This window comes from Eumetopias jubatus, unplaced genomic scaffold (assembly GCF_037043125.1).
Source record: "Eumetopias jubatus isolate StellerSeaLion01/CBP00866 unplaced genomic scaffold, mEumJub1_p1.0 scaffold_16, whole genome shotgun sequence".
In the NCBI taxonomy this organism is placed as follows: Eukaryota; Metazoa; Chordata; class Mammalia; order Carnivora; family Otariidae; genus Eumetopias; species Eumetopias jubatus.
In genome coordinates, this window is record NW_028274822.1 from 10,716,548 (window position 1) to 10,860,726 (window position 144,179).

Here is a 144,179-nt window from a genome sequence, read left to right on the forward strand (position 1 = left end):
GCAAAGTAGAGGGCAGTAAATGAGCAATTGTGAACATTTGGTGAATGATATTTTATTATTTTAATAAAATCATTGTTTTTGAGGAAGGGAAATGAAAATTTTATGAGTTGAAGAGCTATCCTGCTTGGACACTGTCACACAGTATCCACCCTGAGCCATCTGTCCAGGCCTTTTAATCTGTAGGCCTAAAAAAGGGGACTGTGGTTTTGAGTCTCCTTGGAAATATTTTACATACTATACTGTGATGTCTTCATCTACTCTTCTTTCTTTTCTGATTTTGGCTTTGTACATAATCCAATCTTTCAAAATAAGCACATTTCATGTGTTTTTTTTAGAGGAAAGTGCTAAAAACACAATCCAAATCATGTTTTGATATTTATAATAAGGGCTGGCATTGGGATTTGACAGGACATTACTGTACAGAGTCCTCACAATACACAGCCCCAGAGAATGTTAGTGTGAGAATGCCCCCAAAGTGTTTATTAAACAATCTGAAAAACTGTATGCAGTAGCTTAGCTCGAATCATAGGTACATAAGAGGGAGTGTGTGTTTAAAGCAACAAAACTAATTTTAGATGTATGTAAATGGTACTTAAAAGGTGTTTATTATCATTGTTATGATTATTCCACAATTTACATGTTACTAGTATTTATATACAGATTTGTCTTCTACCTGATAATTTAGTTAGTAGTCATTTGGAAGCAAACCAGCTATGTCTGTCCTATTCAGTCTTGCCTACACACGTGCATTTCTAACTCCTCAGTCACCCTTTACAGAATCTCCAAAGATTTTGATTACCAGTTCTGGTATCATGCTGCTTGAATGCTGATTCTGTTATTTATTCTCTGTTTAACTTTGAAGAAATGACTTGACCTGCAGTCTACTCAACCCTGACGTGGGAAAAATGTCTACCTAATGGGGATGTTATGATGATTAATTCAAATAATTGCATGGAAGAAACACATAAGAGCAGTTGAGATAAAATAAATATTAATTTATATCCTCCCTGTCTATAAGCTCATATCATTTAGTATTAGTATATAAATACAGGCAGATTTCAAGTGCCAGGCTTCTAGTAATTTAATCCAAGATTAAATGGTTGGGCAAAATCTCCTGCAAATAACAACTATTAATTCTAAAATTAGAATGAGTATATAGAAAATTGAATAAGAGATGTGAATCCAAAAATAAGTGACTATAAAATATAAAAGTATAATATAGCATTAAATGTTCATATTGAAAAAGAATGAAGGTCTAAAATTAATGGTGTAAGTGACCTATTTATGAAACCTCTCCAGGGGCTCCTGGGTTCTGAGTCATTTAAGCTTCCAACTCCTGATTTCGGCTCACGTCATGATCTCAGGGTTGTGAGATTGACACCTGCCTCAGGCTCCCCACTGTGCATGGAGCCTGCTTAAGATTCCCTCTCCCCTTCCTCTCTCTCCCACTCAAATAAAAAAATAGAAAGAAAAAGAAACCCTCTCCAAGAAATGGCAAACCAAACCCAAAGTAAATAGACAATAAATAAAGATAAGAATGAAAATCAGGGTGCCTGGGTGGCTCAGTTGGTTGTGTCCAGCTCTTGATTTCGGCCCAGGTTATGATCTTAGGGTTATAAGATTGAGCGCCTCGGCGGGTTCCCCACTGAGCGTGGGACCTGCTTAAGGTTCTCTCTCTCCCTCTCCCTCTGCCCCTCCACCCTGCTCGTGCATGGTCGCACTCTCTCGCTCTCTAAAAATAAATAAATAAAATGTCAAAAAAAGATAAGAATGAAAGTCAATGAAATAGGAACAATAGGGAAAATCAATAGAAACAAAAGCTTTTTTATAATATTGGTAATATTGATAAACTTCTATTTATGATGAGATAAAAAGAGAAAATAATTTATGTAATTTATATTACATTGGAGATGTGTCCTTAGAGATTCTATAAATAGTAAATAGATAATGAGTGTATCACGAAAAACTGAATGCCAATAAACTAGGCGACTTACAGAAAAAAACTTTGGTGGATTCCTCAAAGTACACAAATTATTCAATCTGGATTCAAAGTTAATAGAAAATGTTTATAGCCTTATATCTACCCTTAAATAAAAATTTACCCACAAAAAAAACTTCACACTTATATAGTCACCAAATGATTGGTGATTTTTATCAAACATTATGAATAAATTTTATCGAGTTTGGACAAGGTCTTTCATGAACTAGAGAAGGAATAGTCAATTGGCAATTCCTTTTATTGAGATCAATATTACTCTGACAGCAAAATATGAAAAAAAAAAACACAGGATAACTACATGACATTATCATAGATAAAATCCTTAACAAAATGTTACCAAATCAAATCTCTCAGTATAAAAATAAAATCTTACTCCATAATTAACAAGTGGGATTTGTCCTAGGTCTGCAAACTTTGTTTTACATTGTAAAATTAATCAATGTAGCTCATCATATCAAAAGAATAAAGTAGGTTAAATATTTGATAATTTGAATGGGTGCAGAAAAAGCATGTGGCAAATTACACCATCCATTATGGTAAAACTCTCAGCACATTAGGAATTAAAGGGTATATTTACAGCTTAATCATTAAAAACTTAATATTTTCACCTTAGACTACAATATGACAAGAATGTCCACTCTCAGAATTTGTATTCTACAATACACTGGCTGTCTGACTCAGTGCAATAAGGCATGAAAAGAAATAAAGTATTCATAGATTTGAAAGGAAAAAGTACAAATTCATTCACAAATTAACCATTTATGTAGGAAATGTAATACATATACAAAAAATGCTACCAGATCCAATGTCAGAACTATGTAACCAGTATAGACAGATTTAACAAAATATATTCAAGACTGATTTACGAAACATTGCTGAGATAAATTAAAGACATCCAAATAAATGGAGACTTGTACCATGTTCTCAGGTGGGGATATTCAGTGGTGTTATATTTCCAGTTATTCCCATATTGATTACAAATTCAGTGACATTCCTTCCCTGAAACACCATTCCCTTCTCTTCCTGCCCCTTCTGTTTTAGCCTCTTGCCTTACCCAAAACGTATTACCCCCAACTGTCCTACTTCATTTCATTTGTTTTTGGCACTCTTCTCACAACTGGCCAACCTAGACACCTGTGGGAAACAGTCCTCTTACTTACCTACAATTGGCAAATCTCCAAGTGTGTAAATGAGAAATATCTTCACAAGTCATTTTCATCTCTTTTACTACTGACTTAGAACATGTCTTTATGTTTTACCCATTTTGTGTGAGACTTACTACAGTAGTCTTATAAACGGGTATCCTGCCCTCACTCCTGAACAGCATTCCCTTTTACAGTTGCCAAAATCACTTTCCTAAAATTCAGGTCTAGTCAAATTATCCTTTCCCAAAAGACTTTAACATATTTATTTATTTATTTTTTTTAAAGATTTTATTTATTTATTTGAGAGGGAGAGAATGAGAGATAGAGAGCACGAGAAGGAAGAGGGTCAGAGGGAGAAGCAGACTTCCTGCTGAGCAGGGAGCCCGATGTGGGACTCGATCCCGGGACTCCAGGATCATGACCTGAGCCGAAGGCAGTCACTTAACCAACTGAGCCACCCAGGCGCCCCAAGACTTTAACATATTTAGAGCTAAATCAAACAACTCCATATTCTTCCTCTGCATATAGTTTCATGCTTAACTCATAACATTTCTCAACATTCACCTTAAAATCCAAGTATGCCAATTTTTTAGACATTCCACCAAGATGTTATTCTTTGTCGTGGTATTTCACATATGGTTACTATTCTTGATATAAATAGAGCTACTTGTTCATCAAGCTCAACATGAGCACCATCTCTTTTGGAAGGCTTTCCTGACTGCCTCCATACTCAATCTGAAAAAAAAAAATTAGTAGATTAAGCCATATCTTTGTTGATTTTGTAGTAATCTATGATAAATCTATCACAGCACTTATCAGAGTATAAGAAATGCAGGACCTTTTGACTAATAGATGCCATGAATCTTTTTTAAATAATTTTAACATACAATGTTTTATTAGTTTCAGATATATAATATAGTTATCCAGCCATTCCATACATCTCCCAGTGCTATCACAAGTGCCCTCCTTAATTCCCATCATCTGTCTAATCGAGCCCCCTAGCCCTCTCCCCTCTGGTAACCATCAGTTTGTTCTCTATAATTAAGAGTCTGATGTATGGAACCTTTGGATCACTATATTGTACACCTGAAACTAAATAACACTGTATCTTAACTTACTGGAATTAGAACAAAAACTTACATAAAAAGAGTCTGTTTCTTGTATTGTCACTCCCACTTCCCCCCCTTTGCTCATCTGTTGTGTTATTCTTAAAGTCCACATATGAGTGAAATCATATGGTATCTGTTTTTCTGACTGACTTATTTCATTTGGCTTTATACTTTCTAGCTCCATCCATGTCATTGCAAATAGCAAGATTTAATTCCTTTTATGGATGAATAATATTCCATAGTGTGTGTGTGTGTGTGTGTGTGTGTGTGTGTGTGTGTGTATTACGTCTTTATCCATTCATCAATTGATGGATACGTGGGCTGCTTCCATAATTTGGTTATTGTAAATAAAGGGTGCATGCATCCATTTGAATTAGTGTTTTTGTATTCTTTAGTTAAATACCCAGTAGTGCAATCGCTAGATCATGGGGTAGTTCTATTTTTAACTTTTTGAGGAACCTCCATACTGTTTTCCAGAGTGGCTTTGCATTCCCACCAACAGTGGATGAATGTTCCTTTTTATCCGCATTCTCGCCAACACCTGTTGTTTCTTGTGTTGTTGATTTTCGCCATCGTGTGAGGTGGTATCTCATTGTAGTGTTGATTTGTGTTTCCCTGATGATCAGTGATGTTGAGCATCTTTTCATGTGTCTGTTGATGAAATGATTCTTGTGGGGAATGGCCAGACAAGAGTATTTTGGTTTGTTTGTTTGCACCTACTTAGAGCACGTGCATCATACGTAGTAACACTCAATAAACATTCTTTCAATGAATAAATTTTGTCTGCTCACTTTAACTCACAAATATAAGATAGTGTGATAGAGTAGAAACTCTATCATTTCTGGCATCAGATAGAAGTTTGAAATCTCGTTGCAAATCATTCTAACTGCATGGCATTCTCTGAGTTTTAATTTCCTCGTGCCTTATAATGAGGATAAAAAGAAGAGCAGCCAGCATATATCATGATGCCTGACAGTTCCATGTCACCTGAAAGTGTCATAGCTTCCTTTAACCTACTGCTGCTGGAAGGGGATGCTCTGAGATTTACCATTCATTGCATACAACACCGTCTGTTCATTTACCACAGAAAATCGGACAAGAGATAGGAGTCCAAAGATAAGTGACTATAGGATCTGTGATGAGGTACATAGAATACTTTATCCCCATAGACATTTTAGAATTCAAATATTATAAGTTTTCTTCAGTAAAGAGAGATTGTGTTAGAGTAAGGACAACATAGATTTTGTCATAAAAATATCTCTGACTTTTCAAGACCTGGCTCATGGTTTCTCAAATGTGAAGAAGGGCCTACAACTGCCTAGCAGAAATGTAAGATTAAGTAATATTATATATGTATTTCTACCACAGTACAACTATCCCAAATGTACTAAAAATGGAAAAACTGGAGCTTTCCATTTCTTTTGCAAAATGGAACACTCTGAACCTGACACAACACCCTGTAGTTCATCAGCATATTTTTGCTCTAAACCACACAAAGTTCCAGCTACATTTGTTTGCAAAACTATTTGTGCTGGGGTTTCTTATTATCAAAAATATAGATCTACAGGGGGGCGGAGCAAGATGGCAGAGGAGTAGGAGACCTGGATTTCGTCTGGTCTCAGGAATTCAGCTGAATAGGGATCAAACCATTCTGAACACCTACGAACTCAACAGGAGATCAAAGAAGAGAGTAGCAACAACTCTCCGAACAGAGAAGCGACCACTTACTGGAAGGTAGGACGTGCGGAGAAGTGAATCCGAGGCAATATTCAGGAGGATAGACGCAGGGGAGGGGGCCTCCGTCAGCCGCTTCTGGCAAGTGGAGCACAAAATCGGAACTTTCAGAAGTTGGCTCCACTGAGGGACGTCGCTCCCGTGGCTAAGCGGGGGGTGGAACCCTCGCGGGACAGTGTGGTCTCAGGACCCTCGGGGTCACAGAAAAACTGGGGGTGCCTGAGTGCAGCAGAGCTCCCAGGTATTGGAGCGGGGAAGCCGGCTGCAGAGACGGAGCCGACGCGTGGGCTCTAAGCTCGGGGTTGCCATAAACTGTGATCCACGGCCCAGTCGGGCCACTGCTCCTCCAGCAGGGACCCAACAAGCGGCAGATCCGGGGAGACTCTCCTTCCTCCCCCGGGGAGGAGCGGCGCGGGAGCGCACCGCAGGGATCTGCTGGGTTTGGAGACTCCACACGGGGTCGGGTGCCAGAGATAGAAATGCTCGGTCACAGGCCAGGTGAGCATGGAGTGCGGCCAGAGACCAAGGAGATGGGAGTGACTGCTTTTCTCTGGGGGTGCATTGAGGAGTGGGGCGCCAAGTTCTCAGCTCCTCTGGGTGGAGATTGGGAGGCAACCATTTTCACCCTGGTCCTCCAAAGCTGTACCGAGAGCTTGCAGGGAAGAAAAGTTCCTGAGAGCAAACCCAAGCAGCTTGCTTAGCCTGGACCGACAAGTGCGGGGCAATTCCACCTCCGGCAAAGACATTTGGGAACCACAGCAACAGGCCCCTTCCCCAGAAGATCAGCACGAACAGCCAGCAAGCCAAGACCAAGTTTACTAATCAAGGAGAACGGGAGAATTCCAGAGCAAGGGGAATACTGCACATAGAATTCATGGCTTTTATACAATGATTCATTAGTTTTTCAAAGTAAATGTTTTTAACTGTTTTTTTTTTTTAATTTTTCTTTTTCCCTTTTTCAACTAACATCTTATCAATCCCTTTTTTAAAAAAATTTATTTTTCATATTTAGAGTTATATTTTAACCCTTCATAGTAGTTACCCTTATTTTTGTCATATATATATAAGTTGTTCTCTCTTTAAAATTTTGAGATACAGTTTCTTCTAACAGATTAAAATATACCTAAATCACTAGTGTATGGCTTTGTTCTAGTCTCCTGCCTGATCACATTCTCTACCTTTTTTTTCTTTTTTTTTAATCTTCTTCTTTCTTTTTTCAAACATCTTCTGATCTTATCAATTCCTTTTATAAAATCTTTTATAATTTTCATCTTTACAGTCACCTTCCATCCCTTCATTGTATCAACCCTTATTTTGTACATATATGTCTTTCTTCCTTTAAAATTTTAGGAGGCACTTTCTTCTAAAAGACCAAAATACACCCAAAATCTAGTGTGTGGCACTGATCTATACACTAGCCTGATCATATTTGACCATATTCTGTTTCTTTTGTATTGTTCTGTTTTTGTTTTTATCTTTTTCTTTTTTTTCTCTTTCTTCCTTTTTTCTTTCTTTCCCTTTCTTTTCCCCTGGTTTCAAGTCTTTTCTGATTTGTATAGAGTATATTTGCTGGGGACATTGTTAACCTATTAGCATTTTGTTCTCTCATTCATCTATTCTCCTCTGGACAAAATGACAAGACGAAAAAAATCACCTCAGCACAAAGAACAAGAGGTAGTAACGTCAGCCAGGGAACTACTCAATACGGACATTAGTATGATGTTGGACCTAGAGTTCAGAATCATGACTTTAAAGATACTAGCTGGGCTTGAAAAAAGCGTGGAAGTTATTAGAGAAATGCTTTCTGGAGAAATAAAAGAACTAAAATCTAACCAAGTCGAAATCAAAAAGGCTATTAATGAGGTGTGATCAAAAATGGGGGCTCTAACTGCTAGGATAAATGAGGCAGAAGAGAGAATCAGCGATATAGAAGACCAAATGATGGAAAATAAAGAGGCTGAGAAAAAGAGAGAACAACAACTACAGGATCACGAGGGCAGAATTCGAGAGATAAGTGATACGATAAGACGAAACAACATTAGAATAATTGGGATCCCAGGTGAAGAAGAAAGAGAGAGAGGGGCAGAAGGTATATTGGAGCAAATAATAGTAGAGAACTTCCCTAATGTGGGGAAGGAAACAGGCATCAAAATCCAGGAGGCACAGAGAACAACTCTCAAAATCAATAAAAATAGGTCAACACCCCAACATCTAATAGTAAAACTTGCGAGCCTCAGAGATAGAGAGAAAATCCTGAAAGCAGCTCGGGAGAAGGGATCTGTAACCTACAATGGTAGAAATATTAGATTGGCAACAGACCTATCCACAGAGACCTGGCAGGCCAGAAAGGACTGGCATGATATCTTCAGAGTATTAAATGAGAAAAATATGCAGCCAAGAATAATATATCCAGCTAGGCTCTCATTGAAAATAGAAGGAGAGATAAAAAGCTTCCAGGACAAAAAAAACTAAAGGAATTTACAAACACGAAACCAGCCCTCCAAGAAATCTTGAAAGGGGTCCTCTAAGCAAAGAGAGAGCCTGAACGCAGCATAGATCAGAAAGGAACACAGACAATATACAGTAAAAGTCACCTACAGGCAATACAATGGCACTAAAATCATACCTTTCAATAGTTACCCTGAAGGTAAATGGGCTAAATGCCCCAATCAAAAGACACAGGCTATCAGATTGGATTAAAAAACAAGACCCATCAATATGCTCTCTGCAGGAGAATCATTTTAGACCCAAAAACACCCCCAGATTGAAAGTGAGGGGATAGAAAACCATTTACCATGCTAATGGACACCAAAAGAAAGCTGGGGTGGCAATCCTTATATCAGACAAATTAGATTTTAAAACAAAGACTGTAATAAGAGTTGAGGAAGGACACTATATCCTACTTAAAGTGTCTATCCAACAAGAAGATCTAACAATTGTAAATATCTATGCCCCTAACATGGGAGTAGCCAGATATATAAGGCAATTAATAACAAAAGCGAAGAAACACATTGACAACAGTATAATAATAGTGGGGGACTTTAACACCCCCCTGACTGAAATGGACAGATCATCTAAGCAAAAGATCAACAAGGAAATAAAGACTTTAAATGACACAGTGGACCAAATGGACTTCACAGATATATTCAGAACATTCCATTCCAAAGCAACGGAATACACATTCTTCTCTAGTGCCCATAGAATATTCTCCAGAATTGATCACATCCTAGGTCACAAATCAGGTCTCAACCGGTACCAAAAGATTGGGATTATTCCCTGCATATTTTCAGACCACAATGCTTTGAAACTAGAACTCAATCACAAGAGGAAAGTCAGAAAGAACTCAAATACATGGAGGCTAAAGAGCATCCTACTAAAGAATGAATGGGTCAACCAGAAATTAAAGAAGAATTAAAAAAATTCATGGAATCCAATGAAAATGAAACACAACTGTTCAAAATCTTTGGGATACAGCAAAGGCAGTACTGAGAGGAAAGTATATAGCAATACAAGCCTTTCTCAAGAAACAAGAAAGGTCTAAAATACAGAACCTACCCCTACATCTAAAGGAGCTGGAGAAAGAAGAGCAAATAAAGCCTAAACCCAGCAGGAGAAGATAAATAATAAAGATCAGAGCAGAAATCAATGAACTAGAAACCAAAAGAACATGAGAACAGATCAACGAAACTAGGAGCTGGTTCTTTGAAAAAATTAACAAGATTGATAAACCCCTGGCCAGACTTATCAAAAAGAAAAGAGAAAGACCCAAATCAACAAAATCATGAATGAAAGAGGAGAGATCACAACCAACACCAAGAAATACAAACAATTATAAGAACATATTATGAGCAAAACTATGCCAGCAAATTAGATAACCTGGAAGACATGGGTGCATTCCTAGAGATGTATCAACTACCAAAATTGAACCAGGAAGAAATAAAAAACCTGAACAGACCTATAACCACTAAGGAAATTGAAGCAGTCATCAAAAATCTCCCAACAAACAAAAGCCCAGGGCCAGATGGCTTCCCAGGGGAATTCTATCAGACATTCAAAGAAGAATTAACCCCTATTCTCCTGAAACTGTTCCAAAAAATAGAAAAGGAAGGAAAACTTCCAAACTCATTTTATGAGGCCACCATTACCTTGATCCCCAAACCAGACAAAGATGCCATCAAAAAGGAGAATTACAGACCAATATCCTTGATGAACATGGATGCAAAAATTCTCACCAAGATACTAGCCAATAGGATCCAACACTACATTAAAAGGATTATTCACCACGACCAAGTGGGATTTATCCCTGGGCTGCAAGGCTGGTTCAACACCCGCAAATCAATCAATGTGATACAATATATTAACAAAAGAAAGAACAAGAATCATATGATCCTCTCAATAGATGCAGAAAAAGCATTTGACAAAGTACAGCATCCTTTCATGATCTAAACTCTTCAGAGTATAGGGATAGAGGGTACATACCTCAAGATCATAAAAGCCATCTATGAAAAACCCACAGCGAATATCATTCTCAATGGAGAAAAGCTGAGAGCGTTTCCCCTAATGTCAGGAACGCGGCAGGGATTTCCACTATCACAAGTGCTATTCAACATATTATTTAGAAGTCCTAGCCACAGCAATCAGACCACAAAAAGAAATCAAAGGCATCCAAATCAGCAAAGAGGAAGTCAAACTCTCACTCTTTGCAGATGATACGATACTGTAGGTGGAAAACCCAGAAGACTCCACCCCAAAACTGCTAGAATTCATACAGGAGTTCAGTAAAGTAGCAGGATATAAAATCAATGCACAGAAATCAGTGGCATTCTTATACACCAACAACAAGACAGAAGAGAGGCAAATCAAGGAGTCGATCCCATTTACAATTGCACCCAAAACCATAAGATACCTAGGAATAAATTTAACCAAAGAGGCAAAGGATCTGTACTCAGAAAACTATAAAATACTAATGAACGTAATTGAAGAAGACACAAAGAAATGGAAAAATGTTCCATGCTCATGGATTGGAAGAACAAACATTGTGAAGATGTCATTGCTACCTAGAGCAATCTACACATTCAATGCAATCCCCATCAGAATACCATCCACTTTTTTCAAAGAAATTGAACAAATAATCCTAAAATTTGTATGGAACCAGAAGTGACCCCGAATAGTCAGAGGAAACTTGACAATGAAAAGCAAAGCTGACGGCATCACAAGTCTGGACTTCCAGCTCTATTACAAAGCTGTCATCATCAGCACAGTGTGGTACTGACACAAAAACAGACACATCGATCAATGGAACAGAATAGAGAGCCCAGAAATGGACCCTCAACTCTATGGTGAACTCATCTTTGACAAAGCAGGAAAGAATGTCCAGTGGAAAAATGACAGTCTCTTCACCAAATGGTGTTGGGAAAATTGGACAGCCACATGCAGAAGAATGAAACTGGACCATTTCCTTACACCACACACAAAAATAGATGCCAAATGGTTGAAAGACCTAAACGTGAGACAGGAGTCCATCAAAATCCTAAAGGAGAACACAGGCAGCAACCTCTTCGACCTCAGCCGCAGCAACTTCTTCCTAGAAACATCGCCAAAGGCAAGGGAAGCAAGGGCAAAAATGAACTATTGGGATTTCATCAACATAAAAAGCTTTTGCACAGCAAAAGAAACAGTCCACAAAACCAAAAAACAACTGACAGAATGGGAGAAGATATTTGCAAATGACATATCAGATAAAGGGCTAGTATCCAAAATCTATAAAGAACTTATCAAACTCAACACCCAAAGAACAAATAATCCAATCCAGAAATGGGCAGAAGACGTGAACAGACATTTTTCCAAAGAAGACATCCAAATGACCAACAGACACATGAAAAAGAGCTCAACATCGCTCGGCCTCAGGGAAATCCAAATCAAAACCTCAATGAGATACCACCTCACACCAGTCAGAATGGCTAAAATTAACAAGTCAGGAAACAACAGATGTCGGCGGGGATGTGGAGAAAGGGGAACCCTCCTACACTGTTGGTGGGAATGCAAGCTGGTGCAACCCCTCTGGAAAACAGTATGGAGTTTCCTTAAACAGTTGAAAATAGAGCTACCATACGATCCAGCAATTGCACTACTGGGTATTTACCCCAAAGATATAAATGTAGGTATCCGAATGGGTACGTGCACCCCGATGTTTATAGCAGCAATGTCCACAGTAGCCAAACTGTGGAAAGAGCCAAGATGTCCATCGACAGATGAATGGATAAAGAAGGAGTGGTATATATACACAATGGAATATTATGCAGCCATCAAAGGCATGGCAAATGAGATTTTGCCATTTGCAACAACGTGGATGGAACTGGAGGGTGTTATGCTGAGTGAAATAAGTCAATCAGAGAAAGACATGTATCATATGACCTCACTGATATGAGGAATTCTTAATCTCAGGAAACAAACTGAGGGTTGCTGGAGTGGTGGGGGGTGGGAGGGATGGGGTGGCTGGGTGATAGACATTGGGGAGGGTATGTGCTATGGTGAGCGCTGTGAATTGTGCAAGATGGTTGAATCACAGATCTGTACTTCTGAAACAAATAATGCAACATATGTTAAGAAAAAAAAGAAGAAGATAGCAGGAGGGCAAGAATGAAGGGGAGTAAGTCAGAGGGGGAGACGAACCATGAGAGACGATGGACTCTGAAAAACAAATTGAGGGTTCTAGAGGGGAGGGGGGTGGGGGGATGGGTTAGCCTGGTGATGGGTATTAAAGAGGGCACATTCTGCACGTAGCACTGGGTGTTATGCACAAACAATGAATCATGGAACACTACATCAAAAACTAATGATGTAATGTTGGTGATTAAGATAACAATTAAAAATTAATAAAAAATATAGATCTACAAAATATAACAAATATCTCTGAAAATTACAAGCCATTATTTTTTCTATTAAATCTAAGAAAATTTTGCAGAAATGTTTATTAAAAGCAAGGTGTTTAAACGCTGTTGAGGGTATGAATGAAAGCACTTTAAGATAGATATTAAAAAAATTAAAACCAAATAGGAAAAATTTCTGTCCATACAAAAACCTGTACATGTACATTTATAGCAGCTATATTCACAATTGCTAAAACTTGAAAGCAACCCAGAGGTCCCTTAGAAGGTGAAAGGATAAATTGGGGTGCATCCAGACAATGGAATATTATTTAAGGATAAAATGAAATGAGCTATCAAACCATGAAAACACATAGAGGAATCTTCAATCCATATTCATAAGTAAAAGAAGCCAATTGAAAAGACTTCATACCGTATGACTCCAACTATATGATATTCGAGAAAAGGAAAAAACATGGAGACATTAAAAGATCAGTGGTTGCCAGGGGTTAAGAGGGAGGGAGGGATGAAAAGGCAGACCATAGCGGATTTGGGGGGCAGTGAAACTATTCCATATGATACTGTAATGGTGGATACATTTCAATGTGTATTTGTCCAAAACCACAGAATGTACAACACCAAGAGTGAACCCTAATATAAACTATGGTCTCTGGATGATTATGATGTGTCAGTGTAATTTCATTGATTATAACACATGTACCACTCTGGCGGGTGATGACGATAATGGGAAAGACTGTGCATGTGTGGGGGTCAGAGGAATATGGGAACTCTCTCTACTTTATGTTCAATTTTGCTTTAAACCAAAAACAGCTCTAAAAAAATGTCTGTTGTAAAAAGGATTTTGCACCTATATGCCTCCACATTTTCTTTAAATTTCCCCTTCATTCTTAAGATAAACAAACTGGAAAACAGATACATGATGAATGTGTTTTATGGAAAAATATGCAGAGACCCATTCTGAGGATAATATCTCAAATAAAATGCCTTGACACCCTACACTACAAAATATATATACACACACATACATACATATACATACATTTTAACTATATAGAATATAGCTAAGGAATTAAAAAAATACTAATGTTTTATTCCACTGTATTAATGCATTAACTCAGTGACAGACAAGATAGTATAGAATAAGATGATTTCTGCTGTATAGATTTTTATATATTTATGTGTGTTTATACATACACTTATTTATTGATCAAGTATATATAATTTAATTTTCGAGTAAACTACAGTATAAACATTTGAAGTCACTGTATCACATGAATATAAAGCAGGAGTTGATAAACTTTTCCTGTAAATGACTACTTAGTAAATATTTTAGGTTTTGTAGGTCAGGAGTCTCTGTTGCAAATACTCAACTCTGCCATTATAGAATGAAAGTAGCCACAGACAATTTGAACAATTTGTAAACAAATGGGAATGGCTCTGTTCCAATAAAATGATTTTTGTGTTTGTTTTTAATGAAAACAGAAGGCTGGGTAGACTTGACACATGGGCTTCTTAGTTTGCAGATTCTGATGTGAAGAAAATTTGTTGTTTAATTAATATTAAAACATTATTAATTTCCAATGAGTATGTTACATTAATTATTTTTTTACAGATTTATTTATTTAGAGAGAGAGCAGGGACGGTGGACGCTTGTGCAAGGCCAAGCAGGGGAAGGGGCAGAGGGAAAGGGAGAGAGAATCCTCAAGCAGATTCCTGCAGATCCAGAGCCCGTGCTGGATCCCAGGACCTTGAGATCATGACCTGAGCCAAAATCAAGAGTTGGCCACTTAACCAACTGAGCCACCCATGCGCCTCTAATTTAAATATATATCATTTAAGCAGGATCTTTATTTTCATAGATATATTCAAATTCTTTCATAAAATGCAGAAATGTCTTAGAGATACTATTATATTTCAGGGAACTTAAGCAATACAAAGACATCTAGTTGTACAGTAAAACCCAGTCTGCAAACAAGCTGTTATATTCTAAAATTCTCCATGATCAGATCTTGACAAAATAACACATATTTCACATTTCATCACATATTCAGTGAAGGTTGATGTTCCTATTTTCCCATGTGATTCTATCAGGTTTTCATTTTGGTTTACTCCTGTTTGATGCTTTAAAAATTATTTGTGCTCTTCATTTTCAGGAAATGGTTTGGTCAGAGTCTTATTTGTCTTTGTATAGGTATAACCTTAACACAATATCTTGCAAAAGTAAAGATGATAGATGTTTGTCTAATAGAGAGATCTAGAGCTAGGGGTCAAGGGTGATGATTCTGCATTTCTGGGCTTATACTTCTGATTTCCAGTATTTTAAGTTGCCAATGAAATGTTTTTTATAGAATGGGAACTTTCATTATTTATGTATTTATTAATTTGCCAACTTCCTCTATGATGCAGTTTATGTTATAGTTTAATCAAACAAAATTATTCCTTGGATGCAGAGCTCCAAAACAAGGTCCGCTCCCGGAAGAAAACAGTAACAAAACAAAATAAAAGAAGGAAAAATGGGTATATATGAACAGATAAATTTTAATTATATCAAACTAAGGACTGCTGCAACTATAATTTAAAGGATAAATCTTTTAAGACACTACAACATGTTGCCATATTCAATAAAATGTCTCTTTACCAGGATCCAAGTTTTACTGAGCTTGACAAAAAACAATCTGTTATTGTTTGAAGTATATGGATTAGCTAGTGTTTTTTCTTATTGTTGTTTTAATCATTATTTTAGTTTCTCCTATTTATCATTGTGATATATGTGCACTTCTCAAACAAGAAAGACAATACAGCAAATTAGACTATTAGAAAAGAATAACATCTATAAATCATACATAGCAGAAATTATTATTTTTATTTTCAACTTTTTTTTAAGGTTTTATTTATTTATTTGAGAGAGAGAATGAGAGAGAGAGAGCACGTGAGAGGAGGGAGGGTCAGAGGGTCAGAGGGAGGAGCAGACTCCCTGCTGAGCAGGGAGCCCGATCATGACCTGAGCCGAAGGCAGTCCCTTAACCAACTGAGCCACCCAGGTGCCCTTATTTTCAACTTTTTACACACATGTCTATAGTGAATACTTTTGGTTGCCAACTACCCCAGCCTGATTTGGGGAAATTAATCTGTTTCTGTACCAGGTAGTTCTTACTCCCAAGTGAAGGAATGGCTTAATGGTTCTTAGCATTTCTCTTTGGCATACTTTGTTCAGATAAAATGGGGACAAATAATTATTTTAGTCAATAAGACAAAAGCAAAGCATCTTAGGGGCTCTTGGGAAAAGATTATTTACTCTGAAGCACAAAAAGAGAGCAAATGAACCTGGATAACTAAAGTGTGAAGCCATCAGATCAACTAATCCTTAGTGTACTTTATGTTTCTATATATGTGTCACATTTCTTTACTGTGTAAGCCTTTTTTGGACATTTTCAAATTTTTCTATCTTCATGTATCAAGATTTTTTTTTTCCAAAACCGTTCATCAATAAAATTTAATTTGAGAAGTATTATGCTCCAAGATTGTGGTGATGAAGACATAGACCTTATATGCTATCATCCTGGCCACAGCTGATTGGACTAAGCCTACATATCTAATTGGAGGCGCCTGAGTAGGTTATGTTGTGAAGTAAGTAGATCTGAAGTTTCTGATTAAAGGTTGATCTTCTAGGGACAAGTCAGAACCTGAAAAACATGTGGTTTTCATCTTCTGTCCACTGTTAGATCTGAACTTCATTAGCTGGTCCAGTCTTCAGTTAGTCAGTAGGTTTACATTCCTTAATTATTTGGTTTAAAAAACAATCAGAAAAAGGGGTGCCTGGGTGGCTCAGTCGTTAAGCGTCTGCCTTCAGCTCAGCTCATGGTCCCAGGGTCCTGGGATCGAGCCCCACATCGGGCTCCCTGCTCTGCAGGAAGCCTGCTTCTCCCTCTCCCACTCCCCTTGCTTGTGTTCCCCTTCTCGCTGTGTCTCTCTCTGTCAAATAAATAAATAAAATTTTTAAAAAGAATTTTAAAAAAATCAGAAAAAATAGGAAGGAGGGACGGAGGAAAAAAGAAAAGAAAAGAAAGAAATCAGTAGCTCTTTAGAGCATTGGTGAATTATAATATTTTAATTCAAATCTTTATTTAGATTAACTCAATACAGTCCTGGCTAACAGCATCTGGAACACCAGGCTCTGTTGCTAAGCCTGCTGGCAGAAGACAACTGTAGAATCTACCCAGATTGCATGGAAAAGCTGACAATTGTTAACCAGAATGTTTCTCTATCTATGAAACCGCATGAGTGTCTCAGGAATTATCCAGCTTCCGTCATGCTTATTCTGTGGTGTGGAGACCACCGGTAATCCCAATGTAATGGCTTAGATACTCATCTGGGTAGCGGTGTACTTAATTCTGAGACTCTCCATTCCTATACAGTCAGGTTCCATTCACTATTCACAATTTCTTGCTCTTTCCAAAAATGGGAAAGATTTTGTGTACTTTTCTTTCTGACATGAGGAAAATGAAGTTCTAGTAATCCCTGAGTTTATGTGATGACTAGTCCCATCAGTCCAGGCCAGTCTACATTTTTTGGTTATGGCATAGATATAAAGACTGCTCGATTCCAGCCAATCTGATGTGAATCCCTTCTTACCCTCCAGGGAGGACAAAATTTTTTAAGTAAGTTAAAGAACTTTGTGTCTAATCCTCCCTCTGCCCCTCCTCTCAGCTCATGCTCATTCTCCTCTCTTGCTCTCTCAAAAAATAAATTAAAAAAAAAAGAAAGTACTTTGTGTCTATATTAAAATCAAATCTAGTTGTTCACTTTGCATAGGTGTTTTATAACATACCTTCCATTTAATGAAATTGCAAATTTCTGTTAATGATATTCTACTTGAAATATATTAGTTCCAAACCCTACATTCTTTAGAAAATTTAATCCTGTCTTAATGTAACTTCTGCATTTGTGATTATCCTTTTTCTGATACAATAATCAGCATAGCAAATGCTGACCTGCACCAGCGCCATTATGCCGTAACACAAGCTCTGGAACATGGTAGTGAACATTTACATGTAGGTTGAAAAAGCACAGTTGCAACCCAAAGTGGAACTTTGTGGTTGTGGTATCAAGACAGGAGACAATATCCCGTAAAAAGTTAGATTCTTACATACACACTAGAACACGGATGAAACTAGAGGACATTATGCAAATGATATGTCATTTACAGAAGGATAAATACTGCATGATCCCACTTATATGAAGTACCTAACGTTGTCAAACCCATAGAAGCAGAGAGTAGAATGATGGTTGATAAGGCCTGGGCAGGGGGATATGGGGAGTTGCTCAATGGGTATAAAGTCTCAGCTTTGCAAGCTAAATACTTCTAGAGATTGGCTGTACAACATCCTGCCTATCATTTACAATACTGTGTTATGTACTTTAAAATTGAAAAGGGTAGATCTCATATTAAGTGTTCTTAACACAATTTTTAAAAAATGCCTAAAGAAAAAAATTAGTTTTGGTTTTGACTCATGTTATAGAGGCATCTAACATTTATTTAGCAAATGGTAACTAATAAAGTTTGTTCTTTATGAATTTAAATATGAAGTAAGCATAAACTAGACATCACATGATCGATTTAGTTATCACTGGCATTACTTGTAATCTCTTTCCTACTATCCTTCCCTTGTTATGTTAAAAAGCAACGAACATGCATAGGGTCCCAAAACTGTGTCTTTCTGAAATTTGTGGTTATCTCCTCACAGTAATTGCATATGTAAACCTTAAAAATACTAAGTTTTTTAGACATCAATCATAATTTAATTTTAACTAAAAACAGCTTTAGTAATCAGCATATAGCTTAATATTATGCATCTCATAATAAAGAACAATAACTATAACAGAATCTAATTATAAACTTAATAAAGTAAGTATATTTAGGTAATAGATAAACCAAGGAGAAGAAAAGGATTTTAATTTAGACATTGCCCTCTCTTTCTGTATTTTACTTGATTCCTGAGCAGAAAAACTGAATTAAGAAGCAGCCAGAAGGCATAGACGCAGAGTGGAAAAGCTCTTCTCTTTTTAGTAACTTTTGTGCCTGTTTTAAATTGATCATTTGTTTCATCAGCTAATCCCCAAGTAGAGGGAATGTCCTTTCCATTTGTAGGACTGTCTTACAGAAGTTGAATTCCCTCCTTATCACCTCAGGCCAGTAAGTATTTTCCTTTTGCTTGTTGTTAGGAAAAAGGAAAAAAAAAAAAAAAATGGCTCATACCACTTGCTGGAGCTGTCTGCATTTTAATCCAAGCCTATGAACGGACATCAGAGTGCCCTTATGATATTTTGCACAAAAGGCTCAGTGTTCCTGGCTGTACTCAGAGAACCCAAAATAGCATTCTGCAAGCAGTGACATACTGGTGGTGTGGTACTAAGTGCACAAGCGTCTCTAGCTCAGAGCAGTGTAGCGCATGTCCAGTTTGAGGAGAAGCCCGTGAAGAAAAATAAGAACCATCTCTCCTCCTCTTCCTCATGTGTTTATTATGAATTTTGAATTTCAATTTTTGCAGAACTCCTAGAACTTGAAGATAACACAGGTAAGGATGTGATAATTAGGCATATTTGAATTATATAAATTGTCTCTTAATGAATATAGGGCCAGAAAAGACTTGAAAAGTGCTTTGCTAGGTTGTGTTTCAAAAGGGAAAAAAATTTTTCTAAAAAATTTAAAATCACAATGTGTATATTGAACTTTCTCTAAAACAAATATATGTGAGAACAATTGGCCATCTCTACAGTTCGGACTGAGAAAAATGAAAGTTGCTCATTCCAGAACAGTTAAAACGTTAAATTTCTTGGGAGGAATGTATCACTACTGTTTCTTTTTCTTCCTCTAGGATTTTGTTTTTTAATTTATCATGTATTTATCTCTGTACTATCAGATGCTATGAACAAAAAAGTCACCTTAAAGAAACAAGAAAAATATAAAGTAAATATTTTAATATAATTAATTATTTACTTCTTAGGAAATGATATTTAATATGGAGCTTTCTGCATATCTGAATAAAATTAAGTGTTTCTTTGAAGGACAATCTATTCTCAAAGTTGACCTATAGTTATTTTATTTTCTTCCTTTTTGTCAATTGTTTGGCTATCAAACTTTTTATTGACATTAAAAAAGCCTTAAAGCAAAAAAACTTGAGTAATTAAGACTATGATAATAATAATAATGAAAGTAAACAACTGGACAAATTATCAATACAGATACCTACATATTCAAACATGCACATATTAATTTGCAATAAATTATATCCATCACATGTAATAAAAAGGCTAATTCATCAAATATGAAAGACACACAAAAATATGAAAGACATAAAAGTGTAAATTACAAAAATGCAAATTGTGAAAGGTATTTAATATTGTTTCAGTTTTAATTTATTACAAGTATTTTTAATAGGGTTACTAATTTTAAAAAAATATTTCAATGTAAGTTTGGCAACGGGATTTAGTAAATCTGTAACTAGCATATAAAAACACATGAAGAGGTAGCAACAAACATATCTAAATAGAATGGCAAATGTTTTCTTTATATAAATTTACATTTTAGCTCAAGGAATTCATTTTTTGAAATAACATATCTATAGAGAAGACATTATTTATGTAAAATATTTACAAATTAAGTGGTATATATTTATATTTTAGATACATTTGCAATATCAAGTAATGTAATAATAATTTTCAGTTTGGAACTATTTAAATTTTTATATAATGTGGACATTTCTGGACACCAAATTTTGTAACCAATAAACGTATTCCCAAAAAGGAATAAACATTATAAAATTTAAAAGCTTAAAAGTATTCAGTTTTGGGGCGCCTGGGTGGCCGTCATTAAGCGTCTGCCTTCGGCTCAGGTCAGGATCCCAGGGTCTTGGGATCGAGCCCCACATCGGGCTCCCTGCTCCGCGGGAAGCCTGTTTCTCCCTCTCCCACTCCCCCTGCTTGTGTTCCCTCTCTCACTGTGTCTTTCTCTCTGTCAAATAAATAAAATCTTTAAAAAAAATAAATAAATAAATAAATAAATAAATAAATAAATAAATAATAAAATTATTCAATTTTTACAAATAACAAGTTTATAAAATTTAGAAGTCATCTCTAAATGACTTATTCCTTTATACTTTATATGTATTTTCTGCTTTACCAAGGCTTTTTAACAATGACTGAAATGTTTCACATCATTATGTAAATTCTATCTTCATTTTCCATTTGCAATTTTAATAATTCTTTACTTGTGACCTAATAAAATACTGAAATATTTATACTTTTATGCTTAAACCCACTCTCTCTCTACCTCTCTCTCTCTCTCACACACACACACACACACACACACACAAACACACACACACACATACACAGACACATAAACACATACACACACACAAACTGTAGAAGTCTTAGTGACCTAATAAAATACTGACATATTTATACTTTTATGCTTAAACCCACTCTCTCTCTACCTCTCTCTCTCTCTCTCTCTCTCTCACACACACACACACACACACACACATACACAGACACATAAACACACACACACACACAAACTTTAGAAGTCTTAAATGATTTTTTATCTATTCATATATTTTGTTTTGTTTTGTTTGTTTTCCCCCTTAGAATCTTTCCAATGTACTTATCCCTGGGAACTTTTTAAAAAATTAATTTAATTAAATTATCATACATTAAGATGCTTTAAAATGATTTGCATAAATGTTTCCCAAGCATTCTTAAGAAATCCGACCCATCTTTCAGGAATTTGTCATAATAGAGATACATATAATTTGATAAATGTTAATCTATAACTAAATATAAACTGATACTGAATTTTTTGACACTCATGCTCTTAACATGTACCCTTTAAATATTGTTATATTCAAAGTTTTACAGAGTAGTATTTAACATGTTACTGAGTAGTAATAGAACAGAAATAAAGGTATCACATGATTTAAAAGGATATATTGGTCTTTTCATATACCTTTTTTTAGACTGTGATTTATTGCTACTGACCTAATGTTTGAGAACCATGATAATAAATATGAAAAAATGGAACTTTTATATTTTGTTGTCATGAGAATTCCCTCTAATATTTATGATCTTCCAATACCTGTATCTTTACTTTGGCATAACAGATTGAGGATGAAAAATAAACAAACATGAAACTTAATAACCTGACATGAATCCTTTCTTTCTAGCATTGTTTTTGACATCTCCCAGATTTGAAATGAGTTACTTTTGTTAAAAGTAACCAGAAAGACGACCAGAAAGGTGTTTGACACTTTTTAAAAAAACATACTGTTAAGAGTTTTCAACTTTCATCACCACTCACTAGAAAGAGTCCACCTAAAATGCTCTAAAACCTGCCTTTTTACAACTTACAACAAATCAATTTCTTTTTGAAATGATGCATGCCCTCTTGAAAATTCTGATATGATTCAGTAAAAGCATTTGTGTCTCACTTTAGTGAGACATTAGTAAAACAAAAATGTTTTTGTCAGAAATTCATTGTATTAATTACTCAATAAATACAGTCAGAATCATCAAAGAATATTTTAAAATTAAAGCAAAGCATATAATTGAGACTTTGCTTTGACATAGCAAGTCAAGTTTGAAATGTTAGTATTGGACAGTGACTTATCAACATACAGGATCAGTACATCTACATTTTATAAGAACTTACATGATAAATGAACTTGCCAATTTGTACGATAGTATATTAAAGTGGGAATAATTTTGGCGCATCAATTATGGCTCAAAATAACCCAGGTAATTTTCTCTAAGTGCAAAATTTAGAAATGTTATTTCTGTGGAAATGAGAAAATTATACATAAATCATAGAAAAGGAAAATGCCACCATTTTTTCTGTCTTTAAATTGGACTATAACTGCATTGTTTCCAGGAGTTTGCCACCTATTTTATTTTTTTAATCTCTAGTGGAGACTTTTTAAATCTCTAGTGAAGGTTCTATGACTTTTTTTTGCTAAGGAGATAGTACTATGAAAATCATAGAAACATAAAATGTAACTAGAACATTAAAAAGATAAAGAGAAAAGGATATATATGCATCTTTCTATAAACTTTTTAATGGTATTGTTATTTGTTATTAAGGAAATACTTCATGACAATGCTTGAAATTGCTTTTGAACTAGTAAAGCAAAATATAACCATTTCCTATCCTATTGGATGAAAAATAAAGGGGCTATAACATTACTTTTCAGATGGATATAATTCTCCTCCTTCTCCTCCTTCATAATAAGGCTTTTGTTTTTGTGTCTATATAAGACATTGGTTTTTCTTTGTTTATTTTCTCTCTTTTATCCAGTGTCTGTAAAACATACCAATTCTAAAGGCATATCAGGATTTGACTCCAAATTATTGGTTAATAATAAATGGACATATGTGACAACGGAATGTTACTCAGCCATCAAACACAATGAAATCCTGCTATTTACGATGACGTGGGTGGAGCTAGAGTGTATTATGCTAAATGAAGTAAGTCAGTCAGAGAAAGACAAATACCATATGATTTCTCTCACATGTGGCATTTAAGAAACAAAAGAGATGAATGTAGAGGAAGGGGGAAAAGAAAAAGAAAAAGAGAGGGAGGCAAGCCATAGAGACTATTCACTAATAGAGAACAAACAGTGTTGATGGAGGGAGGTGGGCAGGGGATGGGATAAATGGGGATGGGCATTAAGGAGGGCACTTGTGATGAGCACTGGGTGTTATTGTAAGTGATGAATCACTAAATTCTACTGCTACTCCTGAAACAAACAAACAAACAAAATTAGGGCCAAATTTTGGGCCAAAACCTCTTTCCTGGGACTTTATCATACTTAAATAATCTAAAAGTAGATGAGGAAGAGTATCTAGAACAAAAGGATTATAAATGATTAATTGAGTAAAATAATATGCTCTATACCACAATAAAATAATATATAGCCATTAAAAATGACTATCATAAAGACTGGTAAAAATGGGTATATGTATTTGCATGCATACACATATGTGTGTGCCTGTATTTGCCTATGGACAGATTTCAAAAAAAAAAATATATATATATATACACATGTATAGAGATATATTCATTTGATAATTTCAAGACTACACAAATTATTTGTTAAAATTCTATGCCATTTTATTATTTTCTGTCCCTTCTATTTTTTTTAATTTTTTAAAGTTTCTATTTTAATTCCACTTAGTTAACATACAGTGTCATATTAGTTTCAGGTGTATAATACAGTAATTTAACACTTCCATACATCATCCTGTGCTCCTCACAACTGCACTCCTTAATCCCCATCACCTATTTAACCCATCTACACACCCACCTCCCCTTTGGTAACCATCAGTTTGTTCTCTATAGTTAAGAATTTGTTAAAAAAAAAAAAAAGAAAAAAGAAAAGAATTTGTTTCTTGGTTTGCCTCTCTTTTTTTTCCCCTTTGCTGGTTTGTTTTGTTTCTTAACAGAACCACATATGAGTGAAATCAAATGTTATTTGTCTGTCTCTGACTTATTTTGCTTAGCAAAATATTCTCTAGCTCCATCCACATCATTGCAAATGGCAAAATTTCATTCTTTTTTTAAAGCTCAGTAATATTTCAGTGTGCGTGTGTGTGTTTCACACCTTCTTTATCTATCCAATAAATGGACATGGGGTATTTCCATAGTTTGGTTATTGTAGATAATCTGCTATAAACTTTGGGATGCATATATACCTTTGAATTGGTGTTTTTGTATTCTTTGGGTAAATATCTAGTAGGGCAATTGATGGATTGTAGGGTTGTTCTATTTTTCATTTTTTGAGGAACCTCCATACTGTTCTCCAGAGTGGCTGTACCAGTTTGCATTCCCACAACAGTGCAAGAGGGTCTCCCTTACTCCACATCCTTGCCAACACCTGTTGTTTCTTGTGTTGTATGCCTCTTTATATAATGGATGACATACATAAAGTTACTTATATGAAATTTATATTTAAACTATTTTAAATATATGAAGCAATGTTATCAGTGTGCGTGTGTATTAAACCAATGTTTAAAACACACAGCTCTTAAATCATAAGTATAATTTTTATGAGATTATGTGACTGCTAGAAACTCATACAGGAATTTAGTAAAGTGGCAGGATATAAAATCAATGCATAGAAATCAGTGGCATTCCTCTACACCAACAACAAGATAGAAGAAAAAAAAATTAAGGAGTTGATCCCATTTACAACTGCACCCAAAACCATAAGATACCTAGGAATAAATCTAACCAAAGAGGCAAAGGATCTATACTCAGAAAACTATAAAATACTCATGAAAGAAATTAAGGAAGACACAAAGAAATGGAAAACATTCCACGCTCATGGATTGGAAGAACAAATGTTGTGAAGTTGTCAATGCTACCTAGAGCAATCTACACATTCAATGCAATTCCCATCAAAATACCATCAAGTTTTTCCTGAGAAATGGAACAAATAATCCTAAAGTTTGTATGGAACCAGAAAAGACCCCGAATGGCCAGAGGAATGTTGAAAAAGAAAAAGCAAAGCTGGCAGCATCACAATTCCAGACTTCCAGCTCTATTACAAAGCTGTCATCATCAAGACAGTATGGTTATGGCACAAAAACAGACACATAGATCAATGGAACAGAATAGAGAGCCCAGAAATGGACCCTCAACTCTAGGGTCAACTAATCTTCGACAAAGCAGGAAAGAATGTCTAATGGAAAAATGACAGTCTCTTCAACAAATGGTGCTGGGAAAATTGGACAGCCACATGCAGAAGAATGAAACTGGACCATTTCCTTACACCACACACAAAAGTAGACTCCAAATGGTTGAAAGACCTCAATGTGAGACAGGAGTCCATCAAAATCCTAAAGGAGAACTCAGGCAGCAACCTCTTCGACCTTGGCTGCAGCCACTTCTTCCTAGAAACATCCCCAAAGGCGAGGGAAGCAAGGGCAAAAATGAACAATTGGGACTTCATCAAGATAAAAAGCTTCTGCACAGCAAAAGAAACAGTCCACAAAACCAAAAGACAACCGACAGAATGGGAGAAGATATTTGCAAATGACATATCAGATAAAGGCCTAGTATCCAAAATCTATAAAGATCTTATCAAACTCAACACCCAAAGAACAAATAATCCAATCCAGAAATGGGCAGAAGACATGAAGAGACATTTTTCCAAAGAAGACATCCAAATGGCCAACAGACACATGAAAAAGTGCTTAACATCACTCGGCATCAGGGAAATCCAAATCAAGGCCTCAATGAGATACCACCTCACACCAGTCAGAATGGCTAAAAATAACAAGTCAGGAAGCAACAGAGGTTGGCAGGGATATGGAGAAAGGGGAATCCTCCTACACTGTTGGTGGGAATGCAAGCTGGTGCAGCCACTCTGGAAAACAGTATGAAGGTTCCTCAAAAAGTTGATAATAGAGCTACCATATGATCCAGCAATTGCACTGCTGGGTATTTACCCCAAAGATACAAATGTAGGGATCCGAAGTGGTATGCACACCCCGATGTTTATAGCAGCAATGTCCACAATAGCCAAACTGTGGAAAGAGCCAAGATGTCCATCGACAGATTAATGGATAAAGAAGACATGGTATATATATATATATATATATATATATATATATATATATATATATACACAATGGAATATTATGCAGCCATCAAAAGGAATGAAATCTTGCCATTTGCAACGACATGGGTGGAACTGGAGGGTGTTATGCTGAGCGAAGTAAGTCAATCAGAGAGAGACATGTATCATATGTCCTCACTGATATGAGGAATTCCTAATCTCAGGAAACAAACTGAGGGTTGCTGGAGTGGTGTGGTTGCGAGGGATTGGGTGGCTGGGTGATAGACGTTGGGGAGAGTTTGAGCTATGGTGAGCGCTGTGAATTGTGCAAGACTGTTGAATCACATATCTCTACCTCTGAAACAATGCAATATATGTTATGAAAAAAAAAGAATAAGAAGATAGCAGGAGGGGAAGAATGAAGGGGAGAAATCGGGGGGGGGGAGATGAACCATGAGAGACGATGGACTCTGAAAAACAAACTGAAGGTTCTAGAGGGGAGGGGTTTGGTAGATCGGTTATCCTGGTGATGGGTATTAAAGAGGGCACGTTCTGCATGGAGCACTGGGTATTATACACAAATAATGAATCATGTAACACGACATCAAAAACTAATGATGTAAGGTATTGTGATTAACATAACAATAAAAATTTTTTTAAAAAGATAATGGTTTCTCTGTGGGACGTGGACTTTGAAATGCCTCTTGGAAAGTAGGTCTATAGATAAGAAAGAGAGAAATATGGACTGCTGAGAATCCTCTGTGATGCTTTGGTATATAGACATTAACTGAAGCCATAAAATCTGCAGATATTACCGCACATATAGAATGAGCAAAGCATTTCTGAAGAATGGCACTCTAGTATTTAAGGAAGAGAACAATAAAATGAAATAGAGATTTTGAGGTGAAGGAGGAACTTGAAAGTATGTAGAGCTTTGCAAGCCAAAAAGGAGAGAATTTTTAAAAAGGGAATTGCAATTATGATGAAGGCAACAATGTGCTATGCAACTGTAAAGTTAATTTCAAAAAAGAAAGAAAAGAATTTATTGAATTTCATTAAAGAAATAAAGGGTATCCCTCTTGACCTGGATGGATTGGTTGCATTGTATTATTGGGGGGGGAAAGCCAGATTGCATTTTTCCTTAGATTGGATGAGAAAAATGTGGAGAAAGTGAATGGACATTTATTCCATTTCTCTGAGATTTATTTTTTTTTATGTTGTGCCTTTTGAATTAATCCCCTAATAATCTTTTTTATCCTATTTTCTATACCCATGCCTTGTTTTTCTACTTTCTTAAAGATTTTTCTCCAAATTTATCTTTCAAAATTTCCTCCCCCACACACCTTTAAAAAATAGCCAGGAATTACAATTCCTATTCTCTAAATACTCTTATTAAAAGCTTGCTATGCTTGTTTCACTGGGGAAGTATCTTCTTTTATTTATTTAAGGAGCTTTTGGTCTTCTTCCTTTCTTCTGTTGTTGTTGTTGTTGTTGGTCTCTACCACTCCTGGCATTTGTTTTTGCTTCTTTTAAGTTATATTTTTATGCTTTGTATTTGTTTTGGACTTTTTCTTTCAACTGCCATCTTTCCCCAAGAGGAACCTCATGTATATATAAGAATAAGGAAAATAAAAATTGTTTGGGAAATGTTTTTGTATGAGTGGGGAATGGAGACTGAATACTGTCAGAATTCATTAGATATTTTTCTGGCAATGACCAAGGTGATTGATTTAGAGATCCCAAAATATTGCAGATTTCTCTTGAGGATACATATTTCCCTATTAAAGAAAGTTGATAGGTAGACAGGTAGGTAGAGAGAGAGAGAAGGAGACTTCACCTTACAAGTTGATAAAAAGCAACTTTTCTATATTTAGATGTGACAATGGACCTATACATTAATGGTTTTATCTTTTTGATATCTCTGAAGTATCTTAGGTCCTGTGACTACTTATCCACATTTCTACTCCTGTCTCCTACCAGATCCTGACATTTCATATAATAGAAACTGTACACATTAGCCTTGGGTGTTTTAACCTGAAATCATTTGTAATCTTTAAGAAATATTTCCCATTCCCAATTGCCTTGAGTTGGAAAGAGCTCTTTCCTGAATGATTTAAACAGTATGCATATTGACAGTTACTCCTTTTATTTTTATTCTTGTAGCAACGGGGGACTTACTAGTAATTCTCTTCTGTACTTTAGGAAGAGATTAATTAGAATTTTCCAACGAAATCTGGGATTAGAAATATTTAAATAAATTCCATGTTTTTATGATATGATAACTACCTTTACTGAATATTTGATATGCTTCAGGTCCAGCTTGTTATCTTTATGTGACTTATCACAGCATACCTAGAAGTTAGGTATGTTATCTCATTTTGCAGTTGGAGAGACTCAATCTGAGAGTGTTTAAGTACTTTGACTAGTGTGTTGCAGCTATAATATTATAGAGGCACAAATCTTTACATTGTATACAGATTCTTCTTAATGGTCAGCATTAATTTAATATTAATATTAAATGAAGATTTAACTAAGTAATATAATTAAGAAAAAGAACCAGATAGATATTATACAGTTCATTTGACTTAATTCCTATTCTCAATCTGTATTACTTATAAGAACCATCTACTGTAGGTATAATGTGGCAACTAGAAAGTTACTATTCCAGGATCAGGGCATAAAGTACAAGTCTATCTGACAACCCATGCAAACTGTTCTCTTGAAGAGAGATAAAAGCGGGTTAAGGTGAGAGATATGGACTTGAAATATTCAAAATGACCATGTTGTGCTCCTCCATCTTTCAGGGCATTCTCCAGATAAGTGAATCCCTTGTAGTCTCCTGTAGGTAACACAGAGTGTGCCTAAGACCATCAGCTGAGCTGTGGCAAAATATGAAAAATTCTATTTTTACTGATATTTTACCTCATACTCTTGTATTTCAATTTTGAGTGTGTTTTTTATGAAATATCTTTATGATGGTAAAAGTTGTAGAAGTAAATGATTAGTATATATACATATTACAATATTGGAGTTCACCCTAAGCATTTTTTTCATAGGAGAATAAATATGAAAATTTGGACACCACTGCTCTAGAAATAAACCCTGGCCAGCATCTACCCATATATTTCTTTTCCAAAATGGCATCCATATTCTGGAAAATGGTTCCTTCAAGGGTAAGGGCACCAGCTCTGGAGGAAGTAATCTGCTTGGATTTAATTCCAACCTGACAAATTATTACATAGCTAATGTAACTTCTGTGTGCTCACTGTCTACATTTATGAAATATCAATAATAATGGAGCATATAAAATAGAACTGTTTTAAGATAAATCAGTTAAACAATGGCATACTCTTTGTATAGTGATAATCATGAAGTAAGCTCCCAATATATGTTACACATGATGGTTGTGGTGGTGGTGTTATCCTTGGACTATTTGCCTTAGAATCACCTTGGAGCTTGTAAAATCACGTAAATGGTGAAGCAAAATCTGTGGAGTATGGAATCTACATTTTACTTAGCTTTTAAGTTAATTCTTTTTTTGTAATTTTATTTTATTATGTTATGTTAATCACCATACATTACATCATTAGTTTTTGATGTAGTATTCCATGATTCATTGTTTGTGTATAATACCCAGCGCTCCATTCAGTACGTGCCCTATTTAATACCCATCACCAGGATAACCCATCCCCCCACCCCCTCCCCTCTAGAACCTCAGTTTGTTTCTCAGAGTCGATACTCTCTCATGGTTCGTCTCCCCCTCCGACTCCCCCCCTTCAGTTTTCCCTTCCTACAATCTTCTTTTTTTTTTTGACATATAATGTATTATTTGTTTCAGAGGTACAGATCGATGATTCAACAGTCCTACACAATTCACAGCACTCACCATAGCACATACCCCCCCCCCAATGTCTATCACCCAGCCACACCATCCCCCAGCAACACTCAGTTTGTTTCTGGAGATTAAGATTCCTCATATCGGTGAGATGATACGATACATGTCTTTCTCTGATTGACTTATTTTGCTCAGGATAATACCCTCCAGTTCCACCCACGTCGTTGCAAATGGCAAGATTTCATTCATTTTCATGGCTGCGTAGCACTCCATTGTATATATATATACCACTTCTTCTTTACCCATTCATCTGTCGATGGACATCTTGGCTCTTTCCACAGTTTGGCTATTGTGGACATTCCTGCTATAAACATCGGGGTGCATGTACCCCTTTGGATCCCTACATTTGTATCTTTGGGGTAAATACCCAGTAGTGCAATTGCTGGGTCATATGGCAGCTCTATTTTCAGGTTTGAGGAACCTCCATACTGTTTTCCAGAGTGGCTGCACCAGCTTGCATTCCCAAAAACAGTGTAGGAGGGTTCCCCTTTCTCCGCATCCCCGCCAACATCTGTCGTTTCCTGACTTGTTAATTTTAGCCATTCTGACTGGTGTGAGGTGGTATCTCATTGAGGTTTTGATTTGGACTTCCCTGATGCCGAGCGATGTTGAGCACTTTTTCATGTGTCTGTTGGTCTTTTGGATGTCTTCTTTGGAAATGTCTGTTCATGTCTTCTGCCCATTTCTTGATTGGATCATTTGTTTTTTGGTTATTGAGTTTGATAAGTTCTTTTTAGAATTTGGATACTCGGCCTTTATCTGATATGTCATTTGCATATATCTTCTCCCGTTCTGTCAGTTGTCTTTTGGTTTTGTTGACTGTATCTTTTGCTGTGTCAAAGCTTTTTATCTTGTTGAAGTCCCAATAGTTCATTTTTGCCCATGCTTCCCTTGCCTTTGGCGATGTTTCTAGGAAGAGGTTGCTGCCTGAGTTCTCCTTTAGGATTTTGATGGACTCCTGTCTCACATTGAGGTCTTTCAACAATTTGGAGTCTATTTTTGTGTGTGGTGTAAGGAAATGGTCCAGTTTCATTCTTCTGCATATAGCTGTCCAATTTTCCCAACACCATTTGTTGAAGAGACTGTCATTTTTCCATTGGACATTCTTTCCTGCTTTGTCGAAGATTAGTTGGCCATAGACTTGAGGGTCCATTTCTGGGCTCTCTATTCTGTTCCACTGATCAATGTGTCTTTTTTTTTTTTTTTTTTTTTTTGTCAGTACCACACTGTGCTGATGATGACAGCTTTGTAATAGAGCTGGAAGTCTGGAATTGTGATGCCACCAGCTTTGCTTTTCTTTTTCAACATTCCTCTGGCCATTCGGGGTCTTTTCTGGTTCCATACAAATTTTAGGATTATTTGTTCCATTTCTTTGAAAAAACTTGATGGTATTTTGATGGGGATTGCTTTGAATGTGGAGATTGCTCTAGGTAGCATTGCCATCTTCACAATATTTGTTCTTCCAATCCATGAGCATGGAATGTTTTTCCATTTCTTTGTGTCTTCTTCAATTTCTTTCATGAATATTTTATAGTTTTCCAAGTACAGATCCTTTGCCTCTTTGGTTAGACTTATTCCTAGGTATCTTATGGTTTTGGGTGCAGTTGTAAATGGGATCAACTCAATTTCTCTTTCTTCTGTCTTGGTGGTGGTGTATAGGAATGCCACTGATTTCTGTGCATTGATTTTATATCCTGCCACTTTACTAAATTGCTGTATGAGTTCTAGCAGTTTTGGGGTGGAGTCTTTTGGGTTTTCCACATAAAGTATCATATCATCTGCAAAGAGTAAGAGTTCGACTTCTTCTTTGCCGATTAGGATGACTTTTATTTCTTTTGTTGTCTGATTTCTGTGGCTAATACTTCTAGTACTATGTTGAATAGCAGTGGTGATAGTGGACATCCCTGCCATGTTCCTGACCTTAGGGGGAAAGCTCTCAGATTTTCCCCACTGAGAATGATATTCGCTGTAGGTTTTTCATAGATGGCTTTTATGATATTGAGGTATGTACCCTCTAACCCTATACTCTGAAGAGTTTTGATCAAGAAAGGATGCTGTACTTTGTCAAATGCTTTTTCTGCATCTATTGAGAGGATCATATGGTTCTTGTTCTTTCTTTTATTAATGTATTGTATCACATTGATTGATTTGTAGATGTTGAACCACCTTGCAGTCCAGGAATAAATCCCACTTGGTCATGGTGAATAATCCTTTCAATGTACTATTGGATCCAGTTGGTTAGTATTTTGGTGAGAATTTTTGCGTCCATGTTCATCAGGGATGTTGGTCTGTAATTCTCCGTTTTGATGGGGTCTTTTTCTGGTTTGGGGATCAAGGTAATGGTGGCCTCATAAAACAAGTTTGGAAGTTTTCCTTCCATTTCTGTGTTTTTGGAACAGTTTCAAAAGAATAGGGATTAATTCTTCTTTAAATGTTTGGTAGAATCCCCTGTGAAGTCATCTGGCCCTGGGCTCTTGTTTGTTGGGATGTTGGGAGATTTTTGATGACTGCTTCCATTTCCTTAGTGTTTATCAGTCTGTTCAGGTTTCTATTTCTTCCTGGTTCAGTTTTGGTAATTGATGTATTTCTAGGAATGCATCCATTTCTTCCAGATTATCTAATTTGCTGGCATAGAGTTGCTCATAATATGTCCTTATAATTGTTTGTATTTCTTTGGTGTTGATTGTGATCTCTCTCTTTCATTCATGATTTTATTTATTTGGGTCCTTTCTCTTTTCTTTTTGATCAGTCTGGCCAGGGGTTTATCAATCTTATTAATTCTTTCAAAGAACCAGCTCCTAGTTTCGTTGATCTGTTCTACTGTGCTTTTGGTTTCTATTTCATTGATTCTGCCCTTGTAATCCAGTAGTTGTTTATCTCTCTTTTTCTCAGCTTCTTTATTTTCCAGCACTTGGTCTTCTATATCACTGATTCTCTCTTCTGCCTCATTTATCCTAGCAGTTAGAGCCTCCATTTTTTATTGCACCTCATTAATAGCCTTTTTGTTTTCGACTTACTTAGATTTAATTCTTTTATTTCTCCAGAGAGGGTTTCTCTAATCATGTCCATGCTTTTTTCAAACCCAGCTAGAATCTTTAAAATCGTCATTCTGAACTCTAGTTCTTACATCTTACTAATGTCTGTATTGATTATGTCCCTGGCAGTCGGTACTGCCTCTTGTTCTTTTTTTTGTGGTGATTTTTTCTGTCTTGTCATTCTGTCCAGAGGAGAATAAATGAATGAGAGAACAAAATGCTAACAGGGTAACAACGACCCCAGAAAAATATACACTAAACAAATCAGAAGAGCCCTGAAACCGGGGGAAAAGAAAGGGAAAGAAAGAAAAAAAAGAAAATAGAATATGATCAAATATGATCAGGCTGGTGCATAGATCAGTGCCGCACACTAGATTTTGTGCATATTTTTGTCTGTTAGAAGAAAGTGCCTCCTAAAATTTTATTTATTTAGTTATTTTTTTAAAGATTTTATTTATTTATCTGATACAGAGTGCAAGAGAGCACAAGCAGGGGGAATAGTAGAGAGAGACGGAGAAGCAGGCTCCCCGCCATGCAGGGAGCCCGATGCGGGCCTCAGTCCCAGGACTCAGGGATCATGACCTGAGCCAAAGGCAGACACTTAACCATCTGAGCCACCCAGGCACCCTCCAAAATTTTAAAGAAAGAAAAACTTATATATGTACAAAAATAAGGGTAAATACAATGAAGGGATGGAATATGACTTTAATGATGAAAATTATAAAAGATTTTATAAAAGGAATTGATAAGATAAGAAGTTCGTTGTAAAAAGAAAGAAGAGGATTTAAAAAAAAGGGAGAGAATGTGATCAGTCAGGAGACTAGAACAAAGCCATATGCTAGGATTTAGGGTATATTTTGGTCTGTTAGAAGAAACTGTATCCCAAAATTTTAAAGAGAGAACAACGTATATATATATACCAAAAATAAGGTATATATATTCCGGAGGTGGAATTGCCCCGCCCTTGCTGGGGGCCAGGCTAAGAAATCTGCTCAGGTTTGCTCTCATAGGTTTTGTTCCCTGCAAGCTCTCAATACAGATTTGGAAGACGAGAGTGAAAATAGCGGCCTCCCAATCTCCGCCCTGGAGTAGCCGAGAACTCGGGGCCCCGCTCCTCAGTGCGCCCCCAGAGAAAAGCAGTCACTCCTGTGTCCCTGGTCTCCGGCCGCACTCCGTGCTCACCCGGCCTGTGACCGAGCGTTTCTATCTCTGGCACCCGGCCCCGTGTGGAGTCTCCAAACCCAGCAGATTCCTGCGGTGTGCTTTCACGCCACTCCTCCTGGAAGAGGAAGGGGCGTCTCCCCAGATCTGCCACCTGTTGGGTCCCTGCTGGAAGAGCAGTGGCCCGACTGGGCCGTGGGTCATGGTTTATGGTAACCCCGAGCTGAGAGCCCGCGACTCGGCTCCGTCTCTGCAGCCGGCTTCCCGGCTCCGATACCTGGGAGCTCTGCCGCACTCAGGGACCCCCGGTCTTTCTGTGACCCCGAGGGTCCTGAGACCACACTGTCCCGCGAGGGTTCCACCCCCCGCTTAGCCACTGCAGCGACGTCCCTCAGCGGAGCCAACTTATAAAAGTTTCGATTTTGTGCTCTGTTGTTCTATCACTTGCCAATAGCAGCTGACGGAGGCCCCCCTTCCCCACCATCTATCCTGCCAAATATCCCTCGGATTCACTTCTCCGCACATCCTATCTTCCAGAAAGTGGTCACTTTTCTGTTCAGAGAGTTGCTGCTATTTTTTTCTTCAAACTCCCGTTGAGTTTGTAGGTGTTCAGAATGGTTTGATCCCTATCTAGCTGAATTTCTGGGACCAGACGAAATTTAGGTCTCCTACTCCTCTGCCATCTTGCTGTGAGAGTTCTTTTCAGTTAATTCTAATGTGAATAAGGTGAGTAAGTCATTTCCTAGAAATTGAGGGACTGAATCAACCAAGTTATTTTTTACTTTACACTTAGGTATAGAACAAGGGATTCTCTTCATGCATAATAAAAATTTTAAAGTAGAAAAATATAACCACCTCCAGCAAAAATAATAGTTTTGTCATGTTTTAAAATAATAATTATTACTACAATTGTCAAATAAAGTGTTTTTGCATAGTGGCTAAAATGCTTTAATATTTTAACCAGTTCATATGAATCGAGTACTATGTGATTCTGTGATACTATATTATAAATGTTTTAAATTTTGCATTGATTCTACACACACACACACACACACACACACACACACACAAAATAGACTGTATGACTTTAAATTCTTTTCCATTCACTAAGATTTAGGTCTTTAAAAAGTCATATTTATATTATGTCTTTTTCAATACAAAATTATATTTTCCACACCATTTAGCAGTGGTGCTTACTAAGTATTGCTTTAGATGGTAGAATACATTTATAGCTATTACAGTTATAAAGAATATGTACTGAAAGCAATTGATAATTGGAGAAAGGAATGTTTAGATGATATATTTGACTAGATAGTATGTAGCTACTAATACAACATCAGCAAAAAAAAAAAATGTCAAATAGAGTGCAACTGTGTCTTTATTTACTATAGTAAGCAGTAGCTAAAAAGATTTTCAACAAGTGAAAAGCAAAATAATATATGCATACTGGAAATTGAAGGCCAAATAAATAATTTTGTAATAAGTTCTTGGGACAGTAGAATGCATTGTTGCTAAGAAGAAAAATATTTTTCCTTTTCTTGTTTCTATGGTGATATATAAATTCAATTTATCAGATATCACTTATGTGATGAGAATAATTAACTGATAGGGTTTCATATTTATCCAAACAATGTTTTCAGGAAAAATGCTTCACTTTGTTATGATTGTGGAAATTCTCGCTCTTTACATACATGATAACTGGTGATTTTGTCAGACTGCCATGATATATTTCCTGGGTCAAGAAATCTCCAAAAGTGGGGTGCCTGGGTGACTCAGTCAGTGAAGCATCTGACTCTTGATTTTGGCTGAGCTCATGATCTCAGAGTTGTGGGGTTGAGCTCCACGTCAGGCTCCGTGCTTAGTGGGGTCTTCTTGAGATTCTCTCTCCCTCTCCCTCTTCCTTTGCTCCTCCCCCCACTAACACTTTCTCTAAGATAAATAAATAAATCTTTTTTAAAAAAAGAAAGAGAAAGAAATCTCCAAACGTGTACCTTATTCATCATCCTTTGAAGTTTTTACTTTCCTAAATTTGTTTTTTAATTTTTAGCATTGAAAGTCATTACTTATTGGTCCTATACTATCTGAAAGCTATGAATTCATTAGGATTAAACTGATAATAAAGGAAATTTGTGATATATATTATATTTTCTAATTGGTGGATCAGTGGTATATCTACATGAATTATAATTTAGTCATCAACCTGTATAGAATTCGCACACACACACAGAGCATGAGCCTTGAAATAAATGAAACGTTCTTTCTACTTGTTTATTTTTTTAATTTTATTTATTTATTTAAGAGAGAGCACGAGCAGTGGGGTAGAGGGAGAAGCAGGCTTCCCGCCAAGCAGGGAGCCAGACATGCGGCTCGATCACAACTTGAGCCGAAGGCAGACACCCAACAGACTGAGCCACCCACGCGCCCCTTTCTATTTGTTTAGACACAATTTTTGTTTGTGTGTGTAATGCAACTTTGATTACTTCCAGTCATAAAAATTAAAAATGAATCGGATTCAACTAATTATAAAGATAAAATATACTTAGGGTCAATTTAAACCAAATCTACTCTCATAAAACTTAGTATAGTGATCCAAATCATGATAATTCCTCAACTCAATTTATATATATCTAATATCCTAATGCCAAAAAAGATAGGAATGTGTAGGGATTATTTGTTATTTGGTGTTGTGAAATAAGAGAGACCTTGGCTATCGCCCACTGCATCCTGTGTGCACTTGACTTTTCAAAGTTTCCTCTACGGCACTCAACTCAAACATGTGGTTATAGGCTCTGGATTTGAAATTGGGAGTAGAATCCACAGGACTGAACTTACAAGTGTCCACCCATAATAATTCAATTCATTTTTCCTGAACTAAATAAGTTGAATTGAATCTGTCAGGTAATTATTAGGATGTTAGGATTTAACCGTTGGGTTAGCAGGTAAGAGAAGGAAGAAATATAATTATTAGTACTATTGGAGATTTAGGTATATCTATGTTTTAATCTTCGGAATATCAACATTAAAATATAACAAAATGTTAATATTTGAAATCACAAGGAAAAATTAAACTCAGTGTGAAAGATTTTAAGTATTTGCTTTAAAATTCATGAGGGGGCTGCCTACGTGGCCCAGTCAATTAAGTGTCCAACTCTTGATTTCAGTTCAGGTCATGATCTCAGGGTTATGAGATGGAGCCCTCTGTGAGCCCTGCGCTCAACAAGGAGTCAGCTTCTCTCTCTCTCTCTTTCCCTCAGCCACTCCCTGCTGCTCATGCTCTCTCTCACTAAAATAAATAAGTAAAATCTAAATAAATAAATAAATAAATAAATAAATAAATAAATAAATAGTGAGCAAATGGCCAAATAATTAATTCAGTACCTAAAATTGTGGATCAAATATCCTAGAAAAATCAAGACTGGGTTGGCAGCGAAACCAAAGCTTGACATATACACAGGAAGGAATAGCTGAATTATACAGGCTATGGATATTTGTACCCTATTTAACTACCCTTAATATCTTAACTTGGAAATGGCTTAACTTGGACTGTTGTCTGGAATAATGTTTTTGAAATTAATATGCAAATGTACTTGTCCCTGGGCACATCATATTTCTCCCCAACTCTGACCCTATTCAACTTCTTGTATTCTTTCAGGTTAGGTATTTTTATCTCTTTTATTACTGTGACAAGACTTTATTCCAGTTATTATCTATAGCTGGCCTTTGTGACTCCTTTTTTCTCATTAGTTTATATAGGCTCACTTTGATCTTCTTCTCTTTTTAAATGGAGGTTAATAATTAGTATCTCACAGAATTACAAAGAAAATTAACGAGAGAAAACATGAAGTACATATTATGGTTCCAGGAATATAGTTGGGAGTTTTATTAGGGTGCTAGGCTATGTAGCCACGTAACTACCCACTTGTCAGTAACGTCATACCACAAATATTTAAGGAGAGTCATGAGGGTACAATATTGAGTTCCATACAATTGCCAGTGCTCTAAGCTTGATTGAGTGTCTACTGTCTCATAGCTAGAATATCTGATTGCCAAAAGAAGGGAGGGATAAAGGCAAGGCCTTTCACTGCACTGTTTCTGAAGTGAAAGCCATCAATTACTTATAAATGGTTAGGAAACTAATCACATAACCCTGCCAAATTGTAGGAATGATATTGATAAACAATAGTATGTCTCCCACAGGGATTAAAATATGTTATTTTTATTACTCTCTGATGTCTCCTCCCTGCCATTTCAGTTTACTAATCATCCAGAGGTTAGGGATGGATTATGAAATCCTGAAGAATTAAAGGTAAACTTTTCTTAGAGCAATGGGGTGAAAGGGAAGATATCATGATAACAATGACAATTCTGGGTGTGGAATCACCGAGTGCTCACTTAAAACCTTCGCCTGTAAGTTTTGCAAGTAGCTACCTCAGTATTTCTAAACCTACCTTTGACATTCCCTACACAATCTCTCTTGAAATCCTGTTGGCCATTATGTGTTGTTCGTGCTTTTTCTGTGTTATTTATTGATCCTCTTACTTGTACTACCTCATGTTAGTCTGAGTGCTGGGATACATCAGCACCTTGAAGTGAGTGATAGTCATGGGCCCAAGGCAGTAGATCCAGAGAAGCAAAATTTCAATGTCTGGAATTGCAGATGTTTTTAAGCACTGATTATAGATTCAAAATACTTAATTAAAGGCTAACATACTAAATGCTTAAAATAAAACTGATTGAAGTAAAATATATATATATATATCTATAAAATTAAATATAAAGGCAGACATGAAGGTGGGAATTAATATAACCAACAGTAGAGATATCCCAAGATATTTCAGCTGAAACAATTCCACAACCTAACATTTCCCAGCATTAATATACTTACTTTTGTGTTTAAGTAGACAAGGTTTTAAATAGGTTTACACAAATATACAGTACCTTTTTTTGGAATGAATATTGAGGCAGTGTCCGTAATATAAAAAAATTAGACTTGGAGGTATAATCTATAACCTGTCACCAACCACCCATGCTACTGCTCTAACAGTCATTATAAAGGGACTTGATAAAAGAGGAGTGTTAATACACATTTCAAAGCCTCCATTTTTTTTCTTTCTATAAATACTATAACTCCTTGAATTAAGAGAGAAAAGAATCTCTAAATACTTCCCCTGTAATAATTTAACCAATCACAGCCCCAAGAACTGCATTTTACTCTGTTTCACACTGAAGTTTTATAAAATTTGCTTGCTTCACACATTTGGATCTTGATATCAAAAGTTAGACATGCTTATATAAATGGAGAACAAACTGAGGGTTGCTGGAGGGGAGGTGGGTGGGGCACGGACTAGATGGGGGATGGGTATTAAGGAGGGCACTTGTGATGAGCACCCGGTGTTATTGTAAGTGATGAATGATGCATCTCCAAATTCTACTCCTGAAACCAATACTACACTATATGTTAACTAACTGGAATTTAAACAGAAGCTTAAGAAAATAAATTGATGAAGAGAAATGTTTTATTTTATTTTTAAGTAGCATTTTAGAAACCATGATTTTGAGAGTTTTCCTTTTTCCCCTAAGCTTTAGAACTTCCTGACCATTGCAAATTCTTAGGCTTTTGATATATCATTTTGACCAAGCCACTCATGGTTTTCTAAAGATGGAGACATTATATTAATTTTCACCTGTTTTTCTCTATGAGAAGCTTAGTTGAGCTTAGTTTTAGCTTTCCACAAGCCTTCCAGAATACATTATATTTTTATAAGTTTTCACAGATGGAATAATTATCTTTATGTAACCAAGAAGAGGTCATAGAAAAGACAGTTCATAATTTGATTCAGTTACAAAATGTATAAGTGCATAGATTACAATATTTTTCATCCCTTAAATCATAATTAGTCTTCTTTGAAAACTTAATTGTTCTGAGCCACACTGGGATCATTTTCAGCCTATATATGTCCATGCAATATCACATTATTTCAAGCATGACGATATTTATTTGTCATAGTCACATAGCCAAGCTTAGAAAAAAAAAAAGATGACATTCAAATCATTTGAAAATACATGTAGAACACATGCATTAGGGGCCATATATCCTACACTTTTTGCAGTAGTCATTCATAAAGTCTTTTTAATATGTGTGTGTTGTTTGAAGAAATAACAGTAACTGAATATTTCAAAGTTTAGAAATAGATCATTAGATTTTTCCCATGTACTTATAGGTAGCTATTTTTGTGTAGGTAAAAACACTTAAACAATACTTAATTTTTCTCAGACAATATCTAGGCATATTAACTCATTTAATCTAGATAACTCCATGGGATAGGCACTAGTGTTAAACTCATTTTCCAAATGAGATGAGTAGGTACCCAGAGGTTAAACCATTGTCAAATAATATAGCAGTGGGTGCAAGGCTGGTATAGTCATTCAGTTCTTCCTTGACCCCTCACTCCACCAAGCTGCCTGTGGAACAAATTTGTGAGACAAATTTGGGAACAAATTCCCAACAAATTTGGGAGAACAATGCCAGAGGCAGTCAGTAGTGATCTCTTGATCTTCACTACAGTACTAAATAAACTTTTCTTTCATAAAATAGTTTAATAATTTATTATGTAGTCATTTGTAGATGTATTAAATATTAACACATGTAACACACATGAGGAAAATTTTAATTTATAATTTCTTGATGCAGATACAATTTCTGTCTGCATTTGAGGGCATAGTCTTTCAGGCCCTCTTTTCTGCACTTGTCAACATATTTTTTTCCTAAATTAATGGAATCATTTTCTTTGTATGTATTTTTTTCACCTAACAAAGTGTTACAGCCATATTTCTATATCATTAAATGACTTTATTTTTTTTAAGATTTTATTTATTTATTTGACAGAGAGAGACACAGCGAGAGAGGCAACACAAGCAGGGGGAGTGGGAGAGGGAGAAGCAGGCTCCCTGCAGAGCAGGGAGTCCAATGCAGGGCTCAATCCCAGGAGCCTTGGGAATATGACCTGAGCCGAAGGCAGACGCTTAAGGACTGAGCCACCCAGGTGTCCCTCATTAAATGACTTTAGAGCACCACACTTAATGGCCAAATAACATCATGTTAATATGAATTTTGAAATTTATTTTTATTCACTTGTTTCTCTGTTAACAATGAGACCAATTTTTTGTATCTCTCCAAATGAATAGATTTAAAGTATTCAGGGAATTCCCAGTGTTTTTAAATTATGCAGTAAAACTAAAAAGCATGCGTAAATATGTGTGGGTTTACCTCCTGGAATAATGAAGTGATATTAGGATACTTCTTTAGATATTAGAAATAAAGTATTGCTTTCTTTTTCTTTTTTTTTTTTGTTTTTTGTGGGGTTTTTTTGCTTTATTTTTCTATGTTATATATTTTCACGAGAACATTAAGAAAAAGAGAATTCGCTAAAGAAAATATTTTACAGGTTTGACTGCAATCACACAAGAAAAATAAGTGAAGAAATAGCATGTGGACATGCAATGTCCAAATTAAAATCATTACTAACATGGCAAAGATATAATGAAGTCCTCTACAGATTAATCGCATTGGCAACATATAACGAAAGATACAGTCCAGTGTTTTAGGCAAATCTTCAGTACAGAGGCATGTAGTGATTTAGTTTAGAAATAATGAGAAATCACGTTCTGGTAACTTGTGGGAGTGGAAAACAGTGGGATACCTGATTTTTTAAAGTGATATTTGGCCAGTGGGTATTTCATCAACTGGAATCTGTCTCTTCTTGTTGGGGAATATTTTCACACTCAGGCTCCACATTGTCAATGCTTAGCACTGACTACAGTGCTCATTAATCCACAGTTCTCTGCACCGCTGAGGACAGAGTCCACAATAGCCAGCCCAGGGCTGAAATGGCACTTGTCCCCATCTTAGGACATCACACAAATAGTGAATAGGGAAGGTCATGCCAAAGTGGGCTTGAGAAGCTCTTGTACAGGCACTCTGACTTTATACTGCTTTAGCTGTAGCACAATGCTTTTATTTGTGCCAGTAAAAATGTAAAATATATGTTTAATGAGAGTTTATAAATGGGACAAAGAAATATGTTTTACATTCTACGTGTAGAGAAAGAGTTGGCACATGGTTTGTTACAAATTTTGGTCCAGAAATATCATTTCTTCTCACTTATGTATGCAAGCTATATCCACACACATTTCTTTCTAGATTTCCTATTACTGGTTCTGAGACAGCCATTTAGAAGCCTTTATGTATGGTGTCACTCTATGAGGCTGCCAAGTTCCACTTGATTTTTAAAAAGATCACAAATAGGATTAAGTTTCTATATTTATCCCATCCACATTTTCCTAGCTTCAACTTTTCCTCCACACAGACACCAAATCCATCATTCTGACTTATTCTTCCCTGTTTTTGACCTCAAGAATCTTTAGAACAAAGGAGAAAGAGGTGTTCTAAAAGGAGATAATAGAAAACATTTTATTATGTCTAGTTTTAAGACTGGTCCAGACGTTCAAATGCAATTTCCATATATTTAGTTAATTTAAATAAAGTTAACTATCAGTGACAGATGCCATGCACTTTTTTAGACATGTACATGTTTTCTTTCTTCAGTAAAGCACAGTGAATACTCCATGCCCTTACGATTAGATTTCCAGTCTTACTTCCACTGGTAAATAACTATTTGCTACTGGACAGGTCACTTAAAATGTCTTAATAGAAATTTCTTCATATGTAAATGTAATGCATTAGAGAAAATACAATTTTAATACTAAAATTATATGATCCTATTTGAACACAATATTTTATATTTTATAATACTGTTTTTCAAATATTAATATTATTTTGTAATTTTGTGTTAACAGCAATGTCACTTAATTTGTATACATTATATATTTTGAAATATATATTTTCAAGATAGGTAATGAAATATAGTTCACTCTACATTTTATTTAATATTTATAAATATGCCTAGTTACTGGCAATGAGATTAAATCTAAACAAATTAAGATGAGACACAGTATTAGCATTTTTTTCCATATTGAAATCTTATGCAGGTTTTCATCCATACATTTTACCTGACTGGAAAATATAAGCAGGATTGGAGATATAGGGCAGACATACCACTGCTTGTTTCTCTAGGGCCCATTTCAGACATACTAATTGATAGCATTTTTCCTTATTAGCCCGGACTGTGCCTGAATATTTCTCAGCCTGGCACTGCTGACAGCTTGTCAACACTCTTCAATCAGAAGTGGACCATTATTTGAAACCTTTTCCCTTTCCCTAAATGTAGGACCGTTATAGACAATTTGACATCTAGAAGAGTATAAACAAAGCCATAATATTTCATGACTCAGACATACCTACTGCTACCATTTCATTCTTGTATTTTTATATTAAGAGGTTCAAATAAAAGTGTACTCCTATCTGTTTTGTTATGATTTAGGATTGTAAAATAATGATAGTTTAACTTTTAGTTTTAAATTTAATTGTAAAATATTTCAATCATGTACTATATCTGAAAAAAAAATCTAAATAAGGTAGAAAAATCACCCAGATTTAATGAATGTTATTATTTGACATATTTACTTGAGATTGTTTAGAGGGAGAAAAATGAGACATATTTCTAAACCTCAATCTTTAAACCAATTTCTCTTCCTACTAACATGGTAATTACTATAATAAATTTTGTGTATTATTTTTCTTTTCCTAGACTTACTTTACAGAATTTATGTATGACAACAGTCTCATATGGCATCATCTTATAATTGTGAAACACTTTATAATTGGTATCATATAGTTCCCTCATTTGAACTTTATTTTTCTATGCATATTTTTCAAATTAACCCATTTATATTTGCCTCACAGTGGACAAATTTGCAAGTTTCTCTAGATATAAAGCAGTAAAAAAGAATAGCTGGTTATAGATTCAACTAATTTTTTTTTATTTTATTTTTTTTAAAGATTTTATTTATTTGACAGAGAGAGACAGAGCGAGAGAGGAACACAAGCAGGGGGAGAGGGAGAAGCAGGCTTCCCGCAGAGCAGGGAGCCCGATGCGGGGCTCAACCCCAGGACCCTGGGATCATGACCTGAGCCGAAGGCAGACGCTTAACGACTGAGCCACCCAGGTGCCCCTAGATTCATCTAGTTTTTAAATATAGTAGATTTGGCCAAACTATTCCTCAAAATAATTGTCCAAATTTTCAATTTCATCGGCATTGTATAAGGGTTCTGTTTGGTTTTTTGTGAGTTCTCATCAATAGCTGAGATTAAAATATTTAATGATTTTTGTCCACCATATTGATTTTAAAAATACAGAATAAATTGTTATTTTTGTTGTTTTAATTTATAAGTTTTAAACACAAATGAAGAATAAAATAATAGCTATGCAAATGCTCATGACCCAATTTCAAGAATTAACTATCAAGGCTTTGCCTCAGTGGTTTTACCTGAGCTACTACTATTTCTGAAATGTTTTTAAAAAAATTCTAGACATCGTCTTATTTCCATCACCAACATGTTTCAGTATACATGATCAAAAAAATGGTTTTATTTAACCACAAAGAAACTTCTATAACTAACAAAATCCACAATGTTTTTTATCATCTCAAGATATTGAATTATCATATTGGATTTTCACCAATTCATAAAAAATGTAAATATAAAAATAGGTTTGTACAAATTAAGTTCTAGACAATATCCTTATTTTATACTTGTTCTTTTGTGTTTTAAATATCTTTTAATCTAAAACAGTATCTTCCCTAAAATCCCTCACTTTTTTCCTAGATGAATGAAAATATAATTTAAAATTGACACAAATACATTTACCCAACATTATAATTACACTTCACACCACTGTTAGTGATAATTTGCCATATTTAAGTTTCAAATACTCAACATAAGAATGAAATTCATCTTTAATTTTCACCTCAGTTGAAGTTCTTCATGGCTTTCATTAAGTAAATATATAACAAAAGAAAACATCTGCTTGAAGGAACTCAGAGGCACCACAGTATCCCCATTTATAACAACATGCTTTCTTAATTAGGTGTTTTTTAATGACTCTTTCTAACAAGAGTCAAAGACCTAAAATATCTCTCAGCAGTTGTTCAAAAATGTGTGGACATTCAAAGTGAGATCATATAGAAAGCTCCTAACAGAAACAGGGACTCTGGCTTTTCTGTTGATTATGTAGTATTCAGCTACATTGTAGACCTGACAAAATTATTTTTCTTAGTGAGTCCCAAATAAACAAATCCAATTTGGTTATATGGAGATGCTCTGTCAGTGTGGTAAATGCAGAGCTATTCAATTTCCTATAAGGGTGAGAATTACCAATCATTTCAAAGAGAGTTGGTATGATCAGTATCCGTTAAATGGAAAGTTTTTCATGTAAAATTCAGTAGTTGAAGTTTCTCTTTTACTATTTTGGTAATAGAAGATATCTTTTATCTCCGTCTTATATATTATAAACAGCCATTTTTACCCAGGCACTATATTTTTGTATCTATTTTCTAAAATAGCATCATCTTTTTGTTAAGATGAAAAACATTTATTTTCATATCTTTCATAATATAAAATGGTAAATATCTTGCATGGGCTTTCTGTTCGCAGAGTGTTTTATAACATCAATATAACTGATAATTAAATCCCCCATGTTTCAAACTGAATTGTCATTTTTGTCTATTTAATACGAGATAAAATACTATAACTTGGGAAATTGCATTAGGAAAGTTATTGCTATTTAGAAAAAGGAGAAAGATCACATTTTTTTCCCCTGGCTTGACTGTTGAGTTTTACCAAGATGGAATGGAAGATGTAAGCAGGTTAAATTAAAGAAAAAAAATCTATCTCAGTATCAGCTATCAATCAAGGAGATTGCCAGACCAACTTTTCAAACTTCAGGCAGATTTATGGCTACAGATTAAAATGGACAGTGCTTGAGCAGAAGTTCCTAATTATAACATTCAAATCATTGCTGAGCTACAAAATATAACCAGCTTAATTGGAAGACAAATTAAATGTATATTGTTGTTCCATTTTATGAATACAAAAGTTGTACCCTTACGTTAGCAATTGTGTGAGAAAATGTTATTTTTAAATGTAAAATTTTGTTTTGTTTCTTGTTCTTTAGGAATATGAAAGATATCTGAGACTTAAAAAGATTATAAAGGAACATACAGTTTTTGTTTGCAACTACCCTTTCCTCTGAAGAATACCAGTTGGAATCAAAAAAGCAGAATGAATTGTTGCTTATTGCTACCTTTTATGTTTGGAATTCCTCTCATACGGCCTTGCTTTACAGCAACAGAAATCTCTACAACAGATGAAGTTAAGCACCTAGTGGGTTCTCATTTCAGAGTGAAGCGTGGTTGGATGTGGAACCAGTTTTTTGTACCAGAGGAAATGAATAAGACTAATTATCACATTGGCCAGGTACTGATTTTATGAAAGTGTTACAGGAAATAACATTTTGTAAATCTAAATGGATGGGTTGAGGAAGTTTTAAGGCATTTGATGAATTCTACATTTTCTCAGTGGAACCCTTGGAAAGCTTCAGACATCAGCCTAATTAATTGTTTCAGATTTTCAAGCACCTAAAATATTTGCAAAACTTGAGGAAGAAGAAAAGCTCTGATTTTCAAATTTCACTTTTATCTCCCATATGAAAATACTGCCCTCATTTATCAGCATCTAGAAATTTGATGGTGTTATTTTTGGTAATGGATCAAAGCAACCACACTGAGAATAATAACATTTACCAACAGTATTTAGCCTGATTTTCTATTATGCTCAGTAGATATTGATTTACCCATCATTAATTTTTCATGAAGCAGATTAATACCAACAGCTAAGTAGCTTCAAGAGCCTACACACTTCATTTGATTATGAAAGATAAAGAATGATTATTTTTACTTTCTTATAAGAATATATATATATATATATATTTTTAAATTTCCTTAATGAGATAGAACATTCCTTATTTATGTTTTTGGTTTTTATTATTCAATTTTCTTTAAACAGAGGTAATTACAATACCGTGTCCTTTTCTATAAGGATCTTTCTCTAGATGAATGAACTGAAATAAGTTTAACCACCAATTAACTGGCACTAAAATTTAATTGGGCCCAAAGGGTGAAGCACTCAAAATTCATTAACTCCCTTTTCCTAGCTCTTTCAGGAGAGCTGCAGTGTTAGCATGATGTCCAGATTCCAAAGGAGTTCATCTATCCCATCCAGCAAATGTATATGTGTATATTCAACCAAAGGTTCAGATTAGGATCTTAGGCAAACAGATTTCAAACATTTGTGTATGTATGTGTGCCTGCTTTGAGTCACATTTCACATCTTTTTATTCTCTAAGATGACTGCAGGTAAATCAGAGGCAAGATGGCACAAATGAGATCCATAGTTAAGCGTCTGCTAGTTGACTGAGTCTCTACAGCCACATTTACAGTGAACTCCGCAGAGCCCTATATGCCCTCCCATCAATGAGCGGGGTGACAGACAAACAGAGGCCGGTGACTTTTAGTGAATAAGGCTCTACAGGGAAGTGCATCAGTACAATCAGAGCAGAGACTACCTCCCTGGCTGACTGTCACATTTTCTGGTTTTTGTTTTTGTGCTCTGGGCACATCTCCTGTTGCCTCCTTTCACATTGTGATTGGTTTTCCCTATTTTTTTCATTCTGTAAAAAAATACTTATGAAAATAATCTATCAGATGTTTTCCCCTGAAACAATGTCATTAGTCTTAAATAACATACAGGTAACTGGTTTAAAAGAGAGTAAGAATGAATATTTAGGTGTTGTAGTTAAAGAGCTAGTAAAAGTAAAATGTAGTTGATGTGTCCAGATGACTTTCTTTTTGAACTGTTTGTTAACAGAGATTAAATTTGGAAAACACAATTAAGTAAAAAATTAAAGGCATACTGATTTGCTGAATCAATAGTAGCTGCCTAATTGAAAAAAAATACTTTTGAATAGAAATACAGAAAATATAATAATACAGATATCATAAAATTAAAATGTGTTTAACTTATACATTTTGTGACATTAAGAGGCTGATGTTTAAAAAAATAAGTAAATATCTATATATCTATATATCTATTTTTTTTTTACTTAAATTTGTGTCCTTAAAAAGATCAAGCTCACTGATTCATGAAAATTATACTGTGTATATATACTTGGAATACATTTATTCATTACTAAATTGGATTTATCATCATTCTAATATTGAATCACATTTTCAAACTGTATCGAAATGATATTTGAAAAACATAGCCATACCTTACTTTCATTTGATATACTTATTGGAAAGGACATTTGTTTCCCTAAATTTCTTATTATTAAGTCATGGAAACTTCCTTTTTATCTTATGAGTAATGAAGAGCCATCAAATTAAAAGAGCTATAACTCTTTTATTATCTCTTTATTATTATTCCCAATCTGTTTCTTTCAATGAATAGCAGTGTTATTCAACACATTATTAAAATTATTAAAATTAGTTGCTTTAGATATCTTCAGATATTCTACCCAATCACAGAGAAATGTATTAATTAGTCATTTTACCTTGAACTATCAGAAAAGTTATGAATTTGTTTAAGATTGTATTTCTTTGGTTAACTTTGTAAATTTTCGGAGGTCATACTTTGAAGAAGGACATATTCATAAATGATGACTCAAGAAAAGTATGGATTCACAATAATTAGGGGATTATAGCATACTTCTTCTCTATATGTAAAAATAATTTAGATATGAAAACCAACCAACCAATGTTACCTGTCGTAATAACCCTTGTTTTTATATATAAAATTCACAATTCTATTAACACTATGAAGGAACAAATTTACTTTGCTTTTGAAAAATAAAAATAATGAGGGCACAAGAAGAAAAGATGTATTTGAGAACTGAGTTGAATATGTTAGAAAGAGTTAGATCTAATTTGGCAAAACTCAGAGCAGTGGAGTCTCTTGGGTCAGACAGACCTGTTGTCTAAATCTATACAAACCTATACAAAAACCATGACTCTTGTGAAAGTTTTAAAAATTTTCAGTCTCTCTTTCTCTGTATAAATGATTATATCAATAATATATATTTCACAATGTTATGAGAATTATTATGGAAATCATATACAAAGCAACTTGTAGATTTTATGGCATGTTATAAATGCCAACAAGGATGGCTGAGGCTCTCATTATCTTCTCAACATGCTCCCTTATTTTCCTGGTATTATTTTCATGTTTCCTATGTGTTTTTAGCCTAAAGATAGAACATCACTGTTTAGATTTATCTAGATTATTATCTTCCTATCTGTCTCTAGATCCCAATCTAATACAAATATTTGAGATTATGGTTTTAGTGACCAAGAATGTAATCATAGAGTAAACATGAACCAACTTTGTTGTGCATAATTTATGAAAGGTACTTTGTTTTTCAATTATTATAGTTTCTAATTAAAATAATCCATTTAGAGTAATAAAATGTATATAGTGATTTACATTGAAATTTCAGACTCCTCTGCCTGATGATAGAATTTAATCTTAAAATTAATATTTCACCTGATTTAATATACTATGGGAATTACATGGAGTTATTAACTTGGGGAAAAATTAACAGACATGAAAATAAAATTGTTAAAATTCATTTGTCCATTTACACATGTCTGGAAACTAAATTATCCCTCTTTGTACTTTCAGCTAAGATCTGATTTAGACAATGGAAACAACTCTTTCCAGTACAAGCTTTTGGGAGCTGGAGCTGGAAGTATTTTTGTCATTGATGAGAGAACAGGTGACATATATGCCGTCCAGAAGCTTGATAGAGAGGAACGATCCCTCTACACTCTAAGAGCCCAGGTAATAGACGGCACTACTGGAAGGGCTGTGGAACCTGAGTCTGAGTTTGTCATCAGAGTTTCGGATATCAATGACAATGAACCAAAATTCCTAGATGAACCTTATGAGGCCATTGTACCAGAGATGTCTCCAGAAGGTATTGCATATTAATTTACATCAAAGATATATTAACAATGACAACAGATTTAAAATTTTGAGCATATGTTATGGAAGTGAATTATTTAAAGTTCAACACTTGTACTTCCTTCTACAAACATGTTAACTAAAATATTTAAAAACTTAGGCTATCATTTAAATTTTGTAAACAATGGTACCATGTATAAATACATTATTTGTCTTGTTAAAATATCTCAGTCTTCACGGCAAGAAACAGGGGTTAAACATGTATGTTTTAGGGATGTCTGGGTGGCTCAGTCCGTTAAGCATCTGCCTTCAGCTCAGGTCATGATCCCAGGGTCCTGGGACTGATTCCCTCATTGGGCTCCCTACTCAGCAGGGAGCCTGCTTCTCTCTCTCTCTCTGCCTGCCGCTCCCCCTGCTCATGCTCTCTCCTTCTCTCCTTCTCTCTCTCGTTCTCTGATAAATAAATAAATAAATAAATAAATAAATAAATAAATAAATAAATATTTAGAAAAACGTATGTTTTAGTGATTTATAAAATTCTTCAGCTTATTCACTTACTAGTTTCCCCATTATAAAAACACATTTTCCAGAACAAGATATAATTTTGTATCTTACAAAAGCACATAAGGCCATCCTGAAAAATATGCATGTTTAAGTAGTAGAAGCCAATTTATAAGACACAATTACTCTATGCATCAGAATCATAGACCATAAAGACTAAAAACAGAACAAAGTGGTTGAAAAGCTCTGTGCAACTGTATTTATTTTCAAAGTTCCTTTCCATTCCAATGCTATTTTTATAAATATTTTAAATGTAATGCATCTAGAAGCAACTGCTTTCCATAAGGTATAAGAACTGAATGCACTGAAAATCAGAAATGTCTTTCTAATAGAGAGGAAATTATGGTGGGGCTATGCAAAATTTGTTCACTCATTGAGTCGGAAAATTTTGATAGCACAATATGTAGTAAAATGAAGTTCATAAAATTTACTTAAGTGTGATAAGTTCTATTCCATAATGGTCATTTTAAATTATGCTAACATACTTTAAAATTGCTTTACCTAAACATTTGATTTATTAGCCACCAAATCTAAAATTGTATATTCTATTGTATTTTTTCCTGATTCTTGTTTTTTAACATTCCAGGAAACAATTTAAAGACTTCTTTCTACATGTGTTCAGAACATAGGTCTTTACAGCATAAACAAATTTAGCTGTGAATATGTATCAGGACCAATTATCATTAGATGTAAATGACACATGGATATTGTTCTATTTGGTAGGTAGGCAATGAAACTTTCTTCTTCCCACTCCATACTTCTCCTCCTCATTCACTTTCTCCTCCCACTCCTCCTCTTTCTTAAATAGCATACATTATGGACCTAACATTTACTAGAAGAATTTTTGAAATGTCATTTTGGAGGTAATTGCTAGTATGAAACTTATATTTTGGTTATAACACACAAACAGTAACTATTTTAAATAAGGTGATAGTTGATGCTGTATGTATGAATGTAATAATTACGGGTGAGGTATGATGATGATTAACTGACTAGAGGAAGGGACATTTTAGGAGATGGTATTTGAAGTTGATTACGGAGAATCCAGTCATGTCGTGTTCTAGGGAAATATTCCCATACAGTATAATGAGGATTGTGCATATTAATTATTAATATGGGAGTTATTGTCATATAGCAAGCATGTAGGCATGGCAGTGTACGAGATACCCTTGGCAGAGAATGTAGGTAGAGAAGAGAAAAGCATACAGGGTGAGTTGACTGTTAAGCAAAAGGGGGTTGACTGGTAAATTAGAATGATTGAGATTGGCCAGTAATGTAGGAAAAAGAGAAAGACATGAGCAGAGATGTTGCAAAGGAAGAGGTCCTCCAACTGTATGGAATGCTGCTGTGAGGTGGAATAAAATCAAGGAAGTGTAGTGACTTTTGATTTGGCAAGTTGAAGGCTCCTAGTGATTTTGGTAAGAGGAATTCAGTTGAATTTATGCAGCTGCAATATTTTGGAGATTATTCTATTGCATGGATGGATGAAGAAGAGGAGGTTATGGTGAATTTAGCCAACTTTAAAAGATGTTATACTACAGGGCGAAAATAGAGATGTGGGGTACTAGGTAGAGAGGGATAAAGGTAATGAGGATTTTTTACTTGTTATCATTAATCATTTATTAAAATGGAAAATATAAAAGCACAGTTATATACTATAGGCAATGATCCAAAAAAGACTATTTTTGAAGAAAATAAGGGGGCCCTAACTGCTGGAAAACTGTTCTTGAGAAGGGAAAGACCCATGGAATCTAGAGCAATAGTAGAGGAGACAGATTCAGGTAGGTTAACACTTTGGTTGATAATAAACCAGTTGATACCTCATACCTGCATTAGATATGAGACAGAGGCAATAACTGAGAGCAAAGGGGTGGATTTTTACATAGAGAAGAGGAGGTACTCTTTTATGTAGAGTTGGAGAGTTGACCTACAAGGGGATTGCAGTATGTGCAATACAGTCTTTGCACATGGCATCAAGTGTAGCCACAGACTGTGGTTGATTCAACAAACATCACAAAACATTGGTTTGTTCTGTACTTGGCTAGCACAGATCTCTTTGCTTTGCAACTCAGGGTTCATGTATATATTAACCTAGTTAATCTGTGTAATTCAGTACATCTTGTGGGATTGCCAGTCTGGGTTCAGGCCTTGTATGGAATCATACTAAAATCAATGAGCACTTTTTATTCCTTTCCATGGGAGGAAGTGGCCAACAGAACAATAGTCAGCTGTTATCAGAAATGTTACTTTATATGGAGATAGAAGAATATCCCCATTATACTGTCAACTAGGTGTAGATGGTTTCCCTCTGAAGCATTCCTTTAATTATTAACTTTGTTTTGAAGAAATCAATTAATATTATATGTGATTTTTCTGTTTTCCTCAATCTCAATATTTAAATAATGAATAATATGAATTATCTTACCTGAATATATACTTACTCCTTCATGTTATTTCCATATCATTGCCATTTTATAGGTTCTTGAGTGTTAATCTTGCTTCCACATATACTATCCACATATCTTATCCTTTATAAAGCAACAAATGCAAACATTTTATTCTCTGTTGTCTTAAATATTGTGCGTTGTATTGTAGTCAACTACCAATTATTATATTTGAATCTGTAATTTGAATGTAGAATTTGAAAGAGTACTGAAAGGATCTCCATTTGAGGATGTCATCAGAAGAGAAAACCAAGAAAACTACAAACTACTTGTTGCTTATTAAACACATATTTATTTACAAGTAACAGTGAGCTTTTACTGATTGCATTTATGTTTAAAATGCAATTGCTTCCAAAACTAGAACTACCAAAAAGAGTTGAGATGAAACACTGTTTTTCCACTTGTTGGTCTGGAATTACAAAATTATTATCTCTCTTCCACACAAAAATATAAGGTCTAATAGGCTAGGAGTCACGCAGTACCTGAAGTTTGTGATGACTGAGTAAAAGAATGAGTGCATGGATGGGTGAAAAGCTACATAAGTGATTAGATGAGGTTTAGGAGATGAACAGAGGATATTGGTGGATATAAAATCCAGGGAGGCTCTGTGGGTGTGAGTTGAGGCACACAGTGACCTAAAGTGCTGCAGGCAGTCTCTGAATAGTGATTCTTCAATTGTAAAATTTCCCAGTGCAGAATTTCTAGAAACGTTTAAATTTCTAGAAACATTCAACCTACTGAGACTGAATCATGAAGAAACAGAAAATCAGAGCAGACAGATTACTAGTGAGATTGAATCAGTAACTAAAAACATCCCAACAAACCAAAGTCCAGGACCAGTTGGCTTCACTGGTAAGTTCTACCAAACATTTAAAGAAGGATTAATACCAATCCTTCTCAAACTCTTCCAAAAATTTGAAGAGGATGGAACACTCCCGAGGTTAATTTTACAAGGCTGGTATTACCCTGATGCCAAAACCAGATAAGGACACCACAAGAAAACTACAGGTCAGTATCTCTTGTGAACACAGATGCAAAAATTGTCAACAAAATGTTAGCAAGCCCAATTCAACAGCACATTAAAAAGATCATATACCATGATCAGGTGGGATTTAGCTCCACTATGCAAGGATGGTTCAACAAAAGCAAATCAAACATGATATACCACTTTAATCAAATAAAGTATAAAGATCATATAACCCTCTCAATAAATGAGAAAAAAATATCTGACAAAATTCAGTATCTTTCAGAATGAAAGCTCTCAACAAGTCAGCAATCCCACATCTGGATATATAAGAAAGGAAAGGAAATCACTGTCTTGAAGAGATCTGCACTTCCATGTGTATTGGAGCAATATTTACAATAGATAAGACATGGAAACAACTTAAATGTTCATCATGGATAAATAGATAAATAAAATACACACACACACACACACACACACACACACACACACACACTGGCATATTATTCAACCAGAAAAGAGCATGAAATATTGCCACTGATGACAATATAGGGGAATGGACCTTGAGGGCATTAAGCTGAGTAAGATAAGTAAGACAGAGAAAGACAAATACTGTAAAATTTCAGTTATATATGGACTCTAAAAAAGTTAAACTCGTTAGAAAGAGAGTGAAATGGTGGTTGCCTAGACTGGGAGGAGGGAAAATGTTGAAATGTTGGTCAAAGGGAACAAAATTTTAGTTAGAAGATGATTAAGGTCTGGCGATATAATATTTGGTATGGTATTATTAATATTACTGTATCACATATTGGAAAGTTACTAAGACAGTAGATTTTAACTCTTCCCACCACAAAAAGGGTAAAATTGTAATTATACGAGGTGATGGAGGTGTTAACTAATCTTATTATGGTAATCATTTCTCAATATATTTTTGTATATCAACCATCACGTTGTATACCTTAAACTTATACAACACTGTATATCAATAGTATCTCAATAAAGCTTGAAGAAAAAGAAATTGACTTTAATAGTATTTACCATCAAAATAACATCACCCATTGTAAAAAAAGAGATTGAATTCAATTTATGTAAAACACATGCAAATTTAGATATCACTTTTTGAATTCATAAATTTAATAAGCTTCAACACTTAGAGATTTCTCTGAAATATAAAAATCCTTATTTCTTAAAATACATCAAATTTGAAAATTATATTTGATGAAAGTTATGTCTTTGGACATGTGACTTGGATGTGACTGAATTTGGGATGGATTACTCTTTGTATTTTCTCTGAAAATATTGTTTGCTTTCTTAAACACAGTCTATTTATTTGACTTAAATTCTCTCACATTATGAAAAGTAGAGGTGTCAAAAATACAGCACAAGAATAATAAGAATGACCTAATTTTCAAGTGATGGTAGACAGAAAAAAAAATATTTGAAGAATATTTTGCACATTTAAGGTGACAAGTGGGAAAATATCATCTGTTTCTTGAGTTTTGCTTGGAGGTTCTAGGTTATAAAATAATTGTATCTCATATATAAAAAGAGGGGAGATGGGCCAATCAGTCCCTGTAAATAAATAATGATCCTAATACTAATAAAATAAATAAATCCCGTGTGAAAGAATGAGCAGATCCACAGATTAAAAACTTATTTCATGAATTTGATTTCAGAAAATTATAATTTTACTAAATTATCTAATATTTTATATCTGTTTTAATGTCACAAAAATCACAGACACAGATTGTAGGTCAAAATAACATTATTTAATTTGGGTTTCTTTAAACTTGACCATTACACAATTCAACATCCTCTCAATAAATTTGCTTCAGTGTAGTCAAAATATACTTGTACTAAAACTGCATATAAAAATATCTAGCCTATTCCACAGTTTATATCTTCATTCTAAGAAAAGCCTGTTTAATATTTTTACCACGAACTTAACACAGAAAAAGTTACATACTAAAATAAATGAGTCATTTTGAAATCCACAGTTCAGATCTTGGCATTCCAACATATATTAAACTAAGACACACTATTTAGTATTCTATGATGAATGGAAACTTTACATACAAAATATCCTTGTCACAAGTTGCTGACTTCTCTATTGCCTTCAGGATATCTAAATTAGTCTGCATATCAAAATCTATCACTCTTTTACATTTTTATGGATGCCTCCCATAATCACTAGAAAGAAGATAAAGCATTTGGTGTGAATATGAGATATCATTTAATAAAGTTTTGTTATTAATAATAAACTTAACACTTAGATGAGAATCATTCAGTCCTCTGTAATACTTCTGGTTAATACTAAAATCCATATAAATCAATATTGATGGAATTACACTATTCTTACATTAGGTTTTACTCTTGTTGGGAGAATATGTCTAATGTGTTGGGAAATCATATTCATGTGGTCAATAATGCTTTTGAGCTTTAAAAATTTCATGTAGTTTTGTAAGTTTTAGCACTTATTAACAATGCCACAGAAAGTATAGTTTATATGTAATTTCTCATATGCAATAAATATTTTATCTTATATTAATATACCATTATCTTACTATGATTTTGTAGCTTGTGTCATAACAAATGAAGTATATCGGCAAACTGCAGTTCCCAGTTCCCATAGTTTGGACTACTAAACTATGATTTTCCTCTCTAGAATTTGGTACAAGTTTACATCCTGTGTTACCTACATAATAATAAGTTTTCGAAGTCAAATATTGTCCTAAATATTTCATAAAGTCCTTTCACAAAAAATAGCTTTAAAAAAGTCAGAATCTTAGCTAGAAAGACAAAACTGATTTTAAATTTCCATCTATGTAAGTCTCAGCAATAATATAGGCAAGCAGTATCAACCATCAGTGTAATAATAGAACCCAGAATTATTATATTAAATACTACATTTGTATGTTTATTATTGGAACAAGTAAACTGAGAAATTCCTCTTATTAAAACATGATTCTAAGGGGCTCCTGACTGGCTTAGTCGGTAGAGCATGTAGCTCTTGATCTCCAGTTTGTGAGTTTGAGCCCCAAGTTGGGTGTAGACACTACTTAAAAATAAAATCTTTAAAAAACAAAACATCATTCTGAGAGAATAATTTTTGTAGATAAATTTTTGTTCATTAAATAGGATAGGTACAAATTGATTTAAGAGGATTTTTAGACTGCAAAAGTCTAATCATATGGTCTCTTCATTTCCACACAATACAGCTATCTCTGATCAAACTATAATAACTCAATTCAGAGATGTATGCTGACTTTTGGACCCTTCAGTAACCAAAAGGCAGTCTAGAAGTTGATGCCCTATTTTGGGTGTATGCCCTAGCAACTGATTTTTTAGTAGGTACAGCAGATAAAAAGAGTGGCCACTTCAGGGAGGATGGCTTGTTGCTAAGGATGCTAGATTGCCCTTAAAAGATAGTGACTTGATTAATATGGTAACAGCATGTCATGTGTGTTCTAAACACTGCCCAAGGCAACTGCCAAAGGAGTCTGAGGCCACCCAGTGGAGTTTCCAGTTGTTGACAGGTTGGCAAATTGATGATATTGGCCCTCTCCCTCTGAGTGAAAATTGTAAACATGCCTGGTTTTGTGTGGAAACATGCTTTCCCTTGTCATTGTATGAACCAGGCTGCCACTATTAGGGGATTAGAGAAGCTGAGCACTGTGTATGGATAGATTGTGATCAAGGGTCACATTTCAAAATCATAATATGCAAGACCAGACAAAAGAACATGATTTTGAATGGAGGTTCCATCTCCTGGGTAATGCACAAGAAGCAGGGTTGGTAAAAAGAAAAAAATGAAACATAAAGCAGCAGATTAAATTCCTAACAAGTAAAACCTCCTTGGCCAAGTGGACTACAGTACTGTCCCAGGCTTTCATAGATTTGAATGATCAACCAGTAGAGAGTGTTGCCCATATGCCAGACTGGGGACCCCTGCTGGGGTACCAGTACCCTAAAGGTATGGAAGACAGGGGAAACTGCCCTGGCCCCAAGTCTGCACTTCAAATTAACATGCTATGCTTCTGAGAACACCAAGCCCCATCATGCCTGGGAAAAGAGTTATTTACTGGAATTTGCAATGAGGTGTCCCACCAGGATGGGTGAGTTACTTCCCACCTCTGGGTGAATGGAAACTATTTTCTCCTCACTGGGATCCCATTGTCCTGCTTCAACTGGATCTGTTGAAACAGAATAAGCCTGAAATAGAACAGTGTGCATTAAAAGAAAGAAGGTTTGGGTCCTGGTCTGGAATGTCCCACCCCCAGCTCATCTCCTTACACCTGATAGTGCTGCCTCCCCTCAGCTAACATGTGGTATGCACAGCCAGTTGAACTTCCTAAAGCTACCAACCTCCCTCTCCCCAAGGCCAGGTGGGCATATTGTTTCCTGCTAGTTTAATCATTTGGCTGCCTTGTTTGTTCCCTCCATTGTCCTTGAGGACGTTATGACACATAGAAACTCTTGCTAAATTCACCCAGCAAGACTTGAATGATAGCAAGCAAAGTCTGCCCTTAATTGGACACTGAAATGTCTCTGATGATAAAAGCTGCCGTCTAAAGTAAAACAGCCTTGGACACTTAAAACCTCACAAGGAGGCACCTGTGCCATTATTCAAACAAATGTTACATGCTCATACCTCATGACTCTGTTAGTGTGTCATCTTTATTAAATCACACGAAGATACAAGTGATCTGACCCCCAGCTTAGGGGACTTAGTAAATGAATGATTCAGATCATGGGATTCTTGGTGAAAACAGTTGTCACTGATTGGGAAATTATTGTCTTAATCTGTATTTTTCTTGTATGTGCCAGTATTACCTGCCTTCAGGGCAGCCAGATAGCTACCAGATGAGCCACCTCCGTGCTAGCGAAGCCCCTTACTGATGGCTCAGGCCACATTATGGAAGAGAGGAGCATATAAGATTGTAAGAACGGGTCACGAGGCTGTGGAACGTTGGGGGTGGTCATCGAGAGGATGTGACTGCCAGTCGACCTGTGTGCTGGGCCAGGGAAATTGGAGACTCCTCAGCCCCTCCCCTGTCCTTGGAATGTGGGTTCCACTAGCCTGGTTCTTCTCCCAGCAGCTGCTGCAAGCACCCAGACTTGACATAGAGATGTGATGTTGAGACTATCTGGATGGTATATATGACAGAAGATACGTAAGTCCTCTATAATTTTCAAAACTTGGTTGGCAGATCCAGAAAACTACTGGTCTTAGAGCCACCCAAAACAAGCCTCATAAATAAGTTCTCCTGCTCAATACACCTGCCACCTACCAGTCTAGAGTGGTCTGCCTCTTTCTTTGGTTTCCTCCTGTCCTCCTTGTGAGGGGCCGGTTTCAGATTACAGCCAGGAAGATTGGGAAGGTTTTATGAACTAATAGTGATCAGATACCCAGTTTTACCCAGGACAGCCCTGTTTAATCCTATTTTGGGGGGGCATTTTGTCCAGAAAGCATATGGTCCTGATTTTTTATTTTTTAAATATTATTAGTAGGTGCATTATAGTAAGCCAGAGTGAATCTGGGGGACATCTACTTTGTACTTGCAGCTCTTCCATGGCATATGAGAAGTAGTTTATGAGACATACGGGCATTGAATAAAATGTCTCCTTTTAAGACATGATTAAATCTGAAAGAAGGCTAGTGATAACCCACGGCACTGTTCAGAAAAGCAAAATTAAGCTAAGAAACTGATTATTTAATCAGTTTACATGTGAAAAATATCTTTCTCGTGATATATTTAAAGTTAAAATAATCTATATAAAGCATTTTTCATTAATGTACATATATATCATTTGTCCTTTAGAAGTAACTTTATTACTATATATATGATTTGTCCTTTAGAAGTAACTTTATTACTAGCCTAATATAAAGAAACTTTAATTTTTGATCCACCAATGTAGTTAAGCCAACTTTGTCAGTTTTAGTGAGAGCACAATAAAATGTTGATGAAATGAATGAAGAGGCTAAGCAGGCTGGTTCATATGTTAGGCATGTGCCATGCTTCATACACTGATTAAGTAAAGCACCATTAAGGATAATATTCTACTGAATGCCATTTCAATAGAGTAAGAGCAACCAATCCAGGATGGGTAAAAGGAACAAATGAGTATGTCTAATAAACAAAAACAGGGATTTGGGCATTGAGACAAATATCAGGTTATCAATCACCCAATCCTGATTAAGAAGTGTTGGCATTTGTATTTTTGCCCTGATGTTATACAAAAATTTCCTATTTTTATGGAAGTTTCATTATTCTGTCATATTTGTGTTATATATCTTTCACATTTATATCTACAATTTATTTTAAACTGATTTTTGTGAATGGTGTCAAGCATGTGCCAAATTCTAGATCAAAAGAGAGATAACCAATGGACAGATGTGTAGATGGCTGGAGATATCCAGTTGACCCTGCAGCTTTTATTGAAATGATTCTCCAATGCTCAACTATGCCACCATTGAATGAATGAGTTCCCCACATATGTATGATTTGGGTTCTGAATCTCCAGTCGGTTTTAACATCTTTTGTGGCTCCAGGGACTAACACTATACTGTCTTTATTGCTGTGGTTGTGTCCTAAACCTTGCTGTCTGTTAGTGCAAGTCCTCCAGATATTGTTCATCAAAATCGTCTTGGCCTTGCTTGGTTCTTTACATTTCCATACATATTTCATATGTATCCATTTATCCAGTAATACAACTTGCTAAGATTTTGATTAGGATAGCATTTACGCTATGGATCTCTTTGTTGATACCTCTATGTAGTCATCAAATTCATAAACCCAGTATTTTTCTTCCTTTTTGATCATTAATTTCTCTTTAGTTTCATTGTAGAGATCTTTAAAATTTTTTGTTTAGATATTCCTGGATATTTTTTTGTTATATATATTATGCATTTAGTTGAATATTTTATAAATATATATTTCTGGTATACATAAAAATGGAGTTTTGTGTATTAAAAAATTCCTGTGACCTTTCTAATTTAGTAATTTAATATTCTCCTGTAAACTTTTTTTTAGGTATATTCTGCTTGATTTTCTAACAAAAATACTGTTGCCTTTGAATAATTTTTGTAATTTAAAAAAATGTTTCTGATATCTATCTATATCTATCTATCTATTTATCTATCTATCATCTATCTATCCATTCATCCATCCATCCATCCATCCATCCATCCATCCACCATATATGGATTTTTGGTCCATCATCAACATCATCTTTAATCATTCATTTCAGTATACATGGCATTGTCTCATTCCATTGTCTAGGAGGTTCAATACAATGCTTTAAAACATAGCAGTGATAATAAACTTCTTGCTTTTTAACTACTTCAGAAGGAAAAGTTCTAACTCTTCACAATTAAATATGATTGCTGTCAAAGTTTAAAAATGCCCTTTATCAAATTTGGAAAACTGCCTTTTTCCCTAATTTTCTGAGCTTTTATTGAAAATAGAAATGGAATATTTTCCAATGTGTTTTATATATCTAATGAGAATTTTTGCTTTATATTTTTCTTTTTTAAGCCATTAGTGCCACAAATTATGTTGGTTCATTTTCTAAAGTTAAAACATCATTGAATTTTAGTCATCAAAAATTCAAAATGCCTTCTCCTATGAAAATAAACATTTAAAAATAGTTCCACAAGTATGTTTGAGACAGGCCTGTATACATTATGTTCTTATGTAGAATAATGCCCACAATATTTTAGAATCAGCTTCAATTTATAGTGATGGGCAGGTATTGTTAGGGAATGGGATGACCAGGAGATTGGAGTCACAGTTCCCATAAAACTGTTCAGAGTGATTCTTACAGTAAACAAAGATCATGACATAAAAAATAGTGATTATGTAAGCCTAGAAAGTCTACTGTATTTGAAAAGAGCATCCCTGTGCTATTCATTTTTTTATTATGTTATTTTAATCACCATACATCATTAGTTTTTGATGTAGTGTTCCATGATTCATTGTTTGCATATAACACCCAGTGCTCCATTCAATACATGCCCTCTTTAATACCCATCACCAGGCTAACCCATCCCCCACCCCCCTCCCTCTAGAACCCTCAGTTTGTTTCTCAGAGTCCATAGTCTCTCATGGTTCCTCTCCCCCTCGGATTTCCGCCCCTTCATTTTCCCCTTCCCCATGCTAATCGTTTTGATTCAAATGTGAATAGTGCCGCTCTGAGTTTACTGACAAATAAAGGAAGGGTTACATATGTTTGTATAACAATGAGTAGCAATTAAACATTTATTTGTTTCAAACATGAAGTGTCCCTTTACCTATATTTAACTGGTAATAGGAAAAGGGGGGAAGGGGACTGTGAACAGTTACTGATTTTTTTCATTGAAGGACACATTATTGGTCTTACAGTGATTTTTTTGTTTCAATTTTGTGTATAACATATAGCTAATTCCTAACTGCGAGTGAATACACATAGATTCTTTTACAAATGACAAGGAAAACATCAATGGAAAACAAAAAAAAATCATATCAAAGGTTTTTGTATTTCTCAGCTACTCTGATGTTTATTTATTATTACAGTTTATGTTACTTGACTATTTCTTGAAGATTTCTGTAGTATTTAAATAACTGATTAGAAAAATATATAGGCTTATGTCTTTTGATTTTTTTTAGAAAAACCTTTTAGAAAATATCTAAGAGGGTTTAAAGTTGCTTAACTTGTATTTAATGAATTGTGATGTTGATAAAAAAAGCAGGAAACAGCTAAGTAAATAAAGAAAGTTATATAATTAGAGTGATATAAGAATTAAACATTGCTAAGTTCTTTCTGAATTTTACAACCAATAATTTATAAATCATAAGAATTAAACTATAAGAAATGATTTTTTTGAAATTCTGTTGCACATTTTTATCATCTTAATTTATTGCATATATCTTTGTGGTAACTTAAAATAGGATAGACATGTATATGCGCGGTCTCACACACATACACACACACACAAATATAAGGAGTAAATCACTAGTAGTTAATGTCCATTATCAAGCACTGGGTGCCATTGAAACATTGTAGAATTATCTCAATTCCATAGATTTGGTACTTTGATTTAAAACAGCTATAAATCTTATAAGAGAGAATAATAAATATTTCCCCAGAAATTTAACTTCCTAATAAATTCACATTAGAAAGTTATTGTATTTATAATATTGTTTTTATCCACTTAATTTCTAAGAGTTTGTTTGAATTTTCCACACACTCGGAGAAATTATTTTATGTGATTCATTAGTATATTATATTAGGTTTTCTGTTTAGTAGAGAGCAAGGGAGTGATACATTAGAACATTGAAGAGGTATGTTCTGCTTAGAAGTAAATGCAGCATCAATTTAAAATGTGCTTGAAAAAAAAATGGGGAAAAAAACCATAACTTTGTAACTTGTTTTTCTATAAATGAAGTACGGGGTGATCTGTGAGTCAGTATCTTCCTGGTATTCATTTGTATAGTCTAAAGTCTTAATAGTAAGAATTTCTTTTGGTCAACAACTAACCATAAAATGATTTTGACTATTGCTCCTGAAGCTAGACTAAACAAGTAGTCTAGTTCTGGAATCTAGGGATGGGACACTCCTATAGAAAGAAATTAAATGGACACAGAGAGAGGAAATGTAGAAAAAGTAAATGGATGTGTGCACATAGGGTAGTTAAAAGAACAACTCTTGCCCAATACAAACTGAATTGATGGTCCCTAAGAATCCTTTTCTTAGAATAACTGTTTACAATTACTACAGAAATGCCTTTTATTATTTGCTGACTATTTGTTGATTTATTTATTATTTTATTGAGATATATTCGACATATACATTGTGTAAATTTAAGGTCTACCATATGTTGATTTGATACATTTATATATTGCAATATATAGTTACCACCTTGAAATAGCTAGCCTAGCATCTTCATCACATCATATAGTTATCTTCTGTGTGTGTGGAGGGGGAGACCATTAAGATCAAGTCTCTTAGCAACTTTGAAATATACAATATAATATTGTTGACTGTAATTACCATGCTGTGCATTAGCTCTTCAGAACTTACTCATTTTCTAACTGCAGTTTTCTAGGCTTTGATCAACATTTACTCAATTCTCCCACCCTAAACCCCTGTTAAGTAGCAATTTACCCTCTGTTTCTGTGAGCTCAGCTTTTCTAGATTTCACATATAAGTGATATCTTTGTCTTTCTCTGTTTGCCTTATCTGGCTTAGCATACTGCCCTTAAGGTCCATCCATGTTGTCACAACACAAATGTGTTGTAAAACACTTGAAACTAAGGTGTTTACATTTTGTGTGCTTGTATAGTATACAACAAGTGTTAAGTAACTAACAAAATACTAAGACAAAAGAGAAAATACTACATACATTTGAGGGCGAAGGTAAAAGTTTCAACAATTTTATTGCAGAAGAATAGAAGGGCTTCCTCTTAGAGTGTTTCAGTTTATAAAATTAGGTTGTAATGAAAATAGTAATGATGCTAGTTGTGAAGGAAATCACATAAGCTATTTGATTCTGTGTTGTTCATGTTGCCATCTTATTCACACAGAACATAATGTTTCAATAAATGCAGATTTCCAACAACACCCATAATGCTCTTCTATGTTTACATAAAGATGATTAAAAAGCTCAATATTTTTAAGAAATATGTTATTTAAGAATGGAGTTTAAATGTACAAATACTTACATTGTGTTTTATTGATTGTTACTGAATTTTAATGAGAACACTATCAATATCTAGTAGATTTTGCTTTGTACTTTAAAAAAAAGAATTCTTCAAAGTAAGTATTTTATAGAAGGGAATTAAACAGGGAAGATATTTGTGCACTTCCTCAACTTGATACTAACTCAAGCACATTTCAATAATTTTTATTAATATTTTATCAACATTCTGTGACTTTCTTGAGTTACAGGTCACAATATGATTTTTAAAGTAAACTGCTTCCAATTCCCTTTTCATTCTTCCACTAATAATACACCTTTGAAAGATCCTGAATGGATCTTGTAATGGATCGTTTAATAGTTATAATTCATTATGGCACAGATCTACATGTTTAAAATTCTACATTGCATATAGGAATTAGGGCTATGTTGCATGAGACTATATTCTCTTTTTTATACAGAATGGTATTACTTTTATTATTCTGAATAAGGGAGGTTCATCTTTCATTGTATATCATCATCTTGCTTGCTAAAGAAATAATGCTGTATAGAACTGAATGCATTGCTCAGTAATACCACATTGTTCAATAATACCACAGTCTTAATTTCTTGTTACTATTTATATTTTCTTCAGGAACATTAGTCATCCAAGTGACAGCAAATGATGCTGATGATCCTTCAAGTGGCAATAATGCTCGTCTCCTGTACAGTTTACTACAAGGCCAACCATATTTCTCTATTGAGCCAACAACAGGTATTTCTGAATGAAATAAAGTGCAATTCAACAGGATTCTAAGTAGGCAAATGTCAGAGCAAAAATCTTCTGCTTATAAACATGTTGTACAGTAGACCTGATGTTTCAATAAATAAATTGGTTGTACTTTTAAACATTTAATTCTTTTTAGTCTTTTAGCTGATTTTTCTAACTTTCAGAAATCGAATTTTCCAAATCTATACCACAAATCATTTGTGTGTAAGGTATAAAACATATGTAAAGATTACAACAAATCAATAGGAAAAGGAAAACCCAATTTAAAAATATGCTGAAAGACATTTAAAACAATTGACTAAAATTTGATATACAAAAAGCCTGCAAACATATTAAAAATGATTAACCTCAGTAGTCATCATGGAAATGCAAACTAAAACCACATGAGATACAACTTCATACCCAGTTCTCCAGAGTCAAACGTTGGGAGATACTTCCAGTGTCTGTTTAATATATTCACTGTTTTCTATAGTGATTTATATAAAAGATTATACTTGTAAAATACTTTAGTCCAAATTAAAATGCCGTCACAATATGGTCCAATTTATCCTTTTTTGTTTTTAGAGGTCTCACAATTTTTTAATGTACACTTTTCCCCAGACATATTTGAGGACTGGCCATTCCCTTTTTTGTGTTAATGTTCCCAAAATCTTTAGGCCAGCATCCCCTTGTCCTATGCACCACCTGAAATTTTTCCTGGTTTTCTTCTTATCAGTTATAATTACTTTTTCACTAAGTAATTTTATAGAAAGTTGATATTTATTACATTTATTATGGTCCATCATGAGTTTGAAAATCTGAGTATATATTTATCTCTATTCGTAGATTATGAATAACTGTCGGTCAAAAACAAACCTTTCTTCACAAATAATGACTTAAAATAGACTTTAACATCACAGGTACACAATATTTTTTTACATAAATTTGTTGTTGTAATTTATACATTTATTCATAATTAACTTCTTTCAAATTTAAGGGAAAAGTTAATTGTAACACACTAATATTATGTTAGAGAAGACAGCAGAAAATGATTTGAGGTAAAAATAAGATATCCCTGTTTTCTACCTGCAGATTTTATTAACGTAGTTATTTTATTAAGGGTCTACTAGTGTTCTTAGTATTTGGTGACTATTCTAAACTCCAGGCAGAGTTGGTGTTTATTATTATTATTATTTTTTCTTCAGGGCAGTGTCTAGCACATTATAGTGGTTTAAAATGTGTCAAAAGAATGATTACATGATTGAATTCTTTTTTTTTTTAATTTTTTTATTGTTATGTTAATCACCATATATTACATCATTAGTTTTTGGTGCAGTGTTCCATGATTCATTGTTTGTTCATAACACCCAGTGCTCCATGCAGAACGTGCCCTCCTCAATACCCATCACCAGGCTAACCCATCCCCCTACCCCCTCCCCTCTAGAACCCTCAGTTTGTTTTTCAGAGTCCATCATCTCTCATGGTTCGTCTCCCCCTCTGACATACTCCCCTTTTCTTCCTCTCCTGTTATCTTCTTCTTTTTTTTTTCTTAAAATATGTTGCGTTATTTGTTTCAGAAGTACAGATCTGTGATTCAACAGTCTTGCACAATTCACAGCGCTCACCGTAGCACATACCCTCCCCAATGTCTATCACCCAGCCACCCCCTCCCTCCCACCCCCAACCACTCCAGTAACACTCAGTTTGTTTCCTGAGATTAAGAATTCCTCATATCAGTGAGGTCATGTGATACATGTCTTTCTCTGATTGACTTATTTCACTCAGCATAACACCCTCCAGTTCCATCCACGTCGTTGCAAATGGCAAGATCTCATTCCTTTTGATGGCTGCATAATATTCCATTGTGTATATATACCACATACATGATTGAATTCTTAAGAAATTAACTAGGATACCGTGGTTAATAATGAAATAATAATTGAAGTTTTATTACATTTTTAAAGGAGTCATAAGAATATCTTCTAAAATGGATAGAGAACTACAAGATGAGTATTGGGTAATTATTCAAGCCAAAGATATGATTGGTCTGCCTGGGGCACTGTCTGGAACAACAAGTGTATTAATTAAACTTTCTGATGTGAACGACAATAAACCTATATTTAAGGAACGTAAGTAGAAAGCATCTTGAATTTTCATTATGACGTAATTATACGTATATCAAATATAAGCAGGTGTTAGCGTTTACATCTAAAGCACTGCAACAGCATTAGAATTATATAAAGTAATTTTTAATTATTCTGTGTGATAATTTTTATTAGTGTGAAAAGTCAAATACAAGTGAAAGAGTAATGTGTTTTCTTTTAATTGCTTCTATAATAATTTCCACAAACTTCATGTCTTAAATTATTATCTTAATGAAATCCGTTACAGGTGTCACCAGCTTAAGTTCAAGGTGTCTGCAGGGCTGTGTTCCCTTCCCAAGGATCCAGGGGAGAATCCATTTCTTTGGATTTGATTGTTGGCAAAATTCAGCTCTTTGTGTTTGTAGGATTAAGGTCTCTGTTTCCTTGATGGCTGTCAGCTGAAGGACACTATTAGCTCCTTAAGGTGTCTCTCTGATTCTTGGATATAACTCAAGTACCTGAAACATAGCAAAAGGGGTCGGATCCTACAGACACTGTCATCTCTCTGACCCACACTTTTGCCTCTTCACTTTTAAGGACTGATGTGATTAGACCAGGCCCACTTGGATGAACCAAGAAAATCTTCGCCTCTCAAGATCAGCTAATTAGCAATATGAATTCCACCTGCAACCTTAATTCCCTTTTGCCACTTTGTGTAATATGTTCAGAGGTTCTGGGGAATTAGAACACATATTTTGGGGATTCATTTTTCTACTTACCACAGTAATGGTTTGAAATGATAATATTTTATTTTTTAATTTTAATTTTATTTTTATTCAATATATTAAAACCAAAAACAGAAATAAACACAATTCACCTATTTCTGTATTCACCTATGATATATATATATATGAAAATATATATATATAATATTTCACATATAAGAGAGACCATATAGTCTTTGTCTTTTTTGACTTATTTCACTTAGCCTAATGCCCTTGAGGTCCATCCATGTTCTTGCAAATGACAAGATTTCATCCTTTTTTATGGCCAAGTAATGTGTGTGTGTGTGTGTGTGTGTGTGTGTGTATTATAATTTCTTTATCCATTCATCCACTGATGGACAGTTAGGTTGTTTCCGTATTTTGGCTATTGTAAATAATAATGCAATGAACATGGGAGTGCAGATATCTTTTTTAATAGGTGTTTTCATTTTCTTTGGATGGATACCCAGAAGTGCAATTGCTGGACCATAAGGTAGTTTTACATTTAATTTTTCAAAAAAACACCATACTGCTCTCCGTAGTGGCTGCCCCAATTTACATTCCCACTTACAGTACACAAGGGTTCCCTTTTCTACACGTTCTCACCAACACTTGTTATTTCTGGTATTTGAATAATAGCCATTCCAACAGGTGTGAGGTAATATTTCATTGTGGTTTTGATTCACATTTCCCTGATGATTAATGATATAGAGCATTGTCTCATGTACCTGTTAGCCATCTGTATGCCTTCTTTGGAAAAATATCTATTCAGATCTTCTGCCCATTATTATTATTATTATTTGATATTGAGTTCTATGAGTTCCTATATATTTTGGTTATTAGTCCCTTATCAGATATATGATTAACAAATATTTCCTCCCATTCAGTAAGTTGCCTTTTCATCCTTTTGATAGTTTCCTTTGCTGTGAAGAAGCTTTTTAGTTTGATATGGTCCACTCATTTTTTCTTTTGTTGCTTTTGTTTTTGGTGTCAGATTAAAAAAAAACATCACCAAGACCTAGGTCAAGGAGCTAACTGCCTGTGTTTTCTTCTAAGAGTTTTATGGTTTCAGGTCTTAGTTCAAGTCTTTAATCCATTTTTATTTTTTATTTTTTTAAAGATTTTTTATTTATTTATTTGAGAGAGAGAGAATGAGAGAGAGCACGAGAGGGAAGAGGGTCAGAGGGAGAAGCAGACTCCCCGCTGAGCAGGGAGCCCGATGTGGGACTCGATCCCGGGACTCCAGGATCATGACCTGAGCCGAAGGCAGTCGCTTAACCAACTGAGCCACCCAGGCGCCCCCCTAATCCATTTTTAGTTAATTTTTGTGTATGGTTAAGACAATGGCTCTGTTGCATTCTTTTGCATTTGGTTGTCCAATTTTTTCAACACCTTTTATTAAAGAAACTGACATTTTGGGGCACCTGGGTGGCTCAGTCGTTAAGCCTCTGGCTTTAGCTCAGGTCATGATCCGAGGGTCCTGGGATCAAACCCCACATTGGGCTCCTTGCTCAGCGGGAAGCCTGCTTCTCCCTCTTCCACTCCCCCTGCTTATGTTCCCTCTCTCAATGTGTCTCTCTCTGTCAGATAAATAAATAAAATCTTTATAAAAAAAAGAAACTGACATTTTCCTATTGCATATTTTTGGCTCCTTTATCATAAATTAACTGACCATATATGTGTGGGTATCTTTTACTTTTGTAGCATGAATAGGCCCCAACTGCTCTGATAATTTGAGTTATAAATACAAGTTAAATCACTTGGTGTGCTTCAGAAGGAATTTCTTGTGAAATTCTTCAGAGAAATTATTTTTTTTCTTAGGATTCACCTCCCCCCTCAGAGGATTCTGCCTTAGCTACAGAAATACATTTAGAAGCAATTTTAGAAATCGTGAGCAATTATCATGATAGGAGGAATATATAAGTATGTATCAAAGAGAAAAGTAGATCTCTCTCTCTCTTTCACACACACACACACACACACACACACACACACACACTCCTAAATGATGCAGATGGGATTCAGTTCAGCTAATTTGTGGCAGGCCCAGAGTTATCAGAGCTTCTGACTTTTCAAGAAATATTGGAAATCTGGATGTTTATTTCTGTGCTATTGTCAAATTTAAAATTTTTCAGGTTAATGTGGCCATTTTTAAAAAAATAAAAATGGTATATATTTAAGGTATACAGCATGATGTTTTGATATCATATACATAGCAGAATCATTACTACAGTCAAACTAATTAACATATCCATCTCCTCACATTGTTACCTTGTGTGGGTGTGTGGGTATGGTGAGAGCACCTGAGATGTTCTCTCAGTAAATTCCCATTATACAATATAGTATTATTAACTATAGTCACCAAGCTTTACACAAAATTTTTAAACTTATTCATCCTACATCATTGCAGCTTTGTACAATTTGAGCCACGTGTCCTCATTTCTTTATGAGTCAATGAAACAGCTCCTCTTTGGATGGAATTTAGGCAACAAGGCAGCAGTTTGTGACCTTCATCTTCATGTTATAAAATGTATTATCTTTACAAAGTGTGTGTCCTAACGACAAGAAGGTGATGTGTAATTAAATCTGAAATACCCAGGACTTCATAAAATTACTGCCATATACTAAACGTAGAAAAATAGCAGGTGAATATATTGAATAAACTATGTTTTATTCAGATGAAGGTGAAATAATAAGTTGAGAACTCATGAAGGCAGTACCCCCAAGGAATGTTTGTTGAGACAAAAATGTCCTTGAAGTTCTGCTGCCATCCTTATTTCTTTTCATTTTTCTCAACTTCAGCATTGTTTTATATATATACATATATATATATACTTCAGTGTGCATATATAATTATAGAACAATGTGTGCATATAATATATAACTATATGTCTATGAACATTGATAAACAATCTGTAATTATAAATAACAATGTATACATATGTATACATTGATATATATCTGAATAAGTTAGAATATTTAAAATACTTTCTAAAATTCTTATAGTTATCCAGACCCCTCATGTAAGATGATAGCATTACTACTTTCAAATTTGAGTGTGGGTGAACATGATTCTAGCACCGTAAAGTTTCCTCACTCTTTAAAATAGTTTTCTCTATTTCCATCCCACACCATAATCATGTGAAAATATGTATATTGACTATTCTTCCAGAACAGAAGCATGCTGACCTCCTTACTCTTGTTCAAACTGCTTTCCCTTATTGTAACCCCATTACCCTCCTCTCATCTTATATATTTAATACATATCTCCTCTGATAAGTACAACCTCCCCTCACCTCTCAGTAGAGGGTATCCACGCTGCCTGTTAATGACTATTAACATTCAAAACATGTGGTGGTTGTTTTCATCTTAAAAACAAAATAAAATAAATATACATTATTGACTCCACTTCCATATCTAGCTAACCATGCCTCATTTTCTTTTCTTTTAGAGAAAAGAATTTTTAAAGTGTTGTCAAACTCATCAACCTATTTACTGTCTTTTAAACTCTTTGGAGCCCACTCCAGTTAAGTTTCATCCACGCTACTTGACCAAACGGATCTAGTCAATTCTATCAATCTGTGTGCAACTAAATCTCAGTCCTAATATAGTATGATTCTCAGTCCTAATATAGTGTGATTTTTCAGCAGGATTTGACAGGATTACTCCATTCTCGTGTACTTTATTGTCTATCTCACTGGTCACTTTTTAATCGCCTTCCTTGCTTTGTCTTCACCTCTACATGCTGTAAACTTTGGTGTATTTCTGCTATCAACCTTAGGACCTCATTTCTCTTCCTTTTGCATTCACTCCTTGATGTCCTCATCTGGCCACAAGACTTTAAACGCCACCTCTATGCTGACAACTCCCAGATATATACCCCCAGTATGAGCCTCTCCAGTGAACCCCGCATGTGGGTATCCAACTGTCTACTCAGTATCTTCATTTATATGTTATATACATTTAAACTTGACATATATTTGAGTTCCTGATCATGCCTGCCTCTTCCTCCAAACCTCTTCTTTTTACAGCTTTTCCCATTTCAAAGACTACCAAATCCAGCCTTCACATTGCTTAGGGCATAATCTCACCCATTCAGTTCAAATTCAGTTCAATTCAAACAATCCAACTTGGATTACACTGGGTCAAATCTAGGCCAATTCTAATTTCTAACTCAGACTGAATCGACGATCAGTTCTGCACAATTCCTGCTAGTCCCTGGTTTTCAGTATTCTGTGACTACACACACACACACACACACACACACACACACACACAATCTCTTCTGATAATAGAAACTTACTATGTTTAAAGATTTTGAAGTCAGCTTCCCCTCTGTTCTTTCTCTCATCCAAAATTCAGTCCTCTGCAGGTACTGTTGGCTCTACCTTTTAAAAATACCCATAATCTGAACATTTCTCACCAATTTTATTTGCAACCTGGGATCATGCTACCCTCTTAATTTGTCTCCATTATTACCAGAGGCTCCCATCTAGTCTCTCTGCTTTTGTTCTTCTCTGATCAACTTCCAACACAACTTTAGTGATCTTGTTGTAATGCAGGTCAGATCATATCACTTAAATGCCTTACCACGTCACTCAGAGAAAAAGTCACAGGCCTTAATATAACCTCCATTGTCCTAAATAATTTGCCATCATCCAGTTCTGTTCCATTACCTCTAGGAGATCATGTACTAGCATTCTACTCCTTGTTCATGGACAAACCAACACCAGGCAATTGACCTACTCTCTGTCACTGGAAAACTTCAGCCGCTGGTTTTGTGGCCTTTTGGCTTGTTCTTCCCACTTCCTGAAATCCTATTTTCTCAAGTATGCATTTTCCCACAATGAAAAAACAAAAACAAACAAACAAAAAAACCACTTTGTAGCAGAGTTAAGCTGTTACTTCCTGAAAATAGTAAAAATATTAGCAACTTTTAAGTAACATTTCTCCCATGTTAAAAAAAAGTGAGGACATCTCACAAGGCAATCTGTGCAGTGACTTGCCATATTCTATCAATAATCTCTTTAAGGAAAAATTTTATTTGTGCTTTTTTAAAATTCCACAAAGTTTCACTTTTTCTTTTAAAGATTTAATTTATCTGAGAGAGAGAGAGAGAGAGAGACCATGAGCGTGGGGAGGGGCAGAGGCAGAGGGAGAAGCAGTCTCCTCACTGAGCAGGTAGCCAGACATGGGACTCAAGGTGGGGCTCAATCCCAGGACCCTAAAATCAGGACCTGAGCCGAATTCAAACGCTTAACTAAATGAGCCATCCAGGCCCCCAATTTCATTCTTTAGAATATTGATATATATGATTATTTCCTCCGTTTTAACATAAACCACAAATAATTTACGAATAGCTAACTCTTTATCAGTTTTATGCAAGTTACTTCTGAAAAATAAAGGAAACAAAGCTCGATTATTTTTACTTACATCTGTGTATTTCAAATACAACTGCCATTGTTTTCACGTGACCAAAACAATGGGGTCATCTGAGAAGCTCATGGTTTTCCTACTTCATCCATTCACTAACTCCTGTGGATCCACTTTTTTCCCCCCCCTCATTTCTACTATGGCCAATGCACTCAGGCTCAGAATCTAAAAATCAAACTATCACACTTAGAGCGCACTTGTTTGCTTTATTCTCTCCCATCTCTAATCCACACTTACATTTACGAGTAACTTTAGATATCAGAGAATGCTTAAGTGAAATTGAAAACTATTTTTATCAAGTTTATTTGAGGTGGTTAAATGATATAATAAAAAATTCAAAAATATCAACAAAGTATACATATGAATAGAAATTTGGAAATTATATGTACTGGTGCTAAGACTCCCTAAGTTATATTTGAGAGACATTAATAAAAACCTGCTACGTTTCCTTCCCTCACCTTCCCTTGCTCAACTAGGATATAAGGGAAATACAAAATACAGATCACAAAAATAAAGAAGTGATAGATGATAGATAGATAGATGATAGATAGATAGATAGATAGATAGATAGATAGATAGATAGATAGATAGTGATTTAGAAAAAGTAACTGGTAGAAAGTGAGAGTATGGGTTTTCCCATAGTCCACAAAAATAGGGGGCTAAAATTGGAAATTTCTTATGTTTATTATTTGTGTGAAATATCTTGAATTTTGTTTTTAAAGGTTTATACCGCTTGACTGTTTCTGAATCTGCACCTGCTGGGACTTCAATAGGAAAAATCATGGCATATGATAATGACATTGGAGAGAATGCAGAAATGGATTACAGCATTGAAGATGATTCACAAACATTTGACATAATTACCAATAATGAGACACAAGAAGGAATAGTTATATTAAAAAAGGTTGATATATTTTCAATATTTACTTTTCAGAAGAATACAAACAAATCAGAAATACATATAATTATTTTGTGTAGCCAGTTATTGCTTCATTAAGTAATTGAAATGAGAACCTGTGATTTATGATTTAGGGAGCAAAGGAACTTAGAGATGAGACAGAGTTATTACAGAGTCTCAAATTACTTGTAGAACAGTTTTTTATTTTATTATGCTTTTAAATATTTTTAGAGGATAAACGTTTTGGAAAGATATTAAATAAAAAAAAAATAATTCTCAATTCCATAGGATATTTATGCCCAGACAAGTATAATTTTAATCCTAAAAATATATAGTTACTATTCCAAAACATTTTATAACAGACATAAATAACAAAACACTTACAGGGATTTGCTATGCAGCTGCTTACTGATAATATTAGAGGGATCAAACCAAGTACATAAGAAGCGAAATCTGACTAAAAAGCAACTGAGACTTAATAACCCCAATTTTTTTTTCTAAATAGTGCCTTGGGTTACTGAAGCCATTTCTTCTTCTATACACTGTATTTCTTTGTAGAAAGTGGATTTTGAGCACCAGAACCAATATCGTGTTAGAGCAAATGTTAAAAACCGCCATGTTGATGAGAAGCTCATGGAATACCATGTTGAAGCTTCCACCACTTTCATTAGGGTCCAGGTGGAAGATGAAGATGAACCTCCTGTTTTCCTCCTCCCATATTACCTATTTGAAATCTTTGAAGAAAGCCCACATGGATCATTTGTAGGCATGGTCTCCGCCATAGATCCAGATCAGAGGAAATCTCCTATCAGGTATGTTTGGGAGGCCAGCTTCATATTAATAAATGAGTGAATACAAATTAGCCTGAAAATAAAATTTCATAGAAATGTAATAAAGATAAATCTGTATTCCTCTATATGGTACTTATTAAATTTGCAACAATTTAAACCAGTTAAAACAGGGAGCTCACTATTGATAAAGTTGTAGTGAAATAAGCAATTGCAGTTGTAAAAGAAATAGGCAATCACCAACCAAAATTCAATGAAATCCACTCTACGAATTTGGCATAAGTAGTGAGGGAAAAAGAAACGGTTGATTATGCCAAGTCAGAAGCAAAGCTGACCAAAATGTGCTCCATTTAAATACTACTTAATATTCAAAAATTGAGAAAGCTTTCCCAGGATACCACTTAGTAGTAAAAATGAAATAAATTCAGTCGGTTAGAAATAAGTTTCTGTATTGCAATTAAACAATGCTTATCATCTATTAATCTAGTCTGTTATTTTCAGGTACTATATTTTCATTTTTTTTCAATATTTGTAGACCTGGTTAGACATAAAAACCTGCTACGTTTCCTTCCACCACCTTCCCTTACTCATCGGTTCTCCACAATTCACAGTTCCGAGAATTTTACAAACTTCCATGTATTTATTAAGATGCTGGCTACTTGGGTGCCTGGCTGGCTCAGTCTTTAAGTGCCTGCCTTCGGCTCAGGTCATGATCCCAGGGTCCTGGGATCGAGCCCCGCATCGGGCTCCCTGCTCAGCGGGAAGCCTGCTTCTCCCTCTCTCACTCCCCCTGCTTGTGTTCCCTCTCTCGCTGTGTCTCTCTCTGTCAAATAAATAAATAAATATCTTAAAAAAAAAAAAAGATGTGGGCGCCTGGGTGACTCATTTGGTTAAGCAACTGCCTTCGGCTCAGGTCATGATCCTGGAGTCCTGGGATCCAGTCAGCATCAGGCTCCCTGCTCAGCGGGGAGTCGGCTTCTCCCTCTGACCCTCCCCCATCTCAGGTGCTCTCTCTCTCTCTCTCTCATTCTCGCTCTCTCAAATAAATAAATAAATAAAATCTTTAAAAAAAAAAAGATGCGGCTACTGCTTTGCACTTTGGAGGGGTTACGATACAAAGAAGCTTCTTTAAATTTTTGAGACAGAGGAATGATCCCACTTTTCCAGTGTAATTCCTAATCATAAAACACTGCCTTCTAATATGTAGATATAGTTCTTATTTAGTAATAGTACTTTTAGCAATTAATGTAAGCATATGTGTGGTATTTTATATATATATGTGTATATATATATATAAAATTATAATTATAACCCAGAAATGAATTATTTAGATTTTTTAAATTGGTATATATATTCAACTATGTATTGTTCTTCTGAGAATACTAAAGAATACATAATTCTAAAAAAATGCTTTAAGGATTAAGATGTTTATTATATTATTATTTATAATAATAAAGTGTTGGAAACAATTTAAATATCTAATCATAGTGTAATTAAGACAATAGATGATAAATGCTTGACAATGATGCTTATGAACATAGCTTAAAACATGGCATGATTTGAAAATAATACAGAATCACTAGAGTTGTATATTTACTACCGGTAAAAATATTACCTATCTTTGAGTCAAATAAATCAACCACACCAAATGTTAACAGGGGTTATGTTTTATAGTATCACTATTGATGGTTACTTTATTTTCTACCAAGAATATTTTAGCTAATAATTTTTACCTTTATACTGAAATTAATTACTTAAAATTTTTTGTTAGTACCTAACAAAAGAATACTTTTTTAAATGTCTTTTATGGACATTGTTTCATTTAGAGGTGCCTTTTATATAAGACTGCTTGTCATGTTTGTTAGGATGAAAATAGCCCCTTGAACACATTTCAGTAGGTACGCCCCCTCCATTTTTGTTTGTTTGTTTGTTTGTTTGGAAGCCAAAGATCCAAAACATATTTGAAATCAAATGCTAAATGATTTCAATTTGAGTTTTAATGTGATATATCTTCCTTAATACTCACTACATGGCAAGAAATATGGAAACCAAAGGAAATTAAAGGGTATTCTATTTTACTCTCGGGGTATTCTCTGTTTAGGGGAAAGAAATTTGCACATAGTAAACAAATTACATTATACATAATTCAAATAACTCATATTATTTAGTTTTTCCTTGCATGTAAGAATTACCTGGTATTTCTCTGAAGTATGGAGATTCCCAGTATGTTTCAGCAAGTCTTGGGTGAGATAAACTGGCTTAACAAATTGTTCGTGCCGTTGTTGTCATTGTTAAGTGCAGAAAAGCATAAGAAAATATGCCTTGAAATGAATTATAAGTTTTGTGGTAAATGTTTAAGAAAAATGAGGGTGCAGGTATGAAGAAAGAATGCAATAATTAGACCTGAAATTGATCAGTCTTCAGCAAGACAACCGGGGGGTGGGAGAAGAATGGACAAAAATTAACATTACCAAAAATGAAAAAAGTGAACATAACTCTTGATCCCATAGACATTAAACAATAGTATAGTGAAATACTATGAATGACTCGAAGCCCATGAATTCAGACCAATTCCTTGAAAGTCCTTCAAGGAACCTACCAACATTCACATAAAAAGATAAATAACCTGAGTAGTCATGTGTGTGAGAAACAGGAAGAGCTTTGTGGGTATTCGGGAATGTCAGGAGTGTTCTCCTGTGGAAGAGGCTGTCTTTAAACATCTTTCATCTGTATTCTAATGAAAGCGCTTAAAAATCCTTGAAACACCCAGTGGATCTGCAGCCTACTTGGAAAAGTCCAGCTTTTGTATATGGGGGTTGGGTCTTATGTGTCTCAGTTGCTTTGTCTGTAAAGTGGGAATAATACCTTTGTAGAGGCATGTGAGGATTAAGAACAAGAGGCACAGGCATCTGGAGGAGCATGCATGGAAGAACCATTTGTTTATCATTCAGGCAAGAGCTGTTGGCAATGGGAAAACAGTGCACAGTCACATGGTATTCATTCAGCATTTTTGTAGGAATGAAGAGTTCCATAAAAAGGAATTCCAAAATGAACCAAACATCAAAACTTCACATTTTAAGCTTTTTAGCTCAAGCTCTTTCTAAAATGTATAGCACACATCTTTCCTAGTTACTGATGACACAAGGTCATGATTTTTAAAAACTTTTATTTGAAAATTATGTCAAACGTTTGATTGGTTTTATTTGGAATGGCTTATTATAGAAACAGGATATTCTAGATGTTTAATACAAAATAGTAACTGTTAAACTACTGTTCCTCCTTGTCAACAAATCTCTTAAGTAGGTAATGTGACCATTTTTGGATGTCAGTAAATTGCTTATAAAGTTTTAAAATGGGGTGGAGTTAAAACCAAATTCCTCTGAAGCTTAAGTCTCTGTAATTTCTATTTTAATTCTCCCCTGAACACCAGTCTACAAATCAGTGTGATATTTTTAGAGACCTGTCAATTCAAGATTAAAATATTCTCATCTCCTGCCACATAATTATGGCAAACCTCATTGATGTCTCATCAAAGTCTTCAGGAATATACATGCAATGAGAAGTCATCATTGAACCCAAGTTATTACTCTTCTTTAATTTTTACTATTAATCATTCGCAAGTGGATAAGACATGCTGAGTACTTCAAAGGCTCCTTTCATTGTGGAGTTTTAGATCAGTTTTCAGGCTTTTGCATGAGGGAATTTTATTATCTGGCTTCTCCATGCATGCTCTAACAGCATATTCCATCTACTATCATTACTTTTGGGGGATCTATATACACACACACATCTCATTTTTATTAAATATTATCCAAGCATTTTCTTTAAACAAACAAAACCAAATATTTCTCATATGTCAGCAATCAGGTAATTATAATACACATTTAGCAAACATCTATATGGTGTAGGAAAGAGACTCAGCAGTTTAGGGTGAGGATATGCTTTGTGTTGCTTCAAAGGTAAAAAAAGGTTAACAAGCAATAATTTTTACCGCTATTTATTTGTACTTCACTTAATTTTGCAAATGACGTTTTGCCATTTCTTTTTAGCTAAATCATTCACTTATTAAAATTTTCTTTTGGGATTGAGAATAAATTACATGTGTTTAGATTTAGGATACATCAATTTAAATCTGAGACCATTTTAGTGTAGTTTTTTTCTTTTTAATCCTCACTGAGTTGAATCTTAAATATATGCATGCACCTTTCTAAAAATTGTTCAGCATTACATTTGCTTATATGGAGCATGCATTTAATTTGTCTAATTGCCTCAAAAAGGTTTTATATATCACAGTTACACAGACAAAATAATAAAATTAAGGGATACTTTTTTTTTTTTTTTTTTTGGTGCAGGTATTCTATGACCAGAAGCAAAGTGTTCAGTATTGATGACAATGGCACAATCATCACAACTAACCCTCTTGATCGAGAGATTAGTGCTTGGTACAACCTAAGTATTATAGCCACAGAAAAATGTAAGTACTCATTTAGGATCACACATTGGTTCAGCACATATTTAAACCATTCAATAATCTCCAATTGTAGGGGCAGAAGCTAGCTTAAAATTTGTTGGAATTGGAGTCAAATTATATATGTGTCAATTCATATATGTGTATTTTATTTTATTATTTTAGATTACTAATGTCTGTTCATTCCTATTATAGTTTATTTATATACTTACCACTAAATACTTTAAGATTTTTTATTATGACAAACTGAATATAAATTTTGAAAGGTTTTCTGAGAAATATTTAATATATATTTTCTATGGGTTCTCTTTTAAGTTATGAGTTTAATGAAAAAAGAAAGTCTTATATACATTATCCCCCCAAAAAAATTGACCCTTAAAAAAATACATATAGGTGGAAAGAAGTTATCGTACTTATTTCATAGGAATCTTTCCCTTAGAGAAATTTTTTTAATTTAGAGAAATGTTTAATTAATGTTATACATTCTTTTACTACTATCCAAGGAGTAGTAAACCTAATGAGTGAGAATTAAAATTTTAAATTTAAAGTAATTTAAAATTGACTAGTAATATCATACCATTTAACCATAATCAGTTTAGACTGACTGTATTAGTTCACGAGGGGACTATTCTAGAAATAAAACACAGAATGCCTGTGCCTCGTTCTATTTCTGGAACAAAATGTTAGCTATACTCTTGGACATTAGGGACAGGGTAGCACTTCAACACAGCCTTTTGAAACTTTAGGCACTTAAAAATAATCATATTTCAATGAAGCTATGGGAAAGAATATGAAGGATTCAACAGCATTCACTGGTGCATTACAAACAGTCAGACATTTTCAAATTAAGCATATAGTGGAAGCTGTGCTAATAGTCGCATCTTCAGTAATCAGTGGGGACCAGTTATTGTTGTTGTGTGTTTTTATTTTTGTTTTTTATTTTCTGGTTTTGGTTTTTGTTTCCAGAGATAGGCAGATGAGGGGCGCCTGGGTAGCTCAGTCATTAATTGTCTGCCTTTGGCTCAGAGATAGGCAGATGATTCCATTTTCCGGGTGTAAAAAGTAGATAAAATCATCCTAATTTACTACTTGGATAGTGTCTTCAAAATTATCAGTTAATTTGGTATTAAGTCAACCATATTAACTAATTTAAGCTCAAAGGAATAGATATAACACAATATAAAAGATTATCAAGATCATCCCCTTTATTTAACTGATAAGTTTATTATAGTTCAGTAAATAATTAAATTTGTGAATATGAAATGTTCTAGAATGCATCCTTTACAACTGATTTTGCATAAATTTTAATAATCTTGCTTACTTTTCTGACTTTTTTTTAAACCTTTAAACATATATCTTATTGATTACATATTGAGCAGTGGCTGGGGATATAGTGGAGTGGAAAAGATCCCTTGCATATTTTTTTTTGTCATACATTGAATAGCTCTATGGAAACACTGCAGGAGGACTGAGTCTGGGTTTTGAAGTTTCCATTTAACTTAACAACAAAGACCTAGGAGCAAATGTCTGCTGCAACAGAAGAAATGTCAAGGCTCTTGGTGTCAGAAAACACAAAGATGCTTATTCTAAAAGCAAGAAGCTTTTATTTGTTGGGTTTTCTGAGAACAAATTATTTATAATATCACTATTTACAAAACTGTTGAGAAAAAGCATTCAAATCAGTTCAAGGGGAGGGTGGGTATCTTTGAAAAATGTGTTTCTCTATAAAATGGTGTTTTAGCTTTTACAAGAGCATGTTTTAACAAATGTATATAAACTGTAAGCTTATTTTATATACAATAATTTTTTTAAAGATTTTATTTATTTATTTGAGAGAGAGAGAATGAGAGATAGAGAGCACGAGAGGGAAGAGGGTCAGAGGGAGAAGCAGACTCCCTGCTGAGCAGGGAGCCCGATACGGGACTCGATCCCGGGACTCCAGGATCATGACCTGAGCCGAAGGCAGTCGCTTAACCAACTGAGCCACCCAGGCGCCCTACAATAATTTTTTTTTGTATATAAAATAAGCTTTTGGTGGAATTTTTGTAAGAATATATCATTTACTTTTTGTTAAATTAGATTGCAATATGAGTAATTAGAAAGCAGAATCTTGAAAATGTATTATGTATATTCTGAGACAAAAAAACATTTTAATATTTTATGAATGAATAGAAAAAAAGGATGAATGAGTGATTGGTATGAAAAGTTTATAAGATAAGCCAATTATACCTGAATCCCATTAATTACATAATTACTTTTATCAAAATGTTGTCATGAAGATCTCTAAAGAGACATTGTTTGAAGTATTTTTGTGTTGACCCCGCCCTTTTTTAAGACAGTGGAAGTAAATTGTAGAATCACAAAATGAAATAAGAGCAGTCACACAAATCTCTGGGTTGCAAGATAGCTGTCCCCAAAAATTATTAATTCAACATATGTATGCATATTTGCATATATACTACAAAGTATATTATTTAATCATTTTAATTATCTCACTACATACTGTGTTCAGAGGTGATACCCAAAGATTCAGTGACCAGCACAACAGAAATAATCAGATGAGACTTGAGATCTTTCTAAACTATTGCTCCCAGTTGATCTATAGATTTCACCTTATCAAGGAAAACGGTGGCTTCAAATGTTCTCTGTAATGTACTTATATATGTGAGTGGGTGTGGGAGCATATAGTATTCAGGCAATAGAACTGTTTCAATTCGTAGTTTACAATATTACTTATTACATAGGTTTGCACTAAAGACCATAGATATTATAATGGTGTATCTATTGAGGAAAATAAAAATACAATAATGACAATAAAAACTGGATACCATTTGTGATTCACAGGGGAAAAAAAATTCTAGCTTTGTCACTTCTTTGATTTTTAGATATTTGTTTATAAAATACATATTTTGCAAGGTGTTGTGAGTATTGGTGAGTTTTCAGGAATTATATTTTATTAAATAGATTATTTTATTGCATATAAATATGTGTATGATTATAAAAGTATATATATGCCTATATGTGTAAAATTCTACAGTTAGTAGCATTTTTATAGCTCTTAATACAGATTTGAAGCAAACGTTATTTCTGTTTCAGAGAAGATGAATGTGACACTTATGCAGTTTATTTGCCCAGCTCCTAAATGATGAAGCCAGGGATTGATCACAATTGTATCTGATTCCAAAGCCTGTCTTAATCCTATGCCACACTGTTACTTACTGAGAATGTGAGAAATGATACTTGCTTTTGGTGTTTTCTGATTTAAATATATGCACAATAATCTTAACCAAGTTTCATTTTTCTATTTTTCTCTTTAAAAGTAAAGTTTAATTACAAAGGTATTTCAATTAGTAACTCAAACGTAATGTTTAAATCAGTTCATGCTGTATGACCTCCTCAGAGCCAAACAACTGATAATCTCTGTAAGTATGTTAGCTAAATTCTGCTCTGATACATGTTCTGACTGTGCTCTGAGGTGTGCTCATCACATTCTGTTGCTATTGCTTTATCCATGTTTATTTGTTGATGAAAGCATGTGTGGCAGGTGACAGTTTAGGAGACGATTACTTTTTTGAATAGATTTTGAAGAACAGTGTCCTATTGTGCAAAAGTATGTTAATAGCATGTTTTTTTTTGGGGGGGGCGACTGGATGGCTCAGTCGGTTAGGCATCTGACTTGTGATTTTGGCTCAGGTCATGATCTCATAGGTCATGGGATTGAGCCCTGACTGGGACTCACATTCAGTGGGGAGTCTGCTTGAAGATTCTCTCCCTCTGTCTCTCCCCTCCCCACACATATGTGCATGCATGTGCATGTGCATGCACATGCTCTCTCTCTCTCTGTAATAAATAAAAATCTTTAAAAAAGACATTTTTTAAAATAAATTTTCTCTTGAAACATGAAAGCCAGAATATATTTATAGTATAATAATTATTTTATATTTGAAGATAGCAAAATAAAACACATGTAAACATTTGAAAACAATAAATTAGGGTCACCTGGGTGACATAGTCAGTTGAGCATCTGCCTCCAAGTTTTGGCTCAGGTCAAGATCTCAGGATCCTGGGATCGAGCCCCACAGGCTCCACACTCAGCAGGGAAGTCAGCTTGAGAATCCTCTCCCTCCCCCTGCTCATGCATGCTCTCTCCTTCTCCTTCTGAAATAAATAATAAATCTTAAAAAAAACAAAAATAAAAACAACAAATTAGTGGACTTGAAAACATTTTAATTCTTTTGAGGAAAATCAAGTAAATAAGGTTTCAAAGTGAATTCAAGGGACAAAATAGAATAAAACAAGAGGTTTAATAGATATGTAATCTTAGATACAGAATTTCATAAAATGTGATTAGGTCAACATTGAAGTTGGTCACTTGATGCAAAAAGTATCAATTTAGTAAATTTTTAAACTTAAAATTTTGTGGATTATAGAGTATTATAATAAAACAAATAATTTATAGGGATGCCTGGGTGGCTCAGTTGGTGAAACATCTGACTCTTGATTTCTGCTCAAGTTATGATCTCAGGGTCCTGGGGTCCAGCCCAGCAGGGGGCTCCTCATTCAGCAGGGAGTCTTCTGGAGATTCTCTCTCTCTCACTCCCTCTGCCACCTCCCCCCCGGCCCACGCTCACATGTGCACACTCTCACTCTCTCTCAAATAAACAAATAAATCTTTAAAATAATAACAACAATAATAATTTATAAATAAAAGATTAAAAATGCAGTCAAGGAAAACAAACTTGTAAATGCCTGTGAAAGGCAAACTGAAAATAAACTGAATATATTTATTTTCACAGAATTTAATACTTAGAAGTTAATCACTGTTTCAGAAATAAGTGATTAGAAATGTTATCAAGTACAGGAATTATACAGTTCATGCTGTTCTGCTCCTGGCATTTTACATCAGTTTTCTTGGAATTAAAAATAATACTTTTAGATAAAAGAGATGAAATTCCTGCTATTATTTTTATTATAAAGCTGAAAAGTTACAGTATGGGGAATGAAATTCCAAAATAAAATATAATTAGATAAACATTTTCAGAAAGCCACAAAGTTATTGTATATTTAACTCATCACTGCGAACATTTTTTGAAATTTTTTAACTTTTTTAAGAAAAATTGTTTAGAAGAAACTTTTTTAACACTAAGTAACCAATTTTCATGTACTTTTTCTCTCTCTGGGATTTTTTTTTAAATATTCGTTATATATTTTGGAATCGACAGCTTAACGTACATCCATCACGGTGAATGGCAACATAAATGGCATGCCAGGAGTTCTGTAATTACCATGATCTTTCTTTTTTTTTTTTTTAAGGATTCACTTTTTTTCTTTAATTTTATTTTATTATGTTATGTTAATCACCATACATTATATCATTAGTTTTTGATGTAGTGTTCCATGATTCATTGTTTCCATCCAACACCCAGTGCTCCATGCAGAATGTACCCTCTTTAATACCTATCACCATGGGATTTTTTCTTTTCCACATCATTAAACTCATTTTAGAACAATTTTGGAGAAAATATTTGTATGTGCCAATTTCTTATTAATGCGGTATCCAAACAATTAGAAACAGGCTCCTCCCACCCCAGAAAACAACTCCATAATAGTGGAATAGAGAGGAAACAGTTTTATAATTGAAAAGCATTCAAACAGAATTTGATGTGCATTACAGGAATCTGTTGAGATTTCCAAGTCAGAAAGAAATTTCACCCTATTATAAAATCAAGCATCATGTTCTCAGGATAACCAAGTGCTAGCCTTCAAGTAGGGAGACTTAATACCATGTGTCACACATAGTTCACTCTGTTTTTGCTAACTGACTTTATCCAAAGGAAAACTAAATTTTTCAGATCTTTATGACAAGAAGTAGTTTTGAATTTTGGTCAAAGCCTTTGCTGAAACAAAGCTCCTATCCTCCAACAGAAACTGGGAGAAAGGAGTGTCATTTTCCTTGATAATTATATTTCAAAGAGTTGGCTCCCAGTACTTGAGAAAGACAAGCCTGGGTTGTGAAGTTGACATTTATTCAGTTTTTAAAAGGTTTACATACATTAAAAAAATAGAGAGAGAACTTAAATTACAAGTTTCCTAAAGTAAATGCTTTAAGAAGAGGAAAGAGGGAAAATCTTTTCCCTTATTTTCAACAGAGATAATTAAGCCTTTTTTAAAATGTATTTGCCCATACAAATTACAATTGCAAATATAATGCTTTTGCAATAACATAAGAACAGGATATTATAAAGACATTAAAACAACAAAGAAACCTTCCTCTCCTCACTCTAATTGTATGTACCTTCCCACACCATTTTTTGAATTAAAAAGAAAACATTTAAAATAATGATATGCAAATACACAGTATATTATGAGGCAACTTGCTTTTTTATCATTTCGCAGAATGCCATGTGTATTAATACTGCTGATTAATAGATAAATAAAATAATAATATTTAATATTTATTGCTTATGTATACCCTAAGTAATCTTATAAATGCTTTATATGTTTTAATTAATTTAATCTTTATAACAGCTCTTATAAGGTTAGTTACTATTATCTTTTACATTTTGCGGGGCAACTTAACAGTAGTTAAGCGGTTTTGTCAAATTGAGGATCAAGATTAAAATCTATTTTTTAAAGCTCACCATATTCATATGTTTATTACATTAGCTCATTCATTTTTAATAAGCACACACAATATCATAGTGTGGTTGTAATTTATTTCTCAGTTCCCTTTTGATATGCGTTTGGGTTATTTTCATTTATTTGAGATGAAAAAAATTCTAGAATAAGTAAATTGGACACATACTCTTTGCATATACTAGAGCCTTGGACTGCAGCGTAGGTTTCCCAACGGAATTACGGGGTCAAAGATATGTCTAGCTTATCTCTTACCATCTACTACCAGATAAGGTTCCAGAAAAGGTTTACATCCCTACTCTTTCTCAGTACTCCACTATCACTCTCTGTTTTTCATATTTAACACAGAACCCACAGAGTAAGTCATCATTATCTGCACTTGTGGTGAGCCAGAGTGTTTGTGAATATTCTGATAGAGCAGCATGTTTCAGATGTGGGCAGTTTTGCCTCCTAATACCTTTGACAATGTCTGAAGCCAATTTTGATGATCACAACCTGTGTGGGGAATGCTATTGGCATTTAGTTACTAGAAGTTAGGGATGCTGCTAAGCATCTAGTCCAAAATATCAATAGTGACAAGGTTGAAAAACTGGCATTGATCATTTGAATTTTCTCATCCGTGAATTTCTAGTTTGTGATTATTTCCCCAAATTGTTTTTTTCATATCAACTGTCAGAATTTGTAAATTAGAGCTATTAAAATTTCATCTTCTGATGCAAACGTTTTTCCAGATCACTGGTGTCTTCTTGTTGTGGCTTTTTTTACTTTGTTTTTTTGGGGGGGGGTGTGGAGAGCAGCATTTTAAAATACCTTCCCATTTCTTCCTAGTTTCTGTATTTCTTGGCTCACAAGAAAATCCTCCCAACTAAAATGTATACATAAAACTTTACCTAGATTTGTTTACTTTAAAATTTATTTAGATCCTTATTCTTTGTTTTTATTTTTAAAAATTGTACTGAACAACGTCATCATTAAGAGCACTTATTGCTGGCTTCTTAAACTGCCCTTTCTACTTCAGCTATAACCTTAGACCAGCCATTTATCTGTAATTTGTGGAACTAAATTCGCAATGTTTTTATCAGCAAAGTTAAAGAGGATAATAATTCATTATTAAATGAATTAAATGCATTAATATACATATATCCAGCAGTTGATGGATTTTAGAAAGGTATCCCTGAAACTGACCATCTTTTTCATTATTTTTCCTCATCAGCTCTATCTGTAGTCTATAGCAAGGGAAAGGCACTTGATAAGTATTGGCTGAGTTGAATGTGTTGAGAACAATTTTCCTAGGCTGTACTCTTGATAAATATATGATTGATATAGAGATTCTATACTCAGGTAGCTTTTATTCAAGGAAAATAGAAATATGCCACCCAGTCTTAATGCAATTTTCATGACCTTTTAATTGTCCCCCCTAAAGACAGCATTAACATTCTTTATTTTCATTCTGTTTATTCAATTTGCAGACAATGTGCAACAGATTTCTGCAGTTCCTGTGTATGTGCTTGTTCTTAATGTTAATGATCATGCTCCCGAGTTCTCTGAATACTATGACACATATGTTTGTGAAAATGCAGGCTCTGGTCAGGTAAGGACCTGCAATAAATTGCTAATGTCTAAACATTGCCATATATTATATATAATAACTTTTGCTACCATTCCTCTCATTTTGAAATGATAAAAATAAGCTTCTCTTAACTGTATCAATTACTGCTTTTATGTTGTGAATTCTGTATAATTTAAATTTCTTTTTTAAAAAATAAAATGTAAGCTTCAAGCTTTCCACTTTCAAATTCCTCAAATGTTTGAAACATCTGCTAACACTGGGTATTCTTAGTAAATCTTTTATACTTTCCCAGTACAATAAAGAAAAGTTCTTTTTTTGGTAATTCAATAGAATAAGTAAACACATCTCAATTAATTTTTATTTTTCATTCATCATGGCACAGAGAAACATAATATATAAACATAAACATGAAGAGAATGAGCTGGAATTTTTCTATAGCTTATAACTACTGTATCAGACATATCAACATAAAAGAAACCTAATGTCAATTGAATTACTAGATATGTAAAGAATAGAGAGCAGACTTATTTTGAAACACATCACCATTACTTCACAATTAATTTTTCCCTTTCTTCCTTCATTCCTTCCCTCCTTCCTTCCCTCCTTCCTTCCTTCCTTCCTTCCTTCCTTCCTTCCTTCCTTCCTTCCTTCCTTCCTTCCTTTCTTTCTTTCTTTTTCTTTCTTTCTTTCTTTCTTTCTTTCTTTCTTTCTTTCTTCTTCATTTATTTTTACTTCACAATTTATTTCATACATTTTCTTTTGTGGAGCTCACTTTTTTCATCTGTAAAATGTAAAGCTTAAAGTAGATTGTTCTTTGTTTTCAGGTCCAGTACAATAAAATTTTTCTTAGGTATCATTTGAAATCGTAGAAGCTTAATAAATGTCATAAAACATTTTTAAAGATATATAAACTAGTTTTCAGAATACTGAATGTGTGTATGTACGTATGTATATATGTATATATAGGAATACATACATATTTACTGTGAAATCAATTATTCTCAATAGAAGTGAATTTATCAATGAAGCTAGTTGAAGACAATTTGGATTTTACAAAAATGGAACCTTTAATTTTCTACCAATAAATAATAGTAGCCAACATTTTGCTTTATTTTCAAAGACTTACTATGGTAAGAAATAGGCATATTTTAAGAATGAAGTATACCTGAATCCTTATGGAATATTCAACTGTAACATAATGGGAATGATTAGTAGCTCTTAAAATGTCTTGTGAAATTCATTTGGCCGTATTTATTTTAGAATACATTGTATTCCAGAAATAATTCTGAAATATTGCTTATAAGCATTTCCTAAGTTTAAAATAATAATAAAAGTATAATAAATATACAAATGAATTTAAACTTAAGTGACTTAATTTGAATTGGTTAGGACCCAAGGTTTTTGATAAAGTAAAAGCTTAATATAAAACTTTCAGAGACTCTCCACCATGCGGCACTGCCCCCTAGATCCAAAACCAGATTAATTTAGAAACCTATGGACAGAAAATATGGTATAAAGGAATCACAAAAATAGAATGCAAATGACCTGCTACCCATGACTCCTATAGAAACTGGCTTTAAACATTTCTTTGAACTTGGAATTATAAATAGATGATATACTTGAAATTTAACGTATCTGATGTTCTCAAACTTTTCAAACACATCTGTCTATCTGACACATCAACAAATATAATAAGCTTAAAATTAAAATAATTTTGGAAATAATTCATCTCACAATTTACTAAATCTCTACATATTACATCACATATTTAAGATGACTTGTATTTTATAATTATTATAATTATATATATTACATATTTATATATAATATATATTATTAGAATTATATAAACCATATAATTATAATTATTAGAATTATATATGTCAAATTTAAATATTTTATACACTTTGCATAAATGTGGATTGTATTCAGAGTGCTTCCCCCCCGGGTTAGACAACCTATTTCCAAACTTAAAAAAATAGGCTTAATTTACACTTATTTTTATAAATGTCTTGGGCGGTAAGTCCACTTACCCTATAAAGTTGCATGTTCGATGTGTTCTTCTCTGGGCTGAGATGGGCAGAAGATTTGGGAAGCAACACATTTATATAAGAGACTTGAGACCAGTGCCCTAGCCCTATGTGGTAAACACTTCTAAGGATGCTGCTACCTAACTCTGTTGATCACATTGGAGCTTTTATTCTAACTCCTCAAGTTATTTATAACCACTCTAATTAATCATGTGTATAATAACCTTTTTCAACTTTTGCATCATGTGAAAAGATGGAAATCTACATTTCTAGTAGGAATTAGCTCCCTCCACTATTGATTGGTTTAGAGTCCACTCAGATCTTTACTGACTCAGTGGATCATTCATTCTTTTCACAGATTCTGGCTCATAGGCAAGAATTCAGAGGTCGGTGCATTTGTAATATTGTGGAATACTCCCTTTTTTGAGAATGAGAATTTTTTTCCTACTTTCTACTCACTGACAGTGATACCATGATCACAGGAGGCTTTGGGCATTAGGCAGAGATGAATTCACAGCAAAGGGCAGAGCAGATGACATTTCCTACAGCGGTTTTCTCACTTCATTGCTCAAAAACTTCAATGGATTTTCCAATACCAGCACAGAAAAGTACAAAACTCATGGCCTTGTATTTATCACTCTCTTTGATTTGGTCACAATTGTATCTATCTTGCTTTTATACACACACACACACACACACACACACACACACACATATTATTTCCTATTCACACTCTGAATTGCTTGTCTTTCAAAATATAAATTAAAGTTTCTAGAATTTGTTCATATCAACCCTTCTTCCTGAAATGCCCCTGTCGATTCCTGTTGGAATTTTAACTACACTGCAAAACTGAACTCACATGCCACATAATCAAACTGTTTTAAACCAATATATATTCACAACATCCCAGGCATGATTCTAGCAACATTATAAACATTAAACCAATTCTCAAAAATTCTCAAAAAAAAAAACGTGAGGGAAATATATCATGTGCCTCATTTTTCAGGTGAATAAACTGAGGCCCAGGGAAATTATTTCCTAAGTAAAGACAGAGAGATATTTTATCCCAAGTGCTGGCATCAGAATCCATGCATGTTACCATTATATTTTGTTGCCTCTCTATCCGTAGTTTGAATAGATCTTATATTTTTTTGAAATGAGTCATTTCTAGTTTCACGTGTTTTCTAGATTCCAAGATAGTTGTGAACAATGAGTGGGTTTATTTTTATATTGTTGACAACATGCACTGTGGTTCCCAATAATAACTAGTTGAATAAATGAACAGAGCATGAAGACAGTAGTTCTTGAAGAGTATTTTTCTATAATTCTCTAGAGATATACATTTGAAATTATTAGCCTTGTAGGTGATATTTAAAATGTTGCAGTGTGATGAGATCCCTTAAAGAGAGAGCATGGATGGAGGCAAGAATCAGTCTAAAGACTGAGACCCAGATACTCCAGTATTAGTGTTTGGGGGGCGAAAAACAGTAGAAAATAAAATCTGCAAGGAGCAAACCAGGAGAGTATGGTAACAGAGGAACTAAAAAAAAAAAAAAAAAAAAGTATTCCAAGGAGGGGGGTTATTATCTGTTTTATTTGCTGCTTACAGGTCAGGTAAAAGTAGAAAAGAAAAGATCCTCTTGAATTTAACAATAAAGATGTTAAACTTACTAGAATATTTGTAGGTAATATTTGTAGTATATGTAATGTCACCCAGGAAGAAAATAAAAAGTGAGACTATGAAAGAACATAGGACAGAACCTTTGGGAATAGCATTATTGAAGGATTCGGTAAAGAAAGAGAAGCCCGCGGAGTACACTGAGTAGGTGGGACCAGTACCGTAGGAGAGAAACAAGAGTTTTGGTGTGGACACGCATGAATGCAACAGTTCTTGAGGAGGACGTGTCCATAGACTGAATTCCCACTATTCCAGGAAAGAAAAAAAAAAAAAAAATCATCCTCACAGTTTACCATATGGTCAAATTTACTCTTTAAAAATATGTGATTTTGTAAGTTATTCACAGCTATATAAATAAAATGACAGTGCAAAACAACTTGACTAAAATGTGGCAAAGAGAAATTGCACTGGGCGCTTGTTAGGAATGGCAAGGAAGATGTTATTCAGATGATTGCAATAAAGGTCAAGACCGTTGCAAAAGGGGAGACAAATGAACTTAACTCCGTTGAAACAAAGTTCAGGAGAGTTTTTAAATGCTGGGCTGAGCTAGTGAAAAAGTACTGGAGGACACGTGTGGGGAAGGGGAGGTTGACCAGCGTGATTAGGCCAGCTGTGTAACTGGCTCTTAGAGAAGTTAGGCTCCTACCTTCCCATAGACACTGCCTGAGAGGGGTCCTGTCTTGCTTGATGTCTACATATCAAAAGGATAGTGTTCAGGCTTTTGAGAAAGACCACCCTACCTCACAGAATTGAAAGAGTTTGGGAGATTTATCTACATTACAAAGGGGCAGAGAAAGAATTTGCCCTGAGAAAATGTCTCTTGTAATTGGTCAGAGAAAATGGAGGTCAGGAGCTTCTAGTCAAGAAGAAACCTGTCTAAAATTGAGTCAGGCTAAGGGGAATGCTATGGTCTTCTTGGTCAAATGTTAGCAAAATGTAAACCTGCCAAATACGTACTTGTCAGTATGTAACACTTTGAGAAGTTTAAAATATCCTTTACAGCTCATATTTTTGTTGAAGAAAGAATGGCTGTCTTCTTTGCTCCATGATTGCAAAGCATTTAATCTTTAGATTTATAAACAGCAAATAATAATCAATCTAGTTAAAAAGAAAAATCCTATTGCATTCGCTTCCTTCCGGTGACATTTAGATACATTCTGCCTTCAGCAGTTTTCCATTTGCAAGATAAATCAAGTAGATTTTGGTGCAAAACATTTATAAAAGATGAAAAAATACTGTCACATTTATTTTTAGCAAAACAGAACAGCCCAGATTCTTATCGCAAAATATCGTGTGATGAAGTCCTTCCTGTTGAGTGACTAAAAGGATGATTACTATATTTTTCCTTTATCCTTAAAATCATATTGTTCATTTGCTGATTCTTGATTTTGAGACTATTCATCTGTCTTATCTTCATCTGAAGACTCTGTCTCAAACCTTTTTTTACATGATCGGTTTCACCATCATCTTGAGTCTATAGTGCTGGTTTCTGCTTTTGGTTTTCATCTTCTATTCACACACTACTGTGAAATTACTTCCTCTGTCATTTTTTTCCCTCTAACATTATGAATGTAAAATGAAAAATCTTGAATTTTCAACTGTTTCTAAAGAGAAAATAAAATCAAACTAAAAAGATAGTGTATCAATTTTTTGGTATCTTTTTGAACAATGATGTAATACTTTAAGCAACACATTTAAAAAGAGGAAGAGGAGAATGATGCAATAGGGAAGATTTATTTCATTATTATCTCATCCTTCTAGGCCATGCATCTTACAATTTTCATGTAAGTCTTTTAAAAGGACATTAGGAGAAGTTTGTGAGTAATGATGAAATGATTTGTAAGATGATGAAATAGCACAATGCTCAAGGCATAAAAAGGATCATATCACTAAGTTCCTAGAATGTATACTAGGTTTATAGAATGTGCCCATTCAGTAATTGAAGGAAAGATTAGTTTAGTTATTTAATAATAAGTTAATATTTCCTTATCAGGAATACTTCGAAGAATAAAAAAATGAAATATCAATCTTTAAAAATAGGTAGAACTGCTCAGAAAGAAACTCAAATATTGATTTTGATGCAACAAAATTTAAAGACATATTGACAGCTGAACTTTGCTGAGGAAGAAAGATATCTATTGGATGTAGTGGCATGAAGTTTTTGTGCGACTCGCTCAGAGTTTACAAACAAAGCTCTATGGGGGGCGCCTGGGTGGCTCAGTTGGTTAAGCGACTGCCTTCGGCTCAGGTCATGATCCTGGAGTCCCGGGATTGAGTCGGGCTCCCTGATCAGCAGGGAGTCTGCTTCTTCCTCTGACCCTCCCCCCTCTCATGCTCTCTCTCTCTCTCATTCTCTCTCTCAAATAAATAAATAAATAAAATCTTTAAAAAAAAAAAAACACAAAAACCTTTAAAAAAAAAAGCTCTATGGGAAATCTATGACATGCTATACTTTTTATAATTTTACAGATGTGCATATTATGCCTCAAAAAGTTTAGGTAACTCTTTCAACATCATATAGCTTATGAGTGAGCGAGGATTATAATTTGTATCTATCTCCAAGAATGATGCTTATTTTAACTATGCCCTGATAATTATAAAGACTAGCCGTCCTTAGATTATTTGCACAATACAAAAACAAATAGAAAAAATTTTCTTTTTAATTTTTGTACTAATAAATTAATTACACCTACAATTTTAAGGGCAAAAATAAAAATGAAATCAATACAACTGAATTTCACCTCCTTTCTGGGAGATGTATGGCTCAAACTCAGAATAAATCACACTGGTTAGTGCTATTTCATAATCCATGTCCTTTAAGGAGGAAGGCCACAGATCATCAAATAAGTCAGGGGACTCATAGATGTCACTATCAAATTTAGAAGTTTGTCCAAGGTCTTTAAGTATCTGAAAAAAATGATACACAGCATGGCTACCTATAATGTTCCTCCATTCCAATCCAAGGGGAATCCAAAAATTCCCACTCACATTGCTAGAGATGCTGTGGTTTATGAATTGAAATCAATGTACAGATTATTTGAGTGCTGCCAAGATATCCAACATTACCATCGATATTTGCTTCCTGACACATGGTGGGTGATGCCTTATTTATTGGGTGAGTGTTAGGGCTATCATGGCTCCTGGATTGTCATTGTTTGTACCATGTTTCCTCAGATGTTACATGTGGAATCAGATTGAGTTGGGCTGTAATTTCTGGTTTGAAATTTATTTAATAGGCTTCCTTCAAGTACAGTCGAAACCAAGCACCTATTATCAATATATACCTCCCAGAGTGACATTAAAAACTTTCAAAAGTACTCTTAATCTCTTATTCATTTCTAAAACTTAGATAGTAATGTGTGAACATTACAGCCTAATAGAATAAGCTTTCAAAAAATATTTGCTTTAAAAGATAATAAAGCATATCTTGTGTAACTTAAATGGTTTTTATGCGGACGACATAATTATTTTTAATTTAATGGTGCCTATAAGCAAAACATTAAGAGCATTCTGTTTAGACATTCAGAGGAAATGCATTTTACTCTATTTAAAAATAAGGAATGAATAGTCTATTAATAAAATAAGAAAGCGGCTACACCATCAAAACACAAATTGGGAAATATACATGTCACACAGTATGAATTCTTGACTAAACCAAGGAAAGATGCAGAAACAGCATATACTTCTCCAGATAAACAGGAAATTTGGGTATGTAAGCGGAGAGGAAAGAATCTCTTCTCTGGACTGAAGAATGAGAAGTGAATGCAATGTAGAGAAATGAGGAACCTTCGATGATGCACCTCCCAGCCTGAGATACCCCCAAATAAATTGCTAAAATGAAAAAATAATTTAGAAAATGTTGGGGTAGGGAATATAAAACTTCATAATAGCAAAACCTGAGGGAGACTTTGTGCCAAGGAAGATGGAATTTGGTGTGAATTTGTTTATATTAAACATCCCAAAGTGAAGGTCCTTCTTTCTTCTCCCACATTCTCTCCTTCCCCTCAACACTCTACAAAGGAACAGGCCTCTCTGATGCTCAAAAAACATGGCGCCACATAGTTTAAGGCGTGCACACATGGGCTTACCCACACATACATACGCATACACAAATAGAAACAAAAGAAAAAAATGTAAGCAATCTACATCACAAAGGGAATTATAAATGGACAAAGAATGGTAAGAAAAATAGATCTTGAGACATTTGTATCAGTTTCTGTGTACTTTAGACATGACCTATTAGTCTTTGTCTTTGATTGCTTTCATCGTTTCTGGTACAGCAATATGTTCTAGGCTTTGCCACTTATTAATTTACTGCTCTCTTGCTTCACATTCATCCTTCAGTACCTCCTTAAAAAGTACCTGTTCCATGATACTTTGATAATGGATTGGTCCCTTTGGAGCATTTCTCTTATTGCGAATGTAGTGTTGAGCATTGTCAAAGGAAGGCATGGAATGAACATTGAAGAAGGAAAAGGTCTTCTCTTCCTGGTCCTGTGTGTAGCATGTTTATTTTTGCCTTTCTCATCCTCTAGAGTTGGTCAGTGTGAAGACGTATGTGGTGCTTTATCCAGCCACAAGTATAGCCCCAAATGCCCCAAAGGTACATTCCCTCATTCCCTCAGCAACCATACAACTCCGTCCCAGTCCTGGTGGAGTTTGCAGCCTTCCCAGTATGGGTGCTGTGAGCTTCAGGCCTTGTACCTCCAGGGGCCTCCCAACTCAGTCTGCATCTCTGTCCACCCACATACTTGCACCCTGGAGGATTGTGCCGCTTGCCTGGAGACTGTGGACTAACTCTGACCGAGGCAACCCAGTGAACTCCTTTGTCCTGAAAACAAGATGCCGCAACCACACATTCTCCAAGGAGATCTAAAGCTTGACTTGGGGAGAGGGCCTACCCTCCATATTTGTGTCTTTAGATAATTTCACTGAACTTCCGAGTACTCTTCGGAGTTCTCACTACATCTTTATAGTTACTCTGCTATTATAGCTTAATAATTCTTAATATTAATATTCTGCCTTTTAAATAACTGTGTGCTTCCTGTCCCTCAATTAGACCCAGACTGATACATAAGCTCATCTTCTATATTTTCTACCTCAGATTTGGAAGCAGCCATTTTCCTAACATTCTGTGATATTTTAGTGGAATATTGCAGAAAATACAGATGGAATGGTCAGTAAATAAAATTGGGATACTAATCCCAGAAAACCAAGAAAAATCCTGCTTTCTCTTTCTCTCTCGCTCTCATTTTATAGCTCTCCTGTTTTCTCTTTTATTTTCAGTAATGTTGAAGACCACTCCAAGGGTAACTTCAACACAGTTTTTTATTTCTTGTTTATTTTCTTCAGTTGTTTATAATTAATGTACATTAGAGAAACATGGATATGATAATTTTTCAGAAGGTTTTCTTTAATTAGAAATATAAGTATTCAAAGGTAAATAATTTTCCCTCAAATTGCAAATGATAATCCCACTTATCGTTAACTAGTTGGGCTAGTTCTGTCATATGTGTTGCATGTGTGCATCAATACACATACATATGTGTACAACTATACAAAGTTATGGCAAATAATGCTTTTTTAAACCAAATATTTTAAATTTCTAATAGAGACATAAATCCTAGGAGTAGTACAGAACTCTCTAACCTTAAATATGATTGACTTAATATGGACAATCTTTAAAGGTAACAATACCAAAAAGAGAAAAAAATAAAAACTATCCTAAACATTAGAAGCTATCACAGTAGACAGAATGCAAAAGCAAATTGTACAAAAAATACAGTGCTTGTAAGCAGTGTCAAATTTAGTAAATCTTTTCAGTTGCATACATATCAAAATGACAATGAGATACCACCTCACACCTGTCAGAATGACTAAAACTAACAACACAGGAAACAACAGGTGTTGGCGAGTATTTGGAGAAAGGGGAACCCTCTTACACTATTGGTGGGAATGCAAACTCCAGCAGCCACTGTGGAAAATAGTATGGAGGTTCCTCAAAAAAGTTAAAAACAGAACTATCCTACAGCCCTACAATTGCACTACTAGGTATTTACCCAAAGAATACAAAAATTTGATTCAAAGGGGCACATGCACCCTGATGTTTATAGCAGCATGATTAACAATAGCCAAAATATGGAAAAACCCAAATGTTCATCAACTGATGAATGAATAAAGAAGATGTGGTAGGGGCATCTGGGTGGCTCAGTCACTTAAGCTTCCAACTCTTGATTTTGGCTCAGTTCATGATCTCAGGGTTGTGAGATCCAATCTTGTATAAGGCTCTGTGCTGGATGTGGAGCCTGCTTGAGATTCTCTCTCCCTCTTCCATTCCTCTCTCCCTCTCAAAAAAAGAAAGTTGTGGTATATAATGGAATATTAGCCATCAAAAAGAATGACATCTTGCCATTTGTAATGACATGGATGGAGACAGAATGTATTATGCTAAGCAATACAAGTCAGAGAAAGACAAGCACCCATCATATGATTTCACTCATATCTGGAATTTAAGAAATAAAACAGATAAACATAGGGGAAGGGAGAATAAAGAGAGGGAAGTAAACCATAACAGACTTAACTATGGGCACCTGGGTGGCTCAGTTGGTTAAGCGACTGCCTTCAGCTCAGGTCATGATCCTGGAGTCCCGGGATCGAGTCCCACATCGGGCTCCCTGCTCAGCAGGGAGTCTGCTTCTCCCTCTGACCCTCCCTCCATGTACACTCTCGCTCTCTCATTCTCGCTCTCTCAAATAAATAAATAAATCTTAAAAAAAGAGACTTAACTATAGAGAACAAACTGAGGATGGAAGGAGGGAGGTGGGCAGGGGATCAGCTCAAAGAGTGATAGGTATTAAGGAGGGTGCTTGTTGGGATGAGCACTGGGTATTAAAAGTAAGTGATGAATCACTAAATTCTACTTCTGAAACCAATATTACACTATATGTTAACTAACTAGAATTTAAATAAAAACTTGAAACAAAAAAATATTTTCAATTACAAATAGCTATATTCATATACTCTATACCTTTTTGGCTTTATTGGTAAATTTTAATTAAAAATAAAGACAAAAGATAGATGGGGAAATAGCTACTGCAAAAACCTGAAAAAGTCATTCTGTTATTAACATACAGTAGTACTTGCTGTTTGATGAGAAATCATCTTGTTTAACAGCTGGTTCCTTGGTATTGATGTTGAGATCTTTCAGAAGTAGTATGAGAGAGCTTGTCAATGAAGAAATATATAAGTGCTTTGTATCCATTACAGATGACATCTTAATTATTTCTTAATGTGAATGTTTTCTGTAGTAGATGTTTATCCTATAGAGTTTACCCAAATCATTTTCTATAATGTGCTTTCCTAAAAATTAGCATAATATTTATTTTAATCAAGAAACCACATTCTATTAGTCTTTTAAAATATAATATTTACTACTAATATTCTTATGGAGTGGGCATTTTTAATAAATTGGGATTTATAGAAAACATCTTTAATAAATTATTTATGAGTATGTAACAAAGTGGGGCACCTGGGTGGCTCAGTTGTTAAGTGTCTGCCTTCGGCTCAGGTCATGATCCCAGGGTCCTGGGATGGAGTCCCACATCAGGCTCCCTGCTCTGTGGGAAGCCTGCTTCTCCCTCTCCCACTCCCCCTGCTTGTGTTCCCTCTCTCGCTGTGTCTCTCTCTGTCAAATAAATAAATAAAATCTTTAAACTAAAAACAAAAAATACTAACAAAGTAAATGTGTCAAAATGAGTATAAAATAAAATGTGACCATGTAGAATATCTTAATTTAGGAATAACAACCAAAGTAAAGGATGCTTGGGGATGCCAATTACCTAATAAAGCACCTTAAACTGAATGAAAAGAAAAACAGTCTTTGAAATTGGCTCCGAGATTATTAGAACAACCAGATTAATGAGTCTTGAAGTCACACAATTTGAGGCAATTAGTTTCAGAACAATCGATGTTATTCTCTAAAAGCAACACTCTCCCTCATTACCGTCATTTTAGCATCAAGATTATCAGATTTTTAAAATTCGTATTTGCAAATAATTAGGGCAAGACACTTTGAATTGTGAAACTTGTTTTTTAAAGCTTGTGATGTGACTATGTGTGTGAGACTTTATAAGATTGTCCATGAGCTATGCTGGTTCACTTTTTATAATATAAATCTATGAATAAATGGGGAGGCCAAAACTGTAACATTTTAAAACAATTTAAAATTTTCCAAATGCATTTCAATAAAGATCTGTATGTCTTAAAACAATGTCCTATTATATACAATATTTTTTATTGTTTTAGATAGAATTTTGCCTGTTTCTTCCCAAACTGATAATTTCTTCTTTTTTTTTTCAAAATAGTAATGTCTTAATGACCAATTTATTTGGGGATATTGGACACTGCTTGAATGCATTAGAATATTAGAAATCTATGGGGTACCAGGGTGGCTCAGTTGGTTAAGTGTCTGCCTTTGGCTCAGGTCTGATCCCTGGGTCCTAGGTTGTAGCCCTGCATCAGGCTCTCTGCTCAGTGGGGAGCCTGCTTCTCCCTCTCCCTCTGCCTGCAGCTCTGCCTGCTTGTGCTCTCTCTCTCTCTCTCTGTCAAATAAATAAAATCTTAAAAAAAAAAAAAATGCCCTCCCAGCAGCTTCCTATTGGGATGCCTGTGTGGCTCAGTTTGTTAAGCGTCTGCCTTCAGCTCAGGTCATAATCCTATGGTCATGGGATAGAGTCCCGCATTGGATGCCTTGTTCTGAGGGGACCCTTCTTCTCCCTCTGCATGCTGCTCCCTCTGCTTCTGCTCTCTCTCTCTCTCTCTCGGACAAATAAATAAAACCTAAAAAAATAGAATATTAGAAAGCTAAACAATAAGTCATTTTTTCCAGCTAATTATCATTCTTGGCCCCAAAGTGACCAGAGTCAAGGAAAGACAGGTATTTATAACTCAGTCTACTCTCTCTCTCTTTTTTTTTTTGAGTGATGTTATCAACTAAACTTCTAATTTAGTCTTAAGCAATACAAAACACACAGCTTTCCAGTGATAACTGAATGTATCTGTGTGAATGTGAATTTACCTCTTTACCATTTGAGAAAAATTGACAGAATAGGGAAATAATTTTTGTCCCCCTTTTTTTTCATTTAAAGATTTATTTGTTTATTTGAGAGAGCGAGAATGAGAGAGAGAGTGTAAATGAGAGGGGGGAGGGTTAGAGGGAGAAGCAGGCTCCTCGCTGAGCAGGGAGCCCGATGCGGGACTCGATCCAGGGACTTCAGGATCATGACCTGAGCCGAAGGCAGTCACTTAACCAACTGAGCCACCCAGGCGCCCCAATTTTTGTCCCCTTTATTATTCTTCAAATGTTCTCCTTGTTTTTTTATATGTTTATTTTGTCCCAGTTTTTAGAGACACAAGGGATACTTTAGAGAGGATTGCAATGAACATTTGTTTTCTGGTATTAATTTGGGGGCATTGTATGGGTTAATTGGTATTCTTCATTATTGTCAAAAAATCACATATGTAGAAAACCATGGGTTTTAATTCAACTATAATTCCCCTCATTTAGGAATGAAACATCAAAAACAATAAACAGCAATAACAGAAAAATTGACTGGTATAGATACAAGAGAATTTTACTACCACCCACACTTCCGAAATTAGATGATGATCTAACCACACTAAATACCAATCTCCTCATTTGAAAAAGAAAGATTTTTTTGCCCTATCTTATAAGGATTTGGTAAAGAGGGGTGCCTGGGTGGCTCAGTCGTTAAGCATCTGCCTTCGGCTCAGGTCATGATCTCAGGGTCCTGGGATCGAGCCCCAGTCGGGCTCCCTGCTCCGCGGGAAGCCTGCTTCTCCCTCTCCCACTCCCATGCTTGTGTTCCCTCTCTCGCTGTGTCTCTCTCTCTGTGTCAAATAAATAAATAAAATCTTTAAAAAAAAACAAGTTAGTAAAGATAAAATTCTATTAAGTGAGAATTGGCCTTTGTTAAAAGTTAATTTTGTTACTGTTAAAATGAACAGTTAAGAGAAATCTTACAAATTCTTAACATGGGGCTCATTCCCTTCTAAAGGTATTCTAAATGAGCGACAAGGTGTGTAGATACTTGATGTTGCGCAGAAACAAAACTCTCAACGCAGATAAGGGTGGAAAGAGATTAATATTTTTTATCCCATGCTTAAAGGAATCGATTACTTATAAAATAAAGATTAAAAAGTTACAAACTTCAATATAAACATTAATTCAGGTTGGTTTTGTTTTCTGATTGGGAGTTTTGATTTTGTCAGATTATTGATTTATTTTTGATTGGTTTGAAATAGATTAAGTTGTTGCTTCTTAAATTTCTGGAGCAATACTCAATAAATTGCAATTGCCACTATTTTTTCTTAGAGTAATTAAATACTTCTTTCTTTGTCGACTAGATTATTTAATTTCAAAACTGTTATTTGTAGTACAAGAAAAATGATACCTTTGAGTTTGCAAATCAAAACAAAAGAAATAATAATTAGATCAATAGAAGTAAAAAAACTCATTTGATAATAAAATATTTGTGTGTTCTAATAAATGTGAAAATCTAGATGACATGAAAAGTACTGCAGAACAAATGCAAAGATACGTATAAATTCTCTAGTCTTTTCAGAAAATTTTGCTGGAGCAACTGGATATTCATAGGGAAGAAATAGAAAATTTCACCTAAAGCTCAGACCTTATACAAAAGTTATTTCAAAATGTATCATAGATTTATACATAAACTTAAAACTATAAAACTTCTAGAAGTAAACGCAGGAGAAAAACCTATTCTCTGTGACTAGACAGAGTTCTTAGATATATCATGAAAGTCCCAATCCATAACAAAAATAAGGTATTAATTTGACTTTATAAAAATTTTAAAATGTGTAAATCCCTGTTAAAAGGATTAAAGAAACGACCGACAGGTTGGAAGAAAATATTTGAAAACCAAAGATTACTCAAAGGATTTGCATCTGGAATTTACAAGGAACTCCTAAAACTCAACAGTAACACAATAAATAATCCAATAAATGGGCAAAAGACATGACAAGACATTTCACAAAGAGGTTATAGAGAAAGCAAAAGTGCACGTGAAAAGGTGTTGAACATCATTAGTTATTTGGACAATGCGGTTTAAAATTTCAATGAACTATTACTACACACCTATCAGAATGGTTAGAATAACACCACCCATAGACATCAGGGAAGAGAGGAGGTGGAAATAAAAAATGAATAATAATTTGACAGTTTATTATAAAACTAAATGTATACTTATTGTACAACCTAATATCGTTTGGGCAGGGTGTTGCACACATGTCAGAGAAATACTTATGTCCACATAAAAATATTCATGGCAACCTTATTCATAATAGCCAAAAACAAAATAATCCACATGTCAGTCACCAGAGGAATGATTAAACAAAGTGTTGATACATCCATAAAATGGAATACCACCTGGCTATAAAAGGAACAGATTATGAATGAATCTCAAAGGCATTATGTTTCGTGAAAACAGCAACACCCTAAACCTTACATGCTCCATGATTCCATTTATAGTAAATCCTCTAAAAGTCAAAACTGTAAGAGACAGAGAAGGAATTAGTGGTTGCCAAGGAACAAGGGAAGGAGTGGGGACTAAGTGTGACAAGAAAGAGTAATATGAAGGAGTTCATACATGTGGTAACAAAACTCTTCTGTATTCTGATCGGATGTAAAGACACCAGTCTTTACATGAGATCAAACTGTTTGAGTTACACACACATATGCCAACACACACACGTACACACACACACTCAGACACACACACGTGGACATATGAACATGTGAAAACTGAATAAATTATATTATCTATTTAACAGTATTTTATACCCATTTCCATTTCCGGGAATTGATATTGTACTACAGTTATGTCAGATATAACCATTGGTTTGGCTGAAAGAAGTATTTAAAATGCTCTTTGCACTGTTTGTTAAATTTTCTGAGTATCTACAGTTATTTCAAAATAAAAGTTCAAAATCATTTGCTGCAATAAAAGATAATAAAATGCAAAAGAAATGGCATAAGAAAATAATAACAGAGATTCAAATAAAAATCACTAATATTATTGAGAATATTTTAGGCCAAGAAGTCAAAATTATTACTGACTACTAATCCCCATGCTATATAAACTTTCCCAAAGCATTCGAAACAAAGGGGGGGGCTCCTCAAATTACTTTAAGTGGCTTTACTCATAGAAAAGTGATAAAATTAAACACCTGCAAACATAAACACAAAAAGATTAATAAGAATATGGCTGTAAGCATTATATGTAAATTATAATTAAAAACAATTTATGAAGGTACTAAATGGTGATACACAGAATGGAAAGAAAAGTGTCTTTAAGGAGAAAAACAAAACAGTATTTTAAAGTCTATTAATATTTTCCATTATATCAATATCTCAAAGGAACAAAAAGATACACATAAACTTTTCATTTGGTGATGCTAAGAAGCCCTTTGACATAATTAAAACTTAAATTCAGGGTAACAAATAAACCAAGATAAAATGCAGCCATAATAAATATAGTAAGAATAAAATGATAATACTAGCACTCAAATCAATAGTCAAAATGTCGCTTGATACTGAAACACGTGTGGTAGCATACTTTAAAACAATGATGAGGAAGAAATCTCTGCTTTCACACTACCACTTCATAGTCTTCTGAAGCTCAGGTCCATACAATGATATGTAAAATACACATAAAAATATCCTTCTTACTGATAAGAAGGATATTTAGTCGAGAAAACGAGATCTAGTGCCGAGCTGCCAAATAAATATGATGGAATTTTAAATTTTTGTGGAGTCACATTTAAAAATATAAAAAATGGAGAGTTGGTGTTCAACAGGTATAAAGTTCCCGTTATGCAAGATGAGTACTAAGTGCTAGCAATCTGCTGCACCACCCAGTGCCTAGAGTTAACAATGTGGCATTGTGCACTTAAAAACTTGTTAAGAGGGTAGATCTCATGTTAAATGTTCTTAAGTTTAAAAATTTTTAAAAAGAAGCAGAAATAATTTAATGCATATCTGCACAATATATACAAAATACTATCATTTTCACATGTAATAAATTGAAAATCAGTAAGGAAATATTTTATGTTTTCTCATACTGTTAAGATCATTCTTTTTTAAAAAAAAAGATTATTTATGTGTGTGTGTGAGAGAGAGAGAGAGAGAGAGCCCAAGTAGTGGGGGAGGCAGAGGGAGGGTATCTTCAAGCAAACCTTCTCCCTAAGCTCGGAGCCCCAGGCGGGGCTCCACATGGGTATCAATCTCGTGACCTCAGCGGAAACCAAGAGTCCAGCACTTAACCAACTGAGCCACCCAGACACCCTACTGTGAAGGTCATTCTTGATCTTATTTCCCACAGGCTTAATTACTGGGCAGGATGACAAATTAAAAAGTGTCTATCTGCTTTGGATAGGTAATACATTCATCATAGAAAATCAAAATCCCAGAATAATTTCACTCCATTCTGGAGAAAATCAGGCACTTCCTTAATGATCTACATGGATAAACAGAATTTTTGTTTTTGTTCTTAGGGTGTAAATGCCCAGGGTGGGGAGGAGAGGAGAGAGAGAGTGCTCAGTGGTTTGCAGAATGAATATAATAAATGAGCTGACATCAGGGCAATTTGCCTTTCCTGTTTGGTGGAAATAGTTCTAATTTTTCATATTAATGATTCCCATTATCTTAACTGATATCAAATATCTTTTCCAGAAATAAAGTATGATATCAGCGATTTTTAGATTCTTTCATAAAAATATTCTAATGTAAAGACATTGACATTGTCTCCATGTAAAAATTTTCTGTTGCCTAAATTTCCATGGTCCTGCATTATAATCTGGTTTTCTTCTCGCCTCCTTTCTTTCTTGTGTCCTGACCTTTTATTTTATTCTTTTTCAAAATCACTCTCTTTGCTTTCAGTCACACCTATGTCTTAATTAAAGTTCATATTCAAATGACTTCTAGATCTTTATGCCAGTTTTTTCTCCTGTATTTCAAGTTGTATGCCCAATTAGAGACTTTTATCTATATGCCCGAACGTTACACCAAATTGTCTTCCAAGCCTGCCCCGTTTTTTGTTTTTTTTCAACATCCCTTGCAAAATTACTGCAACTCACCAAGTTGTGCAAGAAGGATGTGTGGACATCATCTTTAATTCATTCTACTCTTGTATTCTTCATATCCAATCAATCACTAATTCTCTTGGTTCCATCGCCTAAGTACCCCTGTAATAGGTCAGTTTTACTCTATCCTCACTCTTGAGACCCTACCAGGGACTCAACACATCTTCCGGAGTGAACCATGAACAGTTCTGCTGAAGGATGCTCCTATAAAATCAAACTTCTCGTTATCCAGTCTCACGGCCCACACGCAGGGATACACCCACAGTTGTTGCTCATTAGTTATTTTTATCAGTTAAGTCTGAAGGCACGTGGACAATTTCCATGGCAGTCTGTTTTTAGTGGTGGGACAGTAGTCCGAAGAATATATTGTGTGTCCTCTTAGAAATGGTGAAATGTTACTTTGGCGATAACAACTTTCCCTGTGGGAAATTTGGAGCCTGGGAAATGATATCTTCACCTGAGAGCATGTTGTTACCATCTTTAGTTTATGTAAACACTTCAGCAACTTCCATATAATTTCTTATTAAAAAGAACTCACATTCTGTACATTTCTATTAAAAAGAACTCACATTCTGTAACATTCTGTTACAGAATGTGAGTTCTTGTCTTTATAGATCACATCAGGAGGTTTTGAGTACAAACTGAGTGCTCCCCTGGATTGTGGCAACAACTTGTTCACTAGGTTCCCTATTTCCACATTCACACTAAGGATGTCTTCAGAATGAACATTCTAAAATGCAGATTTTTCCCAATCATTTGGATTATGGGATCCTAAATAAAAAATAAAATCATGTTTTTTCCAATTTAGAACTTGTGAGTGGACGTCAGTATAAAGTACAAACTCTGTAATATGCCCTTCTAGAACATTCATGATATCACCACTGCTCACCTCTGAAGTATACTCTAATTTTTGTTTAGATGCCAGATCCTCTAACCCCCAAATATTGGGTGTTTTAGTCTGCACTTTTCTTCTCTGCTTTAGGTAGTATGTCCCTCTACTCCACTAGAATGTCAAGAGTGGTGACGGAGACACTTGGTCCTGGCCCGTTTCACCCCCAGGGCCTGAGATGGCTTGGGGTGCTCCAAATACCAATGAAATACTTGCTGAATGGATACCTTTGGGATATTAGTCAGATAATTTTATAATTTATTTTTCGTTTATATATGATGATTTTATATGAATTTTATAAGGTTTGTTTTAAAAATTAATTTAACAAAAGAAATGAAATATATACTGAGATAAAAATTTAAGAAAGTAAAATTTTTAACTGAATATAAGTAGATATCTGTAAGTAAATGGCAAAACATTACGTATCTATGATACTTAAATACATATAATTTGGTTAAAAAAGTCCTTTTTGGAAACTTATAGTATCTCTGCTTCTGTCCAGACCATGATATTAAAATACCATGAGCTTCTCAACATTTTTCTCCTAATAACGTGCTAAACAAAAAAAGAAAACAGAGACTAGAGACTAGATTTTCTTGTTAGCTCTAGTTTGATTATTGTATTAGTTACTACTTTGACCTTTTGACCAGATACTCAACAGCCTTTTTGAATCCTTTATTTTATCTAAACAAGTCTAATTTTGTATAATTTCTTCAGTGGAGTGGTACAAAAGGAGACAGTCTTCTTCAAATTTGTTGACAGTATTTCTTGACAGTAATTCACATCTGTAGCTTGATGCAAAGTACAAATACCAAGAATAACTACATAAGCAAGCAACTTAGGTGAAATTTTAAAAATCCTCCCATGAATTAATTTATTGCAATTCTCACTTTTTGTTTAACGTGTTTCTATTGAAAGAAATTTTTTGTTAAGCACATTCAGAGGAATTGATAACATATCAATTAATACTCAATACCTGTACGCTGATTTATAGTTCATATTTCAATTTATAGTTTGTAATCTTATTCAAAAATGTATTCCTCAACTAATACTGGAGGGATATTTCCTTGATATCTACTGTTCAGGTAAAGAAACAGACTCAAACTGTATTACCTGTTTGCTCCAAAACATCGCCAAAGGCAAGGGAAGCAAGGGCAAAACTGAACTACTGGGAACTCATCAAGATAAAAAGCTTTTGCACAGCAAAAAAAAAAAAAAGTCAATAAAACCAAAAGACAACCGACAGAATGGGAGAAGATATTTGCAAATGCCATATCAGATAAAGGGCTAGTATCCAAAATGTATAAAGGACTTATTAAACTCAACACCCAAAGAACAAATAATCCAATCAAGAAATGGGCAGAAGACATGAACAAACATTTTTCCAAAGAAGACATCCAAATGGCCAACAGACACATGGAAAAGTGCTCAACATCACTCAGCATCAGGGAAATCCAAATCAAAACCTCAATGAGATACCACCTCACACCAGTCAGAATGGCTAAAATTAACAAGTCAAGAAACGACAAATGTTGGCGGGGATGCGGAGAAAGGGGAACCCTCCTACGCTGTTGGTGGGAATGCGAGCTGGTGCAGCCACTCTGGAAAACAGTATGGAGGTTCCTCAAAAAGTTGAGAATAGAGCTGCCATACGACCCAGCAATTGCACTACTGGCTATTTACCCCAAAGAAACAAATGTAGGGATCAGAAGGGGTATGTGCACCCCAATGTTTATAGCAGCAGTGTCCACGATAGCCAAACTGTGGAAAAAGCCAAGATGTCCATCGACAGATGAATGGATAAAGAAGACATGGTATATATATATACATTCATATATATATATATATATGTATATATACAATGGAATATTATGCAAGCATCAAAAGGAGTGAAATCTTGCCATTTGCAACAACATGGATGGAACTGGATGGTGTCATGCTGAGCGAAATAAGTCAATCAGAGAAAGACAATATCATATGATCTCACTGATTTGAGGAATTCTTAATCTCAGTAAAGAACCTGAGGGTTGCTGGAGTGGTGGGGGGTGGGAGGGATGGGGTGGCTGGGTGATAGACATTGGGGAGGGTATGTGCTATGGTGAGCGCTGTGAATTGTGTAAGACTGTTGAATCACAGGTCTGTACCTCTGAAACAAATAATACACTATATGTTAAAAAAAAAAAATGAAGATAGCAGGAGGGGAAGAATGAAGGACGGGAAGTCAGAGGTGGAGATGAACCATGAGAGCCAATGGACTCTGTAAAACAAACCATGGGTTCTAGAAGGGAGCAGGGTGGGGGGATGGGTTAGCCTGGTGATGGGTATTAAAGAGGGCACGTTCTGCATGGAGCACTGGGTGATATACGCAAACAATGAATCATGGAACACTACATCAAAAACTAATGATGTAATGTATGGTGATTAACATAACATAAAAAAAACTAATGATGTGATGAATGGTGATTAACATAACATAATAATAAAAAAATAATTAAAAAAATAAAAATAAATAAATCCATCTATTATATTAGGATTAAAAAAATGTATTACCTGTTTACTCCAAATCCACATATGATACTTGCTTCTTTGCCTAGCTATCAAAGAAATTGTATGTTTTTTTAAAAGATTTTATTATTATTATTTATTTATTTGAGAGAGAGAGAGATATTGAGCATGACAGGGTGGAAGAGTCAGAGGGAGAAACAGACTCCCTGCTGAGCAGGGACCCTGATGCGAGACTCCATTCCCGGACTCCAGGATCATGACCTGAGCCAAAGGCAGCCGCTTAACTGACTGAGCCACCCAGGTGCCCCAAATTGCATGGTTTAGTAAAGGTCAGACCTATATTTTCTGTGAAAATGAATGTTGTAGTGATTTTTTTTAATCAACATAATAATCTAAGAATGACATTTTAGTAAGCTGGCCCATGTGTGCCTCTTTTTTTTAGAAAAAGAAGTCAGTGCAAAGTAACTGATAGACATGAAATGATTTTCCCATGATTATCTTTAAAGTCAAATACTGTTTGTAGTTCCATAAAATGATTAAGTTGAAACTTATGAAACTGTTGTTTATCTCTCTGACTTAAAAAATGAAAATTTCATTTATTTCTACGTAATAATATATGATCTCTCTGCATTCTTGGTTTTCACATGGTATTCTTTTATCTGGATCACACTTTCCCCATTAATTCATATTTTTTACTCAAGTATTAGCTCATTTGCTCAATTCCACTTTGGAAAATCATTTCTTTTTCCTAAATGTTATAGTCAGATTATTTTCTTCTTTTTTTTCCCAACCATTATTTTGGTGTATATCTCTTCTATGACAATTATATTATTTATTTCTCTGTATGTCTCTGTCTTTTACGAGACTTGGTTTTGTTTGCTTCTTGCATACCATATCCATTACGGTATTTTTTTGTATGCAAACTTTATGAACAAGAACAGGACTAAGGCTTGAACAATGTGCCTGGGAGGAATAGAAAGTGGTTGCCAGGGGCTTGAGGGTGGGGGATATGGGGAAAGGTTGGTAAAAGAATATAACTTTCAGTTATAAGATGAATAAAGTCTAAGGATCTAATGTATAACTTGGTGACTATAGCTAATACTCTTTGTATAAATTTGCTAAGAAAGTAGAACTTTTAAAAATGATAAATATGCAAGGTGATAGATATGGTAATTAATTACATGGAGAGAATCTTTTCACACCGTATATGTGTTTCAAATCATTATGATGTACATTTTAAACATTTATCAATTTTATTTTTCTCAATAAATCTGAAGAAATTATGCTCTGGGGGCCACATGTACTACTCATTTCATACCGGTAGCCTCAGCTTGCATTCAAATTCTGACCCAGCCATTTTACTTACCTAAGATACGTAGGTGACTTGAACCTTAATCTAAGTAAATATAAAATGGGGACAATAATGGGTTTTATTGCATAGGATAATTGTGAAGATTGGCTATGATAATATGTAGAAGTGGTTATTTTTAGATTTTCTAGGCTGTCACAATATATTTCCATTATAGATTTTAAAGTGCTATAAATGGAAAATCACATGTATTGGTTCAGAAAAAAATTGGACAAAATTCTACCGAGAACAAAGGGGAATTTAAAAATTTGAGCTCTCAGAATTTGTCATAATATAACCATCCATGTTTGTCTACTCTGTCTACTCCTTGCTTTTGATTTGTCTTCACTCCTCTCATCAATGTGTATGACAGTGATGGGCCCCAGATAAGTAGATGTAAGGAACTAGTTTAGAAATCTAATCAATGCAACAAGATTTTTTCTTAGAATTTTATTTGAAGATTAAAATAAAAACATTTCCATTGTCATATGAAAAGGAAAAAATTAGCATTCCTAGTCAAGACTTTTGTGCTCATTAATGTTGGCTCTTTTCTAGAAATTTGTTCTCAAGAATAGTGTACACATTCAGGGTTAATTCAAAAGAATTAATTGTACCTGTTATGTAACTGATTCTATTATGTCAGGGGCTTCCTATTTTTGCAAAGTGGTAAAACTCATAAAGCATATCAAAGTTAAATTTATAAAGCAAGTGGAAGTGGAAGGATATACGTTAAAAAGGGGCCAGGGTATTGAAACCTATGCATATTCAGTTTACTTGTACATATGTAGAGAGTTATTCAATTAATTAAAATTATTTAAAAATATATACAAAGTCAAAATCTCACCGGTGTTCTTAAGCCTCCATACACAAAAGGAAAACATTTTCAACCTTTAGTCTGATGCATGTATTTAATACAGAAAGTCAGGTAGTGAGATTATTATTTTTTGTCTAAAAATCAAGACTGCATGTGTCAATAAGGTAAACATGAGTTTTTACAGTTTGTTATCAACCTTAATTAAACAAATATATATATGAGATTACACACAGTATTCAGGATACCATCTTGTCTATGCAAATCCCAACAATTCCACGTTTTCATGAAGAAAACACCTTATAAACATGTACTGACTGTATGACAAGCACTTTGAAAAGTTATGACATATAATTCTAAAAATCATTCCTGAAACCGAAGTATTAGTATCTCAATTTTTTTAAGAATAAAATCTAGTGGGACACCTGGGTGGCTCAATGTTAGGCAACTGCCTTCAGCTCTGGTCATGATCCTGGGGTCCTGGGATGGAGTCCTGCATTGGGCTCCCTGCCCAGCAGGGAGCCTGCTTCTCCCTTTCCCTCCACTGTTCCCCCTACTTGTGCTCTCTCAACTCTCTCTGTCAAATAAATAAATAAAATGTTAAAAAAATAAACTAATAACTGGCAACACCAGGATTCAAAATATCAGAGTTTCAAGTCCCCCCACTCTTCACCCTGGCTCTTATGATAATCCAAAATAAAAGCATTACCCTAATATAATGTAAATTTATTATTGTAGGCATGGATTGAATGAAAATGTTTTATTAGATTATTTAATTAACCCTATATGAATATGATTTGACTAGGAATGTGTTATAAGGAAAAAGATAAATCGATGGGGGCGCCTGGGTGGCTCAGTCGTTAAGCGTCTGCCTTCGGCTCAGGTCATGATCCCGGGGTCCTGGGATCGAGCCCCACATTGGGCTCCCTGTTCAGTGGGAAGCCTGCTTCTCCCTCTCCCACTCCCCCTGCTTGTGTTCCCTCTCTCACTGTGTCTCTCTCTGTCAAATAAATGAAACCTTTAAAAAAAAAAGAGAGAAATCGATGTAGAGAAAAAACGTACAAATTACATTGGTTTTATAAGACTGCATGTGGAGAGATATCTATTCCTTGAAGTATAACATTATAAAATTTGGGTCTGTCATCTTGCAACTAAAGATATTCTTGTTTGACACATTGTTAAAAGCACTTTAATTCTAGAAAATTCAAAACAATAACTTCTGTAATCAATTTAATTTCCAGAATTAATCACAATCTCACTATATGATCTTGACAGTGTATCTCCTTTTTGGCAATAATGAACCACTTGACTGACACATTCATGTCTTGAAAGAAAAGAATTAAATGTGAACTGATGTGTTCATAACTGCATGACTTCACTTTTTTATGATCTGAAATAGGAATTTATTTGATGTGGAACACTTTTGTTATAATCTTTATGGGTCAAAGGAAATCATATACATTGCTCCTAAGCTTTAAATGCATTATTTCCACAAATCAATTTGAAAACTCATTAGTTTAGCTAATACTTTAGTAAGACAATAAGTTTACCACAGCTATGCTCCCAAATGAGCAGAGAATATATAACTTCAACAAATCCTAATGGCTGCCATTCAGATAAGGAAGGGAGAAGGAAAAAAAGGAAGAAAGGGGGAAATCAGGGAAATCAGGCCTAGAGGATGGGAGGAAATCTTGATTTAGAGCAGCAGTATTTTGAGAATTTCTAAAGAACTTAACTGATAGACATCATTTCAGCCCCCAACAAGAATTGATTATGTAATATCAAAACACTCTTTTGAAAGGGGAATGTCAACTTATTTTTAACCTGAGAAAATATTTTAACATTCTCCCCAAATTGAGTTACCCTTGCAATATACACAAATTTTGGTAAAGCAATTTTGATAAAAGCTAATACTAGTAATGATAATAATCTTGATAACATTAATTATATTCCTGAATCAAAAACCAAGCAACCTGTTTCTATTTTCCCTAGGTAATTCAGACCATCAGTGCAGTGGATAGAGATGAATCCATAGAAGATCACCATTTTTACTTTAATCTACCTGTGGAAGACACAAAGAATTCAAGTTTCATAATCATAGATAATGAAGGTAATGCTATTCACTCATGATGGCTTTTGATCCTTTCTTTGAGAAGTGTGCTTGATTTTAAGGGGATTTATAATGTTGCTTTTTATAAGGTTCTTGCAATATGGTAATGTTGAGAAATAGAACAGAGAGTGGCAGTGAAAATGGTAAACAAAACCCAAAGTCAAGTTCTGAAAATACTAGCCCCATTTCTCACTGGATTTCTTTAAATGAGAAACACTTTACCAAGTCACCAGTGTCTATAAGACCTTGTAAAACCTGAATGACCCTGCAAATATAATGGCTGTACTGACACAGTGGTTCCTTTCATGTCCTTGTAAAATTTAAACTTCAATCTAGGGGAAAGAAAATGATATATACTTACAGTCATGTTAGCTTGATTGATTCGCAGATATTTGGAGTCATTAATTAGAAGCTATAAATATATAAAATTGGTTTAAAATTATTCTCTTTCCTTCAAAATGAAATGATTATATCAGTCTAAGGACACAGTGTGCCATAGGATTTTGTCTGGAGAGACAGAATATCTTCTCCTTCCATACAGAAGTGGATTGACTTTGCATAAAACCACTCTGTTCTTTTTTCTTTCACTTCAGTAAAAGATTTTCTTGTCATAATATGAATCTATTTTAATTTTACTTTATATCTTAAAGATAAGAAACACCATAGGATTTATTACTCAAGCATCCATAGCCAAACACCCGCAGATGTCCTTCCTGACACCTGATTTTAGGCTTTGATCTATGGAAGATCTTTTGTGGGAGCATAAATGCAGGCGTGTTCTCTCCCTTTTCTCCTTGTCAAATTTCCCAGTGAAGGAAACTTAACTAAACTTAGGATAAAAATGCAAATATCAATAGAAGAAATAAATTAGAGCTAAGATTTGTTTATATTAGTATAAGTCACTGGGGTAAAATAAGTATATTAAAACAAAGAAAATAATTAATTTGGTTTAATGTTTGTGATTAAGAATAATCCGATAAAATATGAATTGAAAAATGTAAACTCTCTTACCTTTTCAATCTGCCTAGTAAATAAAATCATAAGTTTTATCGGTTCCAAAGCATGATGGAGAATTCGTTTTAAATGATGATTTGGGATAAGTGGTTAGCAGGCACACATTTTCAAACACTTCATTTATTTGCATTTTACTGTTTGTGTATTCTAAGTTTTGATTACTACAGAAAATATTTTGGGGGATGGCAATAAAAAAAAGAGAGGAGAAATATAGGACTCAGACACAAGAAATTGCACCGGAAAAGGTTACTTAGAATATTTTGGGATTCAGGGGAAAACAACTTCAAAAGTGTCGAAGTATATATTGTTCATCTTTGTTAATGTTTTAAATGTTCTGTCTAGAAGAGTGATCAGTGCTACTGAGGTTTAACTGTTATCTGAATTTTAAATAGAAAATGGGTTAATAATGTCAAAGTAAAATGAAACATCCCAATAGAATTTTTCCTACCAAATAAAACTAATCCTTCTGTCTCATTAATAAATACATGATTTGAGACCACTTGCTCTGATATTGGTAGATGACTTTGAAAATCTTGTGTATTTATAGTTTTTGTGAAAAGAATGAGTTTCTTTTAGAAAAAGCACTGTCATGAGTAAATAACCCAAATGAAACTCATACTGTCATCATAAATTTAATTATCAGCAGCCTCTATAAAATATTGACATCTGTTTAAAAAGCTCTTTTCTATGTTCCACAGTTAACCTTTTCTATCTTTATCAAAGACATTTTTGGAACGGATTCATGTAATTCATCTAATTATGTAATTAGGGTTAAGCCAAAGCCAAATCAATAATGACTTTCGGAGTGGATCTTTTGACTTTTTATCAGAAATTTCTTCTTTATTATTTAAACTTATATCTATACTATTGCTCTAGTGCATGTAGCTGGTATGAACTTCTTTTATATTATTGAAAAATTATGCACATCGATTTTTGTTTTAGATAACACAGCTGTAATTTTGACCAATAGAACTGGTTTTAGCCTTGAAGAAGAGCCTGTCTTTTACATATCTGTCCTAATTGCTGACAATGGAATCCCATCACTTACAAGTACAAACACCCTTACCATACACATCTGTGACTGTGATGACTATGGCAGTACACGCACCTGCAGGAATAAGGACCTTACACTTGCCATGGGATTCAGAACAGAAGTCATACTTGCTATTTTGATAAGCATCATGATAATATGTGGTAAGTAGTGCTGGACTGAACCCATCTTCATTTCCTGGAAATAATGTGATAAATATAAAAAAATAGTTAATTCTATTATCACAGTATGGTATGGGTGTGTGTGTGTGTGTATGTGTGTGTGTGCTCTTCTGAATATCTTGCAATTCTTAAACCAGTGGAGTAAATGAAAAATGAGAGTGACCCTGCGGGGCTGGATCTCACCACTCTGAGATCACGACCTGAGCAGAAATCAGGAGTCGGACACTTAACCGACTCAGCCACCCAGGCTCCTGTTTGATTGTTTGTTTGTTGTTGTTTTCAGAAGCAGATGTTATATTCACTTTACAAATGAGGCAAATGATCCCCAAAATGTTTTAGTCAGGCTTCCAAGACTGCAAATAATTCATTTTAGGTAACCTTTTCTCTTTCTTTAACATACCAGTATATATAATCTACACCCTCTCTTGCTTCCCTTATAACTTCATGTCAAAAGTCAACACCCCTTTATTGAGTGTTGAGAACAATTATATCAGCCACTGGTTCTGTAATCCCAAACTCACTGCTCAAAATGGCATCTATGTTTCAGGGATTGCTTTGCCCTCACTCTTCTATTATTTCTCAGAGCTTCAAAAAATCATGCATTCCTCTTTACCATCCAAATTACCATTCTTTCCTACCCAGCCTCAGCTTTTAAGATAATTTTTAATGGTCTTTGATCCTAAAACCGAATATAGAGCTACATAGCTGGGTATCAGAATCAAGTGTAGTAAAAACGGTGTAGGGTTTGAACGGTGACAGGTACTGATTTACTCATAGGAACAGACCTAAACCAAGTCCAAAAACCCCATGAGTAAACCAAGAACAGCCTCACAGTCAGGGCATGAGTAAGATTTAGATGGTGGGAAGTATAGGTCAACCAATTAGTCAGTGGTTTTCTTTGCACATGTCATGAATACTCTCTCCAATTCATAGATTGAAAAAATTATTTATTAGCTCCCTTTCTATATCAACCACATATCTGAGCTGAGTTTCACAGTACCTGGATTCAAACTCAATGACCTTATTTCAAGAACACTATTTCAATTTTTTAAAAGGTAAGATTTATATAAAGTATTGCCTAATGTAGTTCTCTTTATGATGATATTAATAACATCACTTCGTGGTTGTTTCAGTTCCTATAGGTAAAATTCTGAATAGTTTAAAGGCTATGAAAGGGTTGGCTATTCTTGATACGCACACACACACATGCACAATTTTCTCTAAAAATAGAAAAAAGGTGCTTTGAAATTATTCTGTTTTTATGTGATATTAAAATTATCTTATGTAACAAATATTGATTGTGGGCATACCGGTGTTATGATTTTAAAAAATCATAGTTTGGGCTTTCTGAAATTAATGTGGTATCACTGAGCACAGGTTCTAAAGCAACTATCTGGTGGCATATACTTTGTAGTCAATGAATATTAATGTAGAAAATAATTATGCCATAGAATTAGCCTCAGTGGGGAATTTCAAACTGCTCTGTTGTGCTTAACTTCTCTTAACATGGATTACTGGTTACTAAAATTGACAAATGCATATAGATTGAAAAATGTTCCCTTATGCTATTTTTCTTTTTCTGTTTTCAATATATAAAAAATACAATTTTAAATTATCATCACAAACACTTCACTCTTATTTTTATGATGTTTTTCTGCTCTAAATCATCAGCCAGAAATATTGTTATACTGCCTTATGTCATTCTGCATGACCCTTTAGCAAATTTTCAACAGCAAATCCTGTAGTTGAGTTTTGGGGATTCCAAAGTTACACAAGGATATTCCACTGGGCAGGGAATGATGTTATCAACCCCTGCATTGTTCAAGGGTCAACTGTTTGTCTTCTTTTGTCTTATAATCATAAAATCTAAACTCATGTCTTGAGCTTTTAACAAAAGCAAGGATTGTAAAGTTTATTATAAATAATATGTAATATTGATGAGTATAAACTTATATTAACATATATTGACATTATATTTATTATATTATGTTAATGTTCTCATATGCTTTCTTTGTCAGGGTTTGTTTTTTTGATCTTAGGTCTGAAACAGCGAAGAAAGCAGACTCTCTTTCCAGAGAAAGGTGAAGATTTCCGAGAGAATATATTCAGATATGACGATGAAGGGGGCGGAGAAGAAGATACAGAGGCTTTTGATATTGCGGAGCTGAGGAGCAGCACCATCATGCGGGAACGCAAGACACGGAAAACTGCTACCGCAGAGATCAGGAGCCTATACAGGCAATCCTTGCAGGTCGGCCCAGATAGTGCCATATTCCGGAAATTCATTCTAGAAAAGCTTGAAGAAGCTAATACTGACCCTTGTGCCCCTCCTTTTGACTCCCTCCAGACCTACGCTTTTGAGGGAACAGGGTCATTAGCTGGATCTCTGAGCTCCTTAGGATCAGCAGTCTCTGATCAGGATGAAAATTATGATTACCTTAACGAGTTGGGACCTCGCTTTAAAAGATTAGCATGCATGTTTGGTTCTGCTATGCGGTCAAATAATTAGGGCTTTTTTAAATTTTAAAAATGCTAATATGTGTTTGGGCAAACTGGTAGTCGCTTAGTTAAGAGTTGTTTACTCCAGCTCTCAGTGTAGGGGAGGAAAGTTGTAGCGTCTTCGGATTTCCTGGGCGTAAATACCCCTTGGTTATTTCAAGCTACCCACATGTTGTCCCCAAATACAGATGTGGAGTGATGCTAACCACCAGCTCTCTGCAGGCCAACTCTGTCATGTAACTGAAATATTCCTCTAGCACTTTTTTCACTACAATCCAATACAAAGTCCCAAAATTTTTGAATGTTTAATGTGAGAAAGGCCCTGAACTAAATCACTTTAATATTATTTCATTTATCCATTTTTTTTTAAATCTTACAAAGTGAGAGTAAAATGTTTATGTGTTTTAAGTTCCTGATGCTATATGGAGATGAACACCTAGTAGAATCTGGTTGATTATATAAAATTTTCAAAACCTGTTTCTTTTTTATGAATAAGCAAGTTTCTGACTGAGATTCTATGATTCACAGTAGTTTGATATTTTAAAATCATTGTCAAGACCATACTTGAAAACTGATTTCAAATTTAAACAGATTCTTGGTCTATGTTAATTAATCAGAGATACAGTATAGATCTGTATTGTCTTTGATATATACAGTATAGATTTGTATTGTCTTTGATATTACAGATTTGTATAAAAAAGGAAGTATGAAAATATGTCTGGAAGATTTTTATGTCATTTTTTTATGTAACCAAAATACATCTTTACCATGTCACACTGCAATAACAAAATACATGTCAAGGTTTACTCAACATTAAATTTAAACTTTATGATAATTGTGGAAAGCATGAAAAATTTTAAGTAAATTTTTATTTCCACTAAAAATTATAGCAATAAATGGAAGAAGTATTTGATTCAAAGTTGGATTAATATTCATCCAAAATATTAGGATCACCCTAACTGATTCTTACCAAGCATAGCATAAAACATGATAAAATTCTCAGCATTTCCTTTTTATTAAGAGCTTAGACCAGAACTGATTCTTCAGTGTCATTTTTTTATTATGGGATATAAAATTAGGTGCAATGGTTACTTTTATTGTACAATTATGAAGTAAGTATGCTAAGCTGCTGGACATGACAAAATCCATGGTAACATCCAGATAACAAGCTTTATGATAACATCAGATAATAAGATAATAAAACCCTTTAATTTTAATCAGCATTTTAAGAACGATCCTTATTATTCTATCCAAATCAAGATGGAATTCAAAATTCATAGGTTGAACAGAAAGAAAATGGTGAATAGTGTCCTCAAAATTGTTTCATATGTTCATTTCTTATTAGCAGCATGTGAAAATGAGCTGAACCAAATTGACCATATATATTTAGATAAAATATTTTGAATAATTTTTAGCTAAAGATGGTGGATTTGAATAGCTACAGTATTGTTTTCCTCTGTACTTGGAAACATAAACACCACACCATGTAATAGAAGAGAGGTTTTCCATCAATATCAATTCAGATACGATTATGTCAGCAACATAGGTATCATCACCTTACAAAAGCCCAAGACTGGAAATACAACAATTTAGGAGGATATTAAAAGTAGATGAGAAGTCATAAGCCACAGAAAATCTTTATGCATTCATAGCATCACTTACTTAGGGCAGAGTGTGAATACTAAACAAAACAAAATGTTAAAAGAGAAAAACTTGCTAGTAAAATAGAAATGTATGAGTTGAGAGAACATTTCTATTTCTATCATACTGACATAAAAATTGAAAGACTAGACTTGGGGATATTTTCAGGAACTATTCCATAAAGGATTACTCCCTGTATTTAAAAGATAGTGTTACATAATCTTGGTTGAAGAATTGGAAAGTACGATAAACAACAGATAAATCAATCCATGGAAGATAGATGAGAAAAACAGAAATAGGGTTTTCTGAGGATCTAGTAGGTTCTGTCATGGGGGAAAGCCTTAGGAACAACTTATCAATTTGAATGAACACTTTAAAAAATGACCATCTGCATCAATGGGGTTTCATGTTTGAGTCCAGTGGCACTAAGCAGATGTGTTAAAATAAATTCTGGTTTAGTTGATGATGGGACTGTTAATTATAGGTACATAGGAAAAGAACATACATGGTTGCATATCTATTTGCTAGTCTAAATGTGTCCTTTTAAACTATATCAAAAAATACTATCTGATTCTTGTACAGAAGTTGCAATTTCCTAGAAATTATACTCGGTCACATTTCAATCACACTTGACCTTTTTGTAGTAACCTGAGTGTTGCAAGAACACAGCTGTATCCTAAGCTAAAGACATGGCACTAAGATCTCATTTTTGTAAATTTTCATAGAGGCTAAATCAATGCAGATATTTATGAAAATAGCACAGCTTCGCATTAATACCTGCAGTGCTTAAATATTATCCTTCGTTAACTCACAGGTTTATGTGTAAGTCTGGAATTACTAATGGTTGAAACAAGAAAATATTTAAAGTCCTTTATAGGGATCAGAAACTGCCAGTGACCATAGGTGTTCACTCCCCACCTGTGCTCGAGCCTACCCGTTCTGAGTATGAATTAGTGCACTTTTGTTCAAATAACTGTGTGAACTCTGTTGGTCGAACTGTCTGCTCTTGGCAGAGCTGAGTTTGTCATCTGTAAAATAAGGCCCAGTCCCCCTATTTCACATGATTGTTGTGATGAAGAAGCAGTACCTGACCCAGTAAAGAACTGCAGCGTTACGAGGGTTGATGCGACGCGGCTGGAACATGCAGACCCCCTTTTCCTTCTAGGACTGAGTGTCTCCTCAGCTTCACAGCATGTTTGTGATCTGAATCAACTTTCTGACCCGGCACAGAAGGCACCGAAGGCCAGGTGTTCTCTCTGGGCTCATTTCTGCATTCTTAACTCTTCCATTCTCACGTTCTAGGCCTGAAACAGTCTGTCCCCAAACATTTCTCTTTTCCTTCCATTCCTTCACTTCATTTAGGTCTGTGATCAACTGTGACCTCCCCAGAAAGGCCTACCTGGCCCTGGTCTTCCACTGTGGCCCTCGCTCTGCCTTGCTTTTATTCAAATCACTTAGCCACCTGGTATTACAATATATACGCACTTTTTTTTACTTCTTATGTCTTTATCACTTATTAGAATGTAAACCCTAATGGGCAAGGAATCATCTGTCTTGTTCATTTGTTCTTGTCTAAAATTGTTCATAGCACATAGTAAATGGACCAATAAATATTCCTTAATGTAACAATGAATTCCAATCTATTTTACTTGGTCATGTATAGAAGCCACATTGGGTTTTGTTAAATAATAATATGGAATTAATATATTTTTCAAAATAGGTCACCACTGGGCAGTTCTTGGGTACACTAAGATTTTTCAAAATGGTTCTAGTCATTATATGAGTTTGGCGTTTTAACTAGTTTGGAAATATTGGTAGTATCCCCAGGGGCAAAAAAAAAATGTAATGCCTTTAAACTGTTCAATCAAAACAGGTCCTGTGATAAATGCTATAGAAATTCTCATATGAATAAGTTCCCATGAAGTGCGATGAATATGAAAACATGTGCAATACATGAGAATTCTGCTTCCTGGTTACAATACAAAACTTGGTAACAAATGTATTGTTAGACTTGCAAGGCCACTGGAAACCTACAAGGTAGCTTCGTGTTCTTTTATATGGCATAAAAGACATTGGATATCAAATACACTAAAAGCTGGGAGACAAAATAGAGAAATAAATGGAAGAAAGGAATATGTGGCTTTTTATATTTCCAATTATGTCTGCCTGTCTGTCTATCATCTATGTATCTATGTATCTATCAATCATCTATCTAATGAGATAAATTGTGATTTCCTGGAGGAATTGAGACTAGCACTTCAATCACAAAGCAGATCCTTAATACCCATTAGAATGTGCCGCTGCCTTCTTTTCCTAGAGAGCTCTGAGGCTGGAAGGCTGACCAACTGGTCTGAAATGGCAGACAGAGAGAGGGCAGGGGCTGGACAAAATGCAGTTCCTAGCTGTTGACAAGGCAAAGCTGCATAAATTTCCCATAGGTTGAGACTGTAGCTGCAGAAATTTTGCACAGAGGGAAGGTGCTGAGAGGGAGCTAAAACCAGTCATCCAAAGAATATGTCACACAGGCTAATAACATCCTTATTTTTCTAAGGACCTCAAGTCCTTAAAATGTCTCCAAATACCCCATGCATTAGCCCACAATAGAGTGCCAGCATTCTATGCCTGGCATTGCAGGGGAATCTAGCTGTGGGATTATGGAAGCGCCAGCTATGTTTATTGTGCCCCTTACTTCTGTCTCCAGACATCAGAGGTCCAGAAGCAGCAGAGTAATTGGGAGAGGGTGAGAGAGAGAACCTTACATCGGATATAAAGTGTTTTTGACACTGACCAGAAGCTGTGCAAACTGTCTGGGATTTGGCCAAGGTGGGCATCAGAAAGATCAATGCAAATGTGTGTAAAAACTGAATAGTATAAAACATTTTCATGACGTTTCTTTCAAGTTCCAGCTAATCAATAACCTGTATACATCAACATATCAAATCAATTTGGAATTTCATATATTTTAAATAATTCAAAAATCAATTCTTATCTAAATCAGAAGCAAAATACAAAAAAGTAAACATAATTTATAGTGTCCTTAAAAATTTGTGAACATATGAAAATAGTTTACAAAACTCTTTCATGTCATTCTTTTGTGCTTATTCATTTTAATATTTAAAACATGATATGTTCTATTGAATTCTGCAATGCTAAGTGATTTATCTCAGCTACAAATAAGGCTGCACATGTAAAATAACTCATATCCATGATTACATAGAGGTCCAAATCTGTAATATGATTTGTCTAGAAAAGGAAGTGGAGCTGCTGTATGTATTCACATGTTTCCATAATATCTCATTTACATGCTAGTGAGAATAAGTGGTCTATGAAGTACATTTTTAATTATTTTCCAGTTGCTAACATTTCTTTGTTGTGTAAACTTTGATGAATTATTTAAAATGTTCTCTTTTGGTACCTTAATTTGTACAGTAAGGATATTAAAAATGGATAATCAGATTTTCATAGGAATTAATAAAAATAATACATATAAAGAATGAATTATGCCTAACATAGAGAATGTATGACATTTTATCTGTTATTGTTAACATAACAATTATTGCGACATTATTAAGTTTATCTTTAGAAATGCTCATAGACCAAGCTCATTACTCTACAATTAATGTGGACAAAAAGAAAATGAATTAATGCAGGACAATAATTAGCTTGCTGTTACTTACTGCCTCCCCACCTTGACCCTTCCTGGGTAATGTTCCATTATTACTAAAGGAAAAAAATTAATTACTCAAGTTATGCATTATGTATGAGATGTTCTGATTGAAAGTCACTCCCCTATGACATTTATTTGGGGGAAAAACTCTGCTAAGTTATAACCACAGATCATGGCAACCTTTTGTAGGTATGGATATTTTAGGGAAAAAAACTGTCAAAAAAGAAAGGGGTTTGCTCACTTAATCACTAATGCACAAATGAAATTATTTCTATGTTATATTAGATTTACATGGAAGAAATAAAACAAACATACTAACAGCTCCATAAGAAAGCTTTCAAAACTGTTAATAACATCTGATGCCCAAAGTTCTAATTTTATATTAGGAATTTAAAGTTAAATTGCAAAACAGATTGTTCTTATCACCTCTGAATATACAAATGAAAATCTGCACCCTTGGCTTTTACCTAGGTTGCCTTATCCTCTCTCTTTTTAAAAAACAATAATTAAGAATACATTGCCATATGTTCTCTGCTGAGTAAATTTTTATCTCTTTCCTTTTTTATCCAATCTTAGGGCTCAGGCAAGTTCTAGGCAATTGTCCAGCTTATACCGACACCTCAGTTTTCAGATACTTCTTTCTTATTCCAGATGAGCTCTACATTATTCTGGAAGCTTCCTCTGCAGCACTAATTACTAATTTTAACTCTAGTAAAACTTAACACATGCCTGCACTTGACATATTCAGTTTACATAGAGAGAATTTCACCCGATTGTTTGAAATTTGTTTAAGTTTGAATAAATGTATAAATTAAATTAGAAGTGGATAAATCACATAGTATATTTATCCATAGCAATTTATTATTATCACACATTGTTTAATAATAACACAGTTTTTAAGAGCAAAAATTTCTTTTTTATAAAATAGTGTCTACAGTCATGGTACTTTATTTTTGTATAAATACCTGAAAGTGAGATCTTACAAAGGCACAGGCTAAGAAAAATTGTGAACTGTAAAAATTCTAAGTATTTTTCCCATCAGGTTCACTCATTCTTAATAAGTAAATTAACAAACATTGAAGATTTTATCCGCTGGTAGTATCTAGGGAGCATCTCTAAGTGGAGCGCTATGTAATAAACCCTGAATAGAATCTCAGGAAAGGAAATATCAGGGTCTTAGCCTGAAAAATATCGGCAAGGAACACTTGAAATTGAAGGGAGCGGATGTGACCAGAATGACTGACTACTGCTAACGTGAGACTTGGGGCTGAGCCCAGCTCCCTCTGTGCTTCCCAAGGAATATGTGCCTCTTAGCCGTCTTCCCATAGTTATGCTACTGGCCAAAAAGAGGAAAATATTAATGATGGGAAGATTTGTATTCTTTCAAATGTTTCTGAATATAGCAAACAAAGCAGTTCCCCTAAATCTCTCTCACTTTTTGTTTTAAGCACCCGTATTTCTAGGTCCTATTCTCAGTGTTTTTCTTTTTTTTCTTTTTTTAATGTGTTATCTCATTTAATCATCTCTTGTGTGAGGGAGGCACTGGTATTATTCCCAGGATACTAACAAGGAAATTGAGACAAAGAGACACAAGGCAAATTGAGACAAAGAGACAAAGAGACATAAGGCAAATTGAGACAAAGAGACACAAATTACTTCAGTAATTTGCCTGAAGTCATATATGTAATAAGTCGTAATAATGTGCACCTAGGCAAGCCAGTTCTAGATTCCAAGCTTTTATCCATTACACCATGCTGTCTGTCCATTTACCACAGCTCCTTAGATTATTAACCTCAGGGCTTTTTAATATGACATATTTTTTCTGTCTCCATAGTAATAATCCTCCCATAAAGGGTATTCAAACAAATAATTGTGTGCAATTTTTATATCATAATTAGCAAATAAATGAGCACAATAAAGAAAGAAGATTAAGGCAAGAAATATTTTTAAAAAATGCTCTAATTACATCCTCCTGCTTCTTCCTTGGATCTTCCTTCTATTTGGCATTTTCTGTATCACATAGCACTTACACTAAAATGTGCTTGATTTTTTGTCTTTTTTTCCATCATTTAATCATCAACTAGAGACAGGGATTAGCTGTTTTTAAGCAATGATTTTTGAGATTAGTGGAGACAGAACGGAGCACTGAGACTCACAGGGCTGGTGAATGATTCGAATGGGGAGGCAGCACAAAGTAAGCTTACATTAATATCAGACCTGGTTCCCTGATTTATCTTTCAACAGTGATCTATGTTCTAGGAACCAAAGCAAGATAATAAGCCCGACATGTTCCTTTAACTTTTCCCTTCTGATATCAGACTGCATGGTCTCTATCCTATCAAGGGATGTAATATTCCTTGATTAAAGGAGACAGCACTGACCAACAGATGACCCCAAATACCAAGATAATAGACACGATCACTAGTGTACCTCAGGTCAAGCCTATCGATTCTTCTAGCACGCATCCACTTCACTCAGGATAAAAACAAAGTGGAGGTTCCCTTTGGTTCCCAGCAATTCATGGGATCAAATGAACACATTGGGAAGCACATTAAACACCCAATTTTTTGCACATCTGAACAGTAACTGAGTTATTTTTGACCTTCCAACAAATATATTTGAATGTGGTATTGATTTTTAAGGTGACGGACACAGAACAGTACAAGTCAATTTAATAATATGTATTTTTAACTTGAAATTCCTTATTTAAGAAAGTCTTCTGCTCAAATTAGGGTCAAATCAGGCAAATCTTCAAAATCATAAACCCAGCGAGGGTGCAAACAAGAAAGAGAGAAAATAAATCAGGAGCCGTAGATCCAGACCGATTTTAAAAGGGCAACTATGCTTACGAGATGGCTTTCCCTGCTCTTTCTACTTTTCTTGGTGGAAAGCAAGTACTCTGAAATCCTTTCTGTGTAATATTTTTAGAGAAAATATTAGAACATGGGGGCCGGCCTGTAACATGGAATCACTAATGTATTCCTTACTAGGCAATTAAAATGGCTTGTTCCTACTACTAAACTGAGGTTTGTCTCTTATCTGGCAAAAGCAAGGTTGACAAGTCATAAGCAAGGTCTGCTCTGGCAGTAGGTGCATTCTACCCATTTTGATTTAGATGGAAGACTGCCCTTCTGTATTTTGTGCCAAGGCAAACATTACCATTATCAACTCAGAGGTAGGGAATATAATTGAATATGTATAAGGAAGTAGCACCAACCAACACAGAATTGTATAACTTTATATTACATTAAAATCCTAATTCTTATGGTTTCTAATTTTGTTTTCCTATCGGTTTGCAACATTAATAGACATTAATAGATTTATTGAACTATATAGCAATAATTAGAACTGAAAGTCATAGTTTAGACTTTTATAAGTGAATCATCCTGGAGTATTTAACATTCCAGATTGCAGAAGGTTTCTGCCCTTGTAAATCATTTGCTACTTTATAATGTGCTCTTTTTTCTAATTAAATTGATTGCACAAAGCTGGTAGAACCTTGGGATTGGAACTCAAAGAGCATTATGGAGGCAGAGCTATTCATTTCTGAGCTGATTCTTGTTTTGTCACATACCAAACTATTCTAAAAGCCAGATGCTATTTTCTATGGCATGTCTGCTACTCCCTAAGGTAGATTTCAGCCCCCAATTTTCCCTTCCCTAATCACTTCCATTTATTTTTATACTGTATATAACATTAAGTAAATCAGAGTATTCCATTATGACCTCTAATTGCTTTTCTGAAGGGTAGGCGTCTTAAATATATTAAATATGTTAAACATGGCAACAGTCCCACTGAGAGACATAGGGATCTCAACAACATCATCACCTTTATAAAGCAATTGAAGATGCTTCTCTTTTTCCAGGCAGTTCTTTAATTCAAGTAGAAGTGATCTGAGATGTGGCTTTTATAATTAGCCTTTGCCTCAAGATATTGCCCCCGAAGAGAAAAGATCAGAATAATAATGAAATTTTAAATAACATACCTACACTGCTTTGGATTAATAATAGAAGAGCCAAGGGATATTGGTTGGAATACTCAAGTATTTAGTAGATACCCTTTGGGGAAATATATAGTGTATGGTTAGCATTGTTAATCTTTTCAAAAGTTAAATCTCAGAGAGTTGAACAACTGTTAAACTACTTGTAAGTCAGTATGTCCCTAAAGTGTCCCTCAACTAGTTAAAATATCAAGAGGTGAAAATGCAAATTTTAGAAGATATTTTGCTTCCTAAGCAATTATTTTCATCAAATGATCCACTTTAATAATACCATTAAATATCTTTAAAATGTGATCTCTATATGACTGACCCCTATACTGTTTCATTTTTAGGATGATTTGGTTCTAATATACTAAGTGACACACACATACACACACACACACACTTACCCTAAGTACAACACCAAGCTGTGCAATGTAAAATACTGTTACAAATATATAATAGGCTGCAGAAGTCACACTCTAAAATAGTGAGAATCTATTCTGCTATATTCTCATCCTAGGCTCCTTCTAATGACACGAAGCCATCTCACTTATTCATCTTCCATTTTTAATCCCAAACAGCAAATATTTATTGGGTAACCACTACATGGCAAGCATTTTAGCAGATGCTGAGAAAAATCAGGGAGAATAACACATGGTCTCCCAACACCAAAAATACAAGAGACATGTGCCCAGCAGTACATTTATCACAATCCAGATGCTACTGGAGGTAAATATAAAGTGCCCTTGGAACATGGTGGAGGGAATCACTCACTGGCTTATTATGGCAGTAGAGAATATGGCAAAGAAAAGTAGTGAAGATACACTTTGCTTCACAAGAAGGTGATATTCGAGCCATAGTTTGAAGAAGATTGATAAGGATATAGTCATTCACACGATCTTTGCAGATACCATACCATACCCCTGACACATGTACCTCCCATACAGTGGAATTTCTTTGGATGTTAGAACTTGCTTGTGACACCTTGCTACGTTTGTAGGTACACAACAGTTACCTCAAAGCTAGGCTTCCACCAAAGACACAAGTAGTGAATACCAGTCATGTTGCAAAGGCAAACACTTACGTAGGGAGCTTAATCTCGCTGCGGAAAGAGAGCACTGTATTGCACAACTCAAGGGCTGCCATTCATTTGTCATTCGGTGTTGTATAGTGTTTGATTTATGAGACAATGCTGGCCACAAATGGCTTCCTCCCAAGAAAATTTTGAATATATTTTATTTTTTAAAAACAATTTTAGATTTACTGAAAAGTTGTGATGACAATATCGTCTTCCCACAAAACAATTGTCCAGTTCCACCTAGTATTAATATTTTTCATTAGTGCAATGTGGTTATTCTAATTAATGAACCAATAATGATCCTTCATTACTAAAACTCATAATTTATTCAAATTTCCATAGACTTTACCTGATGTCTCTCTTGTTCCAGCATCCTATCCAGGGTACTTGCCACATTACTTTGTTTTCATGCTCCTTAGGCTCCTCTTAGCTGTGATAGTTTCTCAGGCTTTCATTGGTTGAGATGACCTTGACTGTTTCGAGTAGCCCTGGTTGGGTATTTTGTAGAATGTCCCTCTGTTAGATTTTGACTAGTGCTTTCCTAATGATCAGACTGGGGTTATGGGTTTTGGGGAGGAATATCATTGAGGTAAACTGTCATTTTCATTATATGGTAACTCAAGGGTACATACTATCAGCGTGGTTTATTGCTGCTGATGTTGACCTTGATTACCTGCTTGAGGTAGTGTTTGCCAATTTTCTCCACTCTAAAGTTAATCTTTTTTCTCCCTTTCCATACTATACTCTTTGGAAGGAAGTACCTATGTGGATCCCATACCTAGGACATGGAAAATTATGCTTCCTCTCACTGAGGATTATTTTTTTATGGACTATGTGTCTATTCTCCCAACTTATTTACTTATTATTCACTCATTTATATCAGTATGTACTTATAGATACTTTTGTTCTGTTTTAGGTTATAATACAATATTGCTTTATTTTGTTGCTCAAATTGTTCCAGCTTTGGTCATTGGGGGTTCTTACATTTGGCTTTTGTGTCCTTATGACATACCCGTGTGTGTGTGTGTGTGTGTGTGTGTGTATGTATGTGTGTAGTGCTCCCTCACTTTTCAGCACTATCACATGCTCTAGGCTTATCATGTGTATTCCCTGCTCCACTCCCAGAAGAAGCCATTTCTCCAAAGAGCCATACGGTAAATGTTATTGGAGAATGATGTTAGATACCAAGTTTGGGCAATAGGTGTTGTTATTGCTACGGGGATATTATTTCTTTCCTATTAGGTCTTTTCAGCTGACAGAGCAAGGAAATATACGTGTGTTTTTACTGTTACTTGCATATACACATATCTTAATCATATCATAAATATTTCCACACATTACCACCTGCATCTGCCTTAAGCAAAATGTGAGTTTGTGCTCATGTTTCCAACACTAATCCACTAGCTCATGGATCATCCTAACCTTCTGCACTTGATTATTATATGTAAACTCTGCTCCAACAATAAGCAAATTGCTTCTCATATCGGCTCTTTATTTAGTTAATTACTCAAGTCTATCTACAAGATTGTGAGCCAGTTTCCCCTTTGAGACAAAACTTTATCCCCTAGATTACAGGGCTTCTGTACGATTTCTTTTACATTTAGTTTCACAGACTCTAGTTACTTCCAAAGTTACTTAGGTCAGCACCTCCCCCACATCTTTCAGTGAGGTCGTTTCATGGATTTACGTAGTTATATAGTACAGTTATATTGTTTTGTCACATTCTGCATTCCATTCTGAGATTCCCTCAACCTCCTAAATATTTTTATTTACATATGTTCAAGTTAATTCTGTGCTATAAGCTCAATGAGTTTTGACAAATTGTTGTGTTATATAACCTCAATCACATTATCATACAGAATAGTTTCTTTGTCCTAAAAATGTCCCTGTGCTTTTCCTATTTAACTCTTCTTCCCTCCCCCCCACCAAAATCTGGTAGTTATTGGTCGTTTACTTTCTTTATAGTTTTGCCTTCTCAAGAATATCTTATAATTCCAATCATACAACAGTTAGCCCTTTAGACTGGCTTCTTTCGCACAGCAATGTGCTTTTAAGGCACCCTCAGATCTTTATGTGGTGTGATAACTCATTTATTCTATTGCTGCCTAGTATTGCATTAGATGGATATACCATAGTTGGCTTATCTATTCACCTATAGCAGGACATCGTGGTTGCCCTCCTTTTTGGCAACATGAATAAAGCTCATGTGAACATTCCTATACAGGTTTTTGCATGGACATAAATGTTCAAATCATTTGTGTAAAAACCTAGGAGCGTGATTTCTTGATCATATGGTAAGACTATGTTAAGCTTACGGAAAAGATACCAAACTATGCTCCCAAATATCTATACCATTTGAATCCCCATCAACAGTGAATGAAAGTCCCTGTTGCTCCACACCTTTATGAGCATTTTGTATCAGGAACTTTTTGGATTTTAGCCATTCAAATAGGTTTGCGGTTGTATCTCATTTTAATTTGCATTTCCCTCATTACAAATTATGATGAGCATCTTTTCATATTCTTGTTTGCCCACTGTATATCTCCTTTGGTGAAGTGACTGCTCAGATCATTTGCCCATATTTTAATTAGGTTGTTGGTTTTGTTGAGTTTTAAGTCTTTCTTCTATATTTTGGATAAAATACAGAAAAAAAAGGTTCTTTTTGTATTTTGGATAAAATATATTTTCCAGATATGTTTTTCAAATATTTTATCTCAGTATGTGTCTTGTCTTTTTATTTTCTTAATAGTGTCTTTTGCAGAGTAGAAGATTTTATTTTAATGAAGTATATTTTATCAATTTTTTTCATGGATCATGCTTTTGATGTTGCATCGAAAAAACTCGACCAAGGTCACATAGATTTTCTGCAAAGTTTTCCTCCAAGATATTTATAGTTTTGTGTTCCATATCTATATCTATGATCCATTTTGGAGTGAATTTTGGGAAAGTCATGATGTCTTTGTCTAAGTTTATTTTTTCTGATGTGTACATCCAATTGTTCCAACACCATTTGCTAAGAAGACTATCCTTTCTGCAATGACTTCCTTTTGCTCCTTTCTCAAACATCAATTGAGTATATGTGTATTTCTTTCCCCTGGGCTCTTTATTTGGTTCCATTGATCTATGACAATACCATGCTGTAGCTTTAAAGCTATTACTATAGCTTTAAAACAAGCCTTGAAATTGGTAGTGTGAATTCTCCAACTTAGTTATTTTTCTTCAGTACGTATTGGCTATTCTAGAGCTTTTTCTTTTCATGTAAAGCTTAGAATCAGTTTGTCCACATTTACAAAATAGCTTACTTGGGTTTGTACTGGGATGGCACCCATCTATAAATCAAGTTGGGAAGAATTGCCTTTTAAACAACATTGTGCCTTCTATTCCATGAACAAGGAATATCTATTAATTTAGATCTTTGATTTCTTCCAACAGAATTTTGTAGATTTCCACATATTTTTATAGGATTTACATTTAAGGATATTTTTGTGCTAATATAAATGGTAATGCACTTTAGTTTCAAATTCTAAGTGTTTAGTACAGGTGTATAGGACAGAAATTGACTTTTCTTGTCTTTTTTTATTTTTTCATTATGATTTTTTTTTGTTAACCATGTATCCTGCAACCTTGTCATGCTCACGCATTAGTTCCAGATTTGTTTGTTTGTTTTTTAATTGCTTGGGATTTTCTACATAGGCAATCATGTCATCAGCAAGCAAACATATTTTTACTTCTTCCTTTCCAAACTATACTTTTGGTCTTCTTTTTCATATTTTCTTTTTCTGTCTAATTGCAGTAGATAGGAATTCCAATATGATGTTGAATAGAAGTGGTGAGAGGAAACACCCTTCCCTTTCCCCAACTTGGGTAGAAGAGTCTATTTTCTCACATTACATATGATGTAAGCTGTAACATTTTTCTAGATGTAACAAATTTCTGCTCTATTCTTAGTTTGCTGAATTTTATTTTTAAGTCATGAATAGGTGTCGGATTTTGCTATTTTTTAAGCAATAATTCGTATGATCATTTGATTTTTCTTTTTTAACTTTGTTGACATTGTGGGTTGCATTTATTGATTTTCAAGTACTGAGCCAGGTTTGCAATGCTAGAATGAGTAAACCCACATGGTCATGTTGTATAATTCTTTTTTTATACATTGTTTTTGCTAATGCTTGCTTTACACATTGGTTTGCTGATGTTATGTTTAAGGAATTTTGTATTCATGTTCATGAGACATATTGGCTGGTAGCTTTCTTTTCTTAGTGTTTCAATTTGATTTTGGTATTGGGGTAATATTTGCCTCAGAGAATGAGCATAGAATGAGTTAAGAAGAGTTCCTTTTAGGGTGCCTGGGTGGCCCAGTTAGTAGAACATGTGACTCTTGTTCTTGGGATTGTGAGTTTGAGCCCCGCATTGGGTTCAGAGGTTACTTAAGAAAAAGACTTACTTTTTTTTTTTTTTTAGATTTTATTTATTCATTTGACGGAGAGGGAGAGCACAAGCAAGGGGAGTGGCAGGCAGAGGGAGAAGGGGAAGCAGGCTCACCGCTGAGCAGGGAACCCGATGTGGGTCTTGATCCCAGGACCCTGAGATCATGACCTAGCCAAAGGCAGACACTTAACTGACTGAGCCACCCAGGAGCCCAAAAAAGACTTCCTTTTGCTTCTACTTTTTTTTTTTTTTTAGAAGAGATAGTAGAGAATTGGTATCATTTCTTTCTTAAATATTTGATAAAATTCACAAATGAAATAATCTGGGCTTGGTGTTTTCCTTTTGTAAGGTTATTAATTACTAATTCAATCTCCTTAATAGATAAAGAACCACACAGATTATTTTTTCTTGTGTGAGTTTGGTAGTTTGTGTTACAATGAATTGGTCTGTTTTATCTAATTTTTTTTAAAGATTATTTATTTATTTATTTGTCAGAGAGGGAGACAGTGAAAGAGGGAACACAAGCAGGGGGAGTGGGAGAGGGAGAAGCAGGCCTCCCATGGAGCAGGGAGCCCGATGCGGGTCTCGATCCCAGGAACCCGGGATCCCGACCTGAGCCTAAGGCAGATGCTTAACGACTGAGCCACCCAGGCGCCCCTGTTTTATCTAATTTATCAGATTTGTGGGCAGAGTTTTTCACAGTGTTCACTTGCCATCCTTTTAATGTTCATGAATTAATACTGTTAATACCCTTTTTATTTCTAATGTTTATAATTTGTGTTTCCACTGTTTTTTTCCCCCTTGGTTGTCCTGCCTAGACTTGTATTAATTGTATTGATTTTTCTTAAGAAATCACCTTTTGATTTTACTGATTTTGTCAATTGCTTTTATGGTTTCTTCAATTCCATTAATCTTTTTTCCCCTGATTCTATGAATTGTTCTCCTTTGCTTGCTTTTGTCTTAACTTGTTCTTTCTCTAGATTCCTAAGATGGAAACTTAGATAATTGATTTTAGATCATGTTTTTTGTAACACTTTAAATTTAAATTTAAATTTAATTAAAATTGTGATTTTATTTCACTTGTTTTAATTTTTAAAATTTTTTGAGATTTATTCTCAAATCTTGTCCCATATATTATTTAGAAGTGTGTTCTATAGCCTCCAAATATTTGAGGATTTTCCAGGTATCTTTCATATAAACTTCTCTTTTAATTCCATTTTGGTAAGAAAATATACTTTGTAGGATTTCTATTCCTTAAAACTTGTCAAGGCATTTTGATCACCAGGACTATTGTGTATCTTAATGAGTGTTCCATGGGAGTTTGAGAAGAGTACGTATTCTGCTGTTGTTTCATGGACTATTTTATAAATGTCAATTTGATTGAATGATAGTGCTGGTCAGGCCAACTATACCATTTCTGATTTACTGCCTGCTTGAACTATCAATTACTGAAAGAGGGTGTTGAAATCTCAAACTAAATAATGGACTTCTCTATTTATTCTCTAAGCTCTATAAGCTTTCTCTTTTTTTTAAAGATTTTATTTATTTATTTGAGAGAGAGAAAGCACATGAGAGGGTGGGAGAGTCAGAGGGAGAAGCAGACTCCCTGCTGAGCAGGGAGCCCGATGCGGGACTCGATCCAGCAAGTCCAGGATCATGACCTGAGCCGAAGGCAGTTGCTTAACCAACTGAGCCACCCAGGCGCCCAGTTCTATAAGCTTTCTTTCCCTCATATGTTTGTGCTTTTTTGTTAGATGCACACACATTAAAAATTATGATTTCATGGAGAATTGATTTCTTTATCAAACTATCTATAGATATAGAAATATTTATCATTATCTATATATAGATTTACAGATAAATGTACAGATATATATAGATATATATTACTATGTATCTGTAGATAGAGACACATCTATCTGTATCTCCCTCTTTACACCTGATGCTTTTCCCTGTTCTAAAATCCACTTCTTCTGAAATTTATATACTGATTAAAGAGTTTTTATTAATATTAACACAGTACATCATTCCCACGCCTTTACTTTTAACTTATTTGAGTCTTCACATTTAAACATACAGTGAGTTATTTTTATATCCACTCTTACAATCTGTTTTAATGATTATAGTTACACCATTCACATTTAGTGTAATTACTGATATATATGAATAATAGCTATCATGTTAATAGTTGTTTTCTATTTATTGATTCAAATTCCTCTACTGTCCTTTTTGTCACCTTACAAAGAGCCCGTACTTTGTGATTATTTCATCTATAATCCACTTTCATTTACTGGAGCTTTGGTGATGTGGTGATAAGGTGTGAAGGAGGGGAAGCGGTCTATAATGTTATGATTAAATTCTAGTGTATGATTAATCTCTTTTCAGGACCCTGTGTCCCTGTTCTTTGACCTTCACAAGTATTTCTTAGGTCCTGTCTCCCCTCAGGTGAGAAAGAAATCTAGTGGGAACTAGAGTGACATAAATACCCTTGATGCAGGTGGGTAGGGCTCTGGTAAGGTCTTCTCCCCTGGAGAGCACACACGGAGCTGGGCTGTTCTACAAGCCCGTGGAGAATATTCTGGGGATACGTTTACATTTCCCACTGCCAGAAATACAAGAAACCTCTCTTTCTTTCCTTCTATTCTTCCTTCTTTCCTCCCGTCTTCGTTTCCTATTCTGCTGCTTTGGCTCTTTACCATGAGAACCTGCTGGAATGTTAGAGAGGAAATCCATGAAAGAATGCAGGTCCCAGGACGTTCTCACTCTTCAGCAATTCTTCCATTTACCTAGTAAATCCTCCAGGCAAGCAGATCAAGCTGTGACTAACTGGATTCACCTGTCTACAGATTTCAGCGTGGCAGTCTGTCCTGCAATATTCTCAGCAATGTTGTCGGTTCTCTGTATTTAAGAGAAGTCAATGATTTTTAATTTGTTCCGTTTTTGTTGCTATTATTGTAAGAATAGGGGTGACATCTTTCAAACTCATTACACATTGTTGCTTGTGCCAGAATTTTTTCCCCTAAATTTTTAACAAGACAGAGGGGGAGCAAAAAGTTGGCACCAGCTGAAAAGAAGAAGAAGGAAAAAATGGTGGTGCCCATGAGCCTCCCTCTTCGGAGCATATCCATAGGCCCTGACCTTCAAGCCAATGCTTTAAGGTTAGCAAATGAGTTTCTTTCATATAAATTCTGGGTGCTTTAAAAAAGGTTGCTTCTGGTTGGGCTCTGGGGCGTTTGGGCCCTTTAAGAGAGGTTTTTCAGTTCACTGCTATTTTGTGGATCTCGTGGTTTTCAAAGCTAGATGTTTTGGGGGCTTATCTCTCAGGTGCAGATATTAAATGTCAGGGTGCTCCATGTGGGGTTTAAGCCATTCACTGTTCAGGGAGAAGCTCTGGGTTTTGAGTTCCTTCCTAATTATGAGTTTCTGCTTTTCACTACTGTTGTGTTGTCCGTGGCTCTTGTGGATCCCAGGCACTGGTAGCAAATCTTTCCTTAAAGGACCAGATAGTAAATATAACAGGTTTGCTGTGGATAGGGTCTCTAGTGCTACTTTTCAACATTTGCTTTTGTAGTGTAAAACAGTCATAGACAATACATAAATGAGTGGGTGTTGCTATGTTCTAAGAAAACATTATTTGTAAAATCAGTCAGTTCACCCACAGGCCAAAGTTTTCCAACCTTTGCCCTCAGATAGTCTTTGGAAACCCAACAGGCTTACAGCTATATATTAATACTTTAGTGCTTTATGCAGTGATTTCTTTTCAATGTCCTAAGAGTTAAACAGTATGTGGAATTTGCCTGGATTATGATTGGAGAACAGGGTCTAGTATGGGTTCTGTCATGTATGAACAGGTAATTTAAATTCTCTACTTCAGTTTATTCGTGTGAAAAATCAAATATAGTCCTATCTATCAGAAAGAGGAGGACAGAATCAAGAAAAATAAATTAGATTGTCATAACTTTTCTGTGCCTATTACAGTTCTTTGTAGGAATTCATTAAACGCACCTGCTTTATATAGCTGGTTATTTTAAGAATAAGAAAATGTATCTGTAAATATATTGAAAATGATAAGATACTGGATACTTGAGATTTATTATAATTATAACTATCAAACATAATCTGTCCTTTATATCCAGGTGAATATTATCTAAGCTTGGAATTGGACATATTCAAGGGGATTGATGCACTGCTCAATCCATTTATTGATCAGCAATTGCTTTTTATTGTTGGTTCTTTGGTATTTTCATCCCTTAATGGAGATGCTTCTGGTTTTGTTGGTCAGCTTTGCTTTAACTTGGCTTGGTTCAAAGAAGATTGTATGACTTTGAAATAACCTACATTTTCACATGTAACTCCACATTTCATTGATAATTTCTCCCAATACAGCCATTCTTTTGAATGGACACTTTTGGTGGAGTGATTATCATATGCAGTACTTCCCATAAGAAAGTGATCTTCTTTAAGTAGTGGCCATCCCTGTCATTTCTTTAAAGCAAAAGCCTGTAGATCATTTTGTTCTTTTATAATTTAACAGTGAAGTGAGTTTAATGCTTTACTAAAGAATTATGGAAACTTTTCTAAAACATGAATTTGTCAGGATAGAACTACAGTATATTTATGGGCAATTTTATTTTGAAACATAGTCCAGTGTGAATCAGCCTTCTTGATTTCATAATTAACACCAGTGAAGCATATTCTGAAATGGTTTTAAAGCCCTGTTTCCATCCACATTCACTTTTTGAGAAACTTGTAAATGCATAGAGAGGACATTTAGAAAAGGGATTAAATGCAAGTCACTTCATTTGCAAAGTCCCATAACGACACTTCACAGGACATAGGAAGATATAGTGGTTACTTATCATTTTATTTCTAGTTCACTTCGATTTTTTTATTCGTATCTGTTACTCCTTTCTGAATTGATCCTAATTTATCACACCAAAAAGTTATCTCTTTAATAATCACAGGGCAGAGTACAGAGTTGAGTGCTTAATAGGTCATCAATGAAATCATAAATTAGGCTCCTAGGATAGGTATAAATTATCCTTATAAAATTCGCTTATTTGAAAAGAAGAATGGTTAAAGCTGGGCTGAGAGAGATGATTGCTCTTTTTGGGTTATAGATGCCTCCTATTTCAAGTTAATAAGAATTAAATGAACTGCTGCAGCCTGAATGCTCTCATGCATTTATATTACATTGATTTACACCAATATTATTTTTATATAGTCTTATGTTAAACATAAGAAAAACTGCCAAGCAGGTGAAAAATCTCCTGTGACTTCTTATAAAGTTTTGGATTTGACAGGTGTCAAAATAAACATAAGTAGTAAACAGGCTAAAATCACAAGGCAAAGAGTTTTTAACAGTATACAATTTATTCTTTCAAGCTCTCAGCTTTATGGCATCTGATGATATGAAAAATATCTTCCACTTTTTAATCAAAGTCCTGGACAAACGTTTGAAAGTTTAGAGTTCAATGGTAACTTATGAAAAATCATTAGTATCACACCTTAAGGCCTCACTCATGAATTCCAGTTAGATACTCTCCTTAACAGGTAAACATCTAAAAACAAAGGCACAGAGCCCATATCATTCAGAGGGATCCATAAGAATATCATAGAAACACTGTCAAGTTTGTGGTGGTTGTTTTTTTTTTTTGTTGAGATCCAGATGATTATTTTATGACTCTGTGTCCCAATCTTGTAGTTGTTAAATATAATTTACAGGACTAGGTGATGAGTCTATGGAAGTTTCATTTGTATCACTCTAGGTAAGTCAGAGACAGAGAATGTAATTGAAGGAATTAAATGAATGATAATTACTGGAAGATTGGATTTTCAAAAGTCTAAGAGAACTTTTCCTAGTTTTCTTTTAGTTTTCAGAGAATCAAAATTTATCAAACTAGCAGGAAAATGATAATGATTGTAGATGCCTATAGTACCAGACAGGAAATTTGTAGGGGGTGGGGGGGAAAAGGCTGGAGGAGCTGCAGACCATTACTTCCTCAGAAGCCCGAGTCTGCCCACCACGGCTGGAGTAAGTGCTTTTGTTTTCTCTTTTCATTTCCAGCTCTCACACAACTACTTCTTATTAGTAGAGTAAAAACAGAAATAATGCAGACTGGGGAGAAGTTCAACCAATTTCTGATATGCAACACAGTTTAGCCAGAGGCAGACAAAAAAAAAAAAAAAAGAGAGAGAGAGAGAAAGGAAAGAGGGAAGGAAGGAAGGAAGGAAGGAAGGAAGGAAGGAAAGAAAGAAAGAAAGAAAGAAAGAAAGAAAGAAAGAAAGAAAGAAGAAAAGAAAAAAGAAAAGAAAAGAAAAAAGAAAAGAAACCACTCTTTTCTGCAGATGAGTATTTAATACGGGGAATGTCATTCTTAAAATTCCTTTAGAGTGCCTGAGAGGACAAGGCCTGGAAAAGCATTTCTGCCTCTCAGTTTCAGTCCTACTTTTTAGAAAAATCAGTAACTTGTAGAAATGCAAGGAAACTTGTGACAATAATAGCAATTGCCTATAGCAGCATGAGGGGGAATTTTTAGGGGAACACCAGAAGAGCTTCGCAAATTATGCCTGCCAAAGCCCTGGCTTATGCCTGAGACCACTAGGGGAGAAATATGGATTTTAATTCTCTTTTGCCTTCCAAATTGGCCTTGCTTTTCTGCCTTTCAAAATTTCTCATTGGCAAAAACCTTAAACCAGAATTGTGCTGTCAGTGATTTCAGTCCTAATTCGGGGAGCGCCGGAAGATGATGAGGGTTATTGTTAGTTGTAATATATCATCTTCTCCATTTCTTACTCATCCACACATGGGCCATCATCAAATTCTGTGGATTCCACTTCTTAAACAGATCTCAAATGTATTCACTTATCTTCACATTTATCATTATCATCCTGTTACCAGCCATTTTTCTTACCTGGACTTTTACGACTATTCTTAACTAGTCTCTACTTCTGATATAGACTTTTCCTTCTTCAAATTTGCTCATCTGGCAGAGTCATTGTCCTCAAATGCTTATTGCATTATGTCCCACCGCTACTTAAACTATTCCATTTCTGCCTTTGCATTTCAAATATAAAATCAAACTCCTTAAAAAAGTGCCGGTAATAAGAATACTTGTTAAATATTTATTATGTGCAATATTTGATATATATGATATATTTTAAATCACATTTAGCTTTTAGAGCTATCATTTCAGCTGTAGAGTATGTGCTGCATTTTTGTAGGGGACGGACCTAGAGATGAGTTTGAGAACCTCTTAGGGAGTAGGTGACTGTATTCGTCACAGGAAGGCTTTCTGGTGGTGTTCAGAAAATGACATATCTAAATTTTATTTTTTTACATAGGAAATAATTATTTATTGTGACAGGCTTCAGGGTATGATCCTGAGAGTGGGTGGTAAAGTGGAGAGAATGAATCATCTGTATTAAGATTTTAGACATCTATGATGAAGGTAAGATTTGGGGAGAGGGAGAGATGCAATGAAAAATGGGGGGATGTGACCATAAAATTGGTAGGTAACAGTGAAAAGAGGTGTGAGTGGTAAATAAGTCAAATTTCTATTCCACAAATGAACCTGGTATAGAGCAGGGTGAGAAAAAAAAAAAAAAAGGCAGGGGAGCGATCACATTACATACAGTCACTGTAGGGGACTCCCACAGAAGCACCATCCTTAGGCAGAAGTCAGATCTCCATGACATTCAGGAAAAGAGGGAAATATTTCTGAGCAGCTTGATAATAGAGTTGATTTTTCTATGAAATGTAGATTAAAAGGAGACTGTGGACCCTCTGGATGATTTAAATATACCACATGTGGTCCATCATCATGGATAACATGGATGTGAGCTTTAAAATAATTGTGGAATAAATGCTGGATAAATAATAAATCAATAAACTTAGACAGCAGCAAGGTTATCCCCTTTAATCTAATAATTTAGATTTATTCCTTTTCATCTCAAAATTGTATGAAGTTATCTAAGTGATATTTGAATATTCTTTCTATATTTTATTAAGTATTACCATTGTACACATAACTGAAAGCATTTGGAAGTGGCCTGACTTTGGAAACCTTCTAAAAGTGGTACCTGTTTTGTACAGTAGTAATGTTGACTATTCATATTTAAATTGGGATTTCAATTTGAAGTTTGAAGTTTATCAAAAGCATAAAATGCAAATTAATGGAAATTTTGTGACTTATTTAGCAGGATAAGAGCATTCCTCATACCATAATATGTTATGGATAGTGAAATGATTTACATTAGTGAATAGTTGTTCATATTTGCAGTGAAATGGAAAAACACTTTAGTTGAAACTTGGAGGTGATCTTTATAAATTTCTCACATTCAAAACTTTTATGCACATGAATTGCTATTTTAATCATATAAAATGTATTGCATAAAATTCAAAGTCAACAAACATATTTCTTAATTTCCACAAGAGGCATTCACAAGATGTAAATTGAAAGTACTTTCTAGGGCACCTGTGAAACCTCATAGCCTGAGTGTGAACCCAGCTCAACTATTCCTGGCTTGAGTGAGTCTGAGCTTCTCTGTCTCCCTGTTTTCTCTACATAGGAGGGAACTGATAATAAATCTACAATCTTTTAGTGACTTATTGTATGTAAAACAAAGAGTTCCTAGGGAAAAAACAGTTTTTTATGAGCCTTAGTTATTTAATGTAGTCTTGAAAATGAGTTATGTTTAAATTCACCTATATTATTATTTTATTGTGTACATTGTTTGATTATTGTACATAAGGGACTATACTCCCAAATTTATTCAGTAATGGAGCATACTTCATAAACATGATTAGTCTAAGTTGATTTAAACTAAATATTCATGGAGACTAACAGCTTGAAAAAACACTCAGTTTTAATCAACTGTAATACTTACCAAAATATGTAAGCCCATATGAAAATTAATCGGAATCACTTCTCTAGTGAAAATAATATTAAAAGTGAGAGATGTACACATAAATAGGGGAAAGAAGAACTAAAAAAACATGGGGATGGAATCTGAGTATTTCTTTTTCAGATCTTACAGCTATTTCTTTCAGTTACATAGAATATTTAATATAAAACTTTCTTAGGTTTGTGGAAAAATTATAATAAAGACGGCAAACAATAAATTTTAAAAGTTGTATTAGTTATTTCATATAAAAATTTAATTGAGTTCTGCTCTGAAAATACTGTATAAATAAGTACACATTCCCTTCCTCTGAATGGGATAAATTTTGGTAGTGTTATTCAAGTATTTCTAATAAAAACTAGTAAATAATTCATGGTCTAAACACTGCCAACTTGCAGTAACTGTCCTTTATTTCGAATTTATTTGCCAAGATGCTGAAAAGTTTGAAAAATTCTACCTCTGCCAAATACAAATTCAAGAAACAACAATATTAATGATTATCTTTCTTCTAATTGTGAAGAATAGAGCCAAAACATTGTCACCAGTACCAACACGTGAAGTTTGGATTTGGGACTTTTCAGTAGCAAGGCAGTAATAGGACAAATGTCATCATGTTAAAACTTTGAAGGCCAACTGAGTTAACAAAACTTCATAACACTTGATTTGCTTAAAGGAACATTAAGTCAGGTAGGTGGGATGGGGGTAGATTTTTTGTATGTGATTGCTTTTCAGATATGTAGATGCCCTACTGTCAACTATCATATGCAATTTTCTCTTCAGATCAAGTTTTCTTTTCTGCTAATTAAGTGGGTCCCATTCTCCAATCATTTCTCAAATACGAGTGTTTTGATAGCCCTCTCTCTATAAGTGAACTCTGATCCTCTTCTCTACGGTGTATTGTAAAAAGTGAAACATATAAGACAGTTATAAGGGCGCCTGGGTGGCTCAGTTGGCTAAGCAACTGCCTTCGGCTCAGGTCATGATCCTGGAGTCCCAGGATCGAGTCCCACATCGGGCTCCCTGCTCAGCAGGGAGTCTGCTTCTCCCTCTGACCCTCTTCCCTCTCGTGCTCTCTATCTCTCTCTCTCTCAAATAAATAAAATCTTTAAAAAAAATAAGACAGTTATAACCTCATGTGTGGAAGGAAAAATGACAATAGCTTCATTCTAATACAAAGATGAATGCAAACAAATCATTGTAGTTTTTTTGAGTTAGAGCTTATTATCAATTATTTTGTTGAGCATTACAAATAAAAGCACTACCTATTATTCCTGGTAACACACCTAAAACATGTGACATTTAGTTGTAGAACAATAATTGGAGGGAGTTAGAGTCATTTCTGTTAATATTCTTAATATACTTAAACATAATCCCATTCTTATTATTTTACTCAATTTTTTTTTTAATCCCTCCAGACATTTTGTCTTCTTGAAGTTTTCAATTTCTTCTTTTTGAGTATATGACACAGGAAATCTAAAATGTGGGCAGTCATCATAAAACCGTCTATATTTGCAAATGGCATGATATTTTAGGTGGAAAATCCTATGAAAGCTACAAAAAAGCTACTGAAACTAATCAGTTTTGCAAAGCTATAGAATACAAGATTAGT

The 144,179-nt window shown here is 34.7% G+C and overlaps 1 protein-coding gene across 1 annotated transcript; it reads left to right on the forward strand.

The window, feature by feature from the left end:
• Nucleotides 1-46,819: 46,819 nt before the first annotated feature.
• Nucleotides 46,820-118,880, forward strand: CDH19 (cadherin 19). Its single transcript, XM_028102995.2, has 11 exons — nt 46,820-47,014; nt 50,276-50,570; nt 65,839-65,958; nt 67,917-68,081; nt 74,956-75,137; nt 75,690-75,943; nt 80,272-80,393; nt 88,493-88,614; nt 114,028-114,145; nt 116,102-116,353; nt 118,390-118,880. The coding sequence occupies exons 1-11, from the start codon at nt 46,820-46,822 to the stop codon at nt 118,878-118,880; spliced, it is 2,316 nt and encodes a 771-aa protein (XP_027958796.2).
• Nucleotides 118,881-144,179: the final 25,299 nt, after the last annotated feature.

What these genes read in the sequence shown, in the direction of transcription:
- CDH19 (XM_028102995.2), top strand. Translation starts at nt 46,820, where the DNA reads ATGAATTGTTGCTTATTGCTACCTTTTATGTTTGGAATTCCTCTCATA. An exon ending in GAATAGTTATATTAAAAAAG is followed by an intron (nt 75,138 to 75,689) that starts GTTGATATATTT and finishes ATTTCTTTGTAG; the next exon opens with AAAGTGGATTTTGAGCACCA. An exon ending in CATAATCATAGATAATGAAG is followed by an intron (nt 114,146 to 116,101) that starts GTAATGCTATTC and finishes TTTTTGTTTTAG; the next exon opens with ATAACACAGCTGTAATTTTG.